The 102,597-nt window shown below is 39.8% G+C and overlaps 1 protein-coding gene and 2 long non-coding RNA genes across 6 annotated transcripts; 1 reads left to right on the forward strand and 2 right to left on the reverse strand.

Moving 5' to 3' along the window:
• Nucleotides 1-316: 316 nt before the first annotated feature.
• On the reverse strand, nt 317-2,390 carry LOC143886557 (uncharacterized). The gene is made up of 2 exons (XR_013253869.1): nt 2,135-2,390; nt 317-1,258 (listed from the first exon to the last, which is right to left on the reverse strand). It is a non-coding gene; the product is annotated as an uncharacterized LOC143886557 (long non-coding RNA).
• A 5,651-nt stretch (nt 2,391-8,041) lies between these two features.
• On the forward strand, nt 8,042-101,893 carry LOC143886556 (monooxygenase 1-like). 4 transcript variants are annotated; one of them, XM_077390589.1, is made up of 6 exons: nt 8,042-8,247; nt 9,560-9,706; nt 24,716-24,766; nt 96,351-96,519; nt 98,599-98,827; nt 101,199-101,893. In XM_077390589.1, exons 1-6 carry the CDS (start codon nt 8,165-8,167, stop codon nt 101,720-101,722), a joined length of 1,203 nt encoding a protein of 400 aa, XP_077246704.1. In that variant the 5' UTR covers nt 8,042-8,164; the 3' UTR covers nt 101,723-101,893. The 4 variants fall into 4 exon arrangements, with proteins under 4 accessions (XP_077246704.1, XP_077246707.1, XP_077246706.1 ...); XM_077390590.1 differs by lacking the exons at nt 24,716-24,766; nt 96,351-96,519; nt 98,599-98,827; nt 101,199-101,893 and adding exons at nt 10,996-11,046; nt 17,165-17,333; nt 19,847-20,075; nt 21,393-22,117 and having other exon boundaries at nt 8,053-8,247; XM_077390591.1 differs by lacking the exons at nt 24,716-24,766; nt 96,351-96,519; nt 98,599-98,827; nt 101,199-101,893 and adding exons at nt 17,165-17,333; nt 19,847-20,075; nt 21,393-22,117 and having other exon boundaries at nt 8,051-8,247.
• LOC143886554 (uncharacterized) lies at nt 56,781-61,327 on the reverse strand. Its single transcript, XR_013253868.1, has 2 exons — nt 61,220-61,327; nt 56,781-58,029 (listed from the first exon to the last, which is right to left on the reverse strand). It is a non-coding gene; the product is annotated as an uncharacterized LOC143886554 (long non-coding RNA).
• Nucleotides 101,894-102,597: the final 704 nt, after the last annotated feature.

Here is a 102,597-nt window from a genome sequence, read left to right on the forward strand (position 1 = left end):
ATAAGTGGGTTTAGTTATTACAGGAGATGGTAAATTCACACCCCCTGTAGGATTATTCGCACCCTTGTAACATGATTTAACGTGAAAGAGCATTAAAGTGTATTCATGTTACCCTCCGTTAAAGTCTATTCATGTTACCCTCCTTTCTGACGCTCTTTGACGTCCGATCACATTAAAGGGGTGCGAATAATCCTACAAGGGGTGCGAATTTATCATCTCCCTTCTTTTATCGATGAATGCACGAAATATGTATGGATTTATACCTTAAAATTTTGCTCCCATACTTATGATGTGTTTGTTCAATTAAAGAAAAATGTGGAAAACATATAATCCGTCAATATAAAACAATTTCAGTCTAACAGTGGGGGCGAATTCATGAGCCATCGTTTTCAAAAATTACTCGCAGACAATGGAATTCTCATCATGGTCATGTCCTCATACCCCTGAACAGGATGAGGCCACTGAGAGAATACACGGCATATTTTTGATATGGGCCTCACACTACTTGCTCATGCCCACGCGTTTTTGGGTTGAGGCCTTCAACACAGCTATTTATCTCATCAACCAGCTCCCTTCTCGGATCCTTAAAAATTAATCTCCATGGAAATGTCTCTTTGGAAAGAAGCTTGACCATACATGTGTTTATGTTTCTCTTGTCTATGCCCACACAATCGGATGAAGTTAGATTTTCGTTCATCTCCATGTATCTTCCTTGGATGCAGCTTAAATCACCATTGGGTATAGGTGTCTAGACATCACCACAGGTCGCGTCTTTTTTTCGCTCCGCGTGATCTTCAATGAGCACACATTCCCTTTCAAGGACATCACTACCAAGCCTCCTCTCACTCCCGCCCGTCTAAGTGATGTGCATGGTACAAAGTTCTTGGTACATCCTATTGGCTTTGCTCATCCGAAATGGATATCTTCCAAATTGGGGAATAGCAATGAAGCCACTTTAGTAGCCCAGTGGAAAAATAGGATGAATTCAATGGGATTCTTGATTGTTTTGCCTGGCTATGCATGAGTTTAATCCTTGACTTTCAATTCTTAATCAAAGAAGTACAAAAAAAAAATGGAAGAAAGATGAATTTATTAATATAAACAATAAAAATTACAAATGTGAGAAACACAAAAAGAATCCAATAAAATGAAAAATCCTCTACTGTGTAGTTTTGGGGGAAAAATCAATGGAAGAGATAGGTAGCAGCCAGGGCTAAAAGTAGAAGAACATAAGCAATCCCTTGGTCGATTGTTTTGCCTGCAAACAAAAGGAAAAGAGATATTTAGTCAAAGGGAAGAGGGATAGATATGCAACATAGGAGTGGCATTATCAACACAAGAGGGTGCAAATATCATTTCCCTTCTTTAATTTTCCAGGACATATAATTTATGTTCCCCCAAAAAAAGGCTACAACTCATACCAAAAAAAAGAAAGAAGGCTACTGATATTAGCACTACCATGTTTTGATAACCAGCTGTGAAAAGTTATAACAATTCTCAAAAGCTCTCATCAGGCAATTAAATAAGAAAAGACTGGGTGACTTTGTGCATGTATCAAAACATGGTAGTGCCAATATCAAAAGGCCCAAAAAATAAAGGCTATTGATGTTGGCAGTACCATATTTTAATATTTGCACTAACTTAGGTTGTCATTTTTGTTTACAATTCCCAAAAAGCTCTCATCAGGAAATTAAATAGGATAAGACAAGGTGACTTTGTGCATGTATCAAAACATGGTAGTGCCGATATTAATAGGCCCAAAAAATAAAGGATACTTATGTTGGTAGAGCCATATTTTAATAATTGCACTAACTCAGGTTGTCGTTTTTGTTTACAATTCCCAAAATGCTCTCATCAGGCAATTAAATAAGAGAAGACACTGCCAATATTAATACTTTAATAAGCCCTAAAAATAAAGGCTACTGATATTGGCACTACCATATTTTAATGATTGCACTAACTCAGGTTGTCTTTTTTGTTTAAACAGCTGCCAAAGGTTATTATTGTATTGCCCAAAAAGCTCTCAAAAGCCAATTAAAACAGAAATGACAATTTAAATCCGTGCAACTATAAGAACATGGTAGTGCCAATATCAGGCTGAAATGAGTTTATAAAGAAGAGCAGGGGGTATTACCGTCGCTTGTCGGAGCTTCTGCCGGCGGTAAAGGAGGCATGACTTGGCCATGACCCAGATGCAGAATTGCCAATAAGAAGAAACTGATTAGAAGAAGAACATTCATTTTCATGGAATTCATTTTCCAAGAAACCAACTAAACAATGAATCCTAACAGAGGAATTCAGTGCAAAAGAAGAGAAAGGGCAATGGAAAGTGAGATGAGGAGGAAGAAAGGATTGTGGGGGGGTATAAATATAGAGAAAAAGGTCAGTCATTGGTTGGGTTCGAGGAAGGAGAGGTGTAATCTGAGGAAAATAAAATACACGGATTTTTTCATAGGCGGTGACGTTGGAATGATGACACGTGTCGCTTTTAAGTGACGTCTCTGACCGGGGAACTTCTACACGCATGTGAAGAAAGTGAGCAATTGTGGAAATGTTTTTTGGTCAATCTGACCAAGGGAAGCTTCCAGACTTCAAAGTAGGGCTGCAAACGACCCAAGCCGAGCCGAGCCGAGCTTTGGGGTGTTTGGGCTCGGCTCGTTTAGTTTTTAAGAAGGCTCGTGTTCGGCTCGGCTTGTTTAGTTTTGAAAAAGCTAGGCTCGGCTCGTGAAATATTCGAGAAAGCTGGGTTCGGGCTCTTTAAGTCTTAAGCTCGTCTCAAGAATGATAAAAACATACATCTGTGATATTTGAACCGAAGCCCCCTCTAAATCCAGCGCCTTAACCACTCGGCAAAACCTTCATTTGTGATAAACAAACCACATTCTTTTATTTTATATATAAAAACAAACACAATCGAAGCTTTAAAGCTTGGCTCGGCTCTGCTCATTTATGAACCGAGCCTAAAAAGCTTATACAAAGCTCAAGTTCAGCTTGTTTAGTAAACAAACAAGCCCGAGCCGAGCTTTTAACGAGTCGAACCCAAACATATTCGCGAGCTGGCTCGGTTCATTTGCAGCCCTACTTCAAAGTTATGAAGCTTCTTCATTTTATGTTTATATAGTGGGCCCCATTTTTTTGCTTCATCTAGACCGTTCGCTCAGTAGATCATGCTTGGATTTAGATTGGATGCCAATTGGTGGATCTTAACCATCCAATTAAATGTCTTCTATGGTTAAGATCAAACCAATTGATCAGGTTAGTAATATGTTCCTAAAAAGGTTCACAAATGTGATGGTGTGGAACTAAAAGATAATCGTATCTAAATTTTCGTGTATTGATTTCTCTACTAGGAATATATGCATATATAAATATACAATAGTTTTCTTATTCTTAGGATTATGTGATCTATAAGGTAAGTTACAAATTGGATTATTGAGAAGATACTATATTTTTGGTAGGTAAGCTGGGATAGAACCTCCAACCTCAGGGTCAAAGAACATAGTCTTTACTAATGATTATTCAAATACATATCTAGAAGATAAGGATTTCCTAATACCCCTCCCCAATTGGAGCATGAAGGTCAGTCACAAACACCCAATGCTTGAAAAGAAGCAAATACCTAACGGTTTGGTAAAAACGTCATAAAACATCATCACACTAGTTGGGTATTGGCATATGATGTATGAATGAGACCCCTTCAGAAAAAAAAAAAAAAAAGTATGAATAAGACTAGCAATCAATTTTGGCATACTTGGTGTGCTCACAAAAAATAAGGTTAGTTGTGATGTGGAGGACAGCTTTATTGTCACAAAACATACCATGAGTGCAGATTGAGGATGCAAAAGCTAGACATCCTGAAGTAAATGGAGAAGCAATGTTACTTCACAACAAGTAGTATCCATTGCATTATATTCATGTTCAAAAGAAGATTGTAAAACTATGCTTTGTTTCTTAGACTTCTATAAAGTTGGAGAAGAATTTAAGAGTTTTTTTTTAATTTTTTATGGGTAAGCTGGGGTTAGTCAACACCCCTACCAGATGTGTTAAAGAGAAAATAGGAAGGATTACATAGGGCCGCAAGATCAGCAAACAAGAAAAAAGAGAAGCTCAAAAGAGCAATCACAGAAGGCCAAAAAATACACAATAAGCATGAAAACCAGAAAACAAAATGCAAAGGCCAGGTCCAAAATAGATCCTCCACGAACCAAGGCACCCAAAACACCAACAAGCACAACCGGATCAGCGAAATCTTCAGCCAGAAGAGCGAAAAGGGAGCACCAGAACATAGAACATCCCATTCCTACCAAGCACAGAAAACAATAGCCAACCAAGACTCATATGTGTTAATGAATTTGAGGGTACTGTTTGTGATAGAAAACAAAAACTGTTGCTTCAAGGCGTGATATCACTTTCCTTGAGACAAGATTCGCCCCCACCAATAATGTGCAAAGGGGATCCGCGAATTGCCTCCAAGATACAATGAAGCATGGTAGGGAAGCCCTACTAATGTTTGATGACGCCTCGCACTAGCGGAATCAAACCCGAAATGCCTTTCTGAAATTTCAAGCCTTAGAGAAATTTTCAGATACTGTTTCTGCAGAAGAACAATATCTAGAACAATAAACAAAAGAAAAATAGTATGTAGAAATACTTGAGGATTTTGAAAGAATGTAGAAGAGAATTTAAAGTCTGTTAGAATTGCCAATTCGTTTATGTAATGAAATGACCGAATTCTACACATTTTATAGACCACCTGGTGTCTTTTCTGTGTGAAAAACACATCTACAAGGCACCTTTCCAGAAGTTTGAAATCTGACCGTTAGATCGCACCCATTTGATATTGAACGGTCCTGATTGATCTTAGAGGTGACTATTGGTTTGAGTAAAACCTCTCTTCGACACCGTCATCGTTAGATCAACTATCTATGGTGTGGATCGCACCCCCTTGGCTCTTGACCGTTGGGGGAAGGGACATAACCCATTTGACTACACTCCTTGACCGTTGGAGTACTGGGCCTGCTGGGCCAACCGTTAGGCTCGAGTCGAAGCCCAACCCAAAGTGCAAAGTGCGCCTAAAAAAGCGCCAATAAAGCGACACTATGCGCCCTATAGCCCATTGCCCACGCCGGGCGCGCGTGTGCGAACGGTGCGTTGCACCGTCCCGTAGGTCCAACCATGGGTTCAACCCAATGTACAAACAAACAAGTAGTAGAGAAGTGTAATGCTTTATAAGCCATTCTCTTTCCTTTTTCTCATTCGGTACGGTACTATTTTTTCAACTACACTTCTATATCCTTCTGTAAAAAGCAAATCTTCCCAAGAAAACATTTTCTTTTTCCCAAACGCTATTGAGAAAACATTTTTCAAAAACACTAAAACATAGCAAAATATAAGATTTTGAAAATCCAAAATCACTAACAATATGCTCCTCACAAAAGATAGTTTGTGGATGGAGGGGATCCCACACGAAGGGGGAGATAGGAAGGCTAAGGGGAATGATTTGCTTTTTTTCCTATAAACCCTTTGCCATGAGTCATGAACCAAGGTCTGGGCATTGCCTTCCTGAAAATCTTGATCACGATTACTGCACTCCTCAATGGCGTGGGGATCAGAGTCTTTAAGATCTAATGCCCCAAACCGGTTCGCATGAATTGGGACAGGAGGACTAGAGCTTTTTGGGTCTTTGGTTTTTCCAGTCATATTTTTTTTTAACCAATTCACTATGGTCAGATTTGGACATACCAGTTCCATCAATCTGAATTTTTGAGTCCTCCTTGGGAATTAGCTTGGGTTTCCAAACTTGCCTTGGGGGCACATTGGAAGTTCTCTGATTTTTGGAAAGGAAGGTACATTTGTCAGTCCCATGGCTAAAATCTCTGCAATTTTTACCGGCTGAAGGTTTCTAGTCATGTTCCACCAGTTGGATGTGTATCCCCGTAGGTGTTTCTATTTTAATAGAATCCGGAAGGTTTTTATCTACATGAACCATCTCTGATTTTCGGAAAGGAAGGTTTTTATCCAATTTATTTAAGAGGTTATAATAACATGGAATAGAGGAATGTGTTTATGAGTAGCTTCCCTAATCAGGGTAGTAAAATACATGTAATTGGGCATCACTTGAGGAGGAAAGAAGAATTAATGCCTTGACCAGGAGATTGCTTGATGTAGCGAAGTGATCTACGGAGGGCATCTGAGTGCAGTTGCCTCACTGTAGTCATGAACTAGTGGAAAACTTGAATAGAGAAATAATATTAGGCCAAGTTAGAGTAAGAAAAATTAAGAGCCCAATTAAGTGGCGATTAATAGATAGGCCAAACAAGATAACACTATCAGGAAAATCAATTTGAAGATTCCATTCCACTATGAACATAGCAGGGTGAGAACCAAGAAAGTCATTATCTTCTAAACATTCGCGAGCATATTTCCTTCGAGAAAGAAAAATATCATGTTTAGAATGAGCCACTTCTAACCCTAAAAAATAGTTGAGAGGATCAAGATCTTTTGGGTGAATCGGCTATAGAGAAATTGCTCGAGTGATGTAAAAGAATTTAGATCATTTTCAGCTATCATCCGCATAGACTAGGACGACAATAACAATATTTGGAGAGAAACGTGTAAAAAGAAAATAATCCAAGCTAGACCGAATAAATTCAGTACGTAGAAGGGTAGCAAAGTAGGCTAAATTTGGCAACCAAGGAAAAAAATTATGAAATCTTTGTTACCCAAAAGTGAGAGAAGGGTAGAGAGGGGTTCTAAGAGAGATTTTATAGAGCATGAAATCTTTGTTGACCAAAGTTGAGAGAAAGGGTTGAGATGACGGATGAGTGAGTGATTTTAGAGGGCTGGTGAGTGAGGAGAGCATGTGATGGGGTTGGTCAATGAAGAAAAAAAAATCCTGTTTAAAATAAGAATTTTGTTTGGGAAGTGATATCAACACTACCATGTTTTGATATTTCCACTAAAGCATCTTGTCTTTTAGTATTTAAAGAGCTGTCAAAAGATTATTACATTTCCCAAAACGCTCTCACAAGCACACTAAAAAAGAAAAGACAAGCTGGACCGTGCAACTATTAAAACATGGTTGTGATGATTTCATTTCCTTTTTGTTTTCCCTGTTTTCCAACCCTATCACATGCTCTCCTTCCTCACCACATCCCCTCAAAACTCTATGCTCTGTTTGGTTGCTTGTTTTGGGGGGATTGTAGGAGTTTCAAATGCATGAGATCTCCCAGAAATCTCCCCAAAGCATGTTTGGTTGTCATTTACACCTTAGACTATAGACAACTTCTAGACATCATTATTAGTTTTTATCTTAGGTGGCGCCTACGTGGCGGAGATGTTCCCCCCAATAATCTTCTCCCCTTTTTTCATAAAAATGGAGAAATTTGTTGGAGGAATTAGGAGAAATTCTTGTCTTATTCTTTTTCTCTCTCTCTCTCTCTTCCACCTATATTTTGATAATGACACCCTACATTTTCCGCTAATTTCCTCGCGCAACCAAACACTACTCACAAATCTCCCTTCTAATATTCTCCCCATCTTGTCTAATTCTCTTTGACTTATTTTTCTCCTATTCTCCCAGCCACAAGCAACCAAACGGGTCTGTTTGGACGCAACTTAATTGTAGGAAAAGGAAAGTGTGACATCACCAACAAGAAAAGGAAAGAAGAAGTAAAATTGTAAAGGGAAATATTTTGAGTTCCGTCACAGCTATTTGTGAGACATGAGGGAAGGGGAAGAAGTACATAGTAAAAAGTAGGAAAAGTTGCCAATGGGGGACATTAAAATAGGAGAATTGCCAATTGGGGGACATACTTTTGAAAATTTGTTGAAGAGAGTTGATAACCCCCTTTTGAGAGTTTGATAACCCCATTTAGAGGGTTGATAACCCTCTTTTAGATACTTGATAACCCCATTTCGTCCCTCTCTAACAATTTTTCAATAGTATTCTCTTGTTTTGATGTCTCCCATTGGTATTTTTTCCTAAAAAGTGAGAGAGAGAGAGAGAAGAATAGCTACATTTTACTCCTACTTTCCCAATATTTTATGCATCGAAAGGGACCTCTCTCTCTCTCTCATCCAAAGAGGCTTGAAAAGATGAAGCTTTGTATTTAGCCACTTTTGAGATCGAGAGAGAGAGAGAGAGAGAGAGAGAGAGAGAGAGATGAATATCTCCAACATAGATTACGAGATAGCAATAGTCGGTGGCGGAATTTGTGGCCTAGCGACCGCTCTCGCACTTCACAGGTACTCCTGTTTTTCAGTTTATTATTGTCTCCACACTTGCCTCTTTTTATCAAAAAAAAACAATAGCCAAAAGAATACCTTCAAATAATTTTTTTCGGAAGGTATTCTACTTCTTATTGCTAAATCAAAATCATGCAAGGAGATACACAAGAACTAACCAAAACCCAACTCAGGTCCTTGAATTAAGACCCCAATCTAGCGGTTTTCTTGCTCTCTGAGAAGTTTTCCGGCAGTTTTGTGGTGGTTTCTGGTGATTTGGGCGATTTCACGGGCAGATTTAGGGTCTCTATGTATTTCAAGATAAGATTATTTTAGTTGCGCTTGGATCTTATCTGTTGATGGGACTTGTTTGTCCTCTTTGAAAATTAGTGCATTTCCACCCTTAAAGAGGGGTGCAACTCGGGCGGGCTCAACCCGAAAAAAAGTCGGGTTGGGTTGAGTTCAGGTCGGGTTCGGGTTTGGGTTGAGTTCGGGTCGAGGTCGGGTTGAGGGCTCGGGCAACCGACCCGAGTTCAACCCGACATTTTTAATAAGTTTTATATTTTTTAAGCTTAAAATCTCGGGTTGGGTCGGGTTGAACTCGGGTCGAGTTGGGTTCGGGTTGGCAAAAAGGGTTCCTCAAGTCGGGTCGGGTTGAACCTTGTCGGGTTGGGTTCCGGTTGCTCAGGTCGGATTCGGGTTTGCCTCAACTCGACCGAGTTGCACCCCTAGTAAAATCTCGTTATATAAAGTCATTTTCAGGAACGGACAAACAAGAGGTGGAAAAGGTTGGAAATATCATTTTCCAAAGGGAGATGATAAAGAATGGAGTGGAAATACCATCCTATAGAGAAGATTTTCTGGGCACACCCTACCTAGGTCAGGCCCAACAAATGAATGGTTTGGATCACCCAAATAATGCGGGCAGTGTACTTTTGGGCTACACGTGCATGCACAGCCGTCCACCATATAATTTCTCATTAGAGGAATGCTAAACTCAGGGGCGCCTGGCCACTCCCATTGTTTGAACGGTACCAAAGTGCATTTTAATTCCAAATGCACTTTGGCAACGTTCCAGGCTTCCAGCAATGGGGGAGTCCTTTCCTCCATTTTTTGCCAGGGCACCCTCTCGTGCCCTCTCATTATTATAAACTATAATAGTTAGTTAGAGAATTATAAAACAAAGGGAGGAGTGCCGTTATCAAAACTGATAATAGATAATTAGAGATGTGTAAAATAAAGAGAGGAGCGGCATTATCAAAACAAGGAAGTGAGGATATCATCCCCTCCTAAAAATTGTATTGAAATTATCTTCATTGAAATGAAATCACAGGAAAGGTTTGAGAAGTGTAGTTTTAGAAAGAGCAGAGTCTCTGAGGGCTACAGGAGCAGCAATAGGCGTGTGGACCAATGGGTGGCGGGCACTAGATCAACTCGGTGTGGGTCCAATGCTTCGCCAGAAGGCTATGCTAATACGAGGGTACGCCTTTTCATTTTTTTTCCAACTTATTCATCTATTTAAGTTGTCAAGGAAAAACTGGGAAACAACCAATTATTCCAATAGCTTAATTTATTAGAGTTGGTGTTATTTAATCATTTATACTTCAACCCCTTACGTGTTGGCAGCTTTTTTTTGGTTGGTTATACACGTGGATTTTTAATATCAAGGAATTGTTGAGTTTTGAACCCAAAACCTGCTGTGAGGCCATAGCTATGATACCATGTGAAACAACCAATTACACCAAAAGCTTAAGCTGTTAGGCCCCAGTTTGTTTTGGATAAGGAGAATCAATTTTGACTCCAAAACTGATTATTGGACAAAAAATTAAGCCCAATTTGTAGTCCATAATCAGTTTTGGGATCATAATCTTAAACGAACAGGGCTTTAGAGTTGGTGCTATTTAATCATTTATACTTTGACAAAAACTACCAAATTGGTAATTAACTTGGGCAAAACTACCAAGTTACCAAGATTTTACGGAAACCCCTACAGAGGTAAAAAACACTAAAAGCACAGAAAAAATCTCCAAAAATTGGAGAAGAAGAAAACAGGGAAAAAAAAAGAAGCATTACTATATTAGGAAGCATGGATTAAACATGCACTACTAGGTTAGGATTTTCCTATAATCAATGGAAAATAACAATATGGACAACAAGATCATCCTATTGAGAAGATTTCTAGTAGGGATTTGTTAGAGTCGATCGCAAATGGCATTTCGTGGCAAGTCTGTTGCATGAGAGAGCAGCCACCTCATGAATAATGACAAAATTTGTTGGAAAGTGAGCCTATATGGCTGCTCTCTTGTGCCAGGCGTCCCGCGAAATGCCTTTTGGGATGGACCCTAGGCAAATCCCTAACTAGTATTTAGTGCCTATGTCAGGCATGGGTGCATCAAAACATGGGATGTAAAATGAAGGGCTGCATCCCAGTGCATGTATAGGTTTAGGTACATATGGTGGACCCCACCTCATCAATAACATTTGGGGTGAATTGGTGGGCCCCATCCCATCAATAGGATGGCCTGTTGTAAAATGGAGGGCCCCACCCATGCTAGGCATGGTCATAAATGTTGGGCCCCACCCTATCATAGCACGAGGTGTAAAGTGGTGGGCCCACTATATGCATGGATGATTTGTGTATGATTGGCGGGCCCACCAGATCAAATGTAAAATTATAATCTCAATGCTTGCTATGCTTCTATCTAAAATGCTGGGCCGATTTTTGACAAAAATATTTCTATTTTCCCTCTTTTTTTTAATTATAACCAGGTTTCGAGAAATCTCGGTGGATGGCAAGACGATACGTGTAATACCGAACGGGTAATTCCTATTCTTGTAGAAACATCTAATATTTAAGAATTGATTAAATGGGCTCGTCCTAATTTTTTTTCTTTTAAGAAAATTTAGGGCAAACAAAAGTATAAGTTGGACCACTCGGTCAATTTACACACTATTCATTTGTTGAGTCTAATTGTGGATGACCCATGCACTAAAAATCTTCCATGGTAAATGATCCTAACCCTTTAAATTATACTCTCCAAAATGGATGGTTTAAAAAATAAAAGGCAAAATTTTCTAAAAATGAGGATTGGGATTGTACAATGTAGGTGATTTGTTCATCCATTTGTTGGACTTAGAGATGAATGACCACATTTTTATCATGTGGACCCCGATCCGAGAGCGGTGAGGGAACTAGTCCCCACACCATCCTCTGGATCATCCACGTGAAGGCAGAGCTCTGCCGAGGAACTCTCGAAACGGATGCCACCCTCATAGCATAGCACGAGTGGCGATATAAAAAGAAAGAAATATGTCTTGATCCGGAGCCAAGGCTCGAAACCGAGACATACCTAAAATAAACTCAGAGTCGCCATCCATGGATATGCCATGGAACCCTAAAATCAAGTCCTCTGTGCAATGGATAACCAGAAATATATATGGGTTCGTGCCTGGTTACGAATGGAGAAGGTCTGAAGAGCACCCACAATTCGTCTGAGTGCAAGCACTTGGTCTCTTATGCCATTTTCATTAACTCCAAAGAAGTTTAGGTAAAAATCATGTGAAATGGGAACAATCATCGGGAGTCGTCTACCTAAGCATACATTTCCTGAGGATAAAGATAATAACTACACATAAAATAAAATGAAAGATGTGTCACCTAAGCATAGCTAGGTTATGAGTGACATGCCTAATGGGTGTCTAAGTTCTGATGTGCAAGCACATGCAAGCTATAGCTAAAGGTATAGGATCAGTACGAGAAATTAAGAAAACACATCAAAACATATAATAACAACACAATAAATCCTAAGACTCTAAAACATTAGCCCGAGTCCTCGGATGGTCTGGTATTCATCCAAAGAAGCCTACGTATCCCCGCCTCCACGAGAATCAAGGCAACGTAGTTCTTCACGCCTATTCTAAGCTAGGATGCCTAAGACACCTAGACCTCTATCCTAGACTCGATCTAAAAGACCGGACTAGTTATTAAAGTTTCTTGTACGATTATTTAAATTCCAGTGAATTGTGAATTTTTGGACACCCTATATGCCCTAACTAAATGCAGATTAGCCCTAAGCTAATGCAGGTGGTTCCTACAACCTATGTGTAACTAGACTGTGTTTCCTAAGGAAAACAAAGGGTGGACTAACGCATCATACTCTAGTCATCAGTCGGCGATGTGTATCGCCAACTGACCGGACGGAGGCGCTCCTATAACTCTCGAACAGACCCCTAACTCTAAAACAAGCACACAACAAACAAACAATCAAACAACCTATCAAAAGAAACTCCCGACTCTAAAACTCTATATCTAGAAGAAACTTCTAACTCCAGAGGAAGATCTTTTGAAAACAAGGTTTTAAAGGTTGCTTATTCAAAAGGATTTAAAAAGTTATTTACAAAAGTTTGGCTGGACTTGGGATATAAATCCCTAGCTGCACTACGTACCTCGTAGAAGAGGATCAAGCTAACGTAGTTCGAAACGAACTTTTCTAAATGCTCTAAAACTCAACAGTTTAGCTGATTTAAGGTTTTTTTAATGTTTTTCAAATATTTTTGATATTTTTAAAGTTTTCAAAAGTTTTTGAAGTAAAGAGTTTTCACCCTTTTGGTCAAAGACCTAAGCGAAAATACAAAGCAAAACCCTAGGGCCAAACCTTAGGGCTAACAGGAGAAACCCCTAAACCAGGTAAACTAACGCCAAAGACGAGGAAATGATCTAAGATCACAAATAAGAAAAACTCTAATAAGATTGTGCTAGTCTCTAACAAAGAAGAACGACAACAACACTAAAGAGAAAATTCCAACTAAAAACACTACCAAAAGCGAAGATAAATGAGTCAAATACTCTTGAATAACACTCCTAAAAGGACAAATGAGTCAAGGACTCTCTTATAACACCACTAAAAAGGATAAATGAGCCAAAGACTCTAATAACACCACCACAAAGATGAAGGAGTCAAAGACTCTCTAATAATACCGTTAAAGGGAACAAATGAGTCAAAGACTCTCTAATAAGGACAATTGAGTCAAAGACTCGCTAATAACATCGCTAAGAAAAACAAATGAGTCAAAGACTCTCTAATAAAACTACTAAAAGGAAGAATGAGTCGAAGACTTTCTAATAATACCATCCAAAGGACGAATGAGTCAAAGACTCTCTAATAAAAACCACTAAAGAAGACAAATGAATCAAAGACTCTCTAGCAAGACCATTAAAGACAACTGAGTCAAAGACTCTCTAATAACACCATCTAAAGGACGAGTGAGTCAAAGACTCTCTAGCAATATCATCCAAAGGACGAATGAGTCAAAGACTCTCTAATGAAAACCACTAAAGAAGACAAATGAGCCAAAGGCTCTCTAATACTACTACCCGACAGATAAATGGGTCCAAGACTCTCTACTAACATCATTAAGAAGACTAATGAGTCAAAGACTCTCTATTAAAACCAAGGTTAACTCTCTAAAGGAGAAGCCCTAAACAATGAGGCTTGTCTCCAGAGGGGAGCTACCTAACGAGACAAATCATGTCTCCTAAAATGGAGGGTTCTAGATAACTCTTTCATTGCCCCTGCAATGATAAATGGTCTGAGAATTTTAAAAGGACATTTGACTTATACAATTCCTATAAACAATTTATACCCATGAAGACAGTTATATTGAACTGCTACCACTACACATTATGAAACATGTGGAGGTGAATTAATTTCAGAGCATAATCACAAGACCAGATAAATGCATTGGACATTATAATGAGTGCTATCTAGTGATTAACAAAAATTTTCGAAGCATAGCAGTAAGACAAACAATTGGATTCTATTAGCAAGTATGAAATTTTGAGGCAAAAGTTATACAAAACCCAAGGTAAAATTACATTCTATTCCATGACTTTTTCCAAAATCATTCAAAGTTTCAAAATGATTTGGAGAAATATAAATTGTAAAATATGCACATGCTGATGGCACAACGGACTATTAACATACATGCATATTCACCTAGGGAATCTCAGTTACAAATAACCTCTGTCACAATCAGAATTTCAGACAGTCATGACTACAAGCTATTGAGTGAGTCTCACAGAGAGAATATTAGAGATCTTGAAGCTATGGCTATGAATCACTCACAGAAAACACAATCGTATGTTGTTGGATAAATTTTCAGAATAACTTCTCACGAGTCATGAAGAACCACAATTGATCATTAGCATAATCATAATCTTGTGCAAGCGAATACACATCCAAAGAAAATTGTAATGAATCCCAACTAAAACCGTGATTATATATCATCTGAATGTATTACTAACCTGAAATTGCAGATTAAATCACCGGACTATGCAAGATCGCCAAATTTTGGTGTGAATTGCCGGAGAAATGAAGGTAAAGTCCAAATCTTATTCTCAATGAATCCGCAGCTATGCCGTTGATGAAGAGATAGCTGAGGAGTGGCGGTCGATATCAGCAAGGTTGCCGGAAAGAAAATCTAAATCCCTTTATCTGCCTTTTCTCTCCTCTTGAACGAGATCCCAATTTTTCTCTTCTTCCTTCACAAATTACATGCCCTAAGACAAAATCTACAATGATTGGACCAATTTGAGTAAGATCAAAACTCTAAAGGTATGCTCGAAATCAATAGAGATCAAAGTTGGATCTAGCATCGGAGCTCTGTCGGAGCATGGCAAATTTTTGTCCGGAGAAGCTCAGATAAGACGAAGAAATGGTTAGGGTTTCTAAAGCTAGGGTTTCAGTTTTAAATCTAGGATTCAAGAAAGAAAATATCTCCAAAAGAGTTGAATTAGAAGAGAAACTAGAAAGGAATCAGAGATTTGGCCAAGATCTGACCGGAATCCGGCAGAAATTTGCCGGAGAAGAAGATCTATGGATCGGAAAAATACAGAATGGGTTTGATGGTGGTCGAATGGAGGATAAGAGATGGTGACTGTGATGTGATGATGGTGGAGATGGGTCTTCTCTTCCCCTTCTCTGTTTTTCCAGAAAATGGGTTTTGGGTTTTTCCAGAAAATGGGTTTTGGGTTTAATGGGGGTTGAAGAAGAGGTTATGGTAGTGGTGGCGTTAATGGAGGGTACGGCGGTGGCGAGGGAGGATCGGAGGCTAGCAAGGTCTTGCCAGAATCCATGGAGGTTTACCGGAGAAAATGAGTTTTGGCCGCGGATTTGATGGAGATGGTGGCTGTGATGGGTGGAGATCTCGATGGTGGTGATGATCGGCGGCAAGGGAAAGGCCGAGGAAGATGATCGGTTGGAGGAGACGATGGCCGCGGCTCCCTTTTCTCCCTCTTCTCTGCAATCCCTCTTCTCTGCAATCCCTCTCTCTACTCTTTTTTTTCCTCTCTCTCTCTCAGAGAAAACGAAAATGAGATCCTCCCTTTCTTCCTTAATCTCTGAAAATCTCAGATCCATATCTGAGATTTTCTCTCAAAATCTCAGATCCAAATCTGAGATTTCCCCTTCAAATCTCCTCCTTCTCCCCTCTCCCTCTCGAAATTTCCTTCACGAAAATGAATCCCGCTTTTCTACGAAAAAATGATATATTTGCCTCCCTTTTTCCGTGGACAACCCCCTTTTCAGATGCTTCACCCCCCTTTTGGTCTGCATTGCGCTCACTCCCTTGGCTCGTTCACTGAGCAAACGCGCTCGGATCTCGACGAAATTTTACGGAGACCTTAAGCTACCCTAGGGTTCAATTTGGGACCCCAGGTCACTGATTTGACGAGGCTTCGCACAAGCGACGTGACTCGGGTCTGGTCAAAATGGGGTGTCTACAGGTCTCCTGTGAGTTTAGCATCCCTCTTATTTTTAATATATTGATATAATTGTTTTCATTGGGCTGATCATGTTTGTCATGTGAAAAATTAGTTCCCTTAAATTTATGCACCTAATGATATAAATTTAGAGAATTTTGGCATGAAAATTGTTGTTTTCTACAATCTTTGAAATTAGTCATTATCTTACACTAAATAATAGAAACCCGACCTGACCCAATCCAATCCGAGAAATTATATTTCTTGGGTTTGGTAAGGTTTATGAATCTAGGATTTTCTCCAAGAAAACTAAACCTGGCCTAACCTGAGGTAATTTCTCAGGTAGGGTAAACCTTGTGTAAAATGATTGCAAAATGAACTATAAGCGCTCGTTAGCAAAACCCAAAAAAAAGAAGAGTGAGCGGCTAGGAAGACCCGTTCGTGTTATTCAAGGAATGATAGAATGAAAGGCAAAAATGGCTCCAAGGGCGCCCTGATTGGTCGGCTCTACTTTTTGCAACCTAATTTACAATCCCATCCGGTTGTGAAATTTGGTCTAATACGCCATTTTTTTACGGGAGAAAGAGATTTGTGTTTTCATTAAAAGCTATTAAATATCTCTCTCTCTCTCTCTCTCTCTCTCTCATATCAATTAAATATCTTATAATTTCTCTCCCTCTTTATCAAGTTTTAATTCACAATTTTTTGCACTGTAATTACTACGGAGTGGGCCAATAAGCCGATTTTTACAAAATCTCTCTCTCTCTCTCTCTCTCTCTCTCTCTCTCTCTCTCACACACACACACACACACACACAAACACACACACACACACAACCCATTTTAATAGGAGATTTAATAGCTTTTAATGAAAACACAAATCTCTTTCCCCCATAAAAAATGGCGTATTAGATGAAATTTCACGACCCGGTGAGATTGTAAACCCGGTTGCAAAAAGAAGAGCCGACCAATTAGGGCGACTTTGGAGCCATTTTTTGCAAGGGCGTCTTTCATTCTATCATTCCTCAGACATCTTTCCAAGGGTTTATTTTTATGACAAAACTATAAAAGTGCCCTTATTATATAATGAAAAGACAAAAAATATCCCCACTTTGGTTCACTTGGTAATATTACGAGGGCTGTTTCGTATAATATCTTGATTCAATGCTATTCGTGATAGGAAGGAAGAGCACCGATGCCTTAGAAGAAGCGATCTCATTGAAGCCCTAGCCGTCCAATTGCCTCCCCAAACAATCCATTTCGGTTGCCGGATTGTTTCGGTCGAAATTGATCAAGTCACCTCGTTTCCGGTTCTTCATTTACACGATGGGAGTGTCATCCGTGCCAAGGTGACTTAATGACTTTCTCTTTCTAATTAGAGTGTACATGGTGCCCAGCCATGAAGTCCAGTGTGGGCGGTACCACCCTTGATTTTTTATCCAACCGCTGACCACTTTTCAAGAGCAAAGGCGGTACTTTTATCCATTGTTTTTAAGTTTTGACCGAAAATTTTGGATTTCGGTCGGGCCCGAAATCAATTCGATTTCGGTTTTGGTTTAAATTTAAGCCGAAATTTGGTCGTTTTGACCGATATTGACCGAAATGACCGAAATTTGGAAGAAAAAAAAATTCGGTTTCGTCCCCAAAATTTATGCTTTTATCATACCATCCACAGTGGACTTTACAGTCGGGCACCATATAATTTCTCCTCTTTCTAATTAGAGTGGTGGTAAAGATATCAGTTGTCTAACCGAGAGTGGAACGGAACAAATCACTATATGCCACATGGCACAAGGAGCGTAGTTTTGGGAAAAAATGCACAAATAATGAAGAAAGTTGGTGTTGTTGTTAACGTGTGAAGAGGCTATTTGTTTGGTTCCATTCTCGGTTGGCCATCTGTTACCGTATCATTATTCTTCTCATTATGCTATTCCCTTAAGGGTGCGTTTGGATTGCCGGAATCAAGAATCGGAATACACATTACATTCCTTTCTAATACCGATTCCCTTGTTAAACGGAAACTCGATTCCAATTCTAATGTTTGGGTAAGCATGAGAATTTTTTGGAATCAGGCGTCTCGATCTCTTCAGGAACTCCCACCTTGCTCCCACCATGAGTTGGGCAAGCCCCCGCAGCCACGTTCATCCTGGGAGTGATCATGATAAATCAAACCAAAAGAAGAAGAAACAAAAAAAAAACATTTGAAAGCACCTTATTAGTCACTTTTTTTTATAACTCTGTCAAGAGAAGAATCTGGATCTCTGTTAGTTTAGAAGGGGGATGAACCGCCTTTCATGCCTTGTTTGAATAGGGGATTTCCACATAATCTGTATTTAGGATTTCTGGGTGGTTTTTTACATGTTCAGGGTTTCTTTACTCTAGGGTTTTAAGAATGGGATTTACATGTTTAGGGTTTCATTTGATTGCTTGAGGTGTGTTAGGGTTTTACATGCTTCTTTACTCTACTAGGGTTCTAAAAACAGGAATTACATGTTTAGGGTTTCTTTTGATTGCTTGAGGCGTGTAGGGTTTGTAGGACTCGTTGGGAGAAAAGGGCATGAACGGTGGAGCACGAGGGAGGAGAGGGAAGGCGACAGGAGAAAAGATGCAGGGTGGTTTGGGAGATAATGGATTGCAAGTAGGAGGGGAGTGATAGTTGATGGGTTTTGTTGCTTGGAGAGAGAGAGAGAGAGAGAGAGAGAGAGAGAGAGAGAGAGGTGCTTTTTTTTTCTTGAGAGAGAGACGTCCCGAAGGAATCAGAATACCACCTCTTTGCGGGGGTAACGTACGCCCCCAAATATTCCGGGATTTTTTCCGCCCGGAGTCCCCATTTTGTTACCAATTGTGGACCCAAACACAAGAATTAGATAAAAATCAATCACGTTCTGTTTCTTGTTTCCAAAACCCGCAATCCAAACGCCCTAAAATAAAAGATAGTGCTAGAGCCAGTTGCGGACCTATAAACGCGGCTGACACTACTGAGTTCTCTAACGTGCATATGTTGAGACAAGTTTTAATATGGCATCTGCACCTACATGCAAGTACCAAAAATATCTCAATAGGGCCCATATTGTTTGATAATCCAAACCCCCTGAAAGTCATCTGCATAAGATGATACTTATGTTGCATGGATTCTTCTAAATAGACGAGTATCCATATCAGAAACGTGTGGGGCATTTGGCAGCTGGTCTGTCGCATGCCACCTCGTGAATAGCGAAGGAAGTAGTGAGCTGTTGTCTTCATTAACGAGGTGGTTGGTCTGTGGTCTGCTATAATAGTAAATTTTCAAATAGAAATAAAAAATTATATTTACTTAACCTACTAAAATTTCCGCTGATATATTTTTGAATCCAAGAATTTTATTTTTGTCAGGTTAGCCGAATCCGACACTCAGTCCCCGTGTCGGATTCTAACATTCGTACTCATTCTCATGCCTATGAGTTCATGTGCCGTGTTGTCCTTTTTAAAATTCTACATATCAGATGGTTTTTGGGACACTGCTTATTTAAGTTTAGGCACAAAATGAACAGTTGGATCATTCAATAATATGGGCCCTAATGAGTTTTTTAGTGTACTTGAATATACTACCCAACACCAAGGGCAGTGATAAATTCACCCCCTGAACTTTGCTATTTCGGATTAGATTTCTTAATACTCACTAAATCTGTTGAAAGGCAGAAAAAAAGGGCAGTGATAAATTCACCCCCTTGAAAGAAGGACACACTCCCTTTTAGCAGAAAACCTTTAAAGATATCCTTATGATTTCAGTTAAAAGGGGGTGTATTCTTCTTTCAAGGGGGTGAATTTATTACTGCCCTAAAAAAAATATAAGGTAAAAAAATTCTAAGTTCGTTCATTGCAGGTTGTACTCGGCTGTGATGGGGTAAGCTCCATTGTTGCAGAATCTATTGGACTGAAACCTCCGAGGATTTCACGGATTATAGGAATGAGAGGCCTTACAACTTACCCAAAAGGTCACGGATTTAGCAATGAGTTCATCCGAATGAAGGAGAAGTGTCTGCTTCTCGGTATAGTTCCGATCGACGACAAATTGGTTTATTGGTTCATCTCTCGTCCACGGCTTCCTAAAGGTGTGCCAATATCATACTTAATATAATCAGTAGATAAGTAAAGATCATTATATAGTTACCACAAAATCAATCTGATCATGCACTCACACATCTATATAGTCATTAGTGCGATCTAGAGCGTTAAAGTTGCATTAATTCGATCTAGAGCTAGCAAGGGTGGGAAAGGCTCGAGCGCAAATAGCTAATATGCGCTCGAGTGCAGAAAACAAGGGTGGGAAAGGCTCCATCATGGAGGGGTTGTCTACCAAAAATCAGCTCCATTGGATCATCGTAGGGTGTCCATTGGCGGTGGTGGTAGTGTGGGGCTGTTTGTCTGCAAATCTGCCCATTTTTTCACCCCACAAATGGAAGGGTTAGGATGATCCAATGGAGCTGATTGTTGGTACACTTACCCCTTAAATAGACACACATATGTATACTACCATTCTTGCCTCATGCTATGCATGGTGCAAAATAATGGCACACAATCAAAATATTGATGTGGAGATTGTGGGACCCACTCGATCAAAACATGATGTAAAATGGCAGGTCCCACCCTATTATATATTTGAATGGAGTTGGCGAGACCGACCCTATTAAAACATTATGAAAACGGTCGGCACCACCTTATGCGTGGATTTGGGTATGAAATGGTGGGCCCACCGTATGACTCACTAGAGTTTTGATGTGGGAGTTTTCTATATGTTATGTGCGTATGAAGTTCGGTATTTTTTTCAAAAAGTACAGTGGGGCCCACTCATAGAATGATCCAAACCGTTCATTTGTTGGCCACAACATAAAATTGGTTCCTGTGGAGATGATCCATGGGGTACAACCAATTTATGTTGTGGGCCAACAAGTCAACGGTTTGGATCATCCTATGCAGAGGACCCACTATACTTTTTCAATTATACTGAACTTCATGCTCAGATAAAATCCGTCGCTAATTATTATGTAAAAAATGAAATAATTTGGTATAATGAAAACTTTCGGAGAGACGGGCTGTAGAAATTTTTTGCTAATGATATAGGGTATATTAAACCGTTGCTAATAGTTTAGTAATAACTCAACTCAACTAAGCCTTTGTCCCAAACTAGTTAGAGTCGGCTTGCTAATAGTTTAGTAATGACGTCTTTAAAAATTGTCTATAACGACGGATTTATGGGAACGGTTTATTTTTCAATCCCCTAAATGGAGTTTTTCTTGCAATGTTTTTGCATAGATTCACTCCGGACTTTATTCGTAAAATGGGCTTAAAACAAATTTTATGCCCGTTTTAAAGTGGAAAATAGGTGTAAAATTTGTTCTTGATACTCAATTTAGAAGACATGTGAACAGATTCTGGAGTTTCTCGCGAGCCCAAGGTTTTAATAGAAGCAATGGTGGAAGAAATGAAGGATTTTCCTGCAGAAATAACTGAAATGGTGAAGAACAGCGATCTCGATTCGCTGAGCTACACACAAATAAGATATCGGGCCCCATGGGACCTATTATGGGCCAGATTTCGGATTGCTACAATGACAGTGGCAGGGGACGCAATGCATGTAATGGGCCCATTCCTCGGGCAAGGTGGGTCCGCGGGCCTTGAAGACGCCATCGTGCTAGCTAGATGCTTGGCAAAAGAGATTTGTCTAAGTAATGATCGGAATCTGCGAAATAGAGTCGAAATTAGGCTGGATATGTACATTAAAGAACGGAAGATGAGGATTTTGATGCTGTCTGCAACCACATATCTCGTAGGATTGATGCGTGGGGACTCATCAACAGCTAAGATGGTATTGATCCTTGCAATTGTTAGGATTTTCTTTGGAAATCGACTTAGCCATGCTCAATATGACTGTGGGCGCCTTTAAATTTCTTTAATTCCCATATGTTTTGATCTTGTCAGTGGCAGAAGAAATGCTTACAGATGGCTTAATTATGAAGATGTGTTGATCGATCTGAACGTTGGAAGTATTTTATTGTAATCAAGCTGAATGTTGAGACTATTTTATTGTAATCAAACGTATGTCGATTTTACGTTATGTAAGACATCAAATAAGTTATGATCGTTAGTTCTTCAAGGTGTTAGATTAGGAACAAGATGGTTTGATCTGGTTCATGGTTGGACGCAAACTAAGTGTCTGACTGAAGGGACAGAAATTAATAGAGTACAAAACTTTTCTTCAAGCTTTACCATACTCTGATTATTAATTCAGAGGGCAATTACAAAGTCACTGAATGAAGTCCTCCATTTCCTTGGGAGGTGCAGACAATCTAGCTACGACTACACCCCCTAGTGGCAGTCAAATGGGGGTGTGAATTCAATATGCTAGCGGAATGATGGGCCACACAGAGGCTAGGGTCTTACCATCGCATCCTTGTATATTTTCCTTCTTATCTTAATCTCGTTTCATAATTTCATGTTTATCCCTTTAAATACTATATATAAGCATTGATTAGGGTCTTATGCAATTAAACACAAAATCACAGCAAGAAGCAAATTAACCCAAACACAAATCACAAGGAGAGAAGGAGAGAGTTTTTGTAGCCCTAAGTTCTTGTTGCTGTTATCTCCTAGCTTGATCATCTTTAGCTAGACACAATCTTTATAAGTCATTATTTATACAGTGAAAGATTTTATAGAACTAGGTCCCATGGTTTCTTTGAAGGGCTAACGAGTCCATTCATTCGCCAATTGTAACCAATTTGACCATAACAAGGATAAGTCAAGAGTCTCATAGTGAAAACATGCTCAAGATATATAAAGGTTTTTTCCTTTTATGTATTTCTGTATGCTCTACCTAAAGGGAAGTTGGAACAGACCAATTCTTAAATACAGGCAGGAGAGATTTCCTAACTTCAAGAATTGTAAATCTGTAATCCAAATCCAAATTCAATGGGTATCCAAACGGACCCTAATTGATTTCGAGATATTTCGTCCGATATTTCAACTGAAATTTCAGTTTCGGTGACGACCGAAACGCACTCCGAAACCGAAATTTAAAATCTTGCTTAAAAGTAGGAGAGAATTTTACATTCCTACATTTTCCTCTTAAATTGTAGGAGAATTTTTTTTCCAAATGCAATGCCAGATGGGCGAGTGTGGGAGACTAGGGTCTTGCTTAATTCGAGATTTACTTTCCCACATATCCAAACAAACCAATAATCAGTGTTGTAAGTAAAAAACTATCACTTCAACTTTCCCAATGTTTTGTGCATCCAAAGGGACCACCATCTCTCTCTCTCTCTCTCTCTCCCATGTGAAACAACCAATTACACCAAAAGCTTAAGCTATTAGGCCCAGTTTGTTTTGGATCAAGAGAATCAATTTTGACCCAAAACTGATTATTGGACCAAAAATTAAACGCAATTTGTAGTCCATAATCAGTTTTGGGATCATAATCTTAAACAAACAGGGCCTTAGAGTTGGTGCTATTTAATCATTTATACTTTGACAAAAACTACCAAATTGGTAAGTAACTTGGGCAAAACTACCAGGTTACCAAGATTTTACGGAAACCTCTACAGAGGTAAAAAAACATTAAAAGCACAGAAAAAATCTCCAAAAATTGGAGAAGAAGAAAACATAAGAAAAAATAAAAATAAAAATAAAAATTTCTGGTGGGGGTCTTGCCTAACCCCAGCTTAATCATCAAAAAATTAAAAAAAATAAGCATTACCATATTAGGAAACATGGATTAAACATGCACTACTAGGTTAGGATTTTCCTATAATCAGTGGAAAATAACAATATCGACAACAAAATCATCCTATTGATAAGATTTCTAGTCTACGTCCTACTTACGGCAGGGCTGAGCAAATAAGAGGTTTAGATCACCAAATACGTGGGATTCACCGTATCTTTCTTACCATGTACACTCTCATGTCCGCCAATTCACAATATAACCAGGGGAAATGATATATTTGCCCTCTTTTCACTTGGGACTGACCCCTCTAGTGTAAAACAGTAATCATAAATACTGTAGAGGGTCTGTCTCATGTACAAAAAAAGTGGCCAATACCTTTCCCTACTAAAACTTATTTAATAACTAGTGGGGATTTGCTAGGGTCCATCGCAAATGGCATTTCGTGGAAGGTCTGTTGCATGAGAGAGCAGCCACCTCATGAATAATGACAAAATTTGTTAGAAAGTGAGCCTACGTGGCTGCTCTCGTGCAAGTTGTAGGCAAATCCCTAACTAGTATTTAGGACCTATGTCAGGCATGGGTGCATCAAAACATGAGATGTAAAATGAAGGGCTGCATCCCAGTGCATGCAGAGGTTTATGTACATATATGGTGGACCCCACCTCATCAATAATAACATTTGGGATGAATTGGTGGGGCCCATCACATCAATAGGATGGCCTGTTGTAAAATGGTGGGCCCCACCCATGCTAGGCCTGGTCATAAAATGTTGGGCCCCACCCCATCATAGCATGAGGTGTAAAGTGGTGGGCCCACTATATGCATGGATGATTTGTGTATAGTTGGCGGGCCCGCCGGATCAAGTGTAAAATTTTAATCCCAATGCGTGCTATTCCTATGCTTCTATATAAAATGTTGGGCTGATTATAGATGTTCCGTGAAAGTTCATGTATCCATAAGCTTTTTTATATTTTAGATAACTTTGACAAAAATATTTTTATTTTCCCTCTTTTTTTTTTGAATTATAATCAGGTCTCGAGAAATCTCGGTGGATGGCAAGACGATACGTGCATTACCGAACGGGTAATTCCTTTTCTTGTAGAAACATCTAATATTTAAGAATTGATTAAAAGGGCTCGTCCTATTTTTTTTTTTCTCTCAAGAAAATTAAGGGCAAACGCTATTCATTTGTTGGTTCTAATTGTGGATGGCCCATGCACTAAAATTCTTCCATGGTAAATGATCCTAACCCTTTAAATTATACTCTCCAAAATGGATGGTTTAGAAAATGAAAGGCAAAATTTTCTAAAAATTGGAGGATTGGGATTGTACAATGTAGGCGATTTGTTCATCCATTGTTGGACTTAGAGATGAATGATCACACTTTTATCATGGCAGACAGGGAGTGGGCATTGATGTGGACGGAAATCACCAAGAATGTTTCGTTCAATCGCATAGAACATTATTCTTATTTTTTAATTTGTATTTTCATCATTTTATTTGTAGCTTATTTTCCAGGGATCAAATCTTGTCCGTTTAGCTTGATTTTGGTATCTTTATAATGGTTTTTCGATTAACTATCTAACGAGCCCAAGATTATGCGATTTGGATGTTATTTGAGCAAGTTATGGGCATTTTACGGATATGGTATATGCTTATTACGGGATTATTATTTTAGGTAAGTTTTAGTAGGGCTGCAACTTGGGTCGGGTCGCATTGATCCGACCCGAAAATAGCTTGGGTTGGGTTCATGTTTCTTGGGTTTTGGGTCAAGCCGGGTCTACGATCCAAAAGCCCGCATGAATCTCGGGTCGAGTCGGGTTTGAAGGGGCCTGACCCGACCCGACCCGAGTTACTTAAGTTGTAGTATTTGTTTTTCCTAATACTTTGTTACTTTAAAAGTGAAAACTTAAAAGTAAAACTCACGCACGCACGCAATCACAGGGACTCTTTCCATCTTCTGTTCGTTTCCCCCCTTTTCCTCTAGGGTTTCAAGTTTCAACTAAATAGTTAATGCACTAAGTAGTTTGTTGTTTATCTCATATGAGTAAAATCATTTTCGTTTGGTAATGCATCAATTTATTCTCTTTGGACTAGTTATTAGTTAATGCACTAAAGAGTTTGCCATCCTTGAGTTTTTCTACTTCTATGAGTTGAGTTGCCTTGCCCAACAAGAGTTTTCCTTAAAAAATTGCGTCAACGTAAAAAAAAACATGACCCGACCAGAGATTTATCATGGGTAGGGTCGGGTTTGGGAATCGTGGGTTTTCCGAAAAAAAACCCAACCCGAGATATTTCTCGGGTTGGGTTGGGTTCTTCAAAACCCGACCCGCCCAACCCGAGTTGAAGCCCTAAGTTTTAGTCAAGTTTTAAGTTCTATTTATGTTATTTTAGATGGATGGCTAAGATTAGTTGCTTAAGCCTGAAGTTAGATTTTAGGATTTCTTTTATTATAAATAAATGTTATGAAAGCAATGTAATGGACTTCTTTTGAGTATTGAATGAAATTTGCCTTTAGGCTAAAGAGTTCTCTGAGAACTTTTGGCTGCTTGGATTAGCACTTGCAGGAGCATTTTCTAGTTTCGCTTTTAGAAACACGACTTCGACATAATCGAAGTAAATTCCAACCCCTTCGACGGTGATCGAAGTATCCTATTCCCTACGACGGTAATCGAAGGGTCCTTTTCTACTTTAATTTGTCTATTTTACTTCCACCGGTACGCAACGAAGAGCGTCTGGATTTTCGAACTGCATCAATTGGTATCAGAGCTGATTCCTTCATTGGGTTGAAGAAGAAATTTAGTAGCGACGTTTGCGTGGATTCACGATGGCTATAGAGTCTCTTCGGTCACTTCAAATAAGAGTTTCTGGATGCCAAGATTGGGAGGTAAACCACTTAAAATAGTTTTATTATTACATAGAAATCATAAATTGGGACTTACCACCAATCTATGATGATTATTCAGAAGATGTGTATTTAATTATTGGCAAAAGTTCATATAATGGGTCATTGGTTTTTTACGGTGACGAAGTGATCAACGAATAACTTAAAGTGGTAATGGATGTGCCCCATGGTATCATGAATGAAGAACTATAAGAAATTGAATTAAATAGCTTATTTGGCGAACCTATGGAGACAGAAGAGATACGTGGGTGGTAAAATATTACATTAATTTCTTCATATGTTTGCATTGGTCCTTTTGTATTCGATCCTCCATTGAAGCCTATAGCAGTTATTCATGAATTCAAGCATGTTCAAGATCAAGACATTATATTTTCATCTTCGGGATTATGGAGCAAGATTTGATCTTCAACAGTTTTAATTAATGAATGTTTTTCGACAAATTAAAACTAGAGGACGAGTTTTTTTTTTTAACCGGGGGGAGTATGATGCCGATGGAAATCACCAAGAACGTTTGGTTCAATGGCATAGAACGTGATTCTTATTTTTGAATTTGTATTTTCATCATTTTATTTGTAGCCTATTTTCCATGCATCAAATCTTGTCTGTTTGGCTTGATTTTGGTATGTTTGGAAAGCTTTTTCGATTACCTATCTAACGAGTCCAAGATCATGTGATTTGGGGAAGCTATGGGCATTTTGCGAATATGTCTATTATGGGATTACTATTTTAGGTAAGTTTTAGTTTTTATTTATATTATTTTAGATGGAGAGCTAAGTTTAGTTGCTTAGGTCTGAAGTTAGATTTTAGGGTTTCTTTTATTGTAAATAGATGGCGAAATGATAAATGCGTCACTTTTCATTACTTGGGACACCCAGCTACAGTGTATCTATGACTGCAAAGGGGCTAATGTACTTCACATTTAAGGAATGAAGTGACCCGATTGCCACATACAATGCAGCTGGGGTGTCCCTAGTGATGAAAAGGGGCGCATTTATCATTTCCCAAATAGATGTTATGAAAGCAATGTAATGGACTCCTTTTGATTATTGTATGAAATTTGCCTTTAGGCTAATGAGTTCTTTGAGAACTTTTGATTGCTTAGATTAGCAACTGCAAGAGTATTTTATAGTTTCGCTCTTAGAAACTCGACTTCGACGAGATCGAAGTAAATCTCATCCCCCTCAACGGTGATCGAAGTATTTTATTCCCTACGATGGTAATCGAAGGGTCCATTTCTACTTTATTTTGTCTATTTTGCTTCCGCTACTACGCAACAAAGAGTGTCCGGATTTTCAGACTGCATCAGGCGTTGTGGCCCCACCACACTCCCTATGTGTGCTCTCTTATCATTTTTAACTAGGCTTATTTCTTTCTATGTAAAATGGGCCTAAAACAAATTTTAATCTCATTTTCCACTTAAAAATAGCTGTAAATTTGTCTTACAACTGCTTCTTTTGACGTAAAATGGGCTTAAAACAAATTTGCATCCATTTTCCCACTAAAAATGGCCGTAAAATTTCTTTTACACCCATTTTCCACTAAAAAATGATGTAAAAAATTTGTCTTATACTGATTTTATGTTGAAAGAAATAGAACCTTAAATATAGGTGAAAATATTTTTTCACCCATTTTAAGTAAGAAGGAAAGGAGACTTAAAAAAAAGGATTTGCTATCGAGTGCCATAAGTTACATTGGAAACTTCATTTTACATGAGGTTTGAGATTTCTTTATCAAAACATGTGTCAAACCCTCAAACTTAGGGTTGCAACTTGGGTCAGGTTCTACCCGACCCGCATCGACTTGACCCGAAAATGACCCAGGTCAGGTTTAGAAATCATGGGTATTTGGTTAGGTAGGGTTTTAGGTTTGAAAAACCCGACCTAATCTTAGGTCGGGTCGGGTTTAAAGAGAAAAAAACCCCGAAGACCAAACCCGACTCTTATAGATGTACTAATGACTTTCTTAAATATCTCTTTAATAATATGGAAAATTATTTTTAAAGGGATTCTAAAATCACAGGAGCCCTTGTAGAAAAGGTGGTGAAGGGCACCACTATGGGATCCACATCATAGTTAGAGCATTTATTGTGGCTCTGAAAACGGTAGATGCAATGACGTGGAGCCAATAATGCCCGCCTTTTTCTACCTTTTCTACATGGTCTCCTGTGAGTTTAGCATCCCTCTTATTTTTAATATATATATACTAGTAAAAAACCTCGTGCGATGCACGGGCCGACAAAGAATTGTACGAACCGCATCATAGGTTGATCCAAACCGTCCATGTGATGGAACACAACATAAATAGGTGTAGACACCCCATTTTGACCGGACCCAAGTTCGTGTCGCTGGTGCGAAACCTCGCCAAACCAGTGAGTTGGGGCCTCAAATTGCACCCTAAGCTAGGTTAGGGTCCCCCATAGGTCCCTGTAAAATTTCGTCGAAATCCGAGTTGGTTTGCCCTGCGAACGGACCGAGTCAGTGTCGTTGTATAAATGCAGAAGGGGGGCAAATTATCCGCACAGGGGGGTGTCTTTTTGTAAAATAGCTGAAGTTTTGCCTTTTGTCTAATAAGACAAAGCGGCGGAGGTGCGCTTACAAATTCGCGCGCCTTATCCGTAAGAGTAGTGCCATTATCAACAGCCTCCTTTTTATATATAAAAAAAAATCAGAAAAAACGAGAGAACTGTTCATCCTCTTCGTTACAAAGAGAGCGAGAGAAAGAGATTTTTGGGTTTTTTTTCTCCGCCGATCGTTTTCTCCGGCCTCGTCGGCAGCCGCATCCTCCGCCTCTTCCTCCTCTCCGATCCATCTCCTCCTCTAGCACCTCCTCCATCTCCACACTCTTCTTCTCCGATCTTCTCCGATCTTCTCCAATCCTCCGACCAAGCTTCTCCTCCTCTAGCCTTCCTCTACCGGCCATCTCCTTCACCTTCTCCGGTAGCTTCTCTTTCCGGCAACCTCCAACCTTCTCTCTGCAGATCCACCGGTTCCACCACCGATCCTCCTCTTCTGCAGATCCACCAACTCCGGCAACCTCCTCCTCCGACCAAGCTTCTCCGATCCACCTCCACAAGCCGGCCATTCGTTGTTAGATTCTCAGATTTGAGATCTGAAATCTCAGATCTGAGATTGCAAAGAGAGTGAGAGCAGAGGGGACTTGGATTTTCCTTTTCTCACCACCGATCGTCTTCTCCGACCGTTTGCCGGAGATCCTACTTCCGATCGGAGGTTGTGAGAATCGGAAAAGGAGAGAGATCTTCATTCTTTTAAGAAAGTAGAGAAAAAGTGAGGAATTTCTAGATCTATTCTTCCGGTCGTCTTCTCCGGTAAGCCTCACCGGAACTCGACCCCACCTTCTCTTTCCCTTTGTTTTCTTCGTCCAATACCTCAATTCGCATCTTCTTATACCTATTTTCCATCGCTTTAAGCTCCAGATCTGCGCGTTTTTTATTCGGATTTACTCCTAATCTTCTTTGCTTTCAAAGCTCAGCAGATCTGTTCAATTCCTATCTAGAGCTGGCCTTAATTTCATCAGATCCAAAACTTTCTTCTATAGAAACCCCATTCCTACTGCAAATCTGAACGATCCTCCATCCAATTCCATTCATCGTTTCCATCTTGATCTGGATAAGCTAGTCTCAAATCTATCATTTCTGAGCACCGATCTGAGCTTTTGGAGCCAAGATTTCAAGGATTTTCTTCTTCTCCGATCTAATCTGAGTTTTTTTTGGGTTTCTATCTGAGATCTGTTGAAGGACATCGGAGCATCCATACATCTTTTGGAGCATTTTCTCACTAATTTTTCCTTCGATCATCTTTTCTTCTGTTCAGGTAATATCTCTAATCTCTCAAAAACTGATGATGATTTTATAAAATATGAAGTGTTTTCTTTGTGATGCTCAAAGATTTAACATAGAAGATGATTTTGCTTGCTGTTGATGATTGTTCAATGGTGCGTGATCATGATTTTATTTGAGATCTATAACAATCTTCCTGGAATGGGCATTTGTTGATATGAGGTTGTTATTTTGATTTAGAATTAGTAGTGTTCCTTTATGTTTTATGAAAATGTCTTTGGAAAACTCATTATTAGTGTACGATTGTATTCTCTGTGTGAATCTTATAGCTACTACTTCAAGATCTGTAGTTTGGAATTGGCTGTACTTCTCCCTGATATGTTTAAAATTATAATTCTATTTGGAAATCTTTAGAAATTTATCATCACGCACAGTGGATTTCCTTAGCGATCAATTGATAGCTTATGATTATGATTTTGTTTAAAGAGAGGGAGAGAGTAGATCTGGTTCTGGAAAATCAAATTTATTATTGATCTCGCCTGAGATCCGGTCCAACCCTGATCTATTATTTTTCCCAATTTTCTACATTTGAAACCTTAGATCTGACCAATTCTCTTTTAAATCTTGTATGTTCCTTGGATTAATCATCGGATCTGTTAATTCTCTTATTTTTCTTAATTTTCAAAGCTAGCTTCATCTCAAGCTCTGTTTTCTCGCCAGGTAATCATAGATCTGAGAATTTTTAAACCCTAGCTTAACCTCTCGATCATAAATCTAGGCTAAGAATACTAAACCTTGCTAATTTTTCTGTAAAATTGTGTTGCTGGATCATAGAACTGAATCTATTTCTATTGCATTGTGCACATCAATTGCTATTTTTACTGTCACAGAGCCACACCTGTTTTATTTCATTGCATATTACTGGCTTTGCTAGCACAAAGTCAAATCTGTTTCTGTGTAGCACAAGTTCACGAACACAGGTTTTATATGGTTTATATAGGACAGCAGTTCAGTCCCTGTTTGTACAATATGCAGTCCACAATTCACTTTAGCCTTTGGAGCATTGTTTCACTTTCATATTTAACTTTGCTAAAGATAGAACAGATTTGGATAGAACAGATTTGAAACCAAAGTCGTTTCTAGCGTGGACTGGATGGGTATGTGTGTGGACAGCATTCTTGCTGTTCCTATTTGCTGATCTAGGGGCATGCTTTTTCTAGAACTTCTCCTTATGATAATAGTGATTGCCTCAGAAATGTTACTTTGCCATGTTTGAACACCATGCCCCATTCATATCTCTTTGTATAGTCTTAAATTAAATCTCTCATATTCCGTGCACTTGGACATTCAAAAATTTGTTTCACCTTTCACAATTGTGTTGAACATTTGAGGTGTAAGCACTTTCTACTTTCATTTCATCCCAGAGATTCCAAGGAGTTCATATTGTAGGTTGTTAGCATAGTTTAATCAGAAGCAAATTTAACAGGAGCCAAAGGTATTTTATATCATTTGTTGTCTTTGGCTAATAACATATGGAGATCTGAAGGATCTAGCTCTTGAAGTTCTCTGGTGAAGCAAATCTAACAGTTGATATGGTGTTTGATTTTAAAAATCTATGGAGGGTTTGACGTTGCTCTCAGGATCCTAATAGCAGTACACACACACACTGTGCTGTCCATAACTGTTTAGTTGATGTCCCTATAGTTTCTGCACTTTCGGATTAGGATTTCAATTTATTTAAAGTGCATATGTGCTGTCCATAACTGTTTAGTTGCTGTCCCTATAGTTTCTGCACTTTCTAATTAGGATTTCAATTGATTTAAAGTGCATATGTGCTGTCCATAACTGTTTAGTTGCTGTCCCTATTAGTTTCTGCACTTTCTAAATGTGATTTCAATTGATTTAAAGTGCATATGTGCTGTCAATAATTGTTTAGTTGCTGTCCCTACAGTTTCTGTCCTTTCTAAATGTGATTTCAATTGCTTTAAAATGCATATGTGATGTCCATAATTGTGATTTTAGGTGAGTTAGAAAGCATATCTCTACTGCCCAATAATGCATAGATGCTGTCCTACAACTTTGTGTTTTATAATCGTGATTTTAGTTAAGCTAAAATGCAATCTACTATCCATCAATGCATAATTACTGTCCTTCAAGTTTATAGTCTTTGTAATGGTAATTTAGTTAAGTTTGTAGGCTACCCAGCGGCTGGTCTGGGCTAATTAATTTCATTTTAAATACATTGTTTAATTGAAGGAGGAAATCAGATGACTACTCTATTCGATATTATCGACATGAGTACTGTCTGATTTCAAGGCGGTTTGTAGGAATATTATCCTGTGTATTTGTGATATCAGATGATTACTTTAGCATCATCTGATTTCACCCCCATATCGGGGCAGTGGTACTTGTGGTTGGGCATAGAAGTGTTTAATGTTGTTTCTTGCTTTATTAGGCTATCCAGCGGCTGGTCTGGACTAATTAATGTTGTTTATCATTGTATGATTGCTATTATTACAGATTGTGCACTCTTTAGTTGTAGATCATATTTTGCTGATATTTGATTTGTTCTTATAATAATTGATTGGAATTTGCGATTATCTGGTAGTATTTTCCTCTCTCTTTGATTAGACTAGCACAGTCTTTTAGATTTTTGTTAGATTTCTTTAGATACTATAACCCGTGCTAGGAGACATACTCTGTCTCGTTAGGCAACCCTCCTTTGGAGGCAAGCCTCATTTGTAGAATCCTCTCTGAGATTGCACCTCAGTTTGTTCATTTGTTAATTAGAGACCAATTTGGTCAATTAGTTGTCTTAGCCTTGCTTCCCCCTTGCAAGGGCAATGATAAGGTTGCTTAGAGCCCATCTTTGTGTGTTTGGGAGACCCGTCCGGTCTCATTCTCTCGTTAATCCTCTTTGTGCGCCGTTTGGTTTTGGAAGAACACCCTACTCGGCTTGGCTTCATACCCCTACCCTTATGGGTATTGGGTTGCACATTTGTTGCACCCTGAGGGCTAGGTAGCTGTCCGGCCCGGCTGGATGTTTTTACCTCTGCCAAATATGCATAAAGTCTCTTATTTTCTTTTAGACCCGTCCGGTCTTATTCTCTTGCTAAACCTCCTCTTTGTGCGCCGTTTGGTTTTGGAAGAACACCCTACTCGGCTTGGCTTCATACCCCTACCCTTATGGGTATTGGGTTGCACATTTGTTGCACCCTGAGGGCTAGGTAGCTGTCAGGCCCGGCTGGATGTTTTTACTTTTGCCAAATATGCACAAGGTCTCTTATTCCTTTTGCTTGTGAGTCTCTCCTTATTCGGTAGTCCTTTCGCATAGGAGTCAGCCCTTGATTAGAGAGTCTTTGACTCATTCGCCTTTTAGGTGGTGTTATTAGGAGAGTCTTTGACTCATTTGTCTTTAATGTAGTGTTATTAGAGAGTCTTTGACTCATTTATCCTTTAATTAGCATTAGTGGAGTCTTTGACTCGTGTTTCCATCTCTTAGAGAGTCTTTGACTCGTATATCCTTTAGTTGTTGTCATTGGAGTCCTTGACTCGTGTTTTCGTCTCTCTTAGAGAGTCTTTGAATCGTGTTTCCATTTCTTTCAGAGAATCTTTGGTTCATTTATTCCTTTGGTGATGTTATTAGAGAGTCTTTGACTCATTTATCTCTTTCGCAGTTTTTCTAGAGAGTCTTCGACTCATTTGTTCTTTCAGTTGGATTTATTAGAGAGTCTTTGACTCGCCTTTCCTTTTGCAGTATCTTTAGAGAGTTTTTGACTCTTTTATCCTCTAGTTGCTTTTATTAGAGAGTCTTCGACTCGGTTGCTCCCTTTGTGTTGTTATTAGTGGAGTCTTTGACTCGTGTTTCATTCTCTTTTAGTGAGTCTTTGACTCATTCGTCTTTGACGCTTTCATCTCTTAGTTGGTGTTATTAGGGAGTCTTTGACTCATTTGTTCTTGTTAGGGAGTCTTTAACTCATTTGTCTTCTTTGGAGAGCTGTGCTCGCTTGTGATCTTAGATCATTCCTTCGCCTTTGGCGTTAGTTTACTTGGTTTAGGGGTTTCCCCTGTTGGCTCTAGGGTTTGGCCCTAGGGTTTTGCTTTGTATTTTCCCTTAGGTCTTTGACCAAAAGGGTGAAAACTCTTTAAAACTTCAAAAGCATTGGAAAAAGTTTTAAAATCCAAAAACATTAAATATTTTAAAACTCAAAAACATTAGAAATTAAATCAAAAACATTTGAAAAACCTTAAAAAGCCTAGAGTGTTGAGTGTTTTAGAAATAGTCATTAGAAGAGTTCGTTTCGAACTACGTTGGCTTGATCCTCTTCCGAGGTACGTAGTGCAGCTTGGGATTTACATCCCAAGTCCAGCCAAACTTTTCTAAATAAGGTTTTAAACTTTTTTTTTTTTGAATAAGCATTTGATTTCAAAAAAGCTCTTCCTTTAGAGTTAGGACTTTGTCCTAGATAGAGAGTTTAGAGTTAGGATTTGACCTTTGTCTTGTTGTGTGCTTGTTTGTGTTTGTTTTAGAGTTAGGGGTTTGTCCTAGAGTTATAGGAGCGCCTCCGTCCGGTCAGTTGGCGATTCACATCGCCAACTGATGACTAGAGTAGGATACGCTAGTCCACCCTTGGTTTTCCTTAGGAAATACAGCCTAGTTACACATAGGTTGTAGGAACCACCTGCATTAGCCTAGGGCTAATCTGCATTTATTTAGGGCATATAGGGTGTCCTAAAATCCACAATTCACTGGAATTTAAATAATCGTACAATAAACCTTAATAATTGGTCCGATCTTTTAGATCGAGTTTAGGATAGAGGGCTAGGTGTCTTAGGCATCATAGCTTAGAATAGGCGCGAAGAACTACGTTGCCTTGATTCTCGTGGAGGCGTGGATACGTAGGCTTCTTTGGATGAATACCAGACCATTCGAGGACTCGGGCTAATAATTTAGAGTCTTAGGATTTATTATATTGTTATTGTATGCTTTGATGTGTTTTCTTACTTTCTCGTACTGATCCTATAGCTTTTGCTGTAGCTTGCATGTGTTTGCACATCAGAACTTAGACACCCACTAGGTTTGTCACTCATAACCTAGCTATGCTTAGGTGGCACATCTTTCATTTTATTTTATATGTGTTTATTATCTTTATCCTCAGGAAATGCATGCTTAGGTAGACGATTCTTGAGGATTGTTCCCATTTCAGATGATTTTTACCCAAACTTCTTTGGAGTTAATAATAAATGGCATAAGAGACCAAGTGCTTGCACTCGGACGAATCGGGGGTGCTCTCAGACCTTCCCCATTCGTAACCAGGCACGAACCCATATATATTTCTGGTTATCCATTGCATAGAGGATTTGATTTTAGGGTTCCATGGCATATCCATGGATGGCGACTCTGAGTTTATTTCAGGTATGTCTCGGTTTCGAACCTCGGTTCCGGATCGAGACATATCACTTTCTTTTATATCGCCACTCGTGCTATGCTATGAGGGTGGCATCCGTTTTGAGAGTTCCTTGGCAGAGCTCTCCTTCACACGTGGATGATCCGGATGGTGTTAGGGACCCGTTCCCTCGCACGCCTATCTTCGGATCGGGGTCCACAGGCTGGCGACTCTGCTGGGGATTTCTTGGAACATTGCCTAACTCTATAAAAATGCCATTTTTACTAACTTTGGAGAAATTTGAGTTAAAATCATTTTAAATGGGAATTCTATCGTTAGAATCCAGGGGCACCAGACAGGTGCGTAATTAAAACGAGGGATTCACATACTGCACATCATGCATTATCATTTTTGTTATTTATTTCATTGTTTTTCCTTCTTGGCTCCACGGGATAGATTCAATGCGTACCCGACTGGGATGTCTTCACCCTGATGGTACTGTTGAATCTATTTCCAAGCTATGCGCTAGAGCTGCAGTCGTAGACATTGGGCGTACTTTTGTCTACAGCAGCCGATGAGCAATGAAGCATACTATGTATGACACGGGGCGTACTTGTGTTATACATGTTAAGTATGTTTCATACGCATAGTACCCATTAGATTGAGTCCGGAGCCCTACTTTATTTTATATATTATGTATATACTTACTGGCCTAGTGAAATCCAACTAGGAAGTACCTGTGTTTATATACATCTGTATTGCATTCATATAGGGTCGAACATGTGTTGCTCACACATGTGGAGCCTAGAGTTAGGAACTTTGCCCCATTTATAGACTAGGGTAGCTCATTTTATATGACTACAACACGGTCCTAGTACACACTCATCAGTCTGTCTTGAGTCGACATTTTCTTGACTCCGCTAGATTAGAATTAGGGCTGGTGCCCCTGGTTAGGATTTGTGTGTATGTGTATATACTTATATATACTGATTATGTATATTAGGGTTCTCCTCTTAGTTAGAGTTCCTTATTCATTTCAATTGGTTATATCCATTCGTTATTCAGATTTAGATCTAGTCAATGGCTTTTTACTGCCATTTCCTTGGCCAGGTTTGGTCCTTGATCTCTTCATTATAGGATTTGACCTGTTGTTGTATATTCTCACCTTTGGTCAGTCTTTCAGTTGATCACCTTTCTCTGGTAATCATTATTCATATATCTTTGATTGAGTCACGAGGATCCCTTGTCTAGCGTCGTTATGCTGCCGAATTTTTCGCAGAATATTTTGAGCATAACCGCTATTTCTTAGAGTTAAGAAAACCGTGAGTTTGCCTTTTCTTGACTTCCTTGTCTAGCATCGTTATGCTACCGAATTTTTCGCAGAATATTTTGAGCATAACCGCTATTTCTTAGAGTTAGGAAAACCGTGAGTTTGCCTTTTCTTGACTTCCTTGTCTAGCGTCGTTATGCTGCCGAATTTTTCGCAGAATATTTTGAGCATAATCGCTATTTCTTAGAGTTAGGAAAACCGTGAGTTTGCCTTCTCTTGACTTTCTTGTTTAGCCGTTATGCTGTCGATTTTTTCGCAGAACATTTCGAGCATGACTGCTACTCTTTAGAGTCAGTTTACTTAGTTTAGACCTTGACCTCCTTGTATAGCCGTTATGCTGCTGGATTTTATCCAAAAACATGTTAAGCATGATTGCTATCCTTTGGAGTCGGTCTACCTTATCTGGATTTCCATGTATACATCATTCAGTAGGATTAGATCCTTATTTGTCAACCTGTTATGTCTTAGATCTGGTTGATGGCTTGTCCGTTATCCCTATGACCATGATCTATCATTCTGATCCTTTTGATCGCATAGTTGATGATATTCATCGCCAGATTTAGATCCGGTTTGCGACCTACTTTTGTCATTTTATGGCCGTGGTCTATTGTCTGATCTCTTGATGATCTCTCATCTTTGATGAAAAATTCCATGTCCCAGATTGTATCCTTCCCGTATATTTGATTGTCAAATTCATTCTTATTGTTTACTTAAAGATTATCTTCTCTCCCTTATAATCTTGTTCTATCTGAGTGTCAGGTCTGATCATGGCGAATAATCTGTTAGACAAGTGGATAGCCGAGACCATTAAATCTTTTCCGCTGAGGTGTGAAGATTGGAGTGTGGCTGAGCGTTTCATCGGTTCATTTGCTCATCTGAATAGTCGCGGTATAAATTGGAAGTTTCTTCAAGCAGCTGCTAGATGTTGGGATCCTGTTTTCCATGTCTTCCGATTCGGGTCTTTTCAATTCTGTCCTATATTTGAGGACTGGTGTGCCTTGTTAGAGCTTCCTCCCGAGGGACTCTGGATCCGACCTTCAAGCACAGACTCCCCTCATGATCTTTTTTGCAAACTTTTTGAAAATAAGATCGTGAAAACTTTGCCATGCTTAACTGAGAAAAATGTGCAATTTCAAGCCCTCATCGAACTGTTTTCTAAAAACGTCGATCCTACTGACTCCCGTTTTCAGCAGTGTCGACGTAGCGCCTTAGTATTTGCTGTCTTTGCACGTCATGTCCTTCGCAGAGACTCTAGTGCCGCTCCTTTCACTTTGTTGACAATAATAGATCAGATAAATGAGGGGAGAAATCCTGTCCCTACTATGCTGGCCGAAACCTTTTATGGGTTAGATTTTATCGCTAGTAGAAAGGTGCAGGATAACTTTTTTGGATGTGCCAAACTGTTATACGTGTGGTTATGTGAAAAACTCACTATCCTTCAACCATCAAACCGCATTGAGTACACCCTTAAGAGTTTCCATTCCTGGAAGGTAAAGATTAAGCAACCTCAGCTTAATGAATGGCACCATTGGTTGCAGACCATAGGAGAAAATCAAATTCGTTGGGTGAGTCAATCATGTCCACAAATTATTACCAGTACTTGCCCGTACTCATTTGTCCATCTTATGGGTTTAGAAAATTCATCTTTCTATGCACCTTTGTGTTTTCCTTCCCAGATTATTGGAATCTTGTGTCCTCCTAAGGTTATTACACCACCTTGTTGTGAAGACCTTACTCCTGACCTCATTGCATCCATAGTAGCTGCTTGGAGAAACAAAATCGCGGAGAGGAGATCCGCTTTCATGTTTAAGCTCCGAAAGGGAGGAGTATTTGGAGAGCCTGCATTCCGAAGAGCTCGAATTAGTGAACCATAAGGATCTTTGGATCGAGATTGTCATTTCTTTTATTGTTTTCATTTGTTTTACTTGAATATAATCAGAGTCAAAAATTGTAAATCTGATTTCATTATAGATGAAAATTTAAAGAAAGAAATTTTACTTGATACATGTTATAGACAGTCGGTAATTCAGGGTTTCATCATTTTTCATGTAACCAATTGCTGGCGTTGTAACCTGTCAATATAATCAATACAAAGGATGTTTGTTTTTCTTTCCTCTCTATTGGTGCAAATTATCTTATTTCATTTGTCAATCATTTAATCTAGTTTGTTAACTTCCAACCAGGATTCTGAAAGATAGCAACCATCGCTCCCAAAAAGGACTCCCAAGCTAAACCTGCCTGGTCTAGACCTACTTCAGTGTCTAGACTTGTTCGTCACTTTGATTCTCCTGTGCCATCCGCAGTACATTTACCTCCTTCACCGGAGTCTTCCGGTTCCTTTGAAGTGAACCAAATGACTGACTCGACTGACCTTCTGCTCAGTATGCAAGAGATGATGAAGAATCTCACCCGAGACATGGCCGGAATGAAAGAGGAGATGGCAAATATGAAGACCCAGATAAGTGATAAGACTTCCACCTCTAGACCGGTACTTCAGAATACTCGCGCTGCATCTCCGGAAGCGCGTAGGCCTGATATCTCGCCCTTCGAGGTTGATATAGATGACGCCCAATATGCTGCAGAGTATTGTGCTCCGGGGGCTGATAAAGAAAAAGAGAAATTTGAAAAATTTGAGAAAGAAATGTCCGAAAAATTTAGCAGGATGGCTCATGATATGGAGCAGATGAAGGTCCAGGGGCCTAAGAAGTTTGATGTCTCTGAACTGATACTGTCTTCGACAGTATCTCTGCCACCCAACTTCAAAGCTCCTGATTATGACAAATATGATGGAACCGGGTGTCCGCGTAACCACATGAGGTGGTTTATCATTTTGTCCCAACAGTACGGTCTGAGCCGTGAACAGATGGCGCAGTTGTTTCCGATCTCTTTAACTGGGATTGCGAAGAAATGGTTCCTAAGGCTGAAACCTGAAGAAGTGAGAACCCTAGAGGACATTTCTGAGAAATTGATAGAGCAGTTCTCGATGGAAGAAGGTATTGAGGTCACAAAGAGGGACCTAAAGCAGTTGAAGCAAGGTCCTCAAGAGACCTTTACTTTCTTTATCAGGCGTTGGAGACGCAAATCTGCCCAGTTAAGCCAGAGAATGACTGAATCAGAGCAGATAAAGCTGGTTCTGAAAAGTTTGTCTCCCCAATACTTTCATTTTCTCGCTCCTCAGCATTACCCGAGTTTTGATCACTTAATCAAGACGGGTACTCAGACGGAAGATGCCATAGCAAAGGGTCTGAGAGCAAAAGTTTCTACAGAGATTCGAGAAGGGAAAAGACCTATGGTCCAGCCCAAGGAAGTTCATGCTGTCAGTTATACCAGGCCTGTGGCCAAGGTTGTTACAGAAGCTGCCAGAGCACCCAGGAGAGGTACATTTGACAGGAAATTTGATCCTCTTCCATATCCCATAATAATGATATTCAAGAGGCTCATGAAAGATAGAAAGATCCGGCTCCCAGATATCAAACCTCCACCCAATCCTTTGCCCGCATTCTGGAAGATGGACCAATATTGTGAATATCATAGAGGTCCAGGGCATTTGACTGAAAACTGTTTGGCCTTGAAGCATGCCATTCAAAATCTGATTGACAAAAATGAATTGGCAGTGGAGAGACCAAACGTCACTCAAAACCCACTTCCCAACCATCATGCCATGCCTCCTCCTACTATCAATGCAATTTTTGCTAGTGAGCCTCTGCTTGATCCATCAACCCTTATTTGTGCCATTACCACAGAAAAAACCTATGTCATGAAGTTTGATGATAGGGAGCTGGAAGGGGCAGAAAGGAGAGAGCGTTACGTGATTTCCTTCGATGATGACGAAGTTGCTGAGTCATCATCATCTCAGTCTTGTGTATTTCAGACTGACAATGTCAGAAATATGAGAAGAGCTCCATATGTCCTACGGGCTAAGGACTTTGAAGAAGATGAACTGTTGTTGCTAGATGACTTTTGTGACGAAATGCGTCATATGACCCGAGGCGGGCGTGTATTCAAACCTCCAGAGCTGAGTGTAGAAAATCCTGCAGAGGTTGCGCGAAATGCTGAAAACCAGAGACAGAATAAAGTCAGTAAGGCCAGCGCCGATGAAGAAGAAGAGAGCTTGCTGAAACAGCTAAAAAAAACTCAGGCCAATATTTCCGTGTGGGGTTTACTCATGGCATCATCTAAGCACAGAAAATTAGTCCTTCAAGAGCTTAATTCAGCACAGATTTCAGTTGACACTACTCCTGATGAATTGGTGAGCTTGGTTGCCATGACAAGAGTGTCTAAGACTTTGTCTTTCACTGATGATGATTTGCCTGCTGAAGGCCGAGACCACACAAAATCTCTGAAAATCACAGTCGTTTGCAACAAGAAAAGAGTACCAGAGGTGTTGGTTGACAATGGCTCTGCTTTGAATGTCTGCCCACTGAGTACTGCTACAACTCTTGGATTTGGTCCCGCAGACTTCATCCCATCTGAACAGGGTATTCTGGCGTACGATGGTACTCGCCGAGATGTGATCGGAACCCTGGTAACTGAGATACAAATCGGAGGAGAAGACTTCGAAATAGAATTCCAGGTCTTGGACATCAAAGCCTCATTTTTGCTGTTACTTGGGCGCCCTTGGTTGCACAAGTTTGGGGTTGTTCCATCCTCTCTTCACCAAAAACTGAAATTTCTTCGTAAAAACGGAGTAGTAACAGTAAAGGGAGACCCGGACCTTGAAGTAGGGCTGATTACTCAGGACCTATCTATGGAGAAAGCTGAGGATATTAGTTTGACTGGGTTCTCACTAGAGGTGAGTGTCATCACCTTCAAGGAAGCTATGAATGAGGAAATTTGTTTCCTAACCAGCACAAACTCGAATGTTGTTCGGATGGTTCGCCGACAGGGATACATGCCAGGTGCAGGGCTGGGTAAATACCATCAGGGTTTGACTGAGTTTCCTGAGTTCGAATCCTTCAACGGTCTATTTGGGCTGGGATACAAGCCCTCAAAGAAAGAGGTTAAAGAGATGAAGCAGCTGATGCGGAAATGGGCTGAATGTCGCCGAAGAGGGTTAGAATTACCAATGGCGCCAATTAATTTGACAATGAATGGCCGGTTTAGACAAGAGGGTGCTGATGTCCCTTTCTGTGGTTTTGCCGAAACTTGGTTGGATGAGAATTCAGGACAGAGGTTGCCAGGTTTTGAAATTTTCTTCAATCTGGAGTTAGAGGACAAGCAGATCGGTGTGCAGACAGAAGCTGAGTCAGAAGCTGATTGGGCAGAGCATATAGAGCCGAGCCTGCTGAATTCAATGTTCCTCGAAGATTCGCAAATTATTGCTGTGATTGATCAGAGGGCCGTGATTCTGAATCCTACTCACTTAATCACCCCGGCAGAGGAACCATTGACTAACTGGACCTTTCAGGTCATACCTCAGGTTACTTACCTAAACAGTCGTGTCCCTTCAAAAGAGTCTGTTGTTCGTAAGTCCATGTCAGTCTTTGAGTCTGATTCAGAGTCTGTTTATTCTAACAATTCTTTTGATGCAGGTACTATAAAGGTCGAGTCTCCTGAGGTCGATGGTGATTCCTCTTCTTCCAGCGAGATCGAGTCAGATGCTGTTTCTATTGATGATTCTGACATTATTTCAGTGCATAGTTCAGAGTCAATTGACACAGATGTCAATATATCTGTTGAGTCTGTAAATTTGCTTCAAGAGTCCATTGTAAAGCCCGATGTGGGTAATTCATCATTTGATGTACTTGATTCAACATTCAATGAAATAAAAGATTCTTCTGTGTACATTCCTGTCTCTACTTTTATTTCTAATGTTTCTGCTTCAGAATCTGATAATCTTAATAATAATAATCAAGACTCCCCCTCTGATGAGGATGCCGACGACACTCCCCGTGAAATCAAATACATGATTCAACAGGATGAGAGTCGCCGAGCAAAACCACTCGAAGAGGAAATTGAAACTGTGAATATAGGTGATGAAACCTTGATTCGGGAGATTCGAATTGGCAAAATTTTATCTCCTGAAGAACGTGAAGAATTAATCACCTTGCTCAAAGAGTTCAAGGAAGTTTTTGCTTGGTCATATGATGACATGCCAGGATTAAGTGAAGAAATTGTTCAGCATCGCTTACCCTTAATCCCTGGTATTAAGCCAAAGAAGCAAAAACTCCGAAAACTCAAAACTGAATGGGAGTTGAAGGTTTATGAAGAAGTAAAGAAACTGTTAGAAGTAAAATTCATTCAAGTGGTTGAATACCCAGAATGGCTTGCGAACATCGTACCGGTGCCCAAAAAGGACGGAAAAGTTCGAATGTGTGTCGATTTTCGAGACTTGAACAAGGCAAGTCCTAAAGATGACTTTCCTCTTCCAAACATTGATCTCCTGGTTGATAATACAGCTGGTCATGCTCTTCTATCCTTTATGGATGGATTCTCAGGCTACAATCAGATTAAGATGGCGCCCGAGGACATGATGAAGACAGCGTTCATTACTCAGTGGGGTACCTACTGCTACAGGGTGATGCCGTTTGGTCTGAAAAATGCTGGTGCTACATATCAGAGGGCTGCTACAACTCTTTTACATGATATGATCCATAAGGAGGTCGAGGTATATGTCGATGACATGATTGTAAAAGGCAAGACTCGACCTGAGCACACTGTTGCCCTGAGAAAGTTCTTTGAGCGAATCAGGAAGTATCAGCTTCGCCTAAATCCGAATAAGTGCGTCTTTGGTGTTACATCAGGAAAGCTCTTAGGGTTTATGGTCAGTGAAAGAGGGATCGAAGTAGACCCGCAAAAGATTAAGGCGATTCAAGAAATGCAGCCGCCAAAGACAGAAAGGCAGATCCGAGGTTTCCTTGGTAAAGTTCAGTATCTAAGACGGTTCATATCACATCTGACGATGACGTGTGAACCCATTTTCAAGCTTCTGAAGAAGAATTCCTCAAAGAAATGGAATGAAGAGTGTCAGGAGGCTTTTGAAAAGGTTAAGCAGTGTCTATCCTTGCCCCCTGTTCTATCACCTGTCATTCCGGGCCAGCCGTTATTGTTGTACTTGTCTATCACAGATACAGCCATGGGTTGCATGCTTGCTCAGCAAGATTCAGAGTCTAAAAGGGAGAAGCCCATTTACTATATCAGTAAGAAGATGCTAGAGTACGAGTTAAAGTACACGGTGTTGGAAAAGACATGTCTAGCATTAGTTTGGGCTACCCAGAGGCTTAGACATTATTTGCTTTCGAGCAAGATTTTTTTGCTTTCGCGGATGGATCCGTTAAAATATTTGTTTAAGAAACCCGCCCTTACAGGAAGAACCGCAAGATGGTTGTTGTTATTGTCTGAGTTTGACATCACTTATGTCACTCAGAAATCAATTAAAGGGCGTGTCGTTGCTGAACAGTTGGCCGATGCACCCGTTGAAGAGAATGCTTTTCTGAAGGCAGAATTTCCGGACGAAGAGATTATGGATATTGAAGAAGAAGCTTCGGGTACTAAGTGGCTTATGTACTTTGATGGAGCTGTAAACAGTCGAGGACAAGGAGTAGGAGCTGTGCTTATATCCCCTCGAAAGGAGTATATTCCTGTTTCTATCAAGCTGCAATTCGAATGTACGAACAATATGGCCGAATATGAAGCTTGCATCGCCGGGTTAGAGGCAGCCTTAGCTTTGGAGATTCAAGATATTGATGTGTTTGGGGATTCTATCTTGATCATTTGCCAGATTAATGGGCAATGGAAAACTCGAGAAGATAAATTGATCCCTTATAACACTTATTTGGAATCTTTGGTTAGAAAGTTCAAGAACATTACGTTCACTCACTTGTCAAGGACCAGAAATCATTTTGCTGACGCTTTGGCTACTTTGGCCTCGATGTTAGACATTTCTATATCAATGGAGGTTCAGCCGCTAGTTGTCAGACTTCAGTGGGCCCCTTCGCATGTGAATGCAATAGAGATTTTAGCCAGGTGTCCAGATGGGAAGCCATGGTATATAGATATCAAGAATTTTATTGCTGGTAAAGGGCATCCTCCAGAAGCTTCAAGCAAAGAGAGGAAGACTCTTCAGAAGTTGGCTGCCAACTTCGTTATTTGTGGTGAAGAGCTGTACAGAAGGTCATTTGATGGCATACAGCTTCTCTGTGTTGATGAAGACAAAGCCGCAGAGCTTATTGAGCAGACCCATGAGGGAGTTTGTGGACCTCATATGAATGGCAAGATGTTGTCTAGAAAGATTTTGAGGCTTGGATTCTATTGGCCCACAATGGAAGCAGACTGCTTCGCATTTGTGAAGAAATGCCATAAGTGTCAAGTCTATGCAAATCTTATTCATGTTCCTCCTTCGGAGTTGCACTCTATGACTTCTCCATGGCCATTTTCAGTCTGGGGAATTGATATAATTGGGAAGGTTTATCCGAAATCTTCGAGCGGGCATGAGTATATTCTGGTCGCCATTGATTACTTTACGAAATGGATTGAAGCTGCTTCGTATGCTTCCATTACGTCGAATACAGTTGCGAAGTTCATTCGTGCCAACATTATTTGCAGATATGGAGTGCCTCACGAGCTGATTTCAGATAATGGGTCGCATTTCAAGAAAGAGGTGTTACACCTGTGTGAAGAATTTAAAATAAGACATCACAAGTCATCTCCTTACAGACCTCAAACAAACGGGGCTGTAGAGGCGGCAAATAAGAATGTTAAAGTCATTATTAGCAAGATGACTGAGACTTATAAGGACTGGTCGAATAAGCTTCCATATGCCTTATGGGCTTATCGGACATCGATCAGATCTTCAACAGGTGTAACTCCATATTCTTTGGTGTACGGAATGGAAGCAGTCCTCCCCGTTGAGGTAAGGATTCCCTCTTTGAGAGTGATGATGGAAGCTGACTTGCCAGAGTCTGATTGGGCCAGAGCCAGACATGATGAGCTGCATATGATAGACGAGAAGAGGTTGAGAGCCTTGTACCATATTCAGGGATATCAGAGGCGAATCGAGAGAGCTTTCAACAAGAAAGTTCGTGTTCGAGATCTGAAGCCTGGAGATCTTGTTTTAAAGTCCTACAGAGCACCGGTGTTTGACCCGAGAGGTAAATTCAGGCCAAACTGGTCTGGTCCTTACATCGTTGATGAAGTCTTGCCTGGAAAAGCCGTAAGACTCCTCAATGAAAATGGAGAAAAATTAAATGAACCTACAAACCTGGATCAGTTAAAAAAGTATTATGCTTAAATACACCAGGAGGCCGTCTTTGATCGACCTGAGCTTTGAGTCAGCAGCCTAAATGTTTTAAACCGTTTTGCAAACCCTTTGGGCCTATAAAACAATTTGTTTCTTTGATGAACCCAAACTCGGGGCATTTTTTTTATATATATAAAAAAAAAAAAAAAGAAAGTAGTTTGAACTACGTTATGACCTGATCCCGTTTTAAGGGTACGTAGGTAGCCTGATTAATTCGGGTTCGGTCACGTCTTTTGCAAAGCCAAATGGGGCGAACTACGCGGATCTGATTCCCATTTCTTCAGGGATACGTAGGAAGTCTGGAGGGTCCAGATTCGGTCCAGTAACATGCAAATACATTAGGGTTTAGCCTTTTTGAACCTAAGCCTACCTGAAAGTCCTTCTGGTGTATTTAGGCCCAGGTTTGTAGAGAAAAAAATAAAAATAAAAAAATGATGGAGTCTTAAGACCCGCTAAGCTGAAAACCCGAAAGGGCAGTTTAGGCAAAAATCAGGGCATTGGGCCTGCTGGATGGAAAATCTGCAAGGGCAGATAGTCCAGGCAAAAATTAAGGCACGCGGTCCGCTAAATCGAAAACCCAAAAGGGCGATTTGGTCATGGCAAGACTTCACGAAGGATAGAGCTTTTTGAAAGCCGGTTGAACTTCTATTTTTCTTTTTGGATCTTCTTTAATGTCTGAGTAAGTACCATCAGAGCTTCTTTTGCTACTCTTTGAGTTAGGAAATTGAAACTAAACAATCTGAAGGGATATAACCATGATGAAGATCTTGAAAAGAGGTTGAAACATCTTAAAACATGGTATTCAAAAGACTCTAATAGTGATGGACCTTTGACTCTTTTAAAAAAAAATGTTTATCAGTTTAAGAAGCAGATTCAGTCTCTTTTAGAGTCTTGTTTAAAACTCGTCAAAGTCTTTGGTCATTATCTGTCAAAGTCAGTCTGTTGTCAAGTCAAAGTCAATTTCCAGAATCCTGTTTAGTCAGTATTCCTCCCAAAGCCGGGGTGATAAAGACTCAGAGGCTCAGAGAGGCAGAGAATTTGTGGTTCCTGTGGATAATTTAGAGCTGAGCAGTGTTCAGATGTCGACAAGCTTTTAGCTCAGTTCCGGTATCAGCAAATGGCAGAAATGAGAAAATTTCGAATAGAACAAGTTTCTTGTACCGGTGAAAGGCCTTGTAAACCCAAGTGTTTATCAGAAAATTTGTTGTAATCTCAAATATTCAGTAATAAAAGCCTTTGGCCCATTCCCTTTTTGTTACTCTCTAATGAATTTTGTCATGGAAGTAATCATACTAGGGGCATCTTTTATGACTTATGTCATAAAAGATATCGAGTAATCATTGATACTTGAGATAAATATCTTTATAAAATAGAGACTAGAGAAGTTCGAACACTCTTTGTATTGAGCTTTTTAGTCAGGTTATTCTCCTTTGGAGTTAAAATTCCTGGAAAAATCTTTGTCTCAGAGGAGTTTAGAATTTACTCCAGCGATTTTTAAACTTCAATAGAATGCTTTGCGTCTTTGAAAAAGGTTTGACCTTCAAAAATTGTTTCAAGTTACTTGAGTCCGGTCTTTGATAAAAATCATGCATCTTTGTTACTCTTTGCGAAGAGATGACTGGTTCATCAATGAAATCATTCAGAGTTAATCTTTTCTTTCAGTCATTTTGAGTTTCTCAACTTCTTATTGTTTTGAAAACTTTCTTAAAAAAAAAAAAATTTAAATTACCAGAGTATGTGTTACACTATCTGGTCTTTTCTTCAAGAGTTTTGAAGAGTGTTTTAATAGAATAAGAAATTATCGGATTTAGTGTTGCACTATCTGATTGTTCCTTCAATCTGTTTTTTAAAAAATTTTACAAAGAAAAAAATTACCGAACTTGTGTTACACGGTTTGGTCATTTTTGAGAGGTTTTAGATAATGGAGGTTACTGAACCTGTGTTACACGGTTTGGTCTTTTTGAAAAAGATTTTTAACAGAAATGGAAATTACCGAACTTGCGTTACGCGGTTTGGTCTTTTTGAAAGATTTTAACAGAGTTTGAAATCACTGAACCTGTGTTACACGGTTTGGTCATTTTGAAAGAATTTAATAGAATTGGAAATTACCGAACCTGTGTTACACGGTTTGGTCTTTTTGAAAATTTTTAATAAGAAAATATTTCCGATCCTGTGTTGCACGGATTGGTCTTTTCTTCCTTCTCCCGGGTATTTAGTACCCTGATGATTAGTATTGTAATGTCAAGTTGTGACTTACCTAATCATCGTTCCGCAATGTGCAGCTTCCTAACGTGTTAGGAGTCATGTGTATCTGCGAAGAGGTTTGTATGAGACTGTTTAGCAGGACATACGAATTTGGGTTTATGTGGAACTGTTTAGCAGAACCGCGTAATCCGGAGTGATTCGCTACCTTGAAAGAGAGGAGTCAGAGTTACTTGGATAGTTAAACAGATTTATTTTCAACAATGATCTGTATATCTATCGCCTGGCTTGAGACTTAGTCTCGCCTCGGTATTAGAAATTTGAGTTTAGCTCAAATATTCGAGTACCTTATTAATTGATCAAGTTTTAGACTGATCCGTGTGAATAAAAAAAAAACTCTTTTGAGTGTTTGGTTTTCAATTTGTTTTGAACGAATTTCATTACAATGGTCTTTGGCCTATTTTTGGCAGGTTTCTAAAAAAAAAAAAAAACTCTTTGAGTGTTTGGATTTATGCTTGTCTTAGACAAGTTGCATCGTGGTTTCTAAAAAATTAAAAAAATGAAAACTCTTTGAGTGATTGAAATAATTCATTTGCTTGTTTGGTTGGTGCTCTTTGAGCAATTGTTATGTTTACTTTGGCTTAGCCTGATAAAAAAAAAAGAGAGATGGAAACTCTTTGAGTGTTTGAAGTTATATTTGTCTTAGACAAATCGCAAAGTTGGTTTCTAAAAATTGAAAAAATAAAAACTCTTTGAGTGTTTGAAGTGATTGGTTTGTTAGTTTGGATTGGTGCTCTTTGAGCAATTGTTATGTTTACTTTGGTTTCACCTGATAAAAAAGAAAAAAAAAAGAAGAGAAAAATAGTGTGTTTGTGTTTTACAATTGTTCGTTCATTTTTGCTAATTGGTTTAGATAGTTGAGTCGTGAGTATTAGTGAGAGGCTATCTCTTTAAGGTGTCATAGTTGCCGAGTTAAGAGTCGGTGAGAGGCTATCTCCCTATTGTTGGTAGAATTTTATCTTTATGAATATCGTTTTAAAAACCTGAAAATCCAAAAATTTGCTTTACTTTCGGGTCAGTCAAAATGTGTCGTCTGTTCAGCTTTGCCATTCGCGTGTTACACTCGCTCTGCCAAAGAGGGGCATCTGTAGACACCCCATTTTGACCGGACCCAAGTTCGTGTCGCTGGTGCGAAACCTCGCCAAACCAGTGAGTTGGGGCCTCAAATTGCACCCTAAGCTAGGTTAGGGTCCCCCATAGGTCCCTGTAAAATTTCGTCGAAATCCGAGTTGGTTTGCCCTGCGAACGGACCGAGTCAGTGTCGTTGTATAAATGCAGAAGGGGGGCAAATTATCCGCACAGGGGGGTGTCTTTTTGTAAAATAGCTGAAGTTTTGCCTTTTGTCTAATAAGACAAAGCGGCGGAGGTACGCTTACAAATTCGCGCGCCTTATCCGTAAGAGTAGTGCCATTATCAACAGCCTCCTTTTTATATATAAAAAAAATCAGAAAAAACGAGAGAACTGTTCATCCTCTTCGTTACAAAGTGTGGTACCCTGATCCCGCGAGAGGGGTGTGGGGCGCGAGCCGCCTCGCACTCTCTCTTGGTCTCTCGTATCCACGCGATTGGCGTGTGCATTTTATTATTGATTTGAATTAATCTTTCCTGTGAACTTGGGATCACTAAGGCAATCCGAATTCCACACGAAAGAGACTGACAGAGTCGCCACCTAGATGTGGGATCTAGGACCCGTAATTAACCAGAAATCTAGACTCGCTACCTGGTTACGAGAATGGAAGGTATGGGGAGTTATCCACCACATGCACCATTCTTGCCCGATAATCGGTCTTCGATTCCAAAAGCTAACTCTTTTAAATTTATTTTAAATGGCTCATTCAACTCTATGTTAATGTGCGAACTAAGTGACATGCATCCTATGATCTAATTTCAATGTGAATCCTAAATGTGTATCTTGATTTATTAATTTGTCTGGATTCAATCTAAGTGAAAGTTCTCCTAAAATTCTAATTTCATGGAAAGTCCTAAGTGATTTGATTAAGCATTTACAAGAAAATTAATATACAAAACACCACAATTTGTTTGTGGTGCCGACTCGCGGGTGGTATGCCATCAGACATCCAAGCTGCCTACGTACCCAAGCCTCACTGGGATCAGAGTCGACGTAGTTCGGTGCACCTAAGCTAAGTTACATATGCCTAACTCAACTAAGACACCGACCTAGACGGGATTGACTGTTTCAACAGTTTTAGGAGAAGTTATTTAATTCAAGTTGAAGATTTTATTATCTTAGGATTTCATCTAAGATGCTATATGATTCTCATCTAAATGCAAATGGTCCCTTAGACTAATGCAGGTTTGCCTTACATCCTAGTTTACTAGGCTTGTCCTAGGGAAAGATTGGGTGACTAGTGTAACTAGACCTATGGCACGGTTGCTATACATAGCAAGCGTCCGTGATGAGGCCGGACTCCTGACTCTAGGACTCCCTAAAACCTAAGACTCCCTAAAACTTAGGACACGACACGACACCAGTGTTCCTAAATTGGGCTCTAAGGGTTCCTAAAGGAATTTTGAATCCACCGGCTCTTGGGAATCTCGAATTCTTTTGGGTTTGTGGAAACTTTTAGAGTTTTCTTGAAGCTTTTATTATCTGAAGGTATTTAGTGTGTTTGGTAGCTTTTAAAGTTGTTTATTTAGAAGGTTTTAGTTTCATTTGAAATTTTTAGTGGTCTTTTGGTTAATGGCTTTTAACGGATTTTTATCAGTGGATTTTAAATGGGTGAATTTTAGTTTTGTTAATTTTAGGTTGGATGTACTTTAGATTAATGTCTTTCGATTTTGGTTTGGAAAATGACGTTAACACAACCAAGTTTTGACAATTGCACAAATTCGACAAACCATTGATCATTAAAAGATCTGACAAATGCAGCCCACTAAAACTGTCGTAACTCTTTAACCGCTTGGCCAAATTCAACGTACAAACATGCGTTGGAAAGATCTTTTATAGGGCTACAACTTTGTAGTTCTCCATTGTTTGTAAATCTGTGATTTAGAGGTTCGAATTTGTGTTGCAAACAAAAGGACAGCAACATTAAACTGGAAATGCCTAAAGGTGTGCCGCAACCATTTTGGACTTAACTTTTTAACCGCTCGCTGTCTGATCTAGCACGAATACTCGTTGGAAACGGCACGAAAATATCTACGACTTTGTAGTTAACCATTTCCCACGATTCTGTTGTTTAGAGGTCGAAAAATCTGTTTAAAGTCTAACAGCTAGCACTATGACGGGAATGATATTGGCACCCCCATGTTTTCTTTTGATAGTTCTTATTTTTTTAGTGATTAAAAGACGGTGAATATGAAAAATGGCTTGAATGGGCCTGAGATTAGATTCGAATGGGATGTTTGAAAAAGGGGTTGTTTTTATCTACTTGGCAAGGTGGGGTATGGATATTGGGTTCTTGAGATTGAGTGGGGGCTGTTGTTATCAAATTGGAGTGGGGGCTGTTGTTATCAATTGAAAGATGGAGGTTTTGTAAGCCAAATTAAATGGGTTTTGATAATTCATGTAAAATTCAAGTTTTCTTTCTTGTAAATGTTCAAAATTTTTAATGAATTGTTTTCCCAAAAGAAATCTAAATTCCCTAACAAGCCAATGATTTCAACATCCCATTGCAAATAGGTTCTAATGACCCTAACACATTAATCATATTTAGCATAAGTGAGAACATGACCAAGGCCAAACTAGTACAAAATTAAACATGACATCAACCAAAATATACGCAAAACAACACTCAATCCTACAAATATAGAAAAGAAAATAAAATTCCAAAAGACATACCTTTTTGTAGACGATATTCCATGCAAACTTATGGAGAAGAGGGATTTGGTCTAGAGAGAGGGCTTGAATTTTCTAAGAGAGGGGTTCTCTCCTCTTTTCTTTTTTTTCCTTCTTTTCTTTGGTGAGATGAGAGGGTATTTATAGGAGAATGGGATAGGAGGTTAGGTGAGGTTAGGTGAGGTTAGGTAAGGTTAGGTGAGGTTAGGTGATGTTAGGTGAGGTTAGGTGAGGTTAGGTGAGGTTTGGATGGTTATGATGGGAGGAGAGGTTAGGTGAGGTTAGGTGAGGTTTGAATGGTTAGGATGAGAGGAGAGGTTAGGTGGTTTTGGATGGTTAGACCCAGGTCATGATCTGCCATTGATCTAACGATTTACGGAAATCGGGTCTCGGAATGGAATCAGGGTCCGGGCTATGAAGTGACCCTAGCTTATTTTGTCCCGATTGATGATCCGTAAAGTCAGATCAAGATATTAATGACCTAAAACATATAAATCAATGATAGAGGGGGTTCTCACATGGATTTAACACACTAATTTATTTGTTGATTAAAACAAAACAAAATGGGGTGTCTACAGATGCCCCTCTTTGGTAGAGATGACGTAGTCATTGAATACCAAAGTTAAAAATGACAGAACCATTTTGCGTAGTTTTAATCGACAAAGGACTCTCTAGACACAACGCACCTTAACATAATGCAAAACCTTAGATGAAACCCTAGAACTTGAATAATAATAAAAACTCGATGCGGCGCCGTTCACAAACGGGCAATTAGAGAATGAGATATCATTTTCGAATGGATTCTGAAGGGAAAGGACAAAGATCGCTCTCAAACAGTTTTTAGAAGGAGATGAGACGCCGCTCACAAGCGGGTTCAACGAGGATAAGAAGCATTCCCAAATGGACTTGGATAATGAGGCACCGTTCACAAACGGCCTCAAGGAGGATAGAAAACCATTCACAAATGGACTCGAGAAAAGAGGCACCGTTCACAAACGGGCTCAAGGAGAAGACAAGACCATTCACAAATGGACTCGAGAAATGAGGCACCGTTCACAAACGGGCTCAAGGAGGACGATACCATTCACAAATGGATTCGAGAAAAGAGGCACCGTTCACAAACGGGCTCAAGGAGAAGACAAGACCATTCACAAATGGACTCGAGAAATGAGGCACCGTTCACAAACGGGCTCAAGGAGGACGATACCATTCACAAATGGATTCGAGAAAAGAGGCACCATTCACAAACGGGCTCAAGGATAAGACAAGACCATTCACAAATGGACTCGAGAAATGAGGCACCATTCACAAACAGGCTCAAGGAGAAGACGAGACCATTCACAAATGGACTCGAGAAATGAGGCACCGTTCACCAACGGGCTCAAGGAGAAGACGAGACCATTCACAAATGGATTCGAGAAATGAGGCACCGTTCACAAACGGGCTCAAGGAGAAGACAAGACCATTCACAAATGGATTCGAGAAATGAGGCACCGTTCACAAACGGGCTCAAGGAGAAGACAAGACCATTCACAAATGGACTCGAGAAATGAGGCACCGTTCACAAACGGGCTCAAAGAGGACACGAGACCATTCACAAATGGACTCAGAAAATGAGGCACCGTTCACAAACGGGCTCAAGGAGAAGATGAGACCATTCACAAATGGACTCAGAGAATGAGACACCTGTTCACAAACGGGTTCGAAGAGAAGACGAGACCATTCACAAATGGACTCGAGAAATGAGGCACCGTTCACAAACGGGCTCGAAGAATTTAGGGATTTTTTTATGAACTTGAATTTGACGTAGGAATGGATTTTTATTTTTATTTTTTAATTAAGGATTTGGATTTGATAAAATTTTTTATTTTTGGAAAATGAGGTACCGTCCGCAAACGGGCTCAAGGAGAAGATGAGACCATTCACAAATGGCCTCGAGAAAAGAGGCACCGTTCACAAACGGGCTCAAAGAGGACATGAGACCATTCACAAATGGACTCAGAGAATGAGAAACATGTTCACAAACGGGTTCAAGGAGAAGACGAGACCATCCCCAAATGGCCTCGAGAAAAGAGGCACCGTTCACAAACGGGCTCAAAGAGGGCATGAGATTTTTCATGAACTTGAATTTGACGTAAGATTGGGTTTGTTTGAATCGGGGATTGGTTTTGATGAATTTTTTATTTTTGGGAAATGAGGTACCGTCCGCAAACGGGCTCAAGGAGAAGACGAGACCATTCACAAACGGCCTCGAGAAATGAGGCACCTTTCACAGAAGGGCTCAAAGAGGACATGAGATTTTTCATGAACTTGAATTTGACGTAAGATTGGATTTGTTTGAATCGGGGATTGGATTTGATGAATTTTTATTTTTGGGAAATGAGGTACCGTCCGCAAACGGGCTCAAGGAGAAGACGAGACCATTCACAAATGGGCTCGAGAAATGAGGCACCGTTCACAAACGGGCTCGACGACACAAGATAGCTTTGATTGATGAATTCAACAATGAAAAATTTAGAGATTTTTATGAATTTGAATTTGACGTAGGATTGGATTTTTTGAATTGGGGATTGGATTTGATGAATTTTTGATTTTTTGAGAAATGAGGCACCGTCCACAAACGGGCTCAAGGAGGACATGAGACCATTCATAAATGAACTCAGAAAATGAGGCACCGTTCACAAATGGGCTCAAGGAGAAGACGAAACCATTCACAAATGGACTCGAGAGATGAGGCACCGTTCACAAACGGGCTCAAGGAGAAGACGAGGCCATTTGCAAATGGGCTCGAGAAAAGAGGTACCGTTCACAAACGGGCTCGAAGAATTTAGAGATTTTCCATGAACTTGAATTTGACGTAAGATTGGATTTGATGAATTTTTTATTTTTTTGAACTCAATGAAATCGGGGATATTATGGATCGTGCCCGACAAAGATGTTGGAAACTAGGACTTTGACGAATGATGAAACGGCAAACCTTTGGAACGAAGAACCATTACTAGCAAGAATGGATTAGGAACATTTTTATGAAACTTCAACAAGATTTTTCTCAAAGAGACTGCTGGTCTTGTCTTCTGGGGATTTTGATAACTGAAACCTTGAACAAGACATTTGAGATTGGTAATTTAGAACAACGACTCTCTTGGATATTAACATGGAAAAGCGGGATCTGCTTCTTGACAGGTGTTTAGATAAACATTTCTTGACCAGGATAACTAACCGGAAGGGAATTATGAATTTGAATGGTTCATCTTTCTGAGAAATTGGCTCAACCACCATTGCATCTGAGGTTCTTCCAAGCTTAAGGTGCCTTCCTGGGGTATGATCTTTTTACGGAAGCTGGGCTTTCTGATGTTTCTACTTCTGAATTTTTCTGAGCTGATCTTCTTTGAAATGAAGTTGTTTGACTAAATTCTCGAGCTCTTTCAGGTATAATTGCAGGGAGCTGCCTAGGCCTGGCCTCCTTCACCAAGACAGTTACATCATTTGGACATAGGAACGACAATTGACTCTTTCTAAAGAGAAAACTTAGATGAAAGGCACTACTCAAAGGATTGAGCAGCCCTGAAGGAGTAAACTTAGAATAATAAAGATTGACTGACTATACTGACAAACATAGTGATGCTTCTGACTTAGTTAATGTTTTGTTTGGTAAGTCTATCCTTTCAAGGAATAGTTTTTCAATTGGTAAACACCGGACTTCTTCCTCGAAACAGTAATGCCTCAAGAATTTAATTACGACCCCTAAGATTGCTTAGCTTCAATGCCCCCAGTTTTGAGGATATCACTTGAATTTGCTTGAACTTCAGTTGATCTTCAGTCTTGATACCGGCTGTTGCCTTCTTATACTGATTCTCTTACCGTGACCAAGTCACCTCTTCAGGGTTTTTAACTTGGCGGACCGCGCTAGCCTTAACTTTTGCCTGAACCACCTTTCTAGGTTTTCGATCCAGCAGGCTATCCCCTTAGCTTTTGCCTAAGCCGCCCTTTCGGGTTTTCAACTTAGCAGGGGAATGATCTTAAATTTTGCCTAGACCGCCCTTTCAGGTTTTCAGTCTAGCAGATCTTCAAACTCCGTTATTTTTCTTATTCATCATCATTTCATTTTTTTATTGTATCTCAGGACCTAGCTCATTAGTTCTGAACACCAGAAGGACTTTTATAGGTAGGATAGGGCTTTTCAAAGAATGGCTTAAGGCTCAACAAAGATTTCGACCGAACCTGTGAACAGGTCGCCTACATATCCCAAGGTAGGAATCAGGTCGTGTGTAGTTCAGGGCGAATGCCCCTAGTTTGAAGATAAATTGTTTGATTTTTTTTTCCTTTTTTCTTTTCTTTCTGGAACAATTAACTTCTCTTCTTTTGGAACTTGTCCCTCTCTTCTTTTTTTTTGAAAGGATTGAATTTCTTTTCCTTTTTGAATCGACCGAACTCGGTTCAACCGAGTTGCCTACGTACCCCAGTATAGGGATCAGGTCTCGCGTAGTTCGGGGGAATGCCCCAAGTTTGATGGGTTTTCAAGAAAATTTGATTTAGGCTCGAAGGGTTTGCAAATCGGTATTCTTTTGACATTGGGTTTTGATTTTGGGATTTAATCGGCCAAAGGAGGCCTTTCGATGTTCAGATTGGGAATCGATCTAGGTTACTAGAGTCCCTCTGGTACTGATTATTTTTTTTTCTCTTTTGTTTTTTTTTTTTTTTCGCGGAGTTTGACGGCATTTCCAATAATGGATCTTCTTCTTTCAAGATTCTAATACGTGCTTTTGACTTTCATAGAGCGAAACTTGTTCTTTGACATCCTCCATCTATGGATTCGTACTCTCGATATCTGATGATCACTTTTCATTGCTTGCTCTTGAACTTCTTATCTTGAATTTGTTGGCTTTATGTTATGAATTTGAGAACCAACGTCATTGATTGAAAATATGAAAGTTGTTTCCACTCTATGCCCCTTGTATAGCATATATCTTCTCACTTTCTTCATTTTCTTTGAGCTTTCCATCCATGTCTTGCCCCTGGTATCGGTTGTAGCTTTTCTAGACAATCTTCTTATTCTTGAAATAATTTTATCAATTCTTCACACTCTTCAGAGGGTAATGTATTTTCAATCGGCATTCACTGAATCAAAGTTTCAGTGCCAGCGTTTACCACTTCAATTTCATTTTTGAAAAGCTGGGATTGGCGCTCCTCCTCTTGTTCAAGTAATTGCTGTGACTCAAGTGGAGTTTCGTCAATTTTGTCCTCATTTGAGGAGGGAGTCTTATTTTAAGATCAGAAGCACACTTAAGAAACAAACACAAGTGAATTATTGGACACGACCTATCCTGAACATGCTCAGGATTCACAACTCTAAATAAAAAAGAGAGATGATTTGCCTGGACTAGGCATTGACCTTGAAATGTAAGACCGGACTCAACAATTGTACTGACCATGATGACTGATTCGCATAGGGGAATGCCCCTAGTTCAAGGATTATGATAGTGAACTCTGAAGGACTTAGCAAAATATTCTTGAAAAAGGTTGCCCTTAGAGTAAGAAAGGACTAAGGGTACAAGTAAGATTGGATCATCTGGACCAGGCATGATCAGATCATGAGATTGCATAATCGAAAGATTGTGAGATTCTGCTCCTGCCAGTTAGGGGATGGCATGAAGATACGATCGAATTGTATGACAGAAGAATGAAAGACGCACGATCAAGAGATTAGATGAGATAGCATAAGATTGCTTTCAACGGATAGATCATGAATGACTAATCCTATGAGATCTTTGAAAATGATGGGATTTATATCCTAACCCCAAAGGGAAAGTTTTTAATCTTCACACATTTTAACAGTGTTACCTGAAGGCATCAACCCTAATCCTAATCTAGCGGAGTGGAGAGAGGATCTCGACTCATGACTTTGTTCGTGTATCTAAGGACCGATCGTAGCCATTGGAAGATGGACCACGGCCTAATCTAGACACAAATGGGTAGGATATCCTAAACTAGGCTCACACACATGATGCACATGTGTTCGTATACTACATGCATGTGTGGGTTAATCTAGGGGTAAGGCCAAGAGTTCCCTTAGCGCGAATCCCTGTTCGATATACTGTACCAGTGTCCGGCGTATCAGTACGTGAACAAGAGATCCGTTTACGTACCATAAAGGTACTAGGCTAAGGGTGGAATGCTTCTCTAGAACAGAGGCACCAGGTGATGAAATCCCAGTCAACCATGCTAGATAACACTCCGGGTTCCTAAAATAGGATGTGTGTGCACGTGAGACGCATGGTTTAGATGCAAGTGATGTAAGTGTGTGCAATATGTTTGCGCAATCTATGATGCCTTCAGGTTTTGTTAAATTAAGTTTGAGTAAAATGTGATGAGAAAATAAAACAAGACAAACTAATCTAACAAGTATAGAGTTTTTATGAGCCATTTAAAATTAAATTCAAATGAATTATCTTTTGAAGTTTTAATGAAGTTAGGTGATCCCCAGCAGAGTCGCCAGACTGTGGTACCCTGATCCCGCGAGAGGGGTGTGGGGCGCGAGCCGCCTCGCACTCTCTCTTGGTCTCTCGTATCCACGCGATTGGCGTGTGCATTTTATTATTGATTTGAATTAATCTTTCCTGTGAACTTGGGATCACTAAGGCAATCCGAATTCCACACGAAAGAGACTGACAGAGTCGCCACCTAGATGTGGGATCTAGGACCCGTAATTAACCAGAAATCTAGACTCGCTACCTGGTTACGAGAATGGAAGGTATGGGGAGTTATCCACCACATGCACCATTCTTGCCCGATAATCGGTCTTCGATTCCAAAAGCTAACTCTTTTAAATTTATTTTAAATGGCTCATTCAACTCTATGTTAATGTGCGAACTAAGTGACATGCATCCTATGATCTAATTTCAATGTGAATCCTAAATGTGTATCTTGATTTATTAATTTGTCTGGATTCAATCTAAGTGAAAGTTCTCCTAAAATTCTAATTTCATGGAAAGTCCTAAGTGATTTGATTAAGCATTTACAAGAAAATTAATATACAAAACACCACAATTTGTTTGTGGTGCCGACTCGCGGGTGGTATGCCATCAGACATCCAAGCTGCCTACGTACCCAAGCCTCACTGGGATCAGAGTCGACGTAGTTCGGTGCACCTAAGCTAAGTTACATATGCCTAACTCAACTAAGACACCGACCTAGACGGGATTGACTGTTTCAACAGTTTTAGGAGAAGTTATTTAATTCAAGTTGAAGATTTTATTATCTTAGGATTTCATCTAAGATGCTATATGATTCTCATCTAAATGCAAATGGTCCCTTAGACTAATGCAGGTTTGCCTTACATCCTAGTTTACTAGGCTTGTCCTAGGGAAAGATTGGGTGACTAGTGTAACTAGACCTATGGCACGGTTGCTATACATAGCAAGCGTCCGTGATGAGGCCGGACTCCTGACTCTAGGACTCCCTAAAACCTAAGACTCCCTAAAACTTAGGACACGACACGACACGACACCAGTGTTCCTAAATTGGGCTCTAAGGGTTCCTAAAGGAATTTTGAATCCACCGGCTCTTGGGAATCTCGAATTCTTTTGGGTTTGTGGAAACTTTTAGAGTTTTCTTGAAGCTTTTATTATCTGAAGGTATTTAGTGTGTTTGGTAGCTTTTAAAGTTGTTTATTTAGAAGGTTTTAGTTTCATTTGAAATTTTTAGTGGTCTTTTGGTTAATGGCTTTTAACGGATTTTTATCAGTGGATTTTAAATGGGTGAATTTTAGTTTTGTTAATTTTAGGTTGGATGTACTTTAGATTAATGTCTTTCGATTTTGGTTTGGAAAATGACGTTAACACAACCAAGTTTTGACAATTGCACAAATTCGACAAACCATTGACCATTAAAAGATCTGACAAATGCAGCCCACTAAAACTGTCGTAACTCTTTAACCGCTTGGCCAAATTCAACGTACAAACATGCGTTGGAAAGATCTTTTATAGGGCTACAACTTTGTAGTTCTCCATTGTTTGTAAATCTGTGATTTAGAGGTTCGAATTTGTGTTGCAAACAAAAGGACAGCAACATTAAACTGGAAATGCCTAAAGGTGTGCCGCAACCATTTTGGACTTAACTTTTTAACCGCTCGCTGTCTGATCTAGCACGAATACTCGTTGGAAACGGCACGAAAATATCTACGACTTTGTAGTTAACCATTTCCCACGATTCTGTTGTTTAGAGGTCGAAAAATCTGTTTAAAGTCTAACAGCTAGCACTATGACGGGAATGATATTGGCACCCCCATGTTTTCTTTTGATAGTTCTTATTTTTTTAGTGATTAAAAGACGGTGAATATGAAAAATGGCTTGAATGGGCCTGAGATTAGATTCGAATGGGATGTTTGAAAAAGGGGTTGTTTTTATCTACTTGGCAAGGTGGGGTATGGATATTGGGTTCTTGAGATTGAGTGGGGGCTGTTGTTATCAAATTGGAGTGGGGGCTGTTGTTATCAATTGAAAGATGGAGGTTTTGTAAGCCAAATTAAATGGGTTTTGATAATTCATGTAAAATTCAAGTTTTCTTTCTTGTAAATGTTCAAAATTTTTAATGAATTGTTTTCCCAAAAGAAATCTAAATTCCCTAACAAGCCAATGATTTCAACATCCCATTGCAAATAGGTTCTAATGACCCTAACACATTAATCATATTTAGCATAAGTGAGAACATGACCAAGGCCAAACTAGTACAAAATTAAACATGACATCAACCAAAATATACGCAAAACAACACTCAATCCTACAAATATAGAAAAGAAAATAAAATTCCAAAAGACATACCTTTTTGTAGACGATATTCCATGCAAACTTATGGAGAAGAGGGATTTGGTCTAGAGAGAGGGCTTGAATTTTCTAAGAGAGGGGTTCTCTCCTCTTTTCTTTTTTTTCCTTCTTTTCTTTGGTGAGATGAGAGGGTATTTATAGGAGAATGGGATAGGAGGTTAGGTGAGGTTAGGTGAGGTTAGGTAAGGTTAGGTGAGGTTAGGTGATGTTAGGTGAGGTTAGGTGAGGTTAGGTGAGGTTTGGATGGTTATGATGGGAGGAGAGGTTAGGTGAGGTTAGGTGAGGTTTGAATGGTTAGGATGAGAGGAGAGGTTAGGTGGTTTTGGATGGTTAGACCCAGGTCATGATCTGCCATTGATCTAACGATTTACGGAAATCGGGTCTCGGAATGGAATCAGGGTCCGGGCTATGAAGTGACCCTAGCTTATTTTGTCCCGATTGATGATCCGTAAAGTCAGATCAAGATATTAATGACCTAAAACATATAAATCAATGATAGAGGGGGTTCTCACATGGATTTAACACACTAATTTATTTGTTGATTAAAACAAAACAAAATGGGGTGTCTACACAAAGAGAGCGAGAGAAAGAGATTTTTGGGTTTTTTTTCTCCGCCGATCGTTTTCTCCGGCCTCGTCGGCAGCCGCATCCTCCGCCTCTTCCTCCTCTCCGATCCATCTCCTCCTCTAGCACCTCCTCCATCTCCACACTCTTCTTCTCCGATCTTCTCCAATCCTCCGACCAAGCTTCTCCTCCTCTAGCCTTCCTCTACCGGCCATCTCCTTCACCTTCTCCGGTAGCTTCTCTTTCCGGCAACCTCCAACCTTCTCTCTGCAGATCCACCGGTTCCACCACCGATCCTCCTCTTCTGCAGATCCACCAACTCCGGCAACCTCCTCCTCCGACCAAGCTTCTCCGATCCACCTCCACAAGCCGGCCATTCGTTGTTAGATTCTCAGATTTGAGATCTGAAATCTCAGATCTGAGATTGCAAAGAGAGTGAGAGCAGAGGGGACTTGGATTTTCCTTTTCTCTCCACCGATCGTCTTCTCCGACCGTTTGCCGGAGATCCTACTTCCGATCGGAGGTTGTGAGAATCGGAAAAGGAGAGAGATCTTCATTCTTTTAAGAAAGTAGAGAAAAAGTGAGGAATTTCTAGATCTATTCTTCCGGTCGTCTTCTCCGGTAAGCCTCACCGGAACTCGACCCCACCTTCTCTTTCCCTTTGTTTTCTTCGTCCAATACCTCAATTCGCATCTTCTTATACCTATTTTCCATCGCTTTAAGCTCCAGATCTGCGCGTTTTTTATTCGGATTTACTCCTAATCTTCTTTGCTTTCAAAGCTCAGCAGATCTGTTCAATTCCTATCTAGAGCTGGCCTTAATTTCATCAGATCCAAAACTTTCTTCTATAGAAACCCCATTCCTACTGCAAATCTGAACGATCCTCCATCCAATTCCATTCATCGTTTCCATCTTGATCTGGATAAGCTAGTCTCAAATCTATCATTTCTGAGCACCGATCTGAGCTTTTGGAGCCAAGATTTCAAGGATTTTCTTCTTCTCCGATCTAATCTGAGTTTTTTTTGGGTTTCTATCTGAGATCTGTTGAAGGACATCGGAGCATCCATACATCTTTTGGAGCATTTTCTCACTAATTTTTCCTTCGATCATCTTTTCTTCTGTTCAGGTAATATCTCTAATCTCTCAAAAACTGATGATGATTTTATAAAATATGAAGTGTTTTCTTTGTGATGCTCAAAGATTTAACATAGAAGATGATTTTGCTTGCTGTTGATGATTGTTCAATGGTGCGTGATCATGATTTTATTTGAGATCTATAACAATCTTCCTGGAATGGGCATTTGTTGATATGAGGTTGTTATTTTGATTTAGAATTAGTAGTGTTCCTTTATGTTTTATGAAAATGTCTTTGGAAAACTCATTATTAGTGTACGATTGTATTCTCTGTGTGAATCTTATAGCTACTACTTCAAGATCTGTAGTTTGGAATTGGCTGTACTTCTCCCTGATATGTTTAAAATTATAATTCTATTTGGAAATCTTTAGAAATTTATCATCACGCACAGTGGATTTCCTTAGCGATCAATTGATAGCTTATGATTATGATTTTGTTTAAAGAGAGGGAGAGAGTAGATCTGGTTCTGGAAAATCAAATTTATTATTGATCTCGCCTGAGATCCGGTCCAACCCTGATCTATTATTTTTCCCAATTTTCTACATTTGAAACCTTAGATCTGACCAATTCTCTTTTAAATCTTGTATGTTCCTTGGATTAATCATCGGATCTGTTAATTCTCTTATTTTTCTTAATTTTCAAAGCTAGCTTCATCTCAAGCTCTGTTTTCTCGCCAGGTAATCATAGATCTGAGAATTTTTAAACCCTAGCTTAACCTCTCGATCATAAATCTAGGCTAAGAATACTAAACCTTGCTAATTTTTCTGTAAAATTGTGTTGCTGGATCATAGAACTGAATCTATTTCTATTGCATTGTGCACATCAATTGCTATTTTTACTGTCACAGAGCCACACCTGTTTTATTTCATTGCATATTACTGGCTTTGCTAGCACAAAGTCAAATCTGTTTCTGTGTAGCACAAGTTCACGAACACAGGTTTTATATGGTTTATATAGGACAGCAGTTCAGTCCCTGTTTGTACAATATGCAGTCCACAATTCACTTTAGCCTTTGGAGCATTGTTTCACTTTCATATTTAACTTTGCTAAAGATAGAACAGATTTGGATAGAACAGATTTGAAACCAAAGTCGTTTCTAGCGTGGACTGGATGGGTATGTGTGTGGACAGCATTCTTGCTGTTCCTATTTGCTGATCTAGGGGCATGCTTTTTCTAGAACTTCTCCTTATGATAATAGTGATTGCCTCAGAAATGTTACTTTGCCATGTTTGAACACCATGCCCCATTCATATCTCTTTGTATAGTCTTAAATTAAATCTCTCATATTCCGTGCACTTGGACATTCAAAAATTTGTTTCACCTTTCACAATTGTGTTGAACATTTGAGGTGTAAGCACTTTCTACTTTCATTTCATCCCAGAGATTCCAAGGAGTTCATATTGTAGGTTGTTAGCATAGTTTAATCAGAAGCAAATTTAACAGGAGCCAAAGGTATTTTATATCATTTGTTGTCTTTGGCTAATAACATATGGAGATCTGAAGGATCTGGCTCTTGAAGTTCTCTGGTGAAGCAAATCTAACAGTTGATATGGTGTTTGATTTTAAAAATCTATGGAGGGTTTGACGTTGCTCTCAGGATCCTAATAGCAGTACACACACACACTGTGCTGTCCATAACTGTTTAGTTGCTGTCCCTATAGTTTCTGCACTTTCGGATTAGGATTTCAATTTATTTAAAGTGCATATGTGCTGTCCATAACTGTTTAGTTGCTGTCCCTATAGTTTCTGCACTTTCTAATTAGGATTTCAATTGATTTAAAGTGCATATGTGCTGTCCATAACTGTTTAGTTGCTGTCCCTATTAGTTTCTGCACTTTCTAAATGTGATTTCAATTGATTTAAAGTGCATATGTGCTGTCAATAATTGTTTAGTTGCTGTCCCTACAGTTTCTGTACTTTCTAAATGTGATTTCAATTGCTTTAAAATGCATATGTGATGTCCATAATTGTGATTTTAGGTGAGTTAGAAAGCATATCTCTACTGCCCAATAATGCATAGATGCTGTCCTACAACTTTGTGTTTTATAATCGTGATTTTAGTTAAGCTAAAATGCAATCTACTATCCATCAATGCATAATTACTGTCCTTCAAGTTTATAGTCTTTGTAATGGTAATTTAGTTAAGTTTGTAGGCTACCCAGCGGCTGGTCTGGGCTAATTAATTTCATTTTAAATACATTGTTTAATTGAAGGAGGAAATCAGATGACTACTCTATTCGATATTATCGACATGAGTACTGTCTGATTTCAAGGCGGTTTGTAGGAATATTATCCTGTGTATTTGTGATATCAGATGATTACTTTAGCATCATCTGATTTCACCCCCATATCGGGGCAGTGGTACTTGTGGTTGGGCATAGAAGTGTTTAATGTTGTTTCTTGCTTTATTAGGCTATCCAGCAGCTGGTCTGGACTAATTAATGTTGTTTATCATTGTATGATTGCTATTATTACAGATTGTGCACTCTTTAGTTGTAGATCATATTTTGCTGATATTTGATTTGTTCTTATAATAATTGATTGGAATTTGCGATTATCTGGTAGTATTTTCCTCTCTCTTTGATTAGACTAGCACAGTCTTTTAGATTTTTGTTAGATTTCTTTAGATACTATAACCCGTGCTAGGAGACATACTCTGTCTCGTTAGGCAACCCTCCTTTGGAGGCAAGCCTCATTTGTAGAATCCTCTCTGAGATTGCACCTCAGTTTGTTCATTTGTTAATTAGAGACCAATTTGGTCAATTAGTTGTCTTAGCCTTGCTTCCCCCTTGCAAGGGCAATGATAAGGTTGCTTAGAGCCCATCTTTGTGTGTTTGGGAGACCCGTCCGGTCTCATTCTCTCGTTAATCCTCTTTGTGCGCCGTTTGGTTTTGGAAGAACACCCTACTCGGCTTGGCTTCATACCCCTACCCTTATGGGTATTGGGTTGCACATTTGTTGCACCCTGAGGGCTAGGTAGCTGTCCGGCCCGGCTGGATGTTTTTACCTCTGCCAAATATGCATAAAGTCTCTTATTTTCTTTTAGACCCGTCCGGTCTTATTCTCTTGCTAAACCTCCTCTTTGTGCGCCGTTTGGTTTTGGAAGAACACCCTACTCGGCTTGGCTTCATACCCCTACCCTTATGGGTATTGGGTTGCACATTTGTTGCACCCTGAGGGCTAGGTAGCTGTCAGGCCCGGCTGGATATTTTTACTTTTGCCAAATATGCACAAGGTCTCTTATTCCTTTTGCTTGTGAGTCTCTCCTTATTCGGTAGTCCTTTCGCATAGGAGTCAGCCCTTGATTAGAGAGTCTTTGACTCATTCGCCTTTTAGGTGGTGTTATTAGGAGAGTCTTTGACTCATTTGTCTTTAATGTAGTGTTATTAGAGAGTCTTTGACTCATTTATCCTTTAATTAGCATTAGTGGAGTCTTTGACTCGTGTTTCCATCTCTTAGAGAGTCTTTGACTCGTATATCCTTTAGTTGTTGTCATTGGAGTCCTTGACTCGTGTTTTCGTCTCTCTTAGAGAGTCTTTGAATCGTGTTTCCATTTCTTTCAGAGAATCTTTGGTTCATTTATTCCTTTGGTGATGTTATTAGAGAGTCTTTGACTCATTTATCTCTTTCGCAGTTTTTCTAGAGAGTCTTCGACTCATTTGTTCTTTCAGTTGGATTTATTAGAGAGTCTTTGACTCGCCTTTCCTTTTGCAGTATCTTTAGAGAGTTTTTGACTCTTTTATCCTCTAGTTGCTTTTATTAGAGAGTCTTCGACTCGGTTGCTCCCTTTGTGTTGTTATTAGTGGAGTCTTTGACTCGTGTTTCATTCTCTTTTAGTGAGTCTTTGACTCATTCGTCTTTGACGCTTTCATCTCTTAGTTGGTGTTATTAGGGAGTCTTTGACTCATTTGTTCTTGTTAGGGAGTCTTTAACTCATTTGTCTTCTTTGGAGAGCTGTGCTCGCTTGTGATCTTAGATCATTCCTTCGCCTTTGGCGTTAGTTTACTTGGTTTAGGGGTTTCCCCTGTTGGCTCTAGGGTTTGGCCCTAGGGTTTTGCTTTGTATTTTCCCTTAGGTCTTTGACCAAAAGGGTGAAAACTCTTTAAAACTTCAAAAGCATTGGAAAAAGTTTTAAAATCCAAAAACATTAAATATTTTAAAACTCAAAAACATTAGAAATTAAATCAAAAACATTTGAAAAACCTTAAAAAGCCTAGAGTGTTGAGTGTTTTAGAAATAGTCATTAGAAGAGTTCGTTTCGAACTACGTTGGCTTGATCCTCTTCCGAGGTACGTAGTGCAGCTTGGGATTTACATCCCAAGTCCAGCCAAACTTTTCTAAATAAGGTTTTAAACTTTTTTTTTTTTGAATAAGCATTTGATTTCAAAAAAGCTCTTCCTTTAGAGTTAGGACTTTGTCCTAGATAGAGAGTTTAGAGTTAGGATTTGACCTTTGTCTTGTTGTGTGCTTGTTTGTGTTTGTTTTAGAGTTAGGGGTTTGTCCTAGAGTTATAGGAGCGCCTCCGTCCGGTCAGTTGGCGATTCACATCGCCAACTGATGACTAGAGTAGGATACGCTAGTCCACCCTTGGTTTTCCTTAGGAAATACAGCCTAGTTACACATAGGTTGTAGGAACCACCTGCATTAGCCTAGGGCTAATCTGCATTTATTTAGGGCATATAGGGTGTCCTAAAATCCACAATTCACTGGAATTTAAATAATCGTACAATAAACCTTAATAATTGGTCCGGTCTTTTAGATCGAGTTTAGGATAGAGGGCTAGGTGTCTTAGGCATCATAGCTTAGAATAGGCGCGAAGAACTACGTTGCCTTGATTCTCGTGGAGGCGGGGATACGTAGGCTTCTTTGGATGAATACCAGACCATTCGAGGACTCGGGCTAATAATTTAGAGTCTTAGGATTTATTATATTGTTATTGTATGCTTTGATGTGTTTTCTTACTTTCTCGTACTGATCCTATAGCTTTTGCTGTAGCTTGCATGTGTTTGCACATCAGAACTTAGACACCCACTAGGTTTGTCACTCATAACCTAGCTATGCTTAGGTGGCACATCTTTCATTTTATTTTATATGTGTTTATTATCTTTATCCTCGGGAAATGCATGCTTAGGTAGACGATTCTTGAGGATTGTTCCCATTTCAGATGATTTTTACCCAAACTTCTTTGGAGTTAATAATAAATGGCATAAGAGACCAAGTGCTTGCACTCGGACGAATCGGGGGTGCTCTCAGACCTTCCCCATTCGTAACCAGGCACGAACCCATATATATTTCTGGTTATCCATTGCATAGAGGATTTGATTTTAGGGTTCCATGGCATATCCATGGATGGCGACTCTGAGTTTATTTCAGGTATGTCTCGGTTTCGAACCTCGGTTCCGGATCGAGACATATCACTTTCTTTTATATCGCCACTCGTGCTATGCTATGAGGGTGGCATCCGTTTTGAGAGTTCCTTGGCAGAGCTCTCCTTCACACGTGGATGATCCGGATGGTGTTAGGGACCCGTTCCCTCGCACGCCTATCTTCGGATCGGGGTCCACAGGCTGGCGACTCTGCTGGGGATTTCTTGGAACATTGCCTAACTCTATAAAAATGCCATTTTTACTAACTTTGGAGAAATTTGAGTTAAAATCATTTTAAATGGGAATTCTATCGTTAGAATCCAGGGGCACCAGACAGGTGCGTAATTAAAACGAGGGATTCACATACTGCACATCATGCATTATCATTTTTGTTATTTATTTCATTGTTTTTCCTTCTTGGCTCCACGGGATAGATTCAATGCGTACCCGACTGGGATGTCTTCACCCTGATGGTACTGTTGAATCTATTTCCAAGCTATGCGCTAGAGCTGCAGTCGTAGACATTGGGCGTACTTTTGTCTACAGCAGCCGATGAGCAATGAAGCATACTATGTATGACACGGGGCGTACTTGTGTTATACATGTTAAGTATGTTTCATACGCATAGTACCCATTAGATTGAGTCCGGAGCCCTACTTTATTTTATATATTATGTATATACTTACTGGCCTAGTGAAATCCAACTAGGAAGTACCTGTGTTTATATACATCTGTATTGCATTCATATAGGGTCGAACATGTGTTGCTCACACATGTGGAGCCTAGAGTTAGGAACTTTGCCCCATTTATAGACTAGGGTAGCTCATTTTATATGACTACAACACGGTCCTAGTACACACTCATCAGTCTGTCTTGAGTCGACATTTTCTTGACTCCGCTAGATTAGAATTAGGGCTGGTGCCCCTGGTTAGGATTTGTGTGTATGTGTATATACTTATATATACTGATTATGTATATTAGGGTTCTCCTCTTAGTTAGAGTTCCTTATTCATTTCAATTGGTTATATCCATTCGTTATTCAGATTTAGATCTAGTCAATGGCTTTTTACTGCCATTTCCTTGGCCAGGTTTGGTCCTTGATCTCTTCATTATAGGATTTGACCTGTTGTTGTATATTCTCACCTTTGGTCAGTCTTTCAGTTGATCACCTTTCTCTGGTAATCATTATTCATATATCTTTGATTGAGTCACGAGGATCCCTTGTCTAGCGTCGTTATGCTGCCGAATTTTTCGCAGAATATTTTGAGCATAACCGCTATTTCTTAGAGTTAAGAAAACCGTGAGTTTGCCTTTTCTTGACTTCCTTGTCTAGCGTCGTTATGCTACCGAATTTTTCGCAGAATATTTTGAGCATAACCGCTATTTCTTAGAGTTAGGAAAACCGTGAGTTTGCCTTTTCTTGACTTCCTTGTCTAGCGTCGTTATGCTGCCGAATTTTTCGCAGAATATTTTGAGCATAATCGCTATTTCTTAGAGTTAGGAAAACCGTGAGTTTGCCTTCTCTTGACTTTCTTGTTTAGCCGTTATGCTGTCGATTTTTTCGCAGAACATTTCGAGCATGACTGCTACTCTTTAGAGTCAGTTTACTTAGTTTAGACCTTGACCTCCTTGTATAGCCGTTATGCTGCTGGATTTTATCCAAAAACATGTTAAGCATGATTGCTATCCTTTGGAGTCGGTCTACCTTATCTGGATTTCCATGTATACATCATTCAGTAGGATTAGATCCTTATTTGTCAACCTGTTATGTCTTAGATCTGGTTGATGGCTTGTCCGTTATCCCTATGACCATGATCTATCATTCTGATCCTTTTGATCGCATAGTTGATGATATTCATCGCCAGATTTAGATCCGGTTTGCGACCTACTTTTGTCATTTTATGGCCGTGGTCTATTGTCTGATCTCTTGATGATCTCTCATCTTTGATGAAAAATTCCATGTCCCAGATTGTATCCTTCCCGTATATTTGATTGTCAAATTCATTCTTATTGTTTACTTAAAGATTATCTTCTCTCCCTTATAATCTTGTTCTATCTGAGTGTCAGGTCTGATCATGGCGAATAATCTGTTAGACAAGTGGATAGCCGAGACCATTAAATCTTTTCCGCTGAGGTGTGAAGATTGGAGTGTGGCTGAGCGTTTCATCGGTTCATTTGCTCATCTGAATAGTCGCGGTATAAATTGGAAGTTTCTTCAAGCAGCTGCTAGATGTTGGGATCCTGTTTTCCATGTCTTCCGATTCGGGTCCTTTCAATTCTGTCCTATATTTGAGGACTGGTGTGCCTTGTTAGAGCTTCCTCCCGAGGGACTCTGGATCCGACCTTCAAGCACAGACTCCCCTCATGATCTTTTTTGCAAACTTTTTGAAAATAAGATCGTGAAAACTTTGCCATGCTTAACTGAGAAAAATGTGCAATTTCAAGCCCTCATCGAACTGTTTTCTAAAAACGTCGATCCTACTGACTCCCGTTTTCAGCAGTGTCGACGTAGCGCCTTAGTATTTGCTGTCTTTGCACGTCATGTCCTTCGCAGAGACTCTAGTGCCGCTCCTTTCACTTTGTTGACAATAATAGATCAGATAAATGAGGGGAGAAATCCTGTCCCTACTATGCTGGCCGAAACCTTTTATGGGTTAGATTTTATCGCTAGTAGAAAGGTGCAGGATAACTTTTTTGGATGTGCCAAACTGTTATACGTGTGGTTATGTGAAAAACTCACTATCCTTCAACCATCAAACCGCATTGAGTACACCCTTAAGAGTTTCCATTCCTGGAAGGTAAAGATTAAGCAACCTCAGCTTAATGAATGGCACCATTGGTTGCAGACCATAGGAGAAAATCAAATTCGTTGGGTGAGTCAATCATGTCCACAAATTATTACCAGTACTTGCCCGTACTCATTTGTCCATCTTATGGGTTTAGAAAATTCATCTTTCTATGCACCTTTGTGTTTTCCTTCCCAGATTATTGGAATCTTGTGTCCTCCTAAGGTTATTACACCACCTTGTTGTGAAGACCTTACTCCTGACCTCATTGCATCCATAGTAGCTGCTTGGAGAAACAAAATCGCGGAGAGGAGATCCGCTTTCATGTTTAAGCTCCGAAAGGGAGGAGTATTTGGAGAGCCTGCATTCCGAAGAGCTCGAATTGGTGAACCATAAGGATCTTTGGATCGAGATTGTCATTTCTTTTATTGTTTTCATTTGTTTTACTTGAATATAATCAGAGTCAAAAATTGTAAATCTGATTTCATTATAGATGAAAATTTAAAGAAAGAAATTTTACTTGATACATGTTATAGACAGTCGGTAATTCAGGGTTTCATCATTTTTCATGTAACCAATTGCTGGCGTTGTAACCTGTCAATATAATCAATACAAAGGATGTTTGTTTTTCTTTCCTCTCTATTGGTGCAAATTATCTTATTTCATTTGTCAATCATTTAATCTAGTTTGTTAACTTCCAACCAGGATTCTGAAAGATAGCAACCATCGCTCCCAAAAAGGACTCCCAAGCTAAACCTGCCTGGTCTAGACCTACTTCAGTGTCTAGACTTGTTCGTCACTTTGATTCTCCTGTGCCATCCGCAGTACATTTACCTCCTTCACCGGAGTCTTCCGGTTCCTTTGAAGTGAACCAAATGACTGACTCGACTGACCTTCTGCTCAGTATGCAAGAGATGATGAAGAATCTCACCCGAGACATGGCCGGAATGAAAGAGGAGATGGCAAATATGAAGACCCAGATAAGTGATAAGACTTCCACCTCTAGACCGGTACTTCAGAATACTCGCGCTGCATCTCCGGAAGCGCGTAGGCCTGATATCTCGCCCTTTGAGGTTGATATAGATGACGCCCAATATGCTGCAGAGTATTGTGCTCCGGGGGCTGATAAAGAAAAAGAGAAATTTGAAAAATTTGAGAAAGAAATGTCCGAAAAATTTAGCAGGATGGCTCATGATATGGAGCAGATGAAGGTCCAGGGGCCTAAGAAGTTTGATGTCTCTGAACTGATACTGTCTTCGACAGTATCTCTGCCACCCAACTTCAAAGCTCCTGATTATGACAAATATGATGGAACCGGGTGTCCGCGTAACCACATGAGGTGGTTTATCATTTTGTCCCAACAGTACGGTCTGAGCCGTGAACAGATGGCGCAGTTGTTTCCGATCTCTTTAACTGGGATTGCGAAGAAATGGTTCCTAAGGCTGAAACCTGAAGAAGTGAGAACCCTAGAGGACATTTCTGAGAAATTGATAGAGCAGTTCTCGATGGAAGAAGGTATTGAGGTCACAAAGAGGGACCTAAAGCAGTTGAAGCAAGGTCCTCAAGAGACCTTTACTTTCTTTATCAGGCGTTGGAGACGCAAATCTGCCCAGTTAAGCCAGAGAATGACTGAATCAGAGCAGATAAAGCTGGTTCTGAAAAGTTTGTCTCCCCAATACTTTCATTTTCTCGCTCCTCAGCATTACCCGAGTTTTGATCACTTAATCAAGACGGGTACTCAGACGGAAGATGCCATAGCAAAGGGTCTGAGAGCAAAAGTTTCTACAGAGATTCGAGAAGGGAAAAGACCTATGGTCCAGCCCAAGGAAGTTCATGCTGTCAGTTATACCAGGCCTGTGGCCAAGGTTGTTACAGAAGCTGCCAGAGCACCCAGGAGAGGTACATTTGACAGGAAATTTGATCCTCTTCCATATCCCATAATAATGATATTCAAGAGGCTCATGAAAGATAGAAAGATCCGGCTCCCAGATATCAAACCTCCACCCAATCCTTTGCCCGCATTCTGGAAGATGGACCAATATTGTGAATATCATAGAGGTCCAGGGCATTTGACTGAAAACTGTTTGGCCTTGAAGCATGCCATTCAAAATCTGATTGACAAAAATGAATTGGCAGTGGAGAGACCAAACGTCACTCAAAACCCACTTCCCAACCATCATGCCATGCCTCCTCCTACTATCAATGCAATTTTTGCTAGTGAGCCTCTGCTTGATCCATCAACCCTTATTTGTGCCATTACCACAGAAAAAACCTATGTCATGAAGTTTGATGATAGGGAGCTGGAAGGGGCAGAAAGGAGAGAGCGTTACGTGATTTCCTTCGATGATGACGAAGTTGCTGAGTCATCATCATCTCAGTCTTGTGTATTTCAGACTGACAATGTCAGAAATATGAGAAGAGCTCCATATGTCCTACGGGCTAAGGACTTTGAAGAAGATGAACTGTTGTTGCTAGATGACTTTTGTGACGAAATGCGTCATATGACCCGAGGCGGGCGTGTATTCAAACCTCCAGAGCTGAGTGTAGAAAATCCTGCAGAGGTTGCGCGAAATGCTGAAAACCAGAGACAGAATAAAGTCAGTAAGGCCAGCGCCGATGAAGAAGAAGAGAGCTTGCTGAAACAGCTAAAAAAAACTCAGGCCAATATTTCCGTGTGGGGTTTACTCATGGCATCATCTAAGCACAGAAAATTAGTCCTTCAAGAGCTTAATTCAGCACAGATTTCAGTTGACACTACTCCTGATGAATTGGTGAGCTTGGTTGCCATGACAAGAGTGTCTAAGACTTTGTCTTTCACTGATGATGATTTGCCTGCTGAAGGCCGAGACCACACAAAATCTCTGAAAATCACAGTCGTTTGCAACAAGAAAAGAGTACCAGAGGTGTTGGTTGACAATGGCTCTGCTTTGAATGTCTGCCCACTGAGTACTGCTACAACTCTTGGATTTGGTCCCGCAGACTTCATCCCATCTGAACAGGGTATTCTGGCGTACGATGGTACTCGCCGAGATGTGATCGGAACCCTGGTAACTGAGATACAAATCGGAGGAGAAGACTTCGAAATAGAATTCCAGGTCTTGGACATCAAAGCCTCATTTTTGCTGTTACTTGGGCGCCCTTGGTTGCACAAGTTCGGGGTTGTTCCATCCTCTCTTCACCAAAAACTGAAATTTCTTCGTAAAAACGGAGTAGTAACAGTAAAGGGAGACCCGGACCTTGAAGTAGGGCTGATTACTCAGGACCTATCTATGGAGAAAGCTGAGGATATTAGTTTGACTGGGTTCTCACTAGAGGTGAGTGTCATCACCTTCAAGGAAGCTATGAATGAGGAAATTTGTTTCCTAACCAGCACAAACTCGAATGTTGTTCGGATGGTTCGCCGACAGGGATACATGCCAGGTGCAGGGCTGGGTAAATACCATCAGGGTTTGACTGAGTTTCCTGAGTTCGAATCCTTCAACGGTCTATTTGGGCTGGGATACAAGCCCTCAAAGAAAGAGGTTAAAGAGATGAAGCAGCTGATGCGGAAATGGGCTGAATGTCGCCGAAGAGGGTTAGAATTACCAATGGCGCCAATTAATTTGACAATGAATGGCCGGTTTAGACAAGAGGGTGCTGATGTCCCTTTCTGTGGTTTTGCCGAAACTTGGTTGGATGAGAATTCAGGACAGAGGTTGCCAGGTTTTGAAATTTTCTTCAATCTGGAGTTAGAGGACAAGCAGATCGGTGTGCAGACAGAAGCTGAGTCAGAAGCTGATTGGGCAGAGCATATAGAGCCGAGCCTGCTGAATTCAATGTTCCTCGAAGATTCGCAAATTATTGCTGTGATTGATCAGAGGGCCGTGATTCTGAATCCTACTCACTTAATCACCCCGGCAGAGGAACCATTGACTAACTGGACCTTTCAGGTCATACCTCAGGTTACTTACCTAAACAGTCGTGTCCCTTCAAAAGAGTCTGTTGTTCGTAAGTCCATGTCAGTCTTTGAGTCTGATTCAGAGTCTGTTTATTCTAACAATTCTTTTGATGCAGGTACTATAAAGGTCGAGTCTCCTGAGGTCGATGGTGATTCCTCTTCTTCCAGCGAGATCGAGTCAGATGCTGTTTCTATTGATGATTCTGACATTATTTCAGTGCATAGTTCAGAGTCAATTGACACAGATGTCAATATATCTGTTGAGTCTGTAAATTTGTTTCAAGAGTCCATTGTAAAGCCCGATGTGGGTAATTCATCATTTGATGTACTTGATTCAACATTCAATGAAATAAAAGATTCTTCTGTGTACATTCCTGTCTCTACTTTTATTTCTAATGTTTCTGCTTCAGAATCTGATAATCTTAATAATAATAATCAAGACTCCCCCTCTGATGAGGATGCCGACGACACTCCCCCTGAAATCAAATACATGATTCAACAGGATGAGAGTCGCCGAGCAAAACCACTCGAAGAGGAAATTGAAACTGTGAATATAGGTGATGAAACCTTGATTCGGGAGATTCGAATTGGCAAAATTTTATCTCCTGAAGAACGTGAAGAATTAATCACCTTGCTCAAAGAGTTCAAGGAAGTTTTTGCTTGGTCATATGATGACATGCCAGGATTAAGTAAAGAAATTGTTCAGCATCGCTTACCCTTAATCCCTGGTATTAAGCCAAAGAAGCAAAAACTCCGAAAACTCAAAACTGAATGGGAGTTGAAGGTTTATGAAGAAGTAAAGAAACTGTTAGAAGTAAAATTCATTCAAGTGGTTGAATACCCAGAATGGCTTGCGAACATCGTACCGGTGCCCAAAAAGGACGGAAAAGTTCGAATGTGTGTCGATTTTCGAGACTTGAACAAGGCAAGTCCTAAAGATGACTTTCCTCTTCCAAACATTGATCTCCTGGTTGATAATACAGCTGGTCATGCTCTTCTATCCTTTATGGATGGATTCTCAGGCTACAATCAGATTAAGATGGCGCCCGAGGACATGATGAAGACAGCGTTCATTACTCAGTGGGGTACCTACTGCTACAGGGTGATGCCGTTTGGTCTGAAAAATGCTGGTGCTACATATCAGAGGGCTGCTACAACTCTTTTACATGATATGATCCATAAGGAGGTCGAGGTATATGTCGATGACATGATTGTAAAAGGCAAGACTCGACCTGAGCACACTGTTGCCCTGAGAAAGTTCTTTGAGCGAATCAGGAAGTATCAGCTTCGCCTAAATCCGAATAAGTGCGTCTTTGGTGTTACATCAGGAAAGCTCTTAGGGTTTATGGTCAGTGAAAGAGGGATCGAAGTAGACCCGCAAAAGATTAAGGCGATTCAAGAAATGCAGCCGCCAAAGACAGAAAGGCAGATCCGAGGTTTCCTTGGTAAAGTTCAGTATCTAAGACGGTTCATATCACATCTGACGATGACGTGTGAACCCATTTTCAAGCTTCTGAAGAAGAATTCCTCAAAGAAATGGAATGAAGAGTGTCAGGAGGCTTTTGAAAAGGTTAAGCAGTGTCTATCCTTGCCCCCTGTTCTATCACCTGTCATTCCGGGCCAGCCGTTATTGTTGTACTTGTCTATCACAGATACAGCCATGGGTTGCATGCTTGCTCAGCAAGATTCAGAGTCTAAAAGGGAGAAGCCCATTTACTATATCAGTAAGAAGATGCTAGAGTACGAGTTAAAGTACACGGTGTTGGAAAAGACATGTCTAGCATTAGTTTGGGCTACCCAGAGGCTTAGACATTATTTGCTTTCGAGCAAGATCTTTTTGCTTTCGCGGATGGATCCGTTAAAATATTTGTTTGAGAAACCCGCCCTTACAGGAAGAACCGCAAGATGGTTGTTGTTATTGTCTGAGTTTGACATCACTTATGTCACTCAGAAATCAATTAAAGGGCGTGTCGTTGCTGAACAGTTGGCCGATGCACCCGTTGAAGAGAATGCTTTTCTGAAGGCAGAATTTCCGGACGAAGAGATTATGGATATTGAAGAAGAAGCTTCGGGTACTAAGTGGCTTATGTACTTTGATGGAGCTGTAAACAGTCGAGGACAAGGAGTAGGAGCTGTGCTTATATCCCCTCGAAAGGAGTATATTCCTGTTTCTATCAAGCTGCAATTCGAATGTACGAACAATATGGCCGAATATGAAGCTTGCATCGCCGGGTTAGAGGCAGCCTTAGCTTTGGAGATTCAAGATATTGATGTGTTTGGGGATTCTATCTTGATCATTTGCCAGATTAATGGGCAATGGAAAACTCGAGAAGATAAATTGATCCCTTATAACACTTATTTGGAATCTTTGGTTAGAAAGTTCAAGAACATTACGTTCACTCACTTGTCAAGGACCAGAAATCATTTTGCTGACGCTTTGGCTACTTTGGCCTCGATGTTAGACATTTCTATATCAATGGAGGTTCAGCCGCTAGTTGTCAGACTTCAGTGGGCCCCTTCGCATGTGAATGCAATAGAGATTTTAGCCAGGTGTCCAGATGGGAAGCCATGGTATATAGATATCAAGAATTTTATTGCTGGTAAAGGGCATCCTCCAGAAGCTTCAAGCAAAGAGAGGAAGACTCTTCAGAAGTTGGCTGCCAACTTCGTTATTTGTGGTGAAGAGCTGTACAGAAGGTCATTTGATGGCATACAGCTTCTCTGTGTTGATGAAGACAAAGCCGCAGAGCTTATTGAGCAGACCCATGAGGGAGTTTGTGGACCTCATATGAATGGCAAGATGTTGTCTAGAAAGATTTTGAGGCTTGGATTCTATTGGCCCACAATGGAAGCAGACTGCTTCGCATTTGTGAAGAAATGCCATAAGTGTCAAGTCTATGCAAATCTTATTCATGTTCCTCCTTCGGAGTTGCACTCTATGACTTCTCCATGGCCATTTTCAGTCCGGGAATTGATATAATTGGGAAGGTTTATCCGAAATCTTCGAGCGGGCATGAGTATATTCTGGTCGCCATTGATTACTTTACGAAATGGATTGAAGCTGCTTCGTATGCTTCCATTACGTCGAATACAGTTGCGAAGTTCATTCGTGCCAACATTATTTGCAGATATGGAGTGCCTCACGAGCTGATTTCAGATAATGGGTCGCATTTCAAGAAAGAGGTGTTACACCTGTGTGAAGAATTTAAAATAAGACATCACAAGTCATCTCCTTACAGACCTCAAACAAACGGGGCTGTAGAGGCGGCAAATAAGAATGTTAAAGTCATTATTAGCAAGATGACTGAGACTTATAAGGACTGGTCGAATAAGCTTCCATATGCCTTATGGGCTTATCGGACATCGATCAGATCTTCAACAGGTGTAACTCCATATTCTTTGGTGTACGGAATGGAAGCAGTCCTCCCCGTTGAGGTAAGGATTCCCTCTTTGAGAGTGATGATGGAAGCTGACTTGCCAGAGTCTGATTGGGCCAGAGCCAGACATGATGAGCTGCATATGATAGACGAGAAGAGGTTGAGAGCCTTGTACCATATTCAGGGATATCAGAGGCGAATCGAGAGAGCTTTCAACAAGAAAGTTCGTGTTCGAGATCTGAAGCCTGGAGATCTTGTTTTAAAGTCCTACAGAGCACCGGTGTTTGACCCGAGAGGTAAATTCAGGCCAAACTGGTCTGGTCCTTACATCGTTGATGAAGTCTTGCCTGGAAAAGCCGTAAGACTCCTCAATGAAAATGGAGAAAAATTAAATGAACCTACAAACCTGGATCAGTTAAAAAAGTATTATGCTTAAATACACCAGGAGGCCGTCTTTGATCGACCTGAGCTTTGAGTCAGCAGCCTAAATGTTTTAAACCGTTTTGCAAACCCTTTGGGCCTATAAAACAATTTGTTTCTTTGATGAACCCAAACTCGGGGCATTTTTTTTATATATATAAAAAAAAAAAAAAAGAAAGTAGTTTGAACTACGTTATGACCTGATCCCGTTTTAAGGGTACGTAGGTAGCCTGATTAATTCGGGTTCGGTCACGTCTTTTGCAAAGCCAAATGGGGCGAACTACGCGGATCTGATTCCCATTTCTTCAGGGATACGTAGGAAGTCTGGAGGGTCCAGATTCGGTCCAGTAACATGCAAATACATTAGGGTTTAGCCTTTTTGAACCTAAGCCTACCTGAAAGTCCTTCTGGTGTATTTAGGCCCAGGTTTGTAGAGAAAAAAATAAAAATAAAAAAATGATGGAGTCTTAAGACCCGCTAAGCTGAAAACCCGAAAGGGCAGTTTAGGCAAAAATCAGGGCATTGGGCCTGCTGGATGGAAAATCTGCAAGGGCAGACAGTCCAGGCAAAAATTAAGGCACGCGGTCCGCTAAATCGAAAACCCAAAAGGGCGATTTGGTCATGGCAAGACTTCACGAAGGATAGAGCTTTTTGAAAGCCGGTTGAACTTCTATTTTTCTTTTTGGATCTTCTTTAATGTCTGAGTAAGTACCATCAGAGCTTCTTTTGCTACTCTTTGAGTTAGGAAATTGAAACTAAACAATCTGAAGGGATATAACCATGATGAAGATCTTGAAAAGAGGTTGAAACATCTTAAAACATGGTATTCAAAAGACTCTAATAGTGATGGACCTTTGACTCTTTTAAAAAAAAATGTTTATCAGTTTAAGAAGCAGATTCAGTCTCTTTTAGAGTCTTGTTTAAAACTCGTCAAAGTCTTTGGTCATTATCTGTCAAAGTCAGTCTGTTGTCAAGTCAAAGTCAATTTCCAGAATCCTGTTTAGTCAGTATTCCTCCCAAAGCCGGGGTGATAAAGACTCAGAGGCTCAGAGAGGCAGAGAATTTGTGGTTCCTGTGGATAATTTAGAGCTGAGCAGTGTTCAGATGTCGACAAGCTTTTAGCTCAGTTCCGGTATCAGCAAATGGCAGAAATGAGAAAATTTCGAATAGAACAAGTTTCTTGTACCGGTGAAAGGCCTTGTAAACCCAAGTGTTTATCAGAAAATTTGTTGTAATCTCAAATATTCAGTAATAAAAGCCTTTGGCCCATTCCCTTTTTGTTACTCTCTAATGAATTTTGTCATGGAAGTAATCATACTAGGGGCATCTTTTATGACTTATGTCATAAAAGATATCGAGTAATCATTGATACTTGAGATAAATATCTTTATAAAATAGAGACTAGAGAAGTTCGAACACTCTTTGTATTGAGCTTTTTAGTCAGGTTATTCTCCTTTGGAGTTAAAATTCCTGGAAAAATCTTTGTCTCAGAGGAGTTTAGAATTTACTCCAGCGATTTTTAAACTTCAATAGAATGCTTTGCGTCTTTGAAAAAGGTTTGACCTTCAAAAATTGTTTCAAGTTACTTGAGTCCGGTCTTTGATAAAAATCATGCATCTTTGTTACTCTTTGCGAAGAGATGACTGGTTCATCAATGAAATCATTCAGAGTTAATCTTTTCTTTCAGTCATTTTGAGTTTCTCAACTTCTTATTGTTTTGAAAACTTTCTTAAAAAAAAAAAATTTAAATTACCAGAGTATGTGTTACACTATCTGGTCTTTTCTTCAAGAGTTTTGAAGAGTGTTTTAATAGAATAAGAAATTATCGGATTTAGTGTTGCACTATCTGATTGTTCCTTCAATCTGTTTTTTAAAAAATTTTACAAAGAAAAAAATTACCGAACTTGTGTTACACGGTTTGGTCATTTTTGAGAGGTTTTAGATAATGGAGGTTACTGAACCTGTGTTACACGGTTTGGTCTTTTTGAAAAAGATTTTTAACAGAAATGGAAATTACCGAACTTGCGTTACGCGGTTTGGTCTTTTTGAAAGATTTTAACAGAGTTTGAAATCACTGAACCTGTGTTACACGGTTTGGTCATTTTGAAAGAATTTAATAGAATTGGAAATTACCGAACCTGTGTTACACGGTTTGGTCTTTTTGAAAAATTTTAATAAGGAAATATTTCCGATCCTGTGTTGCACGGATTGGTCTTTTCTTCCTTCTCCCGGGTATTTAGTACCCTGATGATTAGTATTGTAATGTCAAGTTGTGACTTACCTAATCATCGTTCCGCAATGTGCAGCTTCCTAACGTGTTAGGAGTCATGTGTATCTGCGAAGAGGTTTGTATGAGACTGTTTAGCAGGACATACGAATTTGGGTTTATGTGGAACTGTTTAGCAGAACCGCGTAATCCGGAGTGATTCGCTACCTTGAAAGAGAGGAGTCAGAGTTACTTGGATAGTTAAACAGATTTATTTTCAACAATGATCTGTATATCTATCGCCTGGCTTGAGACTTAGTCTCGCCTCGGTATTAGAAATTTGAGTTTAGCTCAAATATTCGAGTACCTTATTAATTGATCAAGTTTTAGACTGATCCGTGTGAATAAAAAAAAAAACTCTTTTGAGTGTTTGGTTTTCAATTTGTTTTGAACGAATTTCATTACAATGGTCTTTGGCCTATTTTTGGCAGGTTTCTAAAAAAAAAAAAAAACTCTTTGAGTGTTTGGATTTATGCTTGTCTTAGACAAGTTGCATCGTGGTTTCTAAAAAATTAAAAAAATGAAAACTCTTTGAGTGATTGAAATAATTCATTTGCTTGTTTGGTTGGTGCTCTTTGAGCAATTGTTATGTTTACTTTGGCTTAGCCTGATAAAAAAAAAAGAGAGATGGAAACTCTTTGAGTGTTTGAAGTTATATTTGTCTTAGACAAATCGCAAAGTTGGTTTCTAAAAATTGAAAAAATAAAAACTCTTTGAGTGTTTGAAGTGATTGGTTTGTTAGTTTGGATTGGTGCTCTTTGAGCAATTGTTATGTTTACTTTGGTTTCACCTGATAAAAAAGAAAAAAAAAAAGAAGAGAAAAATAGTGTGTTTGTGTTTTACAATTGTTCGTTCATTTTTGCTAATTGGTTTAGATAGTTGAGTCGTGAGTATTAGTGAGAGGCTATCTCTTTAAGGTGTCATAGTTGCCGAGTTAAGAGTCGGTGAGAGGCTATCTCCCTATTGTTGGTAGAATTTTATCTTTATGAATATCGTTTTAAAAACCTGAAAATCCAAAAATTTGCTTTACTTTCGGGTCAGTCAAAATGTGTCGTCTGTTCAGCTTTGCCATTCGCGTGTTACACTCGCTCTGCCAAAGAGGGGCATCTGTAGACACCCCATTTTGACCGGACCCAAGTTCGTGTCGCTGGTGCGAAACCTCGCCAAACCAGTGAGTTGGGGCCTCAAATTGCACCCTAAGCTAGGTTAGGGTCCCCCATAGGTCCCTGTAAAATTTCGTCGAAATCCGAGTTGGTTTGCCCTGCGAACGGACCGAGTCAGTGTCGTTGTATAAATGCAGAAGGGGGGCAAATTATCCGCACAGGGGGGTGTCTTTTTGTAAAATAGCTGAAGTTTTGCCTTTTGTCTAATAAGACAAAGCGGCGGAGGTGCGCTTACAAATTCGCGCGCCTTATCCGTAAGAGTAGTGCCATTATCAACAGCCTCCTTTTTATATATATAAAAAAATCAGAAAAAACGAGAGAACTGTTCATCCTCTTCGTTACAAAGAGAGCGAGAGAAAGAGATTTTTGGGTTTTTTTTCTCCGCCGATCGTTTTCTCCGGCCTCGTCGGCAGCCGCATCCTCCGCCTCTTCCTCCTCTCCGATCCATCTCCTCCTCTAGCACCTCCTCCATCTCCACACTCTTCTTCTCCGATCTTCTCCAATCCTCCGACCAAGCTTCTCCTCCTCTAGCCTTCCTCTACCGGCCATCTCCTTCACCTTCTCCGGTAGCTTCTCTTTCCGGCAACCTCCAACCTTCTCTCTGCAGATCCACCGGTTCCACCACCGATCCTCCTCTTCTGCAGATCCACCAACTCCGGCAACCTCCTCCTCCGACCAAGCTTCTCCGATCCACCTCCACAAGCCGGCCATTCGTTGTTAGATTCTCAGATTTGAGATCTGAAATCTCAGATCTGAGATTGCAAAGAGAGTGAGAGCAGAGGGGACTTGGATTTTCCTTTTCTCTCCACCGATCGTCTTCTCCGACCGTTTGCCGGAGATCCTACTTCCGATCGGAGGTTGTGAGAATCGGAAAAGGAGAGAGATCTTCATTCTTTTAAGAAAGTAGAGAAAAAGTGAGGAATTTCTAGATCTATTCTTCCGGTCGTCTTCTCCGGTAAGCCTCACCGGAACTCGACCCCACCTTCTCTTTCCCTTTGTTTTCTTCGTCCAATACCTCAATTCGCATCTTCTTATACCTATTTTCCATCGCTTTAAGCTCTAGATCTGCGCGTTTTTTATTCGGATTTACTCCTAATCTTCTTTGCTTTCAAAGCTCAGCAGATCTGTTCAATTCCTATCTAGAGCTGGCCTTAATTTCATCAGATCCAAAACTTTCTTCTATAGAAACCCCATTCCTACTGCAAATCTGAACGATCCTCCATCCAATTCCATTCATCGTTTCCATCTTGATCTGGATAAGCTAGTCTCAAATCTATCATTTCTGAGCACCGATCTGAGCTTTTGGAGCCAAGATTTCAAGGATTTTCTTCTTCTCCGATCTAATCTGAGTTTTTTTTGGGTTTCTATCTGAGATCTGTTGAAGGACATCGGAGCATCCATACATCTTTTGGAGCATTTTCTCACTAATTTTTCCTTCGATCATCTTTTCTTCTGTTCAGGTAATATCTCTAATCTCTCAAAAACTGATGATGATTTTATAAAATATGAAGTGTTTTCTTTGTGATGCTCAAAGATTTAACATAGAAGATGATTTTGCTTGCTGTTGATGATTGTTCAATGGTGCGTGATCATGATTTTATTTGAGATCTATAACAATCTTCCTGGAATGGGCATTTGTTGATATGAGGTTGTTATTTTGATTTAGAATTAGTAGTGTTCCTTTATGTTTTATGAAAATGTCTTTGGAAAACTCATTATTAGTGTACGATTGTATTCTCTGTGTGAATCTTATAGCTACTACTTCAAGATCTGTAGTTTGGAATTGGCTGTACTTCTCCCTGATATGTTTAAAATTATAATTCTATTTGGAAATCTTTAGAAATTTATCATCACGCACAGTGGATTTCCTTAGCGATCAATTGATAGCTTATGATTATGATTTTGTTTAAAGAGAGGGAGAGAGTAGATCTGGTTCTGGAAAATCAAATTTATTATTGATCTCGCCTGAGATCCGGTCCAACCCTGATCTATTATTTTTCCCAATTTTCTACATTTGAAACCTTAGATCTGACCAATTCTCTTTTAAATCTTGTATGTTCCTTGGATTAATCATCGGATCTGTTAATTCTCTTATTTTTCTTAATTTTCAAAGCTAGCTTCATCTCAAGCTCTGTTTTCTCGCCAGGTAATCATAGATCTGAGAATTTTTAAACCCTAGCTTAACCTCTCGATCATAAATCTAGGCTAAGAATACTAAACCTTGCTAATTTTTCTGTAAAATTGTGTTGCTGGATCATAGAACTGAATCTATTTCTATTGCATTGTGCACATCAATTGCTATTTTTACTGTCACAGAGCCACACCTGTTTTATTTCATTGCATATTACTGGCTTTGCTAGCACAAAGTCAAATCTGTTTCTGTGTAGCACAAGTTCACGAACACAGGTTTTATATGGTTTATATAGGACAGCAGTTCAGTCCCTGTTTGTACAATATGCAGTCCACAATTCACTTTAGCCTTTGGAGCATTGTTTCACTTTCATATTTAACTTTGCTAAAGATAGAACAGATTTGGATAGAACAGATTTGAAACCAAAGTCGTTTCTAGCGTGGACTGGATGGGTATGTGTGTGGACAGCATTCTTGCTGTTCCTATTTGCTGATCTAGGGGCATGCTTTTTCTAGAACTTCTCCTTATGATAATAGTGATTGCCTCAGAAATGTTACTTTGCCATGTTTGAACACCATGCCCCATTCATATCTCTTTGTATAGTCTTAAATTAAATCTCTCATATTCCGTGCACTTGGACATTCAAAAATTTGTTTCACCTTTCACAATTGTGTTGAACATTTGAGGTGTAAGCACTTTCTACTTTCATTTCATCCCAGAGATTCCAAGGAGTTCATATTGTAGGTTGTTAGCATAGTTTAATCAGAAGCAAATTTAACAGGAGCCAAAGGTATTTTATATCATTTGTTGTCTTTGGCTAATAACATATGGAGATCTGAAGGATCTGGCTCTTGAAGTTCTCTGGTGAAGCAAATCTAACAGTTGATATGGTGTTTGATTTTAAAAATCTATGGAGGGTTTGACGTTGCTCTCAGGATCCTAATAGCAGTACACACACACACTGTGCTGTCCATAACTGTTTAGTTGCTGTCCCTATAGTTTCTGCACTTTCGGATTAGGATTTCAATTTATTTAAAGTGCATATGTGCTGTCCATAACTGTTTAGTTGCTGTCCCTATAGTTTCTGCACTTTCTAATTAGGATTTCAATTGATTTAAAGTGCATATGTGCTGTCCATAACTGTTTAGTTGCTGTCCCTATTAGTTTCTGCACTTTCTAAATGTGATTTCAATTGATTTAAAGTGCATATGTGCTGTCAATAATTGTTTAGTTGCTGTCCCTACAGTTTCTGTACTTTCTAAATGTGATTTCAATTGCTTTAAAATGCATATGTGATGTCCATAATTGTGATTTTAGGTGAGTTAGAAAGCATATCTCTACTGCCCAATAATGCATAGATGCTGTCCTACAACTTTGTGTTTTATAATCGTGATTTTAGTTAAGCTAAAATGCAATCTACTATCCATCAATGCATAATTACTGTCCTTCAAGTTTATAGTCTTTGTAATGGTAATTTAGTTAAGTTTGTAGGCTACCCAGCGGCTGGTCTGGGCTAATTAATTTCATTTTAAATACATTGTTTAATTGAAGGAGGAAATCAGATGACTACTCTATTCGATATTATCGACATGAGTACTGTCTGATTTCAAGGCGGTTTGTAGGAATATTATCCTGTGTATTTGTGATATCAGATGATTACTTTAGCATCATCTGATTTCACCCCCATATCGGGGCAGTGGTACTTGTGGTTGGGCATAGAAGTGTTTAATGTTGTTTCTTGCTTTATTAGGCTATCCAGCGGCTGGTCTGGACTAATTAATGTTGTTTATCATTGTATGATTGCTATTATTACAGATTGTGCACTCTTTAGTTGTAGATCATATTTTGCTGATATTTGATTTGTTCTTATAATAATTGATTGGAATTTGCGATTATCTGGTAGTATTTTCCTCTCTCTTTGATTAGACTAGCACAGTCTTTTAGATTTTTGTTAGATTTCTTTAGATACTATAACCCGTGCTAGGAGACATACTCTGTCTCGTTAGGCAACCCTCCTTTGGAGGCAAGCCTCATTTGTAGAATCCTCTCTGAGATTGCACCTCAGTTTGTTCATTTGTTAATTAGAGACCAATTTGGTCAATTAGTTGTCTTAGCCTTGCTTCCCCCTTGCAAGGGCAATGATAAGGTTGCTTAGAGCCCATCTTTGTGTGTTTGGGAGACCCGTCCGGTCTCATTCTCTCGTTAATCCTCTTTGTGCGCCGTTTGGTTTTGGAAGAACACCCTACTCGGCTTGGCTTCATACCCCTACCCTTATGGGTATTGGGTTGCACATTTGTTGCACCCTGAGGGCTAGGTAGCTGTCCGGCCCGGCTGGATGTTTTTACCTCTGCCAAATATGCATAAAGTCTCTTATTTTCTTTTAGACCCGTCCGGTCTTATTCTCTTGCTAAACCTCCTCTTTGTGCGCCGTTTGGTTTTGGAAGAACACCCTACTCGGCTTGGCTTCATACCCCTACCCTTATGGGTATTGGGTTGCACATTTGTTGCACCCTGAGGGCTAGGTAGCTGTCAGGCCCGGCTGGATGTTTTTACTTTTGCCAAATATGCACAAGGTCTCTTATTCCTTTTGCTTGTGAGTCTCTCCTTATTCGGTAGTCCTTTCGCATAGGAGTCAGCCCTTGATTAGAGAGTCTTTGACTCATTCGCCTTTTAGGTGGTGTTATTAGGAGAGTCTTTGACTCATTTGTCTTTAATGTAGTGTTATTAGAGAGTCTTTGACTCATTTATCCTTTAATTAGCATTAGTGGAGTCTTTGACTCGTGTTTCCATCTCTTAGAGAGTCTTTGACTCGTATATCCTTTAGTTGTTGTCATTGGAGTCCTTGACTCGTGTTTTCGTCTCTCTTAGAGAGTCTTTGAATCGTGTTTCCATTTCTTTCAGAGAATCTTTGGTTCATTTATTCCTTTGGTGATGTTATTAGAGAGTCTTTGACTCATTTATCTCTTTCGCAGTTTTTCTAGAGAGTCTTCGACTCATTTGTTCTTTCAGTTGGATTTATTAGAGAGTCTTTGACTCGCCTTTCCTTTTGCAGTATCTTTAGAGAGTTTTTGACTCTTTTATCCTCTAGTTGCTTTTATTAGAGAGTCTTCGACTCGGTTGCTCCCTTTGTGTTGTTATTAGTGGAGTCTTTGACTCGTGTTTCATTCTCTTTTAGTGAGTCTTTGACTCATTCGTCTTTGACGCTTTCATCTCTTAGTTGGTGTTATTAGGGAGTCTTTGACTCATTTGTTCTTGTTAGGGAGTCTTTAACTCATTTGTCTTCTTTGGAGAGCTGTGCTCGCTTGTGATCTTAGATCATTCCTTCGCCTTTGGCGTTAGTTTACTTGGTTTAGGGGTTTCCCCTGTTGGCTCTAGGGTTTGGCCCTAGGGTTTTGCTTTGTATTTTCCCTTAGGTCTTTGACCAAAAGGGTGAAAACTCTTTAAAACTTCAAAAGCATTGGAAAAAGTTTTAAAATCCAAAAACATTAAATATTTTAAAACTCAAAAACATTAGAAATTAAATCAAAAACATTTGAAAAACCTTAAAAAGCCTAGAGTGTTGAGTGTTTTAGAAATAGTCATTAGAAGAGTTCGTTTCGAACTACGTTGGCTTGATCCTCTTCCGAGGTACGTAGTGCAGCTTGGGATTTACATCCCAAGTCCAGCCAAACTTTTCTAAATAAGGTTTTAAACTTTTTTTTTTTTGAATAAGCATTTGATTTCAAAAAAGCTCTTCCTTTAGAGTTAGGACTTTGTCCTAGATAGAGAGTTTAGAGTTAGGATTTGACCTTTGTCTTGTTGTGTGCTTGTTTGTGTTTGTTTTAGAGTTAGGGGTTTGTCCTAGAGTTATAGGAGCGCCTCCGTCCGGTCAGTTGGCGATTCACATCGCCAACTGATGACTAGAGTAGGATACGCTAGTCCACCCTTGGTTTTCCTTAGGAAATACAGCCTAGTTACACATAGGTTGTAGGAACCACCTGCATTAGCCTAGGGCTAATCTGCATTTATTTAGGGCATATAGGGTGTCCTAAAATCCACAATTCACTGGAATTTAAATAATCGTACAATAAACCTTAATAATTGGTCCGGTCTTTTAGATCGAGTTTAGGATAGAGGGCTAGGTGTCTTAGGCATCATAGCTTAGAATAGGCGCGAAGAACTACGTTGCCTTGATTCTCGTGGAGGCGGGGATACGTAGGCTTCTTTGGATGAATACCAGACCATTCGAGGACTCGGGCTAATAATTTAGAGTCTTAGGATTTATTATATTGTTATTGTATGCTTTGATGTGTTTTCTTACTTTCTCGTACTGATCCTATAGCTTTTGCTGTAGCTTGCATGTGTTTGCACATCAGAACTTAGACACCCACTAGGTTTGTCACTCATAACCTAGCTATGCTTAGGTGGCACATCTTTCATTTTATTTTATATGTGTTTATTATCTTTATCCTCGGGAAATGCATGCTTAGGTAGACGATTCTTGAGGATTGTTCCCATTTCAGATGATTTTTACCCAAACTTCTTTGGAGTTAATAATAAATGGCATAAGAGACCAAGTGCTTGCACTCGGACGAATCGGGGGTGCTCTCAGACCTTCCCCATTCGTAACCAGGCACGAACCCATATATATTTCTGGTTATCCATTGCATAGAGGATTTGATTTTAGGGTTCCATGGCATATCCATGGATGGCGACTCTGAGTTTATTTCAGGTATGTCTCGGTTTCGAACCTCGGTTCCGGATTGAGACATATCACTTTCTTTTATATCGCCACTCGTGCTATGCTATGAGGGTGGCATCCGTTTTGAGAGTTCCTTGGCAGAGCTCTCCTTCACACGTGGATGATCCGGATGGTGTTAGGGACCCGTTCCCTCGCACGCCTATCTTCGGATCGGGGTCCACAATAGGTTTTGCCCAAAAATCATTTCCATAGGCTGATCCTAGCCCTCCAATCTATAGAGGTTTTCATAATATGTTGTTCCTCTTAAATCAGATGGTTAAGATCACCATATAGATTTTTTATTAAAAAAGCATAAATGAGGGGGGTAAGATTGGAATTATGTGGCTTTATAGGTTGATCCAAACCGTCCATGTGATGGAACACAACATCAATCGGTTGTGCCCGTAAAATCATTTCCATAGGTTGATCGTAGCCCTCCAATCGATATAAGCTGATCTTAGCCCTCCAATCGATAGAGGTATTCATAATTGTTGTTCCTCTTCAGGTGCCTGAAATCCGTCAATATTTTGCAAGTGTCCTGCATGAGTAATAGAAAGTAGTTCTTCTGTCATTGTCATATGTCTCTACCTCTTCTTGGTAGTTTTTCCCCGTAATTATAATAGACAGGTACCCGTGTCGGTACTTTTTGTATTTAGATTACGATTTTACCCTCAAATAATTTCTCATAGAGTTAGATGTTAGATATCAGCAAAGGGGATAATGGTAAAAGAGTAATGCTGACGGGCTATATTTCGGGTGAAATAAAATGTCTATTTTACCCTCACATATAGTATGTACAGATTTGTGGGGAGGGCAAAAAAGGGTAAAATTCATCCACAATGACGTAAAAATCATAGGTATCACCAAACCGTCCATGTGATGGAACACAACATAAATAGGTTGTGCCCCAAAAAATTATTTCCATAGGCTGATCCTAGCCCTCCAATCTATAGAGGTTTCCATAATTCCTCTTAAATCGGATGGTTAAGATCACCGTATAGATTTTTTATTAAAAAACCATAAAGGAGGGGAGTAAGATTGAAATTATGTGGCTTTAATGGGTGCCTTTGTTAAAAGGCATAAAGGAGGGGGTACGATTGAAAATATGTGGGTTGAATGGGTGCATTTGTTAAAAAAAGTCAAAAAAAGTGATGCGTAATTCTCATAGAATTTTCAAAAAATTCTCTTCTTTTCACTTCTGTTATATAGTATACTAGCAAAAAACCCCGTGTGATGCACGGGTAGGGGTGGCAATGGTTCGGTTTCGGTCCGGTTTGACCCCCGAACCGAATCGAACCGAAATTTGAATCGGTTTGGTTTTACCGAACCTTTCAATTCGGTTCTGTCAATTTTGCCACCCCTTACTCATAATCATTGGAAATATTCGGTTTCAATTCGGTTTGATCCCCAAACCGAACCATACCGAAATTTGAATCGGTTTAGTTAAACCAAACCGAAATCGAATTTTCGTTTCGGTTTCAGCTCGGTTCCGGTTTGGGTCGGCCAATTTTGCCACCCCTATGCACGGGCTGACAAAGAATTGTAGAGACCACATCATAGGTTGATCTAAACCGTCCATGTGATGGAACACAACATAACTAGGTTGTGCCCGTAAAATAATTTCCATAGGCTGGTCCTAGCCCTCCACTCTATAGAGGTTTCCATAATTGTTGTTCCTCTTAAGGTGCCCAGAATTCGTCAATATTTTTACAGGTGTCCTGCATTCGTAATATCAAACTTTCCATAATTTGACCCGCACATAGTGAATAAGGAAAAGTAGTTCCCGATTTGCAATTTCCTCAACCCGACCCAACCTGATTTCCAATTCGGGTTGGGTTGGGTTGACCCGATTTGATATGGTACCAATTGTTGACCACCTCAACTCAAGCCGAGTTGTTTTGGATTTTGAGAACCAATAGTGAGTCACCAATAATCAATTTTTAACTCACAATTGGTTCTCAAAATCCAAACCAAACTGGGACTAACGATTAACAAAGGAAAATGTTATCCGCACTACTATATTTTGATGATCACACTCCTCACTTTATTAAAGTACGGTATGGCCCGCACCATAGGATTATCCAAACCATCCATTGTGGATTGTGGAGACTATTTCAATGTTGAAAAAGAAAAACGCATATACAAAACTTCTTCAGATGGAACCTAAATTCGGGTTTCGGGTCGGGTCGGGTTGCCCGACAACCTAACCCGACCCGATTTCCAATTCGGGTTGATTTTTCCCAACCCAAGCCAACCCGATTTGCGAAAAAGCTTAACCCGACCCAACCAAAATTCGGGTTGAACCCGACCCGCGTGGGAACATCCAAGTAACAAAGAATGGTTTCAAATTATATATAGTGCTAATGTCCTCACTACCATATTTTATAATGGCACTACTCACCGTATTTTGGTGATCGCACTCCTCACTTTATTAAATGTACGGTATGGCCCGTATCATAGGATGATCCAAACCGTCCATTAGATGGGCCACTGCCTACATAGGTTGTGCCCCAAAAATAATTTTCATAGGTTGATTTGAACCCTCCGATCTATAGCAGGTTATAGGTTGATCCAAACCGTCCATGTGATGGAACACAACATCAATCGGTTGTACCCGTAAAATCATTTCCATAGGTTGATCCTAGCCCTCCAATCGATATAGGCTGATCCTAGCCCTCCAATCGATAGAGGTTTCCATAATTGTTGTTCCTCTTCAGGTGCCCGGAATCTGTCAATATATTGCAAGTATTCTGCATGCATAATATAAAGTAGTTCTTTCGTCATTGTCATATGTCTTTACCTTTTCTTAATAGTTTTTTTTCATAATTGTCATAGACACCACCCGGATCGGTACTTTTCGTATGTAGATTACGATTTTACCCTCAAATAATTTCTCATGGAGATAGATGTTAAATATCAACAAAGGGGTTAATGGTAAAAGAGTAGTGCTAATGTGTAAATCTCACAGAAAAAGATAAGAAATTCCTTTTTCCTCTAGCTATATATATATATATATATATATATATATACACTAGCAAAAAACCCCGTGCGATGCACGGGCCGAGAAAGAATTGTACAGACCACATCATAGGTTGATCTAAACCGTCCATGTGATGGAACACAACATAAATAGGTTGTCCCCATAAAATAATTTCCGTAGGCTGATCCTAGCCCTCCAATCCATAGAGGTTTCCATAATTGTTGTTCCTCTTAAGGTGGCTAGAATTCGTCAATATTTTTACAGGTGCCCTGCATTCGTAATATCAAACTTTCTGTAATTTGACCCGCACATAGTGAATAAGGAAAGTAGTTTTTTTCGTCATCGTTAGGGGTGCAACTTGGGCCTCAACCCGACCCAACCTGAGAACCCATATTTTCTAAGCCAACCCCGCCCAACCCGATTTCAAACCTGACTGGGTTCAACCCGACCCAACCCTATTTCCAATTCGGGTTGGGTCGGGTCGGGTCGGGTTGACCCGATTGATATGGTACCAATTGTTGACCACCTCAACTCAAGCCGGGTTGTTATGGATTTTGAGAACAATAGTGAGTCACCAATAATCAATTTCTAACTCACAATCGGTTCTCAAATTCCAAACCAAATAGGGACTAACAATTAACAAAGGGAAATGTTATCCGCACCACTATATTTTGATGATCACACTCCTCACTTTATTAAAGTACAATATGGCCCGCACCATTGGATTATCCAAACTGTCCATTGTGGACTGTGGAGACTATTTCAATGTTGAAAAAGAAAAACACATATGCAGAACTTCTTCAAATGGAACCTAAATTTGGGTTTCGGGACGGGTCAGGTTGCCCGACAGGCCAACCCCACCCGACTCGATTTCCAATTCATGTTGATTTTTTCCAACCCAACCCAACTCAGCCCGATTTGATAAAAAGCTTAACCCGACGCGACCCAAATTCGGGTTGAACCCGACCCGCGTGGGAACATCCAAGTAATAACGATGGCTTCAAATTATATAAAGTGCTAATGTCCTCACTACCATATTTTATAATGGCACTACTCACCATATTTTGATGATCGCACTCCTCACTTTATTAAAATGTATGGTATGGCCCGTACCATAGGATGATCCAAACCGTCCATTAGATGGGCCACTGCCTACATAGGTTGTGCCCGCAAAATAATTTTCGTAGGTTGATCCGAACCCTCCGATCTATAGAGGGTTATAGGTTGATCCAAACAGTCCAAGTGATGGAACACAACATCAATCGGTTGTGCCCGTAAAATCATTTCCATAGGTTGATCCTAGCCCTCCAATCGATAGAGGTTTCCATAATTGTTGTTCCTCTTCAGGTGTCCGGAATCCGTCAATATTTTGCAAGTGTCTTGCATTAGTAATATTAAGTAGTTCTTTCGTCATTGTCATATGTCTTTACCCCTTCTTGGTAGTTTTTTTCCGTAATTGTCATAGACAAGTACCCCGTGTCGGTACTTTTCATATGTAGATTACGATTTTACCCTCAAATAATTTCTCATAGATATAGATGTTAGATATCAACAAAGGGGTTAATGGTAAGAAAGTAATGCTGACGTGTAAATCCCCGATAAAAAGAAAAGAAATTTCTTTTTCCTCCCGCTATATATGTGTGTGTGTGTGTGTGTGTGTGTGTGTGTTTTCATTGGGCTCATCATGTTTGTGATGTGAAAAAATAGTTTCCTTAAATTTATGCACATGATGATATAAATTTATGCACATAGGTTGATCCATAGGCTGATCCTAGCCCTGCAATCTATAGAGGCTTCCATAGTTCCTCTTAAATCGGATGGTTAAGATCACCCTGTAGATTTTTTATTAAAAAACCATAAAGGAAGGGGGTAAGATTGAAATTATGTGGCTTTAATGGGTGCCTTTGTTAAAAGGCATAAAGGAGGGGGTAGGATTGAAAATATGTGGGTTGAATGGGTGCATTTGTTAAAAAAAATAAAAAAAAAGTGATGTGTAATTCTCATAGAATTATCAAAAAATTCCCTTCTTTTCTCTTCTGCTATATAGTATACTAGCAAAAAACCCCGTGTGATGCACGGGTAGGGGTGGCAATGGTTCGGTTTCGGTCCGGTTTGACCCCCGAACCGAACCGAACCGAAATTTGAATCGGTTTGGTTTTACCAAACCTTTCAATTCGGTTCTGCCAATTTTGCCACCTCTTACTCATAATCATTGGAAATATTCGGTTTCGGTTCGGTTTGATCCCCAAACCGAACCAAACCGAAATTTGAATCGGTTTAGTTAAACCAAACCGAAAGCGAATTTTCGGTTCGGTTTCAGCTCGGTTCCAGTTTGGTTCGGCCAATTTTGCCACCCCTATGCACGGGCCGACAAAGAATTGTAGAGGCCACATCATAGGTTGATCTAAACCGTCCATGTGATGGAACACAACATAAATAGGTTGTGCCCGTAAAATAATTTCCATAGGCTGATCCTAGCCCTCCACTCTATAGAGGTTTCCATAATTGTTGTTCCTCTTAAGGTGCCCAGAATTCGTCAATATTTTTACAGGTGTCCTGCATTCGTAATATCAAACTTTCCGTAATTTGACCCGCACATAGTGAATAAGGAAAATTAGTTCCCGATTTCCAACCCGATTTGTAATTTCCTCAACCCGACCCAACCCGATTTCCAATTCGGGTTGGGTTGGGTCGGGTTGACACGATTTGATATGGTACCAATTGTTGACCACCTCAACTGAAGACGGGTTGTTTTGGATTTTGAGAACCAATAGTGAGTCACCAATAATCAGTTTTTAACTCACAATCGGTTCTCAAAATCCAAACCAAACTGGGACTAACAATTAACAAAGGGAAATGTTATCTGCACTACTATATTTTGATGATCACACTCCTCACTTTAGTAAAGTACGGTATGGCCCGCACCATAAGATTATCCAAACCATCCATTGTGGACTGTGGAGACTATTTCAATGTTGAAAAAGAAAAACACATATCAGAACTTCTTCAGATGGAACCCAAATTCGGGTTTCGGGTCGGGTCGGGTTGCCCGACAGCCTAACCCGACCCGATTTCCAATCCGGGTTGATTTTTCCCAACCCAAGCCAACCCGATTTGTGAAAAAGCTTAACCCGACCCAACCAAAATTCGGGTTGAACCCGACCCGCGTGGGAACATCCAAGTAATAACGATAGTTTCAAATTATATATAGTGCTAATGTCCTCACTACCATATTTTATAATGGCACTGCTCACCGTATTTTGGTGTTTGCACTCCTCACTTTATTAAAATGTAGGGTATGACCCGTACCATAGGATGATCCAAACCGTCCATTAGATGGACCACTGCTCACATAGGTTGTGTCCCAAAAATAATTTTCATAGGTTGATCCGAACCCTCCGATCTATAGTGGGTTATAAGTTGATCCAAACCGTCCATATGATGGAACACAACATCAATCGGTTGTGCCCGTAAAATCATTTCCATAGGTTGATCCTAGCGCTCCAATCGATATAGGCTGATCCTAGCCCCCCCAAAAAAAGTGAGCAGCTAGGAAGACCCGTCTGTGTTATTCGAGGAATGATAGAATGAAAGGCAAAAACAGCTCCAACGACGCCGTGATTGGTCGGCTCTACTTTTTGCAACCTGATTTACAATCCCATCTGGTTGTGAAATTTGGTCTAATAGGCCATTTTTTTACGGGAGAAAGAGATTTCTGTTTTCATTAAAAGCTATTAAATCTCTTTCTCTCTCTTTCTCAGGCCAATTAAATCTCTTATAATTTCTCTACCTCTTTATCACGCTTTTATTCACAATTTTTTGTACTGTAATTACAGAGTCAGCCAATAAGCCAATTTTTACAAAATCTCTCTCTCTCTCTCTCTCTCTCTCTCTCTCTCTCTCTCTCTCTCTCTCTCTCGTGTACACACACAACCCATTTTAATATGAGATTTAATAGCTTTTAATGAAAACGCAAATCTTTTTCCCCAGTAAAAAAAAAATGTCGTATTAGGCCAAATTTCACGATCGATGAGATTGCAAATCCGGTTGCAAAAAGTAGAGCTGACCAATCAGGGTGCCCTTGGAGCCATTTTTTGCAAGGGCGCCTTTCATTCTATTATTCCTCTATTCAGCCATCTTTCCAAGGGTTTAATTTTATGACAAAACTATAAAAGTACCGTTTTTATATAATATAAAGACAAAAAATATCACTACTTTGGTTCACTTGGTAATATTAAAGGGCTGTTTTGTATAATGTCTTGATTCAATGCTATCTGTGATAGGATGGAAGAGCAACGATGCCTTAGAAGAAGCGATCTCATTGAAGCCCTAGCCCACGGATTGCCTCCCCAAACAATCCGTTTCGGTTGCCGTATTGTTTCGGTCGAAATTGATCAAGTCACCTCTTTTCCCGTTCTTCATTTACACGATGGGAGTGTCATCCGTGCCAAGGTGACTTAATGACTTTCTCTTTCTAATTAGAGTGTATATGGTGCCCAGCCATGAAGTCCAGTGTGGGCGGTACCCCCCTTTATATTTGATCCAACAGCTGACCACTTTCAAGAGCAAGGGTGGTACTTTTATCCATTGTTTTTAAATTTCGACCGAAATTTCAGATTTCGGTCGGGTCCGAAATCAGTTCAAATTCGGTTTTGGTTTCAATTCCGGCCGAAATTTGGTCGTTTCAACCGAAACTTTTCTGAAATGACCGAATTTGGAAAAAAACCAAAACCGAAATTTAAATTCATGCTTTTATCATACCGTCCACACTGAACTTTACAGTCGGGCACCATATAATTTCTCCTCTTTCTAATTAGGGTGCCGCTAACGGAAAAAATCACTATATGGCACATGGAGGTTAGTTTTGGAAAAAAAATGCAAAAAATAATGAAGTAAGTTGTTGTTGTTAACGTGTGAAGAGGCTATTTGTTTGGTTCCATTCTCGGTTCCCATATCATTATTCTTCTCTTAAAACTAGTTGCAGTCCCGTGCATCGCAACGAAAAATTATGTTCCTTAAATATTTTTTTTATAACTTAAGAGCAAAACAGCCCAAAATAGAATACCAAACGTTAAGGTGTAGAATTCCTTTTTTATAGGTGTAGAATGCGAAACATTAGTGTAGAATTCCATTTTTAGATATGGATGAGAGATTTTAGCATTTATAGAAATGGAGTACAGTAAAGACGGGTTGCAACCTGGAATTCTAGAAAGAACTTTTGGAATTCCAAAAGTGTAAAACGGTGTGCAACATCTCCTTCAAGCGTTTTTAAATTTCGGAATGCAGTGGGGGTGCCATGTGGCGCCACCCCAGCTTACCACATTCAGCTTTATATATATAACATGTAAGTAAGTTGTTATATTTTAATAGTTAATTTTCAAATAGAAATAAAAAATTATATTTACTTAACCTACTAAAATTTCCGATATATTACCTAATATATCGGTGAATCCAAGAACTTTATTTTTCTCAGGTTAGCCGAATCCGACACTCATCGGACGCTCAATACACGTGTCGGATTCTGACAGTCGTACTCATTCTCATGCCTATGAGTTCATGTGCCGTGCAGTCCTTTTTAAAATTCTACATATCAGAGGGTTAGGGTCATCTTACGTACATGGTTTTTGGGACACGGCTTTTTTTTTTTGAAGAGGGCAACAGAATATGTATATATAGATGAATAAGCAGAACCGAGATGGTTCTGAAGGAACAAAGAGAGTAGAAAAATATCAATACAAGAAGTCAAGGAGGGAGATAGTCAAAGCACTCAAACTCGGCCCGAGAAACACCGCTCTTAGCCAGGGAGTCGGCTTCCGCATTGGTTGATCTCCGGACATGACGAAAAACCATGGAGAAGCCCTTAGATCTCCGGACACGGCTTATTTAAGTTTAGGCACAAAATGAACACCATATAAATACACCCAACAAAATGTGGGCCCTAATGAGTCTTATAGTGTACTTGAATATACTACCCAACACCATTGATACCCATTTTATTTGGCTTTGCTGTTTCGGATTAGATTTCTTAAGGAAAAATTGCCAACGGGGGATACCAAAATACAATAATTGTCAACAGGGGACACATTTTTGAAAAATTGTTAAAGTGGGTTGATAACCCTCTTTTGAGAGTTTGATAACCCCATTTAGATGGTGATAACCCACTTTTATAGACTTGATATCCCCCATTTCGTCCCTCTCTTACAATTTTTCAAAACTGTGTCCCCCATTGGCAATTCTTGTATTTTGATGTCCCCTGTTGGCAATTTTTCCATTTCTTAATACTCACTAAATCTGTCGAAAGGCAGAAAAAAGGGGCAGTGATAAATTCACCCCCTTGAAAGAAGGACACACCCCCTTTTAAAAGAAAACCTTAAGTTTCAATGCTTTTGGAGTTAACGCTTCCTCCTCCAGCCCTTAAAGATATCCTAATGGTTTCTGTAAAAGGGGGTGTATTCTTCTTTCAAGGGGGTGAATTTATCACTGCCCGAAAAAAAATACAAGGTAAAAACATTCTAAGTTCGTTCATTGCAGGTTGTACTCGGCTGTGATGGGGTAAGCTCCATTGTTGCAGAATCTATTGGACTGAAACCTCCGAGGATTTCACCGATTGTAGGAATGAGAGGCCTTACAACTTACCCAAAAGGTCACGGATTTAGCAATGAGTTCATCCGAATAAAGGAGAAGTGTCTGCTTCTCGGTATAATTCCGATCGACGACAACTTGGTTTACTGGTTCATCGCTCGTCCACGGCTTCCTAAAGGTGTGCCAATATCATACTTAATATAATCAGTAGATAAGTAAAGATCATATATAGTTCCAACAAAAATCAATCTGATCATGCACTCACACATCCACATAGTCATTAGTGCGATCTAGAGAGTTAAACTTGCATTAATTCGATCTAGCTAGAGCTTCAAAAATTGTATCGTGTGTGTGTGTGTGTGGAGGGGGAAACTATGACTCACTAGAGTTATGATATGGGAGTTTTTTATATGTTGTGTGTGTATGAAGTCCGGTATTTTTCAAAAAGTACAGTGGGGCCCACTTCATAGAATGATCCAAACCATTCATGTGTTGGCCACAACATAAATTGGTTCCTATGGAGATGATCCATGGGGTACAACCAATTTATGTTGTGGGCCAACAAATGAACGGTTTGGATCGTCCTATGAAGAGGACCCCACTATACGTTTTCAAATATACTGAACTTCATGCGCAGATAAAAAATGAAATAATTTGGTATAATGAAAACTTCCGGAGACGGACTGTAGAAAAGTTTTGCTAGTGATAGTAATAACTCAACTCAACTAAGCCTTTGTCCCAAACTAGTTGGGGTCGGCTTGCTGATAGTTTAGTAATGAAGACAAAAATTATTTTCATCTTTAAAAATTGTCTCTAGCAACGGATTTATGGGAACGGATTATTTTTCCCTCGCTAAAAGGAGTATATTCGTAAAATGGGTGTAAAATTTGTTTTAGGCCCATCTTACATATCATACTGTACACAAATGTTCTTGATACTCAATAGACTGGTTTAGTGCTTTACCAACTAGAAGACATGAAGGATTTTCCAGCAGAAATAACTGAAATGGTGAAGAACAGCGATCTCGATTCGCTAAGCTACACACAAATAAGATATCGGGGCCCATGGGACCTATTATGGGCCAGATTTCGGATTGCTACAATGACAGTGGCAGGGGACGCAATGCATGTAATGGGCCCATTCCTCGGGCAAGGTGGGTCTGTGGGCCTTGAAGACGCCATCGTGCTAGCTAGATGCTTGGCAAAAGATATTTGTCTAGATGAAAGTAGTAATGATCAGAATCTGCGAATAAGAGTCGAAATTGGGCTGGATAAATACATCAGAGAACGGAAGATGAGGATTTTGATGCTGTCTACAACTACGTATCTCATAGGATTGATGCTTTGGACCTCATCAACGGCTAAGAGGTTATTGATCCTTGCAATTGCTAGGATTTTCTTTGGAAATACACTTAGCCATGCTCAATATGACTGTGGGCGCCTTTAAATTTCTTTAATTCCTATGGAGGGGTTGTGTACAAAAAATCAGTTCTATTGGATCATCGTAGGGTGTCCATTGGCGGTGGTGGTAGTGTGAGGCTGTTTGTCTGCAAATCTGCCCATTTTTTCACCCCACAAATGGAAGGGTTAGGATGATTCAATGGAGCTGATTTCTGGTACACTCGACCCCTTAAATAGACACACATATGTATACTACCATTCTTGCCTCATGCTATGCATGGTGCAAAATAATGGCACACAGTCAAAATATTGATGTGGAGATTGTGGGACCCACTCGATCAGAACATGATGTAAAATGGCAGGTCCCACCCTATTATATATTTGAATGGAGTGGGCGAGACCGACCCTATTAAAACATTATGAAAATGGTCGGCACCACCTTATGCGTGGATTTGGGTATGAAATGGTGGGCCCACCGTATGACTCACTAGAGTTTTGATGTGGGAGTTTTCTATATGTTATGTGCGTATGAAGTTAGGTATTTTTTTCAAAAAGTACAGTGGGGCCCACTCATAGAATGATCCAAACCGTTCATTTGTTGGCCACAACATAAAATTGGTTCCTGTGGAGATGATCCATGGGGTACAACCAATTTATGTTGTGGGCCAACAAGTCAACGGTTTGGATCATCCTATGCAGAGGACCCACTATACTTTTTCAATTATACTGAACTTCATGCTCAGATAAAATCCGTCGCTAATTATTATGTAAAAAATGAAATAATTTGGTATAATGAAAACTTTCGGAGACGGGCTGTAGAAAATTTTTGCTAATGATATAGGGTATATTAAACCGTTGCTAATAGTTTAGTAATAACTCAACTCAACTAAGCCTTTGTCCCAAACTAGTTAGAGTCGGCTTGCTAATAGTTTAGTAATGACGTCTTTAAAAATTGTCTATAGCGACGGATTTATGGGAACAGTTTATTTTTCAATCCCCTAAATGGAGTTTTTCTTGCAATGTTTTTGCATATATTCACTCCGGACTTTATTCGTAAAATGGGCTTAAAACAAATTTTATGCCCGTTTTAAAGTGGAAAATAGGTGTAAAATTTGTTCTTGATACTCAATTTAGAAGACATGTGAACAGATTCTGGAGTTTCTCGCGAGCCCAAGGTTTTAAAAGAAGCAATGGTGGAAGAAATGAAGGATTTTCCTGCAGAAATAACTGAAATGGTGAAGAACAGCGATCTCGATTCGCTGAGCTACACACAAATAAGATATCGGGCCCCATGGGACCTATTATGGGCCAGATTTCGGATTGCTACAATGACAGTGGCAGGGGACGCAATGCATGTAATGGGCCCATTCCTCGGGCAAGGTGGGTCCACAGGCCTTGAAGACGCCATCGTGCTAGCTAGATGCTTGGCAAAAGAGATTTGTCTAGATGAAAGAAGTAATGATCGGAATCTGCGAAATACAGTCGAAATTGGGCTGGATAAGTACATCAAAGAACGGAAGATGAGGATTTTGATGCTGTCTGCAACCACATATCTCGTAGGATTGATGCGTGGGGACTCATCAACAGCTAAGATGGTATTGATCCTTGCAATTGTTAGGATTTTCTTTGGAAATCGACTTGGCCATGCTCAATATGACTGTGGGCGCCTTTAAATTTCTTTAATTCCTATATGTTTTGATCTTGTCAGTGGCAGAAGAAATGCTTACAGATGGTTTAATTATGAAGATGTGTTGATTGATCTGAACGTTGGAAGTATTTTATTGTAATCAAGCTGAATGTTGAGACTATTTTATTGTAATCAAACGTATGTCGATTTTACGTTATGTAAGAACATATTACATCTGATAAGTAGTTAGGTTAAATTAGGGACTAGATGGTTTGGTCTGGTTCATGGTTGGACGCAAACTAAGTGTCTGACTGAAGGGACAGAAATTAATAGAGTACAAAACTTTTCTTCAAGCTTTACCCTACTCTGATTGTTAATTCAGAGGGCGATCACAAAGTCACTGAATGAAGTCCTCCATTTCCTTCGGAGGTGCAGACAATCTAGCTACGACTACATCCCCTAGCGGCAGTCAAACGGGGGCGTGAATTCGAGATGCTAGGGCTGTTTTCTTCCCATCGCATCCTTATATCTTCTGCTTCTTATCTTAATCTCTCTTCATAATTTCATGTTTGCTCATGCAGGTGACTAGCAGTGTAAAGATTCCGTAGGCTTCTCCTTTTGGTCACAAATTGGCAAGTTTGACAAGACCATTTCGATCTAAATATTCTATTCTGCTTTGCCATCAGACTACTTTCCAAGTGTCATTGGCTCCAAAGATACATATTATGAAGATGGGATTTGCTAGCGTCCATCGCAGAAGGCATTTCGCCGATGGAATGTTGCACGTGACAGCAGCCACATAGGCTCTCTTTGCAGCAGATTTCGTCTTATTCATTTAAATTATCCGACGTGGCTGCTGCACATGCAACATTCCATCCACGAATTTATTATATACCAAGGCCCTTATTGTTTTAGATTTTG

The sequence above is a fragment of the Tasmannia lanceolata genome, unplaced genomic scaffold, assembly GCF_043159265.1.
Source record: "Tasmannia lanceolata isolate RefF3 unplaced genomic scaffold, GAP_Taslan_0.1 ptg000011l, whole genome shotgun sequence".
Classification (NCBI taxonomy): domain Eukaryota; kingdom Viridiplantae; phylum Streptophyta; class Magnoliopsida; order Canellales; family Winteraceae; genus Tasmannia; species Tasmannia lanceolata.

Bases quoted from the DNA above. Each gene is read 5' to 3' on its own strand.
- LOC143886556 (XM_077390589.1), top strand. From the start codon at position 8,165: ATGAATATCTCCAACATAGATTACGAGATAGCAATAGTCGGTGGCGGA. The intron at 8,248-9,559 runs GTACTCCTGTTT...ATGAAATCACAG, and splicing joins ACCGCTCTCGCACTTCACAG to GAAAGGTTTGAGAAGTGTAG. The intron at 9,707-24,715 runs GTACGCCTTTTC...AATTATAATCAG, and splicing joins AAGGCTATGCTAATACGAGG to GTCTCGAGAAATCTCGGTGG.